General features: G+C 39.4%; 1 protein-coding gene across 1 annotated transcript; it reads left to right on the plus strand.

Moving 5' to 3' along the window:
• Nucleotides 1–25,639: 25,639 nt before the first annotated feature.
• LOC126143528 (CLIP-associating protein 1-A-like) lies at nucleotides 25,640–110,707 on the plus strand (the record flags this gene model as incomplete). The annotated part of the gene is made up of 13 exons (XM_049915434.1): nucleotides 25,640–26,006; nucleotides 29,827–29,889; nucleotides 35,227–35,437; nucleotides 37,562–37,667; nucleotides 43,689–43,860; nucleotides 55,562–55,738; nucleotides 56,014–56,090; nucleotides 76,029–76,075; nucleotides 84,033–84,102; nucleotides 85,575–85,643; nucleotides 105,912–106,069; nucleotides 106,150–106,259; nucleotides 110,581–110,707. Coding segments are annotated over exons 3-13 (1,299 nt in total), but the record flags the coding sequence as incomplete, so codon positions are not given.
• Nucleotides 110,708–144,179: the final 33,472 nt, after the last annotated feature.

Consider the following 144,179-nt stretch of genomic DNA (forward strand, 5'->3'; position numbering starts at 1 on the left):
GGTTCAAAGAAAACTTGCGTCTAATTTCAAATATGTACCTGCCTCATGCAATTATAGTTGGTGGTTACTTCAATTTACCCTCAATATATTGGCAAAAATTCATGTTTAAATCCAGAGGTACACATAAAACATCATCCAAAATTGTGCTGAAAGCATTCTCTGAAAATTATTGTGAGCAGTTAGTTCATGAGCCCACTCGAATAGTAAACAGTTGTGGAAACACACTTGACTTTTTAGCAACAAATAATCCTGAGCTAATAACAAGAATCAAAATGAATACAGAGATTAGAGAACACAAGTGTTGTCATAGCAAGACCGAATACTGTAACTCCCAAATCAACCAAAAATAAACAAAAAATATATGTATTCAAAAAGCAGATAAAAATTCCCTTGACACCTTCCTGAGAAACAATCTACACTCCTTCCAAATCAACAATTTAAGTGTAGAACAGATGTGGCTTGAATTCAGAGAAGTGGTATCAACAACAGTTGAGAGATTTATACCAAAGAAATTAACAAATGACAGAAGCAGTCCTAATGGTACCCAAAACAGGTCAGAACACTGTTGTAGAAACAACAAAAAAAAGCATGCCAAATTTTAATGAATGCAAAACCCTGAAGATTGACGATCTTTTTCAGAAGCTTGAAATGTAGTATGGGCTTCAATGTGAGATGATTGTAGTAGTTTCCACAACAAAACTTTGTCTATAAACAAAAAGTATGCTAGCAGCAATACACAATCAGTGCCTTCTCTGCACAATAGCAGTGGAAATGTTATCGATGAGAGTGCCACTAAAGCAGAGTTTCTAAATATGGTATTCTGAAATTCCTTCACCAAAGAAGATAAAGTAAATATTCCAGAATTAGAATCAATAACAGCTGTCACCGAGCGAGGTGGCGCAGTGGTTAGCACACTGGACTCGCATTCGGGAGGACGACGGTTCAATCCCATGTCTGGCCAGCCTGATTTAGGTTTACCGTGATTTCCCTAAATCGCTCCAGCAAATGCCAGGTTGGTTCCTTTGAAAGGGCATGGCCGACTTCCTTCCCTGTCCTTCTCTAATCCAATGAGACTGATGACCTCGCAGTTTGGTCTCTTCCCCCAACCAACCAATCAACAACTGTCAACATGAGTAACTCAAAAGTAGATATCCTTGAAGCAGAGAATCAACTTAAATCACTTATAAAAAAGCAATTCTTGTGGTACACATAGTATATCAGTTAGGTTTCTTTCAGAGTATGCTGATGCAATAGCTCCAGACTTAACAATCATATACAACAGCATGCTATACAAAAGATCTGTACCCAAAGACTGAAAAGTTGGACAGGTCACACTAATATTCAAGAATGGCAGTAGGAGTAATCCACTAAATTACAGGCACATATCATTAATGAAGGCACAGTGCAGGATGTTAGACTGTATATTGTGTTTGAACATTATGAATTACCTCAAAGAGAATGGTCTATTGACACACAATCAACATGGATTTAGAAAACGATCTTTTTGTGAGACACGACTAGCTCTTTACTCACACGAAGCGTTGAGCATTATTGTCAAAGAATTTCAAATTGATTCTGTATTTCTCGATTTCCAGAAGGCTTTTGACACCATATCTCAAAGGTGGCTTGTAACCAAATTGTGTGCTTGTAGAATATCATCTGAGTTATGCGAGTGGATTCATGATTTCCTGTCAGAGAGGTCACAGTTCACAGCAATTGATGGAAAGTCATCAAGTAAAGCACAGGTGATTTATGGTGTTCCCCAAGGTAGTGTTGTAGGCCCTCTGTCTTTTTCTTATCTATATAAATGATTTGGGAGAAAATCCGAGTAGCCATCTTAGGTTGTTTTCAGATGATGCTGTCATTTATCATCAAGTAAAGTCATCAGAAGATTAAAACCAATTGCCAAATGATTAAGATAAGATATCTGCAGGGTGTGAAAATTTGAAATTGACCCTAAATAAAGGAAAGTGTGAAGTCATCCACACAAGTGCTAAAAGGCATCTGTTAAACTTTGGTTATATGATAAATCCATCAAATCTAAAGGCCATAAATTCAACTAAATACTTAGGAATTACAATTATGAACAATTTAAATTGGAAAGAATACATAGCAAATGTTGTGGGGAAGGTGATCCAAAGACTGCTTTTTATTGGTAGGATAATTAGAAGATGCAATAGCTCTACTAAAAAGATTGCCTACACTATGCTTGTCCGTCTTCTTTTGGAGTACTGCTGCACAGTGTGGGATCCTTACCAGATAGAGTTACTGGAGCACACCAAGAAAGTTCAAAGAAGGGCTGCATGTTTTGTATTATTGAGAAATAGGGGAGGGAGTGTCACAGACATGATACAGGATTTGGGGTGGACATCATCAAAACAATGGTGTTTCTCATTGCAGCAGGATCTTCTCATGAAATTTCAGTCACCAACTTCCTCCTACAAATGCAAAAATATTTTGTTGATGCCAATCTACATAGGGAGAAATGATTATCATAATAAAACAAGGAAAGTCACAGTTTGCACGGAAAGATATAGGTGTTTGTTTTTACTGCTGGCTATTCAAGAGTGGAAGAACAGAGAACAGTGCTTTTTTGAACTCTCTGCCAGGCACTTAAATGTAATTCTGAGAGTAGTAGATGTAGAAGCTTAGTAAGGGATAAATGCAGAAGAAACTGTAAAACTGCATTGTGAGTCTGACAACTTATTTTTTTTCAACCCTTTCAGTTGCTTCTCTATGCCAAGTATGCCTCTAAGTATGTCAACCATACAGAAGTCTGTACACCAGTCAAACAGTGGTATGTTTGTATGCTCCTCTCACATGAATGACTTCTGAAATGCAATATTTAAAACGTCAGCTGTCCTCCTGCTGTCTTCTGTTGCAACACCAGACTGTTCAATGAGGGAATGGATAGAAGCCTTCAACCTGCTTAGTGATTTTACACAGGACAAGAATTTTCTTCTGTTCTTGGCAAGACCTTTTGCTAAGATACGTCAGTGGTAGTTGTATGCTCCGCTCGTTGATCCTTTCACAGATGCTCGAATTTCTACTAACTTTTGCCTGTCATCATTTGTGCATTCTGTTTGAACTGAGAGTGCTACAGTTCCTGCTTCCTCAGCAATTTCCGTATTTTTTTTATTAAAGTATGGTGTGTCCTTTCCATCCTTAATCCACTTAGTTGGCACATACTTCTCCAGGGCATAATTTACAATCAGTTTCAACTTTGAAACTTCCTGGCAGATTAAAACAGTGTGCCAGACCGAGACTCGAACTCGGGACCTTTGCCTTTTGCGGGCAAGTGCTCTACCATCTGAGCTACCCAAGCATGACTCACGCCCCGTCCTCACAGCTTTACTTCTGCCAGTACCTTGTATCCTACTTTCCAAACTTTACAGAAGCTCTCCTGCAAACCTTTCTTTCAGGAGTGCTAGTTCTGCAAGGTTCGCAGGAGAGCTGTAAAATTAAGAAAGTAGGAGACGAGGTACTGGCAGAAGCAAAGCTGTGAGGATGGGGCGTGAGTCGTACTTGGGTAGCTCACTTGCCTGCAAAAGGCAAAGGTCCTGAGTTTGAGTCTCAGTCTGGTACACAGTTTTAATTTGCCAGAATGTTTCACATCAGCGCAGACTCCCCTGCAGAGTGAAAATCTCATTCTAGTTTCAACTTTGTCCATAATTCCTCTGTGCCAATCATACTGGAACTAAATGATGTCCATTCATTTTCCAAGTGGGATGCTAACTGCTGCTTATCAGCTCTTTGTAGTAAAAACACTCTCTTGGCCTTCTTAATGGATTTATTAACTTTAGTAATCATCAATGCTATGATGACATCATGATTACTAATCCCTGTCTCTATACAGACACTGTCGATAAAGTCAAGCCTGCCTGTAGCTACAAAGTCTAAAATATTTCCACTATGTGTGGGCTGTTGAATTAGCTGCTCAAGACAGTTTTCGGAAAATGTGTTCAAAAGTATTTTACAAGACTTCCTGTCTGTACCACCTGCAACAAATCCATAGATGTCCCAGTCTATACTCGGTAGGTTAAAGTCACTTCCAGCTAATACAGAATGATCTGGTTATGTCCACACTACTGGGCATAGACTTTCTTTGAATGATTCGAAAACTGTTACAGTGGAATTCCGTGGCTGGTAAAAATATCCAATAATTAACTTAAATTCACCTAGACCTGTTAACACGTGTCCAGATAACATCACATCAGACTGAATTTCGATCTCAATGCACCTGAGACCATCACAGAATCGATGAAGCCTGTGATTGAATCTACGAAGTATGATGGCAGGTTTTAAGTGTTGACTAAGGGATTAGTGGTCTGATATTGAGGCAAGGAGGGGGTAACTTTCTATAGGGACAAGACTTTCATCTTTTGACAGCCGACAGGAGAGGATATTGAAGCTTTTCTCATCCAAATAGGCACAGTTTCATGCTACACTTATTCTCTGGGGTAATACTAAGCAGAAAATGATGTGTTGGATGAGAAAGCAGAGGCTTGAGTAGTAGATGTATTTACTAGGGCATAAAACCACAGACTGGGGGAGAGATGAAGGTGGCATCTCCAATATCTCTGCAAGACTCTGTTAGTCTTTCACTGCTGAGAGATGAGGCTGGTTGTTTCATCTTATTTTTTCTCATGGCAATAATTCCCACCATGTGTTCCAACTGGAATTGTAGGCCTTGAAAGTGGTCAGGTCACACTGCCAGTACAAGTTATACTTTTTGTCATACTTGTTGCTGAGAGATTGGCCACTTCTAATGGTTGCAAACAATAATAAAGTAGACAGAACTGAGGTGCGGGAAAGTTTTTGAGCAGCTACACTGCTAAAAAAATATGAGTGTCTCATAGAAAAAGCTCTGTTGCATGAGGCTACACTAATCTGCATATCTTAGTGTTGGAAGCACACATGAAACCATGTCTGGTGGAGAAGAGCAAGTTCTCTGAACAGCAACCAGCATCCAAGAGCCTACTGAAACTATCTTTCTGGATGATGCACTGCAGCTTCACGTGGACAACTAGTGCTTTATCTTCTAATGAAAGCTAATCATTTGCAATGTACCAGTTGAGTTACGATATCAAAATGAACTTAATTATTGGCTGACTTAATTTGCTGCTATTTACCAACTGGTGGTCAAGCACACAACCATTTCATGAATTTAGTGGCTCATCTGCCCACATAGGGTGCTGTTGAATTGTGCCCTTAAGAAATGGTTTAATAGTAGTGAGCCAGCCTAGGTAACAGTGTGTGTGTGTGTGTGTGGGGGGGGGGGTCAGAAACATACATAGGTTCACAGTTAACATGTCATATAGTCTTTGACTAAAATTTGGCCATTTCCAGTCCATTTTCTGTTGCTTGATGAAGGTCTTCTGCAACACAGGAGGCTGGACACAGTCAACACTGAAGCATTTGCTGGACAATCTGGATTACTCCACAATCACACTTGATGTCATTTTCTATACTGTAGCCCCACCTGTCAGATTAAACCTTGATCTATCCAATCCTGATCTCAGCCTATTCAAAGATTTCCAGGTCATCCATTCCCCACCATGTCCTGGAGGCAGAGTTTCAGAAACTCTTTTCCAACCAGAGGGAACACAAGTTTTATCCCACAAAAGTTGCACCCTGGCTTTTTCAGCAGTGGCAGGAAGCACCTTTGATGTTCTAAGGAAACTCTTCCTTGACTTCAATTGCTGCGAATGTGGATTATGCCCATACAGAGGATGGGTTTGTTCTTGTTCCATTTTCTTTTGTTCCTTATTCACTGCAATTTCTTTCGAATGGCAAATGGTGTTATTCCTGCAAGGTGGTAAATGCATTCAACAGGAGTACATTTCAGACATGTTATAATTCTGCAGGTGTCATCGAGAGCTATGTCTACCTGTTTGGCATGTGATGAATTATACCAAACGGGACATGTGGATGGTTTCAGGTTCAGGTTGACTGCTCCACTGTGATCCGATCAATTTTCTTAACAGATTGTTCCTGGTCGAAACTTTCAACTTGTAATTCATTCAGTATTTCTTGAAAGTAAGAGATCTGTCCAGTGTCACTTTTAGGTATTTTGGAGTGTAGCTATGTTTTAACTAAACTCCTGGCCATTCTATCATCAGTTTACGAGTAGCTTCCCTGTTTCTCAAAAAGCACACACTTGAGTCTTGGAGGGGTTTGGTTTAAGCTGATTTGTGCTATAGTATCTTGATAGATCCTCAAGGGCATTCGTGAGGGTGTTCTCGACTGATTCAAAGTCTGAGATCTGAGTAGCAAGAGCAAGGTCATCTGCATACAAGAAACTTCTGGTGTTAGGCTGCACTGCCATCGAAAGTCAACGAAGAACCTGCAGTTTTGCAGAATTGCTAAAGTCCTTGGTCATATTGTATACCTTGAGTATTAGTAGCTGGTGGTTGACAGTATCATAGGTTGCTGATAAGTCATAAATACCACCTCTGTCACCTTACAAGCTTCAAACCCATCTTCTACGAACTGTGTAAGATTCAGCAGTTGTCTTATGCAGCTTTTACCAGGACAAAATGCAGCTTGTTGAGGTATTAGCAGAGGGTCAACTGCAGGTAGGAGGTGATTTAAGATCATTCTGTCCAGCAGTTTGTATAGATGACAGAGTAATGAAACTGGTCTAAAATTCTTTGGATTGTTCCCTTGTTTATCAGGTTTCAGCATAGCAATCACTTAGCTCTTCTGCCATATGTTTTGGATTTGACATCTGCTCAAAAAATTATTAAGAGCTGCAGAATCAATTTCTTTGTTGTTATGCCAAAGTGCTTAATTTCCTCTCTTTGTACATCATCTAAGCCAGCTTATTTTCCATTCTTGCTTTTTTTTTTTAAGCCTTACCTAATTCTTCCATGCTGAATGATGTTGTAAGCAGATTGTTCTCCTCTGATACATGAACTATGTTCAATTTTGAATTTATTAAAATCAAAAGAAACAAGTACCTAAAATTGTGGTCTTATAATCATGATCAAACAGATGATACTTAAATATGATACGAAATAGTATTGCAGTTAGACGAGCAGAGCATACACAGACAATGTGTAGTTTGTGCCAGTGGCATTATCCAGTGCACCCATCTGTTAATCTAAACAAATCCTCAATCTAACCAGTTCACTGAACTTTGATAAATAATTGATTCCTAATACAACTGTTCATACTATCACACCCTGAGAGACATTTCCAGAATCACAAACTGTTCCACTGAAATAACTATGTCCAACTTTCTGCACACCACATTATCATAAGCGACTCGTAAGCCACACAAAATCTTACCCACTAGTAGGAAAGCAAATGAAAGACCCATAAATGTACTCTTCTCTCTCCGTTCTCAACTATGTCATGTGACTACTCCTGTAGTCATGTCAGTTCTTAGCTTCTAAACCATCACTGTGATTATTTACAAGATCTAAACATATTTTGTATTAAATATACACTATACAATTTGATAATTCATTTACATTCCATTAATGCACAGATCCAATTTATGTATAGTTGTGATTATTAACTATTTTACACTACAAATCTAAACTATGAGAACCTAGTTAAATCCACAACTTTCTTCTCCATAACTCCATAATACTACTCCAGGCAGCTAGTGATCTTACAGGCTTTATTTCTAAATTTTCTTACTCATTCACTTAAATGAAAGTATAATCATATCAATAGTTCATTCGCAGACTAGCCTTTTAATGTAATTGTGGAGAATATCATTTCTGGCAGTGCTTAACAGAAATAGGGAATTTTATTTACAACAAACTCCTCTTTTGCTTAATAGCATGTCACATACAGCCATTCTTTAGCTATATTCATCCTCCTTTAGATGGCACATCATTTATTTATGAAATTATGTGCGACTGTAAATACTTTTACTATAAACAATTTTTGCATAAGAATATTAATAACATACATCTACATCTACATGATTACTCTGCAATTCACATTTAAGTGCTTGGCAGAGGGTTCATCTAACCACAATCATACTATCTCTCTCCCATTCCACTCCCGAACAGCGCACGGGAAAAATGAACACCTAAACCTTTCTGTATGAGCTCTGATTTCTCTTATTTTATTTTGATGATCATTCTTACCTATGTAGGTTGGGCTCAACAAAATATTTTCGCATTCGGAAGAGAAAGTTGGTGACTGAAATTTCGTAAATAGATCTCGCTGCGGTGAAAAACGTCTTTGCTTTAATGACTTCCATCCAAACTCGCGTCGTGTATTATATCTGCCACACTCTCTCCCCTATTACGTGATAAAACAAAACGAGCTGCCCTTTTTTGCACCCTTTCGATGTCCTCCGTCAATCCCACCTGGTAAGGATCCCACACCACGCAGCAATATTCTAACAGAGGACGAACGAGTGTAGTGTAAGCTGTCTCTTTAGTGGACTTGTTGCATCTTCTAAGTGTCCTGCCAATGAAACGCAACCTTTGGCTCGCCTTCCCCACAATATTATCTATATGGTCTTTCCAACTGAAGTTGTTCGAAATTTTAACACCCAGGTACTTAGTTGAATTGACAGCCTTGAGAATTGTACTATTTATCGACTAATCGAATTTCAACGGATTTCTTTTGGAACTCATGTGGATCACCTCACACTTTTCGTTATTTAGCGTCAACTGCCACCTGCCACACCATACAGCAATCTTTTCTAAATCGCTTTGCAGCTGATACTGGTCTTCGGATGACCTTACTAGACGGTAAATTACAGCATCATCTGCAAACAACCTAAGAGAACTGCTCAGATTGTCACCCAGGTCATTTATATAGATCAGGAACAGCAGAGGTCCCAGGACGCTTCCCTGGGGAACACCTGAGATGATACCCCATAGGCCCGCAGCTTGACTAGAAGTCAGTTGTAAGGAAATCTAGAAATACAGAATCAACTTGAGATCCCCTGTCGATAGCGGCCATTACTTCGTGCAAATAAAGAGCTAGCTGCATTGCACAAGAACGATGTTTTCTGAAACCATGCTGATTACGTATCAATAGATCATTCCCTTCGAGGTGATTCATAATGTTTGAATACAATATATGCTCCAAAACCCTACTGCAAACCGACGTCAATGATATAGGTCTGTAGTTCGCTGGATTACTCCTACTACCCTTCTTAAACACTGGTGCGACCTGAGCAATTTTCCAATCTGTAGGTACAGATCTATCGGTGAGCGAGCGGTTGTATATGATTGCTAAGTAGGGAGCTATTGTATCAGCGTAATCTGAAAGGAACCTAATCAGTATACAATCTGGACCTGAAGACTTGCCCGTATCAAGCGATTTGAGTTGCTTCGCAACCCCTAAGGTATCTACTTCTAAGAAACTCATGCTAGCAGCTGTTCGTGTTTCAAATTATGGAATATTCCATTCGTCTTCCCTGGTGAAGGAATTTCAGAAAACTGCGTTCAATAACTCTGCTTTAGCGGCACAGTCGTCGGTAACAGTACCATCGGCACTGCGCAGCGAAGGTGTTGACTGTGTCTTGCCGCTTGTGTACTTTACATACAACCAGAATTTCTTCGGATTTTCTACCAAATTTTGAGACAATGTTTTGTTGTGGAACCTATTAAAGGCATCTCGCATTGAAGTCCGTGCCAAATTTCGCGCGTCTGTAAATTTTAGCCAGTCTTTGGGATTTCGCGTTCTTCTGAACTTCACATGCTTTTTCTGTTGCCTCTGCAACAGCGTTCGGACCTGTTTTGTGTACCATGGGGGATCAGACCAATTTATGAGGTATGAATCTCTCAATTGCTGTTGCTACTATATCTTTTGAACTTGAGCCACATCTCGTCTACATTTGCATAGTCAGTTCGGAAGGAATGGAGATTGTCTCTTAGGAAGGCTTCTAGTGACACTTTATCTGCTTTTTTAAATAAAATTATTTTGCGTTTGTTTTTGGTTGATTTGGAAGAAACGGTATTGAGCATAGATACAACGACATTGTGATCACTAATCCCTGTATCAGTCAGGATGCTCTCTATTAGCTGTGGATTGTTTGTGGCTAAGAGGTCAAGTTTTTTTTCGCAACCATTTACAATTTGCGTGGGTTCGTGGACTAACTGCTCGAAATAATTTTTGGAGAAAGCATTTAGGACGATCTCGGAAGATGTTTTCTGCCTACCACCAGTTTTGAACAAGTATTTTTGCCAACATATCGAGGGAAGGTTGAATTCTCCACCAACTATAACCGTATGAGTGGGTTATTTATTTGTTGCGAGACTCAAATTTTCTCTGAACTGTTCAGCAATTATATCATCGGAGTCTGGGGGTCGGTAGAAGGAGCCAATTATTAACTTAGTTCGGCTGTTAAGTATAACCTCCACCCATACCAATTCACACGGAGTATCTACTTCGACTTCACTACAAAATAAACCACTACTGACACACACAAACACTCCACCATCAATTCTGCCTAATCTATCTTTCCTGAACACCGTCTGAGACTTCGTAAAAATTTCTGCAGAACTTATTTCAGGCTTTAGCCAGCTTCCTGTACCTATAATGATTTCAGCTCCTGTGCTTTCTATTAGCGCTTGAAGCTCAGGGACTTTCCCAGCACAACTACAACAATTTACAACTACAATTCCAACTGTTCCTTGATCCAAGCACATCCTGTATTTGCCATGCACCCTTTGACATTGCAGCCCACCCCGTGCTTTCCTGAGGCCTTCTAACCTAAAAAACCGTCCAATCCATGCCACACAGCCTCCGCTACCCATGTAGCCACCAGCTGAGTATAGTGAACTCCTGACCTATTCAGCGGAACCTGAAACCCCACCACCCTATGGCGCAAGTCAAGGAATCTGCAGCCAACACAGTCCCAAAACCGTCTGAGCCTCTGATTCAGATCCTCCACCCGGCTCTGCACCAAAGGTCCGCAGTTGGTTCTGTCAATGGTGCTGCTGATGGTGAGCTCTGCCTTCATCTCATATGCAAGACTGGCAGCCTTCACCAAATCAGATAGCCGCTGGAATCCAGAGAGAATTTCCTCAGATCCAAAGCAACACACGTCATTAGTGCCGACATGTGCCACCACCTGCAGCTGGCTGCACCCTGTGCTCTTCATGGCATCCGGAAGGACTCTTTCCACATCAGGAATGACTCCACCAGGAATGCACACAGAGTGCACACTGGATTTCTTCCTCTCCTTAGCCGCCATATCCCTAAGGGGCCCCATTACGCGCCTAACATTGGAGTTCCCAACTACCAATAAGCCCACCCTCTGCGATTGCCCGGACCTTGAAGGGTGAGAATCATCCTCTGAAACAGGGCAGGCAGCTGCATCTGGCTCAGGCAGAGACAGTACCTGAAACCTGTTTGTCAGACACACTGGGGAGGCTTTCTGATCAGCCTCCGGGGACATCTTTCGCTGCCTGCCACGCCTTGGAATGACCTCCCAACCAACCACAGGCGAGGGCTCAGCCCCACTGCGGGCAGCAACTGGGGCAACCACAGGGACAGACGGGACGAGGTTGACATCCCCATGACACCCAAGTCCGGCTCCCCACAGTGGTGCCCGTTGGCAACAGCCTCAAGCTGCGCGACTGAAGTCAGCGGCGCCTGCAGCTGTGAGTGAAGGGATGCCAACTCAACCCTCATCCGAACACAGCAATCACAGTGCCTGTCCATTCTAATCGATGCTGAACAACAGTTACTGAAACACGAGTCCATGCCTAGATAACACAAGGGAAACACGCAAAGAATGTATGAACTAACCTGTACAAATGCCTAATGACTGCGCTACAATCTGCCTGAATTTACAATTACAGTAACTAAAACACGAAATTACACCTCCTAAATGAAACTCACATGCAATTTAAGTAAGAATCTATGAAGTAAACACAGAAAAGAAGCTATATACGTATCTTTCTGCACTGTCGATGTGCACCAACTGGGAGCTCAGGCCACACTGATCTCTGAGAGCCTACTTGACAGACAAGTGCCACTGATGTACCAAAACAAAACAAATGCCTAACGACTGCGCTATAATCTGCCTGAATTTACGATTACAGTAACTAAAAGTCACATGCAATTTAAGTAAAAATCTACGAAGTAAACACAGAAAAGAAGCTATATACGTATCTTTCTGCGCTGTCAATGTGCACCAACTGGGAGCTCAGGCCACACATAGCTAATATTGCTCCCACATTGGTGGTAAAACAGTGATGTATTCACAATTGCTGTAGCTAGGGTGGAACTAATATTACTGTTTTTTGTGAATATTTCAACTACTCACCTATTGGAGCTGACATTCTTTTGCGGTGTTGGTATTGCTTGTGAGTGTGCATGCAGACTGATTACTTAACAGCTTAGGGAATCCCATCCAAAACACAAATAGCAAAATGTGTGTTCCCATTTGTTTAGATAATTTTGGCACACGAGATGTTGAAGTTACACGTGGAACAATATTGGCCAATATACAAGTCACAACAATACCAGACACTGAACGGTGTAGGACAAAAGAAATAAAGAAACTTCATTGTCAGTTCAAGAAGTGTATGCAATAATCCCATCCCATCCCTTAGAATCCATTTAAAAGAGGAATTAATGTATTTATCTGAACAGATATTGGAGAAATTCACATGGCTATTTTCCAGCCACGGTTATAACACAGCATGAAAAGTCCAACAAGGATTACATTGGCGATAGCTCATAAGTCTTACTACACTCGGTATCATTTACATTCCCTGTCATTTACAATCAGTTGTGGAGAAAGAATCCAATAGCAGTTCAATGCTGGAATAATTCAGCCTTCCTTTAGCCCTTGGGCATCGCCTATGATTATTGTGCCCATAATAAGCATTGCTGGCGAAAAAACTTACCACCTTTGTGTCAAAATATGAGCAGTGAATCGAGTAACTACTCCTGATACTACATATCAGGTGCCTTGTATTGATGAAACACTGGATCAGTTAGGAAATTGCAAATATTTTACTACCTTGGGTATGAAATCAAGCTGTCATCAAATTCCAGTTTCATCTCAAGGCAGGCCAAAGATGGCATTTCTCCTGCCTTCTGGATTATATAAGTTTCATGGAATGCCTTTTGGTTTGAGAAATGCACCCACCTTCTACTTTCCAGTGGTGTACAGATTTACTACTGTGTGTGTTGAAACCCACCATTTGCCTAATTGTGGTTGATGGAGGAACATTCTGACTGGCTAAGAAGTGTACTATCACATTTACAAGCTGCCAATTTAAGTTTAAAATTGGAGAAGTGTTCTTTTGCGGAGTCTGAGGTGCAATACCTGGGCCAAATTACAGGTTCTGCTGGCATAAAATCAGACTCATGCCTCACCGAGGCAGTTGACCATTTCCCTGCACCAAAAAATGTGAAAGAACTGCAATTATTTCTTGGTCTCACAAATTATTATGATACATTTGTGCAAGATTATGCCACTGTCATGAAGCCATTAAGAAAATTCCTGGAAAAAGGGGCACTTTTGAACTGGACCACCAAATGTGAAATGATGATGAAACGAAAGCTTCATTCATCCAGACTTTGATAAACTTTTTATCTTGCCCTATGATGCTAGTGATCATTCCATGAGTTGTATTTTAAGTCAGGAGCAAGATGGTGTAGATGAACCAGTTGGCTATGCATCCTGTCAGCTTAACAAAGCAAATATACAGCTAAGAAACAGTTGTTGGCTCTGGTATTCTGCATAAACTACTTCAAGTGCTATCTTTATGGTAGACATTTCACAGTAGTCACTGATCTTGTTGCCTTATTGTGGCTCTTAAATTTAAAGGAACCAAGTAGTTGACTGACAAGATGGGCTTTAAAACTGACTAAATATGACTATGAGGTTCGTTGCAAGCCTTGTAAAGTTCACCAAAGTGTAAATGCTCAAAGCAGTGAAGTTCATGTGATTCAAGTGAATGAGGTACTTATTACTTGATTGCAGCAGACACTGGAGCAAGATGCAGAATGTCAGCAGTTTTCTACTCTTCCTGAATTTGTACCAGAAGGTGGCATTTTATATCAGAGAACTCCACAAGGAAACCAGCTGGTAATACCAAAAGCACTCCAACACCATATTATTGCACAATATTTTGACAACATTCATGCTTGTCATAGTGAAAAGCAGGCAACCAGCACATGAATAGTGACAAGATGTTGGGGAAGGGTTGACGACACATTGTTGAAGATTACATTTACACTTGCATTCCTTGTGCACAAAGAGCACAACAGATTAGATTTGAATTCTGCTGCAAACCCTACCTGAGGCCTCTAGGCCTTTTGAGACAGCACTTGATATTCTATGAACATTCCAGTAAGCAACATGAAAACACAAGTACATTTTGTCAATTTTTGATCATTTTTCACATTATCTAACTTTGGTTCCAATTCCTCATACGACAGTGAAAACAATGGCAAAAGCCTTTGTCAACCATGTGAATCTGCTTTTCAAAAGCCCTGATGTGATTCTCACAGATCAAGTGATATATAGGCAAATTTTGTGTTCCTTATTTGGACAAATCTGGAAACTGCTGCACATATATATAATGGTGTTGTCCTCCTATATAAATGACAAGTGTTGTGTTCATTATTTGGACAAATATATAACACCATTTCCTCCCAAGGAAAATGAGATTGTTGGGGGTTTTGACAAGAGAATCACAAAGATGCTTCCTTATTACATTATCAAAACTCACAATGATTGGGATAAATGATTATTGTACATTTTGTCTACCTACAACAATTACGTTCATGAATCAACTGGGCTCACTCCTTATGAAATCATGTATGAATGAAAGATGAGTACCCATTTTGAATTAGAAAAGTGGCCAGAAGCTATAGATTTAGGAGAAGTTAAGTGGCTAACCAGGGGACTTAAAGCTCTTTGGAAAAAAGTGCAACAACATAATTCAGGAGCAATCACTAGACAAGTAAAAACAAGCAATAAAGGTGACAAATTACCGACATACTGACAGGGTGCTTGGGTTTTACTGTGGAATTCTGCAATCCAAAATGGAGAAATGAAATTTTTGTCATCTTATGAAGGCCCATACCAAATTTTGCAGCTCCTGTCGCCTGTGAACACTGAGATATGATTAACAGATCATACTACAGTTGTACATTTTGACACTCTAAAGGCACTATGATAGTCATCTGACACTAACACCAGCCATAATTACTGTGTATCAGCCACAAAACAAACACCTTCCAGGATGTTAAAAGATGGAAAAGACTCCTACTTCCAGTGACCCACCGACGTGTGTTTACATTCAGAACACCCATGTGCGCTGGAGTCAAGGGACTCATTTCAATTCCCCCAATAGTTATTGCTGAAATTTTTGTGCTCTTTCATTGGTGAATGTGACACTAACCTTAGCATTGAACCTATGCCAATCCATAACCTTAGTGCTGTATGTCCTGCTTCATGAAGTCTCTAGTTTCTATAAAATTATCCTTCTCTTTCTACATGATCCTTTAGTGCATTGTGGATATACCACAAGCTGCTTTATGACCATTTCTCAGTTCAGCCATCACAAATATTGGTTTGAATCATGGAACTGAAGATACCAGTGTCCTTACTACCATTCCCAACACCTGAATTACATTTCCCATCTCTGTGTATTCCTGATCTCAACTCTCAGTGAGACATGGAAATCTAAAACAGGTGCACAGTGTTTCTGGTTTCCAAAAAGTCATTGTGAGATAAACTGGTGGTCCCATCCTTTCAAACTCAGTCCTAAAAGCCCCATCCCTAGTGTGCATTTATTCCTTGTATAGCAAACTCTCATCCACTACATAATCAGTTATGTTTTTGTTAGTGCCACATAGCTTGCCGTGCACTGTGATGAACAAGATGGGATAAGTCTTCTTGGCAGCTGCATCTGGGTGCAGCAGTGCATTTTGCGGTGCTATCATCACCTGTCTCCTCACATCGGGAGTGTATGGCACCCACTCCTGCCTCCTCCTTAACCCCCCCCCCCCCCCTCCAACCTTCCAAGAGTAGTCATGTGTTCCCATGCCATGTTTACCATGTCCCTGCAAGGACACTACCCCTCCTCTCCCCACCTATACTTTAGGCTGGGCAGCCATCACTGCTCTGTGACATCATAAGGCCCCCATTGCCTACTGTTGACATGTTTTTAAATGACACTGGGCCGACCACATCTGCTCAGGCTTGCTGCATCTTTTCTGCATCTCATGTCAACTATCAGAGAATACAAACAATCCCCTCCTTAAGAGTGACACTGCAGTGCTGTTATTTTATGTGTTTTATTACTACATTTCTGCCCTTGTGTCATAGCATTTCAGTAAAGCTATGGTGAATGTTTGTCATTATTCTTGTAAGGATCACAACTGCCATTGTATCAGCTCCATGTGAATGGTGATTCATACTGTAATAAAGAGTGATGATGTGAAAGGAGTCTTTCTAGAGTACGCTGTAAACAGAAGTTTGCCAGAAGGCAACTTTGATTTCTAGAGTCCACACTATATGAAAGTAATTTACATAATGTTACCAGTTTCAATTTGCAAGTCGAGTGATCTACTACTGTTGCTGTTTCACAGTTTTCCTGGGTGATAAGTGAGGCCTGAGCATTTTTGTGAAATAGCTGTAAGTAATGTTAATATGGTCTGTCATAATTAGCAGGGAGCATGATTATTGTGAGAGAAAGTAAACTCATTTTCTGTAGAGAACAGTGATTCGTGATGTGAATATTATACTGATCATCGATGAAACTTTGTTAATGGGTTAGATACAAGTAAAACATGAATTAACTTAGTTTTTATGGTTCAGAATCTGTCAGTGGACAGCATTGTTAATAGTTTGCACAGTTTCTTCAATTCACTAGTATGTAGTTATTACAATTACTTTAGTTTAATTTAGTTAACTTAATTTATTCTGTGAATTAATTAGTTAAGACTTCGTAGTATAAATTCATAGGTATGTTTACTCCTATTCATGAAACTTACACTATTTCATGGGCACGTTTTTTACACCATTTTGGTTTTGGTATTGCCATAATTCCAAGTTAAATGCTGTTTATAGGGAACACGAATCGTTCAAGATTCTTATGTCATTTTCTCATAGCTGTTAGAAAGCTACTCATGTTTAGAAGAGTTTTGGCATATACGTTCCAGTAATATTTCTCTGATTAATATTACCTTATTGATGCAACAATTATCAAATGTTGTTAGTGTGCACAACTCAAAGATACCTTATAATGACTGTAATTGTAGTTGTAGTTTTTGGAGAGGGAGAATATACTGAGAGTAAAGGGTGTAGTTCTTTGTCTTTAACAATTGTCTGAAGCTGTCCAATGGTACTCATTCAGTCTCCTTGTTGCATATGCGTACAAGTGCAGTAGGATTTATCTGCACTGTTTGTAATAAAGTGCATACTCTGCTATTAAGAAGTTTTAATTATGCATGAAAGACATTACCAGATTGCCAATATCTCTTTTATTTTATAGTAGTGTTATATTATTGCATCATGTCAGTCGTGTATTGTATCCATTTCTGTGGGTTTAAATGACTATATTATTGCAATCTAAATAACTAGTGTGTAAAAAATTACTGTTTGTAAGTTACTAGAACTATGCCTAAAGACGCTTGTAACTTAAAAGCCCTTTGAATCCAACATCCCACTATCATGTAACATCTCCTGAATACTCCAGTCTGATATAAGTTGTACGAGTCTTACAGAGCAAGTGCTGGATTGTACAACCACCTCAGCATAAAGTTGTCTGTTCTGGTAAAATGCTGGTAGTCAAAGTCTCCCCACATCACACTTTTAATTCTCAAATTCCATGCGCTTTTTTTCATTTTTATTAATTTTTTTTATTTTAGAGGTTTAATCTCCAGTTTTAGTAACTGTTAAGTGCAGATTTGTGCAGTATGTAGCACAGTTGTTACTCCTTTTGAATGACAAGCTAGACAGCTCAGTAAGGCATCAGCCTCCATTGCTGACACATCAAGAAGGTAGCAAGCTACATACATAGTTTGATGTGTGTGTTTTTATAGTTCAGTCCTAAGTTAGTAGAGGGATAGGATGTGCAGATACAGGTGGAGCTGGCCACAAATCATGAACAGCTTGGGATACTTTTGACTACTGACAGCCATTTTCTGGCTGCTGCCTCCGGGTGTTGTGGTGGCAGAGAATCTGTTGCATCATATGGGACACCTCAGATGTCACTTGTTTTGCCTATGGGCTCTGCTACTGAGGCTCTTTGCAGTGCACCTGATGTGGGGGATCTGCCTTCACAGCGGGGTGAGTGGCGGGTGGTACCACATTTTGCGTCACTCAGTGTGGAAAGAAATCCAACATGTGCTCAGTATGTCTGCTGGGGGGGGGCTCATTCGAGATGTGAATGAGGGCCTGTATTGCCATCTGTCGCTTGGGTTTTGAGGCCAACCTCAGTTCATACAGGTGGCTGGCAGGAGTGGTGAAGACTGCTGCCTTGCACACTGAGTACAAGCAGTGCTCACAATTTGCAGCATCATTGCCAGAATTGATTAGGGTCCGTTGGTTTGGGGCCGAATGGGAGGTTCCAGCCAAAGGCTCCGTCGATTCTGTGATGGCTTTAGCTGCAGATTTGTGATCTGGGTTATGGGCTGAAAAATTGTAGGACTTAGGACTTCTTTTGATAGGTCAGGGGTGTTCTAGACAAAGGAAGCAGCTACTCTGGCAGCAGAATACTTAACAAAGTGCACATTGTGGTTTCTTAGGCTAGGTGGTAGTTTGAGGTCCTCTGATAAATATTCATGTCAATATGCAGAGAGTGACGTCAGACCATTTATGAAGTACCAACACTTCAACTGTCAAAATTTTACCAATAGACTGTTGAAGTATTTGTAACAAATTTCCTGAATTTACTCCCCCTTAGAAAGCTGTCACACTCAAATTATTCTTAGAACTGAGAGCTGGCTGAAACCCGGTGTAGAGGTATGGAACATATATCGACAAGACTGATAGATGCTACAGGAGGGGAGTGTTCGTCCCAGTTAACAAAAATATTGTGTGCATTGAGGTCGAAATTCGGTCTGATGTGATGTTATCTGGACACATGTAACAGGTCTGGGTGAATTTAAGTTAATTATTGGATATTTTTACTGGCCACAGAATTCTGCTGTGACAGTTTTAGAATCATTCAAAAAAGTCTATGCACAGTAGTGCACACATAACTAGATCATGCTATATTAGCTGGAAATGACTTTAACCTACCAAGTATAGACTGGTAGACTGGGACATCTGTGGATTCATTGCAGACAGTACAGATTGGAAGTCTTGTAAACTACTTATGTACACATTTTTTGAAAACTGTCTTGAGCAGCTAGTTCAACAGCCCAGACACAGTGAAAATATTTTAGACTTTGTAGGTTCATGGAGGCTTGACTTTATTGACAATGTCGGTTTAGCGACAGGGATTAGTAATCATGATTTCATCATAGCGTTGATGATTACTAAAGTTAATAAATCCATGAAGAAGGCCAAGAGAGTATTTTTGCTAGAAAGAGCTGATAAACAGCCGTAAGCATCCCACTTAGAAAATGAATGGAGATCATTTAGTTCCAGTATGATTGGCATAGAGGAATTATGGACAAAGTTGAAACTGATTGTAAATTATGCCCTGGAGAAGTATGTGCCAATTAAGTGGATTAAGGATGGAAAGGACGAGGAAGCAGGAACTGTAGCACTCTCAGTTCAAAAAAGAGTGCACAAATGATGACAGGCAAAAGTTAGGAGAAACTTGAGTGTCTGTAAAAGGATTGATGAGTGAAGCATACAACAACTACAACCAACATATCTTAGCAAAAGGCCTTGCTAAGAACAGAAGAAAATTCTGGTCTTGTGTAAGATAACTAAGCAGGTTGAAGGCTTTTATCAAGTCACTCGTTGACTAGATTAGATTTACTTTCATTCCAATTGATCCGTAGTGAGGAGGTCCTCCAGGATGTGGAACATGTCAGAAAAACAACAATACATGTCAAATATTTACAACTAAAACAAATAAGCTAATGTACCATTCCACAGGTCCCAAGTGGAATGATCGTCATTTTTTAATGAACACTAAGAGTCATTTTACAAATACTAATGCACTGAATTTAAAATAAAAAAGTTTTTTATTTATTTATAAGGTAATAAACATGTAATACAACTACTGTAATACTTAATTTACAATGAACACATTACTGCACTGAAATGGTGCAGAAGTTAGATTATACTTACACACACACACACACACACACACACACACACACACACACACACACACACACACACATTTTCAGTGAACACATTACTGCACTGAAATTGTGCAGAAGTTATGTTGTACTTATATACAAATCAGTTGGTTTTACTAAGAAATTCATCAATGGAGTAGAAGGAGTTGGCCACCAATAAATCCTTTAGGCTTCTCTTAAACTGAATTTCATTGGTTGTTAATCTTTTTATGGCTGCTGGCAAGTTATTGAAAATGTGTGTTCCTGAATAATGCACACCTTTTTGTACAAGACTAAGTGACTTTAAATCCTTGTGAAGATTATTCTTATTTCTAGTATTGATTCCATGAATTGAGCTGTTGGTTTGAAAAAGTGATATATTTTTAATGACAAATTTCATTAAGGAATAAATATATTGGGAAGCTGTAGTTAGTATCCCTAGTTCCCTAAACAGGCTTCTGCAGGATGTTCTTGAGTTCACACCACATATAATTCTTACTGCACGTTTTTGTGCCCGGAAATGACCACTCTGGTGTTGCAATAGAAGAGAGCAGAAGGAATGCCAAAGTTTTAAATATTGCATTTAAGAAATCATTCATATGAGAGGACTACAAAAATACCGCTGTTTGATTGTTGTACAGGCTCCTGTATGGAGGACATAGTAAAAGGAATATTTGGCATAGAGAAGCAACTGAAAGAGTTGAAAACATATAAGTTGTCAGAATCTCAATTCAGTTTTACAGAGACTACTCTACTGCATTTGCCCCTTACTTAGCTTCTACATTGACGCATCTACATCAATATGGCTATTGTGAGTCTGACTATGACATTATATGGACGCTTGTTACAGGTCTAGGTGAACTCGAAGTTAAATATAAGATATTTTTACCAACCACCCAATTCGTTGTGTCAGTTTTAGAGTTATTTAAAGAAAATATGTGTACAGTATGGCAGAAATAACCAGATCATGCAATATTAGTTGGAACTGACTTTAACCTACCAAGTATAGACTGAGGCATCTATGGATTATTGCAGGTGGCACAGTCAGGAAGTCTTGTAAAGTACTTATGAACACATTTTCTGAAAACTGTCTTGAGCAGCTAGTTTAACAGCCCACATACAGTGAAAATATTTTAGACTTTGTAGCTTTAGACAGGCTTGACTTTATTGACACTGTAGGTATAGAGACAGGGATCAGTAATCGTGATGTCATCATGATGTCATCGTGATGACATCATGATGATTACTGAAGTTAATAAATCCATTAAGAAGGCCAAGAGAGTATTTTTGCTAGAAAGAGCTGATAAGCAGCTGTTAACATCCCACTTAGAAAATGAATGGACATCATTTAGTTCCAGTATGATTGGCATAAAGGAATTATGGGCAAAGTTTAAACTCTCTGCAAATCATGCCCTAGTGAAGTATGTACTGACTAGCGGATCAAGGATGGAAAGGACCCACCATGGTTTAATAAAAAAAATTTGGAATCTGCTGAAGAAGCAGAAATGGTTGCACTATCGGTTCAAAAAAGATTGCACAAATAGTGACTCGCAAAAGTTAATAGACATTCAGGCATCTGTAAAAAGGTTGATGTGCGAAGCAAACAACGACCACTGATGTATCTTACCAAAAGACCTTGCCAAGATCCTGAGAAATTTCTTGTTCTGTGTAAAATCATTAAGCAGGTTGAAGGCTTCTATCCAGTCACTCATTGGCCAGTCTGGTGTTACAATAGAAGACAGCAGAAGGAAATCCAAAGTTTTAAATCTCACATTTAAGAAATCATTCATGTGAGAGGAAGACACAAACATAGCACTGTCTGACTGTTGTACAGACTCCTGTATGGAGGACGCAGTAATAGGCATATTTGGCACAGAAAAGCAACTGAAATAATTGAAAAGAAATAAGTTGCCAGAATCCCAATTCAGTTTAACATAGAGTACTCTGCCACATTTGCCTCTCACTTAGCTTGCAATTATCACGAGTCTCTCACCCAGCACTAAGTCCCAAACAACTGGAAAAAAGCACAGACGACTCCTGTATATACGATGGGTAAAAGAACAGACCCGCAAACCTACAGACACAAATCCTTTACATCAGTTTTCTCCAGAATTATCAGTTTGAATATAATAAATGTCCTTAGGCAGAAGAGTTTCGATCCACAATCACCAGAGATTTAAAAAGCATCGTTCATGCAGAACTCAGCTTGCCCTTTTCTCACATGATATCCTGTGAACCATGGATGAAGGGCAGCAGGCGGATTCTATATTCCAAGATTTCCGGAAAGCATTTGATATGGTGCCCAACTGCAAAGCACTAACGAAGGTATGAGTGTATGGCTTCAGTTCTCAGATATGTGAGTGACTCAAAGACATTTTAAGTAATGGTACACAGTCATCAATGGTGAATGTTCATCAAAGACACAGGTATCATCAGGAGTGCACCAAGGAAGTGTGGTACAGCACCACTCTTATGCTCTATACAAATAAATGATCTGACAGACAGGGTGAGTAGCAATCTGCAGCTGTTTACTTGTGGCGCTGTGGTGTGCAACATGGTTTCAACATTGAGTGTCTATAAAAGGATGTAAGATGATTTTGACAAAATTTCTAGTCGGTGCAATGAATGGAAGCTTTCTCTAAATGTAGAAAAAATAAAGTTTATGCCAATGAGTAGGAAAAACAATTCTGTAATGTTGTAATATAGTATTATTAGTGTACTGCTTGACAGTCTCATCAATTAAATACCTGGGCATAATGTTGCAAAGCGACATGAAATGGAAGAAGCACGTAAGCACAGTAGTAGTGAAGTCAAATGGCCAACTTTGGTTTATTGGAAGAAATCTAGGGAAGTATGGTTATTCTGCAAAAGAGGTTATGTATAGAATACTAATGCAACCCATTCTTGAGTACTGCTTCAATGTCGGGGTCCCATCAGGTCAGATTAAAGGAAGACATTGAAGCAATTCAGAAGCAGGCTGCTACATTTTTTACTAGTGGGCTCGACCACCACACAAGTACTATGGAGATGCTTCGGGAACTAAAATGAGAATCCCTGCATGGAGGACAACATTCCTTTCACAAAAGACTATTGAGAAAATTTAGAGAACTGGCATTAGAAGCCGATTGCAGAACAAATCTATTGCCGCCAACATGCATTTCATGCGAGAACCATGAAGATAAGATACAAGAAATTAGGGCTCAAAGAGAGGCATATCATCAGTCATTTTCCCCTCGCTCTATTTGCAGGTGTAACAGGAAAAGAAATCACTTGCAGTGGTGCAAGGTTCACTCCACCACACACCATACAGTGGGTTTCAGAGTATGTATGTCGATATAGATCTAGATGTAGACCAGTGAGGAGGTCAGGAGGAGAATAATGTATTAGTTGTGGCTGGAATGATGGTCAACAGCCAGATGCTTTCAGTTGCTTCCAGTGAAGTGTGACATCTTTCCTTTCCATCCATCCTAATAGTTTCAGACTCTGTTCCTCACTCCTCCTTTGGACATCCACTTTCCTAGTAAACATCCAAGACACCACTCTTAACACCTGTGCAGCTAATTTACCTAGGTGAATGCTGGCATTGTTTCTTCATTATGACTGATTTCCTTCCCCTTCCACTTCCTCATCCTACTGAGCTAGTTTTCCATTGATAATGGCCTCAGTAGAAACAGAACATTTAACTCCAACTCTCCATTCTTCAAACATATTATACCGAATAAGACCCAAGCAATCACTAACAATGCTACTGAATAAAAGTGTTTTCCAGTGTTATTATAATAGTATTCTTCATTACACGCATCAAGATTTAGACACAGTTGGCATCTCTTTTGTATTTGATATCAGTCGATTGTTTACTGAGGCACTGTTAACCATCTAGGGGGAGGTGACAATGACGGTTTGAAGTTTTAGGTCTATCTGTGAGGCTTTCTTGATGACATAATTGGTAATGTATCACATGTGAAATGCCTGATTTGGCACAGAGTTATAACTTGTCATATATAATTAATTAAATACAGGTATGCACTTTGCCCTGAAAGCTGATGCCTGTGATATTTTCTCATTAAGTGATTAAAACAAATACAGAGTGATAACTCTGTTGTAAAATTCATCAAAGTAATCCATGCAATATCAATCTCTTAGTCAAATGTAACATATGTAATATAAGGTATCTAGTAATCTTTCTCTGTTGCTGGCTTCACGGACTTGATATCCAAATGATAGCTGTGAGACAACGATCCACTTATTCAATATTCAAATAAAAGCGTGACAGAGATGCAGTGATTACTTTAGATTCGTGACTGCACTCAGAAACAACGAACAAACTGTCCGTCCGTTGGCTCAGTCGGTTCTTCCGTATTGTTTTTGCAGCTCTGGTCGCCACCATTTATACCTGACCTACCAGATATTTAGTTCGCAGTCATGAAAAATATTTTTGTGCACCAAGAAGTTACCAGTGATCAAGAACAATTATCTTGAGTGATCAGCAGGGCCATTTGTTGCCAAGGTTGATTTGACTCTGCATACGTTTCACCGGGAAGCCCTGGTCACCTTCCATACAATCTCTATCTCGTCCCATGTGAATTCCACATTTTGGAACCCTGGCGCGTGGCATTTGTGGCCGTCCATTTGCTTCGGACAAAGATGTGTAATCATGGCTCCGTAAGCAGCTGCAAACATTTTTTGTTGAAGGCGCTGACGGTCTTGTTTCACATTGGTATATGTGTATGTTCGGTGATTTCTTTTTAGATAATAAACAGTTTACTTACTACTTTGCAATGTCTCGTTTTTATTTGACTGTCCCTTATAATTGTTGTCCTTACAGTAAGAAAGCACAATAGCATTGTAATATGTATTTATATTTTTTCTTATCTTCATGTTTAGTGATGTATTCTGCAGAGTTTTCTGTTATCTCATTTGTGCATTTTTCTAGAGCATGCTTTGAAATTAGGCGTAGTATCTTTAACAGATAAATTCTCTTCTTCCCTCTAGATTTCTGTCACTGGACATCCCTCAAAACACGAAACAACTTTATTTATATGTTTTTGACACGCAAAGATTCGTATCCGGATGTAGGAATATTGAATCTTAACGTTTCGCACGCGTTTTGCGGCGATTTTCAGTTCACAGGATACAATGTATCGGCGCAGTCGTGATTTATGCCCACACATTTCAGTAATTTTGCTCAAGATTCCAATTTCACACGCATCTCATTTACTGTACATTTCCTGTCCACCCGCTACAATTTCTCTGCGCAGATTTGATGTGTGAGTACTGTGCAGGTAGATCGTTGCGTGCGGAAAAGCCTTTGCACGAACCCAAGAGCTCGGTCAAAGATTTTATTTATTTTCTCCTTGCTCAGTGATCACTGCCTTTGCTCTATAACCTGTGAGGCTCTGGATCTGGGTGTATCTGTATTTAGTATCTTTGATTACATTAGTGTACTGAGTTAATGCTGTGACATTATGATAGAGTGGGAGTTATGGTTTTTGGAAGTGGTGTTAATGAGTTGTTTCTCAAGTGCAGTAATTTGCCTTTTTGTGCAACGATGAATCATTTGATTTTGTTTTTGTTTTTGTGGTTATTTAAGTAAACAATAATTGATGCGAATAACTAAAGTTATCACTGCACGATATATAAACTGTCATATCTAGTTTCTGTTATTGATTGTCGCTAAGTCACAGAATAGGACATAATATAGAAGATGAACTGTACAGGAACAGCGTCAGTGTATGTTTTTTCAGTGTCACTGTGATATTTATGAAACGAAAAACTTCTTCCTTTGGAACACACCCACGAAGGTGAAGGTAGATGCTAGCAGTTTGTTTACTTATTACGCCACCGCACTACCTATGTGGAACAGTTTTATAGCTTTGTGTAGATGATTTCACAAAGTAACTTCACAAGCTTCAGTGTTTTATTATTGCTTTTGGAATAGTTGTGTACATTTGTTCGGCAAGGCTGCTTTAGTAGAGACGCGCAAAGTTCCGGTACCATCATTTCTTAACAACATAAGGAAACCGATACTAATGGTAGACTATCATTTAGAACAGTAGCAGAAGCATGGCATTCTTTACAAAAAAAAAATAATGACAACTGCTGATTCACCTGTGCTTTAAGTGTATCGTTTCTGCAAAATGCTGGGATGCGAACAAACCAATGAATGTTGGTTTAGTTAAGTGCCGATTAATAAAACAGCTCCAAGTTGAGGCCCGTCACAAAGCGAAAGAGCCATGTGATTAAGCAGGGTGCGAAAACTGTAAGTGTTTTTTTAGGATTGCTATGTCACAGAATTTTTCTTGTTCTCTCACGCGCTATCAATAAAGCGATTCTGCCTTGTATGTATTTGTATCGTTGTGGTAGAAATTGCTCTCCCGTTGTTTATTGTGGACAGTGCATTATGAACAAATCAGTTACCTTTGTCATCAGAGAAATAAAAACAAAAACAGACCAACCGCTAATCCACCCCTGCCCCAGTATGATTGATAAAGTTGTCAACAATTCTGTGCTAACTTTCAGGTTGATACAGTTTGTGTGTATGACCTCTGTATAAGTTGTCATTGACTAAACTCTCCAATAAATGTTTTAAGTGCATCTGTACACAAAAGAATTAATTTACTGTTCAAAAAGTTATAATAACTACTAATGGAAATAATAGCAAAAGTGTGAAATGCAGGAAAAAGAAACGGGCCATCACTCAGTCTCACTTTTCTCTGTAAGGTAAGTGATGGCCCACAACCATGGTAAACTATTATTTGTAGTAGGGTTGTCTGTTCAGCAGTTGATATAGAAAAGTATGGGACTCCTAAAAGTCATATAATAGTACTCCTGGTAGTTCCTTTATTAGTGGTGGCAGTAATCAAATATGCCTGGCCTTTATTCATGATTCATTTGTCTGCTTCTGTGATTTCATTGCTTGTTTAAATCTGCTTGTTAATTGCCACAGATGAGTGCTAGTGTGATGGCATTGTAGTGCAGACGTTCATGAACTGATATTCTGCGATGCAGAAAAATAATGGAACATATTTAATGAATTCAGTTTTCAAGTAGTAGTCTGTTTACATACCTTTGTCATTGTAAGCAGACAGGCACACTGCTAATAGTCGTGTAGGTGTTTGCATGTGCCAAAGTTTAAGGGAGAATGTATATCAGATTTTGGGGCCTCATAACTTTGAATGTAATTCTCTAATTCAAAGGAGTTCTTAACAGCCTCATTGTTATGTTTGCGTAAGATTTATGGTATAGACAGTGCCATGAATAAAAAGTGAAAACAGTAATCCTTGTTCTGATATGAACTACTGCTGCTTACTTTACAATGAAATTGATTCCTCCCAGTTTTGTTAACAGTAGCCTATGGATAGAAAATTCCTGCAGACATCCTGAAATTGTCATTGTAGTTACTTAGTTGTGGAGAGTTTATGTTTGCTGTGGCATGCCAGTGTGTACATGATAATCATTTATATGCTATTTATATCTCATAGCAAATTTGCTTCTTTTGTCAGAGGTTCAGTGGTGAATAATCATTACACATGTTCTTTGATTGTTGTATGCTCACAAAATATGCACAATAATCATAGAAACATGTAATTTAATGTATCGGGTTTTCAGTTACAGTATTAAACAAACATAAGAATTTGTTCCATTTGTATGGTGGTTAAGGTTCTGATGTTTGTAGAGTACTTTGTATGTCTCTTTTTCATGACCTCATTCCACTAGTGTAGGCTAGAGTGTGCTTTTGGTGCCCCCTCCCTTCTCTGAAATTTTGGGGAAATACGGAAGCGTCCGATCCTGCCCGTCTGCTTTGACCCATGACGTCACAAATATGGCGGAAACAAAAACAAAGACACACACTTTCCACATGAAGCCTAATGACACTAACGGGACAAGCACGGGAAATGGGGTGTTTTGGGTGGGGAGCAAACTAAATATAAACAAATTTAGACACCTTGTGTAGCTACAACGTGTAAGTGAAGACAGCCATGCATGAATACCCGCCCACCTCCCTAGGGGTCGTAACCCCTGCAACCCATAGAAGATAAAGATGCTTCAGTAGCTGATTAGTGTTTTTTGTCTTTTTTTTTAAAAAAAAAAAATCTCACAGGATAGAACGAACAGCTCAGAAAGATAAATATAATAAACTAAAACAGAAATTGGAGGAAACAGATAATTAAAATAAGTAATAAGTGTTTTTAAATTAAAAAAAAAAATCTCACGAGATAGAACGAACAGATCAGAAAAGTAAATAAAATAAGATAAAACAGAACTGGAGACAGCCACACTCAAACCAAACTCCGCGCCGACATGACATCACACACGACAACACCCTTACGTCACGGGTCAAAGCCGACGCGTGGGATCGGACGCTTCTGTCGACCCAATTTTGGTTGTGGTGACAGATTGACTATGGCTTAGCTTGGGGTCTGGGTTAGGAGGTAAGAATTTAGTTTTGAGTTGACGAAGCCAAAAAGTATGAATGCCAAATACAGTTTGTGGTAACAGATTGAGCTATAGCATAACCCAATGTCTATGTTTATGCCATATTTAACCCACTTTTTGCTATAAAAACAAACCATGAAAAATAGAAGCCCCCCTCCCCCACTGTGTAATTGTTACCATTTAGTTGTATTGTTATTTTAGCTGCATGTTTGTAAATTGTCATGCTATTGGATTTATTTTTTTGTGGCATAGAAGTAAGGGTGTTCTTACGTTGATGTGTGGCTTGCATCATTTTGTGTCTTGTGGTGAATGTTCCTGCAGTTTAAGTAAAGATCTGAAAGTGGATAAAAAGTTGATAAGGTATAATGAATATTCCGTAGTTGGCTGAATGAAGTCCATTTTTTTTCTTCTTCTTTTGTTTTTCCTCATAGTTTTATCAGCTGTATGCCTTTAATGATATTGTGGATGGAGACTGGTGAAGCATTTGGCATATCCTTTGTATGTTGTTTTTGATATAGCAGAAAATTTTGATAGTACTATAAGCATTGCTGTTTTATGGAAGTTTTAATACAAATGCAGTTGCAATGAGATGGATGTGTATTTGCCTGAACTGTTACTTGAATATGATATGGTTAAAGAGAATGTGTATTGGAAAGAGTATAGGCATTCCAGTATCTTTGAAGAAGTGTGTGCAGTATTGCTGGATGCAAAACACCTTTTTTTCCAAGTTCCCAAACATGTTTCAGCACCTCTGTGCCATTGTCAGTGGGTTTCTGTTTTATTTAATCTGTAATGTGAACATTTTTACTAAATGATTACAAAATTATGTGGATATTTATTTCAAACAAACAATTTGTTTCTTTTTGTTAATACCTTCACACTTTGTTTGCATGGTTTTTCAGGACCACTTGTGTGTTATTTATTAAAGGTAGCTTGTCATCTGCAACCAAATGTATGCTCTAAACATAATTTAGTTTGTCGCGATATTTCACATCTATATTTGTTCTTACTTATGTTGTTGTGTATGTAAGTAAATCTGAGATTCAGGTTTGCTGTGAAAAATGAGTCAGTATTGTACCATAAATCACTTTCTCATAATAATAATAATAATAATAATAATAATAATAATAATAATAATAATAATACCCTTCTTGATGTAGTGAAACTTTAACTTGTATATATGATTTTCAGGGCTTGCTATCTATCCAGTTCACGGTTAGCTGCATTTCTGGTGCAATAAATTACTTGATACAGGTAAGTAAGTTGAAATTACATTGCGATTAAAATATTTATTTACTACTTTTTGAAAGAAGGAAATAGTTAATATTTGCAGATGCTTTTTTTCTGTTTACGTGAGTGTGTTAATGTGCTATCACCAGTAGTAAAAAGTTATACAAGAACAAGAGAGCAGAGTGGTTCTATTTCATTTAATATATCTCTCACTGTAATTTCTTAAGCTAAAGCCACTACAAAATTTACTTGTGCTGGGTAGTCATGGTACCTGAGATGTACATTGCAGAAGCATTCAAATCATAGGTGAAACACTTGTATAGAATAAAGTAATGTCTGCTTGTGAGCTCATTCCTTTCAGCAATCTTGTTGGATGGAAGTGTTCCATTTGTGTTTATTATATAGGTAAGATGATATACCATCAAAAGTGTTTGTTCACATTAGTAATTTGGTGACCTAATACAAAATTAACATTAGTTCATTAAATAATTTCTTGTTTTTGAAGTGCTATTCTTTTCACAGAATAGTGAAGCATTTGCCATCATTCAGTCAACTAATTTTTCTCCACTGCAATTGAAATAGTGCAATTTCGATGTAGGTTTTCAAATCATTTCACTCAGTGAAATTAACTTTTACTTTTAAACAGATTTGTGGCTATAAAAAGGGTGGCATAGTTGTTGAAATAAACATCACCATCAAATTTATAAGTAAAATATATTTTAGTGGCTACTGAACTTGAGTCATAAAATCTGCTGGGAAGAGTTATGTAGTTGATTGTTTTTTTAAATATAAAAAAGAAACCCAGGATAAAGTACTAACAGTTATGTACTGCATAGTTCATATTGTTTGTGTGGATCATTTAAATGCGCCAAAAATGCTTGCAAGTCATTTTACATCACTGTAAACCCTTGGGTACCTAGAAGATTTCAGTATGCTGGACATCACACTTACTGGCTGTTCGACATTACTGCACCGACATATATGTTTGAGAAGTTATTGATTATTCTTAGAACATTAACATGATTTAATATATTGTATTTAAACACAGTTTGGATCGTGTTGTTAGCTACGGGTTATGAAGGCAAAATAGGAATTGATGAATCACTTCTTTAAGATACACCTGTCCTAAATCCAAACATCAGTTTGAACACCACAATGTTTTAATAGCTATGGTATCACTAGACTTGGTATTCCCTTGCCTTGCTCTGATCTTTGAACTGACCTACCCAGCCACTTATTCCTTCATAAATAAAAGCACACAATCAGATCTGTCTGAGGGACCAAACAAGGTTAAGGTATTGGTCTCACATTCAGGAGTGGCCTGGTTCAAATTCTTGTATGTCCATCAACATATAGGTTTGTTTGATTTCCCTGATTTTATTAAGGCAGTACTGGGATGGTATGCTTTAAGGACAGAACAAATTCCAACCCTGTTTTTGTGCTATCAGAACTTAACTCTAATCTCTAATAACCTTATCATGGTGGTATAATAAATCCTAACCTTCCTTACTTTCTGATAGAAGTAGTGGAGTTTTCAAGAATTCAGGGAAATGTCAAGTACTGATTATATTTAAATTGTCATAAAATGTTTGTGATGGTCTCTTGGATTTACTTTGTGCTCATGAACATGAACAGAGAGCTGTTTTTAAACCATGAAAATATGCATCCTGTAAAAAATCTGGATAGTGTCCATACTGCACTACTAATTGTTGCAGTAGAAACTAAATATATAATGAGTCCGGCCTCAGCAGCCAGAGATAGTAGAGAGAGAGAGAGAGAGTGTGTGTGTGTGTGTGTTTTACTTATTTCAGAAGAAGGCCTTCTGGCCGAAAACTTAAGTGTTCAGTAGTTTTTTTTTTTTTTTTTTTTTTTTTTTGTTGTGGCTGTCTCAGACTTGACATCTCCGCTATATGGTGAGTAGCAGTCTATCATTTATTATCTGTCATTATTCTATCCTGGATTTTCCACTGTGACAGTGTACTCTTCTAGCATGACAGATTCATGGCATGAAAAGTGTGGTACTGGGATACTGTGGAGACTTACTGGTATAATTGCTCACACATTATGAAAACTGCTTAGGGAAGAACGTTATTTATAACATCTTATAGATATGTAGTTAAGCTCAAATACCAACTCCAGCAGTGTCAATGTAATTTAGCACGTTGATTAATTGTATGATTGTGTACCTCCGTTACCTTATGGGGTAGTAACCACAAAAATTACACTTGTTTATACATAGTATGTATGCCTAGATTAGTGGGAAAGTTAATTATATACTGTTAAGAACTGTTAAAAGCAAAAATGGACAAGTTACTTGGTACAGGCATGCAGAAGGTAATGATGTGAATTGTGGGAAATTTAACTTTTGAAAGTGAACTTGTTTATGCATTTTATAATGCAGATTTGAGGTTTTTTTTTTTTAAGTCATGCCATCACATCTTTTGTGAGAAGAACATTAACTGGAGGGAGGAATTCAGTCTTCAAAGTACAGCTCTATGCTCTATGCTCCAGACAAGATCTCCAATAGCTACCAATGCTGTTTCCATCTGTCAGCCCCAAATTGCAAATGGCTGCTCCAACTTTGACTGTGCCAGCACAGAGACATTGCCATAAAAACATAAACAAAATCATTTTACATTTGCAGACTTGCAAAGCGACCATTCAAAGCCCATTTAAACTACAGAGAATCTTCAGTTGTCGTATGGGTTATAGCTAGACATGTTAAAACTTGAGACTTTGAATCTTTTAGTTTCTGAAATGCAGAAAGCAGGAGAAATAATTTCTATATTATCAGCCATTTCTATCATTAAATAATGTGGCCTGTATCAGTACTTCTGCATCTGGTATGACAATTAAAATCACACATGGAGAAAATTTTTGAATGAACTGAAAGAAGTTTTTTTTTTTTTTTTTTTTTTTTTTTTTTTTTTATCTGAAGCTTGATTATTTTTATACCACACACCCTCTTCCATCAAGTTCAACCAACCAAGCACATACGATTCAATTCTGTGAATCACTTTTGTAAATAACACTGCTTAATTGTTGGCTGCTGTTGACAGTTCACCACTGAACGTAATTGAGAAGTTGTGTATGGTAAGCTGGGTTGCTGCAGATGGTATGGAAAATTTTTTTTGCCACAGTGCAAGGAATATGTTGAGCAGTGTGACAGCAAGATATGCAAGCCTCAGCATTTAGGTATCTCAGGAAAAAGGCAAACTGACACAACAGAAAGCTATCAGACAACTTGCCCACATTGCTCTTAAATTTAGGAATGAACTGCAAGCAGTTTGTGGCTGTAGCTTCATTATTTTATATCCACATAACCTCGTCTAACAAGCTTATCTAATTTTGGTTTGCAAATAATTCTGTAGCTATTCGGTATTGATCCGAGATCATCCCCCCCACACATACACACACTGATAAGCCACAACATTATGATCTCTGCCCACTGTGATGTTGGATACCGCTTGGTGCCATTGAAGGCACATGGCACGGTAACAAAAGTATGTAAGGAGAGCAGACACAGTCTGGGGATCACCGTAGTGAAGATGTGAGCTGCAAATGAGGAAATCCATTGAGGTAAGCAGCTTTAAAAAAGGGCAAATTATTATTATTATTATTATGCAGAGCCTGTGAATGAGTATCTCCAAAATGGAGAAACTGGTTGAATGTTCATGTGCTACTGTCGTGAGCATCTATGGAAAGAGGGAGAAGGACAGTCAAACTACCACTAGATGCTAAATGGTTGGATGTCAATGATTCTTCACAGAATGTGCGATTCAGAGACTTGTCTGTTATATAAAGTAGGATAGATTGTGATCTGAGGCATCCCTACCAAAAGAGCTCAATGTTGGTGTACACACAATTGTTTTGGAGCACACCATTCATCGTACATTGTTGGACATGGAGCTCCGCAGCAGACCACCCCTATGTGTTCACATGTTGACCCGATGACATCATCAATTACGTTTGCAGTGGGCCAAGACACAGGGATTGGACTGTTGATCAATGGAAACATATCAGCTCTTCAGGTGAATCACATTTTTGCTGCACTAGCTAACTGATTGTCTCCACAAATGCCTTCATTGAGGTGAACAGTGGCTTGAAATGTATAGTGTAACACGGGTGCAGGCTGGTGGGAGCAGTATTATGTTATGGGAGACTTTCTCCTGCTCTTGCATTGGATCTGTGGTAGGAATTGAAGACACAGTGACAGTTGTGACCACCTGCATCCCTTCATGCAGGATGCCTTCCCCAATGGTGATGTCATCTTTCAGCAGTATACTTATCCATGTCTCGGAGCCAGAACTGTGCTACAGCGGTTTGAGGAAATTGCGGAATTATGGTGAACTCACATTGATGTCTTGGTGACCACATTCGCCTAGCGTAATGCTACGGAACCCATCTGGGTCATCAGGTAGCATCACTGCATAGACAAATCAGCGTCCTGTTATTTACATGATCTGCATGTAGACATCGAATGCCACATACTTCCACTAGCCTAACAACAAACTGTTGGGGTCCCTGATACGCAGAATCAAAGATGCATTTCATTTTAGAAATGGACAAACATGCTATTAAGCAGGTGGTCATAATGTTTTGGCTCATCTGATGTGTGTGTGTGTGTGTGTGTGTGTGTGGGGGGGGGGGGGGGGGGGGAATTCTCACACACTCAGTGTCACTATGCTGTGGTACTGATGTATTGATTTTGCAGTACTGCAGGTAACCAGCAAAACCCTTTCTGTTTCTATACAGCTTCTTAATCTCTGGTAATGACCACTTCAAATTTCTGATTAATGTCTCCCAAACTTCATGTTAAGTGTGTGTTATGTAACAGGAATTAATTGTTGGAATACAGTAGGTTTAAACTAGACCAATTAGTTTCTCTTCAAACATTAAGATGTGTAGTATTAGCTCTTTTTTTATGAAATAATGAATATTGTTTGCTACACTTGCCCCCATCTTAATTGCAGAATGCAGCTCCCTACTCCAATCAGAAAAAGAAGAAAAAGGATCCAACAGGGCATGAAAATACAGTAGGGTGTGCAAGTTCTGTTATTTTCATATTAAAATCTTTTGTTGTATTGTAAATGGGACGTTGTATAGTTTGTCCAATCAGTGACCAAGCAAGCCTAAAAATACCAGACTAGAGAGATCTGAAATTAAAATACAATGTATGTAGTGAGTTTACTTACATTGATTGAATTGTGAACAGAAGTTTTATGTTTGGAAGTTGTTGATTTTCTTCTTAACTGTACATCTTTTTTGCAGCTTATTTTTTTCATATTAAAAGTTGAATTTGGTAAATCATATGTTTCTTCCAGAATTGAAATAGATGACACATTACTAATTTTGTTGCAGGTTCCAAAGAAAGAAATCCAAGAAAATGGCTGCTCCAAAATCCTTAGATGACTTTAATAAACTGTTAGATACCTCAGATACAAAAGTAAAACTAACTGTTACAAATAACTTACTAGCCTACTTATCAAACCCAGAAAACAGTTTAGAATGTGAAGACATCTGCCTTTTCATGGATGCAATGGTACCCTGGATGCAGTCAGGCAATAGTAAGGTAAGTTAAATATTTTTACAAGAGGTAGTAATAAATATTCACTAAGCATTTATACTGTTGTTACAAAAGTGATGAGTTAGATACATAAAATTGTACATTATCTTCTCTAGATAAAACATTCAGCTAGTTAATGTTTCAACTCAACATGGTGCCAAAAGATGGGCTAATATTGAACCAATTTGTTTTCATAGTTGTCCATAGACTGGAGTTTGTCAACAGAGACTGACAGTAGTTCTCAGACATATTTGGATACTTATTGGATGAAAATGTAGCTTGTTGTTTAAAATTTTTTAGAATATTTATTGTAGAATTGGTACATTCCTTACAATCCAAATTTGTACTTTATCCTGTTCCATTATGGTTTCAAAGTAATTTTTGGCAGAAACCATCATAAACTGTTTTTTTTTTCCAATGAAAATCAGTAGAAACCATTGAAGATGCAAGACAATGCCTTGCACATGTGACTGCTGCCAACCTAAAAATAGGCCAGGATCCATGTATTGTGTTGCCTCATATCTGAATCCCTCCAACATTGTTGCAAAAAAATGGTACCTTAATTGCTCAACTGAACTAATGCTTGGAACCACTGTGGTTCAATGGGTGATTGCATGAGAGCAGTGAAGATGCTGCATTCTGTGCTGTAGCTGTTAAAAAAGGCATTCTGTGTGGCATTCTGCACGTGCATCCCTGGTAAACTAATGAAAGCATAACTTTTTTTGTTAGATGGCCAATAATAGGTGATGCCATGTTAGCCAGTATGGCGTTGTGATTGCTTTGAACAGTTATTACCAGTTGATGCTGTGCCTGATTATAGATTAGTTCTATCCAGCAATTCGACTGCTCACAATAAATAGTAATGCTTTCATTCAACCATTTTGAAATGTGAGCCATTGAACTGACCAAGCTTGACTCCATGAGAAATAATCATTTTGTGTGGGTACTGCTCACCTAGTGGCAGTGTGGACACCTTTTAACTGACTTTCCAAACAGGATAAGGCATGGAGGAAAATGTTTCTTTGTTGATAACTGTAACATTGAAGTCACTGATAAAGGCACTGGCACTTCTTGTTGTGAAGGCCAGTGAAACTGCAAAGAGACATACAGTTTGACAGTATTATTAACTTAACATTGAATGTAAAGGGAAAAGGTAACATGAATTTAAGCTTGAGGAGGGAACCAACTGTCCCATTAAGTGTTAACAATAAATCTATAGCTTGTGTAGCAAACACAAAGTTGTTAAAGATGAATATTGACTGTCAGTTGGTTTAGAGTTAACAAATGGAGATACTGGCACAGAGAATGCCACTGTCATGTTATACGCTTTTGGTAACAGTCAGTACCTTTTGGCGATTTTTTATTCTTATGTACACACAATTCAGTGTTTTCTGGGAATGAAATACACAAAAAATTGACGTAATTCTGTCAAACAATAAGAAAAGGCCCAAAAATAGTAATTAGTTACTAATAAGCTCATTCTGAGGAAATATTTTTTTTAAAAAAAGGCATCTCCACTGCACCGAGTGATTTCATCGAACAGTCTGGTGCACATTTAAGGAAAAACATTAGTATATCTCACCATATAGCAGAAATTCTGAGTTGTAGATAGGCACAACAAAAAGACAGTCACAAATACAGCTTTTGGCCAGTAAGGCCTTCGTCAAAATTAGATGATAAACACACACTCACGCAAATGTGCCTCCCCCCCACACACACACAAAACTTCAGTCTCAGGCAATTGTACATTTCATCTTGGATTTTCCATTGTTTGATTTGTTTACCAAGAAACTGAAAACAGCATTTTTATCAGGGACTAAATTGTATAATAATTTGGTCAATGAGATGAAAGTGATAAATAGAATACATTTAGTTAAAAGGCAGCACATCCCTCCTGAACACAGCAGACAGATGGCTTCCTGAAATATTGAGTCATGTTGATTTTTGTATCCCAAGGAGACTACCAAGAATTATCACACTTGGCAAGCCTGCGCAATCACGGTATGCACTTTATAAGATTTTACATCGTGTGGTCAACAGCATTTTCACCCTTGTTTACGTGCCTATCAACACTTCAGCTATGTGATTACCTTTTGTTCCTCCCATTAATTTTCATTTTATATTTTACAGGTGTCACAGAACTCAATTGATGTTTTGACTAACTTTGCTGATCGAATGGGTACAGATTTCAAACCGTATTTGCATATGGTAATATCTCCTGTGGTTGACAGACTAGGTAAGTCATCAGATTTTAAATTTGGTTCAGTGAAAATGTTACTTAGTGTTGTAGGTGTGAAAGGGATGCTGCATTTTGAGCACCAAAATTGGAACTATTGGATATTATTTGCAAATTGTTTGTGGTGTGGTGGTAGTTCTTTGTGTAGTTTCCAGTTCTTCAGTGTGTTATAGATATCAGTTCTCTTAAATTGAGCCTTCTGAGCTGTTTGCTGCTCAGTGGTTGTGTATGTGGGGGGAGGCATGTGCTCAGAAATGGCATCATATGTAGTTAGGTAGTTGTACTGAAACAAAACTGTTGAGTGTAGGTATTTCTGCTGAGAGATTTATGCTGCAGTTGGTCTCTAGCAGAATGAAAAATTTAATTGATATGGTATTGTAGAGGAAATTGATGAGTCACAATTTGGTAAGAGAAAGTTCAGCAGGAACAACTAAAAGATGGGGAGATGGGTGTTTAGAGGTATGAAGAGTGGGCCATTACTTTTCCATATCAATTATCCCCTCTAGTAAAGGGTACACTTGTGCAGAATTTCACCAATTGTATTTTATTATGTAACCTCATTGCCAATGCACTTCCTGTCGCCCCACTTGTCAGTTTAAACTAAGACATGGAGTTCATGTGCGCCATTTGTATTTGAATTCTCTAGACTTTGTTTTTTGTGTTATCGTATTTTAACTGTTTGTGTCTCGTGTTCACTAAGGCAGAATTTGGGAACTATGCCTGCATTTGCCTAAATAAGCACGAGAAACCACCTAAAAACGACACTCAGGCAGATTCAATCTGGGTGTGGCTCAACTCCCTGCCTTAGAAGCTAGCATGCTGCACATTATACTATACGAACAGGACAAGAGAGTGTCCTACAAATGCTTTTTCGGAGTAATACCACATCAGACAATAGCTGTATATATCAATATTACAAAAGAGCACATTTTTACAGGCACAGTTCTTATTTCAAACTGTGTCCAGTCATACTAGTGAGAGAGCGACAGACAAAAATTTCATTCATGTGAGAGTGAAGCATAAAATCACTTTTAAAGACAGTGCTAAAAGTGCTTGCACTGCACTGCACAATACAGTGCAGCACATTGTTTTACAGCTAATGGTTTGAATTATATTTGAAGCCAAAATGAGGCAGCCTTATTTACGTATTTTGTGAGAGCTACTGTCTTCATGTACACATTATTTCTTTTCCTGTACCTTCCGCAGTGTTGCTAGTACAGTCGATTGCTCACACGAATACAAAATCTTAGATGAAAAAAGACAGTTTGGTTGTGCATTGGCAAAGCAGTATTGAATGTTTTAGTAAACCCTAGATTAACCATGCGGGTAAGAGGTTCCCCCCCCCCCCCCTTGTGACATTTTTTGTGAGTTTGTGACACTGCGTGTTGATTTTTGGACTCGCACCAGCACCATTTAGAAGCTGAATATTTATTGTTGATGCCTGTTGTGACAGCACTAGCACACTGCTGTTCCTGTCTACAGTTATAAGAAATAATTTCTCTTTGGAGTAGTGTGCTTGGGTGGCATTTGTCATCTACATTCCTGTACACTGATCAGCCAGAACATTATGACTACATACCTAACATCCGGTTTGTCCACCCTGAATACGGATAACAGCGGCGACACATCATGACACAGAAGCAGTGAGGTGTTGGTAGGTTGCTGGAGGGATTTGGTATCACATCTGCACACAAAAATCAGCTAATTCTCATAAATTTGGAGGGGGGGGGGGGGGGCAGATGAGTGCTGCCGCCACATTCAACACATCCTAGATGTGTTCAATCAGGTTCAGGTCTGGCAAGTTGAGGGGGGGGGGGGGGGGCAGCATATTGATTAGAACTTGCAACTGTGTTCCTTAAACCACTCCATCACACTCCTGAACTTGTCATTTTGCACATTATTTTGTTGAAAAATGCCAGTGCCATCTGGAAACATGATCGTCATGAAGGGATGTACATGGACTACAACCATTGTACGATTCTCCTTGGCCATTATGATTCTGTGCATGAGCTCCATTGGACCCATGGATGCCCACTTGAATGTTCCCCAGAGTGTAATGGAGCTGCCGCCAGCTTGTCTCAGTTCGGCAGTACAGGTGTCAAGGAGTTGTTTCCATGGATGATGTCAAAGAGTTGTTTCCGTGGATGATGACAGATTCATGCCCTCTCAACAGCATGAAGGAGAAGGTATCAGGATTCATCAGACAATGCAATGCTCTGCCTCTGCCAATGGTCATGTGTCCATTTCAGTAGCGCTTGGCTATGTTGTGGGATGAACATTTGCACATGCATGGGTCATTGGCTGCAGAGACCAATCATTGATAGTGTTTGGTGCACTGTGTGTTCAGACACACTTGGAATCTGCCCAGCATTAAAGTCTGGTGGTAGTTCCACCACAGTTTGTGGTTTGTCCTGGTTTACCAGTTGCCCAGCCTACAAGGCTCAACATCTGTAATGAGGGGTGGCCACCTAACCCCACAATGTCTGGACATGGTTTCACCTTTATTTCACCACATGTTGGAGACACTCACCAAAGCATTCATTGAACACCCGACAAGTTATGCAGTTTCCGAAATGCTCATGCCAAGGTTCCGGGCCATCTCAGTCTGCTCTTCAGCAAACTCCAATAGATCACACGTCTTCCCCATTCTGCATATGGACAGCATGCTCACTGATACTACATGCACCGTGTGTGTGTCTGACTAGCAGTCATTCCTCACCAGGTGATGCTGCTGTCACCTTGACCAGTTTATATCGATAGTAGGTTGGTAGTCGTAATGTTCTGGCTGATCAGTGTGTGTATAACAAGTAAAATGTCAAAATGCAAGAAGACAGAGACGACAAAGTATAGGAATTGTATTATGTAGTGACTTGAGGAGGAGGACGAGGTGAAATTGATCACATATGACTACTAGTGACCACAACACTGAACCAGTACAAGAAGTGAGTGGTGCGGAAAGTAGATCCAATTTGTCTGAACAGAGTGATAAGGCTGCATCCATTTCATCTTAATTTTATTTTGGAAAGGACCATGATACAAGATGTGACATTCAAGTTCCTTGACAAAATTTGTGTACTCCAGCAAATAACATGTTCCTTGGTGTTGAGGAAGAGGGGACAGTTGATCTTGAGAAGCCATCAGGCTCTAGAGGTGTGCCTCAGGAAGAGACAAAACTACAAGGAAGTGATGCTTCTAATTTAAGAGATGGGTGTCTGAAAAGCATGTCAAAGATATTTGTGTAACATTCTTCAAATCAATTCAGTAGAATGCTGTGTACAATCAAAAGGAAGAGTACAGGAAAAGAACATGTTTTGTCCATTTTTTCCAGAAATGAACTATGTATGCCATGACATGTAGGATTCTGTGTTATTTCATACTGTTGATTGACCAGTGTGATGATATGAATAGTCCATGTTATATAACCTGTTTTAGATTATGCGTGCAGGGAAAGAACATGCTAATGTCTCTTACTACAGGGAATATATGTGCTTTGTCCAGTGTTGTGCATTAAGCTTTAGATTCCTTGTGGGTAGGCAAATAATGTTGAAGCAAGAAATAGAGAGCTTTATCCCGTAAATGATGTAAGCAAGAAAATTCTTTGCAACATGTTTTGTATGCTTATTACTTTTAATCACTCATGAAACTCGCTCTAGTGGCGCCACTTAGGTTACTGTATTCTTATGCACTCTAGTGAGATATTTACAAACTTAGCATGCCTTTCCTATGGCACTTAGAATTTCCAATGCCAGTGCTAGAAACAAAAAATTGTGATCACCACCACCAAAACATAAATATTAAATATTCATTGACATGTCAAAGTGTAATAGAGGTATACAGAGACAGAAATTTGATGGAAAAAGTTCAACCACTTCGTTGATTCACTTGTAAGTAGCAAGATGTGAAAATCATGTCCACGTTGGTAGGTCACCCTTAGGCTGACTGGACAGAACATTCAGTACCTCTGTAAGAACTGTAATCCACAGAAGCAAAGACCCTAAACCTCTAATACATGGGGCTAACAGGCATTTGAAGGGACAGTCTTAAGATTAGCTATTACCAGTTTGAAAAACATCACTTTATATCCAACAGTTCCAAAAGTGTTGTCTGTCATTAAGTAAATTTGTGTGGAAAATATTTGAAATGTGTCCTGAGAATTTAAATTATGTAATCTATTATTGAGACACATATTTTATATACACTCCTGGAAATTGAAATAAGAACACCGTGAATTCATTGTCCCAGGAAGGGGACTCTATTGACACATTCCTGGGGTCAGATACATCACATGATCACACTGACAGAACCACAGGCACATAGACACAGGCAACAGAGCATGCACAATGTCGGCACTAGTACAGTGTATATCCACCTTTTGCAGCAATGCAGGCTGCTATTCTCCCATGGAGACGATCGTAGAGATGCTGGATGTAGTCCTGTGGAACGGCTTGCCATGCCATTTCCACCTGGTGCCTCAGTTGGACCAGCGTTCGTGCTGGACGTGCAGACCGTGTGAGACGACGCTTCATCCAGTCCCAAACATGCTCAATGGGGGACAGATCCGGAGATCTTGCTGGCCAGGGTAGTTGACTTACACCTTCTAGAGCACGTTGGGTGGCACGGGATACATGCGGACGTGCATTGTCCTGTTGGAACAGCAAGTTCCCTTGCCGGTCTAGGAATGGTAGAACGATGGGTTCGATGATGGTTTGGATGTACCGTGCACTATTCAGTGTCCCCTCGACGATCACCAGTGGTGTACGGCCAGTGTAGGAGATCGCTCCCCACACCATGATGCCGGGTGTTGGCCCTGTGTGCCTCGGTCGTATGCAGTCCTGATTGTGGCGCTCACCTGCACGGCGCCAAACATGCATACGGCCATCATTGGCACCAAGGCAGAAGCGACTCTCATCGCTGAAGACGACACGTCTCCATTCGTCCCTCTATTCACGCCTGTCGCGACACCACTGGAGGCGGGCTGCACGATGTTGGGGCGTGAGTGGAAGACGGCCTAACGGTGTGCGGGACCGTAGCCCAGCTTCATGGAGATGGTTGCGAATGGTCCTCGCCGATACCCCAGGAGCAACAGTGTCCCTAATTTGCTGGGAAGTGGCGGTGCGGTCCCCTACGGCACTGCGTAGGATCCTACGGTCTTGGCGTGCATCCGTGCGTCGCTGCGGTCCGGTCCCAGGTCGACGGGCACGTGCACCTTCCGCCGACCACTGGCGACAACATCGATGTACTGTGGAGACCTCATGCCCCACGTGTTGAGCAATTCGGCGGTACGTCCACCCGGCCTCCCGCATGCCCACTATACGCCCTCGCTCAAAGTCCGTCAACTGCACATATGGTTCACGTCCACGCTGTCGCGGCATGCTACCAGTGTTAAAGACTGCAATGGAGCTCCGTATGCCATGGCAAACTGGCTGACACTGACGGCGGCGGTGCACAAATGCTGCGCAGCTAGCGCCATTCGACGGCCAACACCGCGGCTCCCGGTGTGTCCGCTGTGCCATGCGTGTGATCATTGCTTGTACAGCCCTCTCGCAGTGTCCGGAGCAAGTATGGTGGGTCTGACACACCGGTGTCAATGTGTTCTTTTTTCCATTTCCAGGAGTGTATTTTGGCTGGCCCTGCAAAAAGCCTACAAGCTGCAGCTTACATTAAGTGTTACGCAGCTATAGTACGTAGAGTTTACCAAAAAATGTAGTATGCTGTGAAATAATGACGTATCTAGCATTTGAGATGTCAATGCTTTAATACAAGTTTTTAATTGTGTGTGGTTGGGAATGACTTTTGAGCTTATGATATGTATAGAAAAGTGTATGTGGTGTGGACGCTGTAAGTCTAAGTGACTTCACAATAATTATTCCAATATAATTGTAACAGTTACCATAATTAATTTTTGGTAAGAATATGTGTATTGAAAAAGTATCAGAGCTAGAAAAAATGGTCATGGCATTAGTTTCAGATTAGTAGATATGTAAGGAATTAATAATAATATCTAGTATGCTTGTATTTCAGGAGACAACAAAGAAGTTGTGAGAGAGAAAGCTCAGCTTTTCCTTCTGAAACTTTTGGAGAGGGAAATTACTTCACCGTATTACTTGTTTGAGAAGTTGACATCAGCATTTTCTCACAAAAATGCTAAAATCCGAGAAGAAGTGTTAATCTGTTTTCAGTCCGCACTGAGGGAGTAAGTGGAAATTTTTTAAAAAGTTTCATAATTTGAATATAGTAAGTGCCCTTAGTTCCTTTACAAGTACACATGTAATTATGAGAAGTAACAATACTTGTAGTAAAACCCTAAAAGAGTACAAATCCATACTTTTTTGAAAGAAAATGTATGATGGGCATTCAGTAAGTAATGCCTCCCCTCCTCCACCCCCCCTTCTTAATCCTTTAATATACCGTACTTACTTGAATCGAAGCTGCACCTGAAAAATGAGACTGGAAATCAAGGAAAAAAAAAATTTCCCGAATCTAAGCCACACCCGAAATTTGAGACTCAAAATTCAAGGGGAGAGCAAAGTTTTAGACCGCACCTACAAATCGAAACAAAGCTGGTCCATTGTAACATGAGACACAATTTAGGTCGAATGGATGAAGATACAGCTACAGTAGTTTGATTCGAGTTGTAAGCTTTGCATTTAAGCTTTACCAGGTAGCCATTGCTATGCGTTAGGCTCTCTGTCCGTATTTATATGGGTACCCTCCTCTTTCATGTGCTTCGTCTGGTTTGAATTGATTGCTTATTTTGCTTTGATCTGATAAGTGCCGTTTTCTTTGTTATAGGTGTTTATGTCACTCTAAGCTGAAAATGTGTTATTGTACTGTGTCATGCATTGTTTGTCGCATTCAGATAATGAGTGTTTACGACCTGTCGCCGCTCGCGGGATAGCTTGCTTCTGTGCGCACTACCGCCACTTACAATTAAAAAAAAGAGAGTAATTGTCTCATTAGTGAAACAATGGCAAGAGAATTCTATTTGTTACTGGTGCTTTCTTTGATAATGATCAACAAGAACCAAATAATAGACTGTGTATGATAGACGATGTTCTGAACGAGAGTTTAGGGAAAATTTTTCTCTGTTTGAAAATCTTTGCAGACGCCTCTTTATTACATTATATTCTGCACAGAAATTAGAGTCATCTTAGATTTAAAAATCTAGTAAGTTGCCGTGCTTCATTTCTGACTGTATCACTATTCAGCATAAGAATAATACGAATATAAACGTGACATGATATGTATATCCTTCCGCGTTTGCTGTTGTCTCACTCTAGTTTCGTAGTTTATTAGACAGACAGGATTTAAATGAGATAGCAGCAAACACGAAATAATACAAGGCATAATGTTTATATTCATATTATTCTTATTGTGAAGAGAATACTGCATGTGATTCACGATTCATAAAAGTTCCTATTATCAACCATCTCTTGTCACAGGTAGGAAAAAATTCAGAACGTAGAGTTGACCATATTTACATACATCCCAAACAGTCTTGCCAGTCGGATTTCCATAGTACGTTTTCAGTGATGACTTCAAATGCAGTGTGTGTTATTGTTGTCTTCAGTCCACAGACTGGTTTGGTGCAGCTCTCCACGTTTTTCTGTCCTGTGCAATGCAGAGTAGCAACACTTATAAAATAAGAATGAAAATAACTTAGAAATTAAATGCTGAAATTTAAAACAAAATTTTATTATGTTTGTAATACATCTTATACAAAATGTTTAAAATAACAGTCATGACTCTGAAGCACACTCTCTCAATTCTTTGTTGCTCATTTCTTCATACAGAGCATCATCCTCTATACCATCTAGTGCATTGGATATCGAACATTTTTTAAATGCTTGTTGCACAGTCTGATTTGGTACACACTTCCATGCATCAGAAATCCATTGGCACACTTGAGACAAACTTGCGCGTTTTACACGTCCTGTTGGTGTCAGTCGTCTATCGCTTTTCAAAAGCCAGTCTGTATACATGCATTTAAGCTTGTCCTTAAATGGTTTATTCAAACAGGGGTTGTTCCAGATTTGACGTCATCCTGCCTGGAATTACTGCCAAGTCCATTTTGCTTTCCTCTAATTTTCGTTTTACTGCAGGTGTTGTATGGCCTGCGTACGCATCTAATGTCAACAGACTGCGTAGACCAAGCATTGCGCCAGGAAGATGATTCCACACATGCCTAATCCATTCCAGTACCATGTCCTCCGAAAACCACCCAGTTTCGTTTGCTCGTACAATTACAGTTTTTGGAAACACTTCTGATTTCAGAAAGTCTTTTGCTTGAAAACTGTGAATGGGGGTAATTTATGTCCATCTGCTGTGCAAGCTAGCATGACGGACGTCTGCTGTTTTTTCACCCCTTGATGTAAGAACACTTATGTCTTTCTTTCCTTTGGCGTCAAACGTATAATTTGACGGCATGTCAAAATTCCTATCTGGCCAAGAAGGTATTGCTTTTCTGTGTGCCGCCTAATTACGAAGTGCTGATATTCCAAAAGTTTTTCTTCATAATTTTTCGGCAGCTTCTGTGCGACTGAAGTTCGCCTCCGAAGTGAAAAACCCCAGCGCTTCATAAACAGATCAATCCAGCTGTGACTAGCCTTAAAATTTTCAATGTTTTGCTCTCTAGCAATTTCATGTGCCTTAATTTTTAAAATTTCAGCATTCACAGGCAGGAATTTCTGACACTGTTCCTCAAATTCATTTAAAATCACTTCTAGTGCATTATATTGGCCACACATTGGCCCACTAAATGCTTTCCTGCTGGCATCACCTCATGTTGCTCTCATCAGTCACAGACCTGCAGCACGATTAGAACTTTCTTCTGCAAAAGAAATATTTGAAAGGCTGCTACATTCGAAGATAAAAAAAAAAAAGTGTCATGTGACTTGGGCCTCCCGCCAGGTAGACAGTTTGCCTGGTGCAAGTCTTTCGATTGGACGCCACTTCGGCGACTTGCGCGTCGATGGGGATGAGATGATGATGATGATGATGATGATGATGATAAGGACAACACAACACCCAGTCCCTGAGCGGAGAAAATCTCCGACCCAGCCAGGAATCTAACCCGGGCCCTTAGGATTGACATTCTGTCACGCTGACCACTCAGCTACCGGGGGCGGACCATTCGAAGATGAACAATATGGAATTTCTATTTACTTGATTGGATAATGTACGAAAATGCAGTGGTCGAAACTCGGGGCGGAGAAAAAAAGCTCATATTATACCTTTTTTAAATTTATTTACTGAGGCAGAGGCAAAGGTTTTGGCACCAGTATTTATCTTTGTGCGTGCAAAGCATGCCTGTGTAGTGCTAAATATATTCGACAGCAGAAGTTTGTTGTGGTGGCACCTACCAACCTTTTTCAGAACTTTTGCTTAATTTTTGCTCGATTCTAAGTTGCAGGCGGTTTTTTAAATTAGAAAAACTGGAAAAAAAGTGCAGCTTAGATTCGAGTAAATACAGTACATAGACAAATATCCTTGTTGGTGCTCCACATCTGATGTTTGTTCTATCTGCTGGTAAAGTTTCAAACCATTCTGGCAGATGGCAGAGCCATAGTACAGTGTCAAAATGCCATCTACATACGACTCACATTACAAGCTGTGTGCTGTTATTGAATTCTTGTGTGCAGAAAAAGAAACTGTGATGAACATCCATAAACGTATGTGTGCAGTGTATGGTGGTGGTGGAGTTGAAAGGAGTACAGTTAGACAATGGGTAAAGAAAGTTACAGCGTTAGGAAATGCAGAAACAGAGCTCCATGATAAGCCACACTCTGGGCGTCCTGTAACAGCCACTGCTCCACACATGCATGTCTGGATGTCATCATTCGTGCTGACAGGTGCATCACAACTCGATAGTTGGCTCTACATTTGTCGGTCAAGATTGGAAGTGCGTCTGCAATGATCGAGACTCTTGGATATTCAAAGAGGTGCTCACAGTGGGTTCCATGAATGCTAACAGTGGACCACAAAATTCAAAGAACAGTCATTTAATTTGAATTGTTGGAGCGTTTTGAGACCAATGGAGAAGCCTTTCTGCCACGGATCATTACAGGGGACGAAAGCTGGATGCACCACTTTGTGTCAGAAACAGAAAGACAGCCCATGGAGTGGCATCATCCTCATTCACCACAAAATAAGAAATTCAAGACAACAGCCTCTACAGGAAAAGTCATGGCGACAGTCTTCTGGGATTGTGATGGCGTCATTCTCGTGGATGTGATGCCAAGAGGGTCAACCATGAATTCAGAGGCATATGTGAAGACTGAATAAAGTCAAGAACAGTGTCTGACATGTTCGATTCAACAAGAATCCAGCCAAAATCTTGCTCCAACACAATAATGCATGGCCACACACAAGTCTGAGAACCTGGGAACACATCGCCAAATTGGGTTGGACCTCATTGCCTCATCCGCACTACAGTCCAGACATGGTATCCTCGGACTACCATCTCTTTGGGCCGCTTAAATATTCTTTACAGGGATCGTACTTTGAAGAAGTCATGCAGTGAAAACATGGCTACGCTTATAGGACAAGAGCTTTTACCAGCAGGGGATACGTGCTCTTCCCCAAAGTTGGCGTACGGCCATAGAACGTGATGGAGACAACGTAGAGAAATAGGACATGTATAAGGCATGTTGATGTATATTGTCACCAAATTCTGACTCTTAACAATTAATATGTTCTGAGAAAAGAAAGAAAATGTGGGGCATTACTAATTGAACAACCCTTGTACATTTGGCAAATGTGGTTAAAATATGACGACATAGTTCAGTGACCGAAGGTTATCTCATTGAGATCCAAATAATGAAAATAATTGTAGCCAGGGAGCTTTTCCCAACAGAGCAGGAAAATTCTGCCTTGGCAGAAAATTATGCTCCAAAGATGTAGGTTATATCATAAACTATTTTATGAGACAACGAGAAGAAGCAAGGAATAGTACTGGATGATTGATCCATTAGATTTTGACCCTGCTGCTACAGTAATTACATTTCTTTCACTGATATTTTGCCTTTAAGTCTTCTGGCCAACTTCTGAGTGAGCTGACTTGTTGGCTTACGCTGAAGATGGCTGAAAGGCATTCTGAAGTATTATAGTAAGAAATGAATTCCTATGGCTGCTTACCAAAAATCTTGTGTGTTAGTAAATGTGCAAGGAAAACATGAAGATGCATGCTGGACTATTGAGTTGTAAGCAGCTGTACACCACTTGCTTCATAAGAATCAGAGTTGGTGATTAATAAATGTGAACACCACAAAGGGATTAAGTCCTAGAGTCTGTTCTGACTGCTGCTCCATGTTAGGAGGAGGAACAATATATAATTGCTGGACATGTGACCACACTGTTGCCAATTCTCCCAGCTGTTATTGCCAGTAGCTGAATCCTGATGATGCCGTTACTTTATCCAAGCAGCTCCTCGTTTGTCTTTATGCTGCTGAGTGGACCCACTGAGTAGGGTAGTGCAGTGGTTAGCACACTGAACACTGGATTTGAATTCGTGAGGATGACAGTACAAATCTGTGTCCGGGCAGTGTGATTTTCCTAAATTGGTTGAGGAAAATGCTGGGATGATTCCTTCAAAATGGCACAGCCGCTCTCCTTCCCCATCCTTCCCTAATCCGAACTTGTGCTCCATGTCTAATGACCTCATTGTCGACGGGACGTTAAACACTCATCTTCTCCTCCTCCTCCTCCTCATCCTCATGAGTGGACCCCATTCCAGATGTCTCTGCCTCTGGAGGGGAAAAAGAGAGAGAGAGAGAGAGAGAGAGAGAGAGAGAGAGAGAGAGAGAGAGAGATAGAATTGAAATCTCAGGTGGTACCGGGAATTGAACGCAGGCCCTTAAGCACTGAAGGTGGCAGCCTTAATCATTCGGCTGCGGAGGCAATGTAGAAATTAATGTAATCATTTTTATTATTTATGGAACATGCATGCTTTTTGAGATAGTATGCATTGAAATCAGTGCAAATGTGCCAGTTTTTTTTTCGTTGTGTTGGTTGTCCGCATGATGTGGGAAAAGGAAGCTTCAGGCATTCCATAAGCTCATATGTACTAGCTCTTACACATCATCATCAAATGTGTGACACCTATTTCTTCCTTTGAGGTATCACACCTACACTTGCTACTTGAAGCTTGATCAGGTTAATGTACAGAATGTAGTAGACATTTGAAACAAGAGACCACTAGTTGCTTGCATTGTTAATTAGAATGTGAATGGCCCTGTGTTGTTGCTGTAACAACAGTACACAAATACGCTGCAAACTGTGACATTTCGATCTGATTGCAGGCTTCAAATGATTTTCAAGTATATTACAGTTTGACTCTTTAAGTTATCTATACATACATCAGGCATTAGATGTTCCGTAATTACCATATTCCCTTAATGGGAAGAGTTCTGTATCTATATCATCTACACCTACATATATACTCCACAAACCACCTTAAGGTGCATCACAGAGGGTACCCTGTACCACTTCTAGTTATTTTCTTTTTCTGCTTCACTCGCAAATAGAGCGAGAGCAAAATGACTGTCTGTATGCCTTCATATGAGCCCCAATCATTCTAATCTTATCTTCATGGTCTTTAGGTGACATGTACGTTTGTGGCAATAGAATTGCTCTCCTGTCAGCCTCAAATGCCAGTTTTCTAAATTTTTTCAGTAGCGTTCCTTGAAAAGAATGTCTACTTCTCTCCAAGGATTTCCATTTCAGTTCCTGAAGGATCTCTGTTAACACATGCATGTTGTTCTAACATCCTGGTAACAATTCTAGCAACCCATCTCTGAGTTGCTTTGATGACTTCCTTTAATCTGACCTGCCCTGGACCCCAAACACTCAAAATAGTACTAAAGAATGGGTCATACTAGTGCCGTGTATGCTGTCTTCTTTACAGGTGAACCACACTATCGTAAAATTCTCCCGATAAATCGAAGTCTACCATTTGCCTTCCCTAATGCAGTCCTTACATGTTCATTCCATTTCATACTGCTTTGCAACGTTACACATAGATATTTAATGTACATGACTGTGTCGAGCAGCACGCTACTATTACTGTATTATACTAATCTGCATTAATTTTCATTTTTCTACATTTAGAGCTATCTATCATTCATCACACCAGCTACAAATTTTGTCTAAGTCATCTTGTATCCTGCTATTGTCTCTCAATGACACCACCTTCCCATACACCACAGCATTATCAGCAAACAGCCACAAACTGCTGCTTACCCTGTCCATAGGATCATTTATGTATATAGAAAATAACACTTCCCGGGGCACTTCTGACAATACCCATCTCTGACGAACACTCACCATTGAGGATAACATACTGGGTTCTGTTACTCAAGAAGTCGTTGATCCACTCACATACCTGGGAACGTGTTCCATATGCTTGTACTGTTGGTAACTGTCGGCATTGTGGCACCGTGTCAAATGCTTTCCAGAAATCTAGGAATATGAGGTCTGCCTGTTGCCCTTCATCCATGGTTCACTGGATCTCATGTGAGAAAAGGGCAAGCTGAATTTCGTATGAGTGATGCTTTTTAAAACCGTGCTGATCTGTGAACAGAAACTTTTCCCTATATTCAAACTGAGAATATGTTCAGGGAGTCTTCAGCAAACCAAAGTAAGGGATAATGATCCATAATTTTGCAGGTCTGTTCTTTTACCCTTCTTGTATACAGAAGCTTGGGACTTAGCGCTGGGTGAGAGATTCACGATAAATGGAAGCTAGGTAAGGGGCCATTGCTTTAGGGTACTCTTTGTAACACCAAAATTGGGATCCCCCATCAAGCCCTAGCGACTTATTTGCTTTCAATTCTCATGTGTTTCTATACACGAGTGATGCTGGTTTCTTTGTCCTCCATATGGGACTCTGTATGTTCGTCAAACAATGGTATGGTTGTACGATCCTCGTATGTGAACAATTTCTTAAATGAGAAATTCAAAATTTGGCTTTACTTTTACTATCATCTACCATCACACCAAACTGGCCAACGAGTGACTCGATAGAAGCCTTAGACCCACTTAGCAATTTTACATTGGGCCAGAGTTTTCTTGAGTTCTTGCAGGATCTATTGCTAAGGTGTGATGGTGTAGTTGCTGTCAGCTTCACGCGTAAATCTTTTTATAGGCGCATTAATTTCTTTCAACTTTTGCCTCTTGTCATTTGTGCATTTTCTTGCGAACCGAGAGTGCAACAGCATTTGCTTCCTCAGCATTTTTTGAATTTCATTGTTAAACTGTGGTCAGTCTTTTTCGTCCACTTACTCAGCACATACTTCTTCAGAGTATACTTTTCGATCCGTTTAAACTTCACCCATAATTTCTCTATGTCCATCGTACTGGAACAAAATTATGTCAATTCATTGTCTAAGTAGGATGCTAACAACTGTCTTATCTGCTCTTTCTAGCAAGTCTTCTTTATGGAGCTATTAACTTTAGTAACGCAAGTCTCCATAATGATGTTTTCACTATTCCCTGCCTCTGTACTGTCAATTAGGATAGGCCTGTTTGTAGCTACGAGATCCAAAAATATTTCCATTGCATGTGGGCTCTTGAAAAAGCTGCTCAAGATATGTTTTCAGAAAACATGTTCAAAAGAACTTCACAGGCCTGTCTGTCTGTACCCCCTGTAATCAAACCATAGACTTGGTAGGTTAAAGTCGCCTCCAAGTAATATTACATGATATGTGTATATCCTCACTACTGACCGTAGACTTTCTGTTATTGGCTCTTAAACCATCACAGCGGAATCGGGTGGCCGGTAAAAACATCCAACAATAAACTTTATTTCACCTAGACCTGTGTGTAGCAACAAGGTCTAAAATAATTCCATTGTTTGTTGGTTGTTGAAAAAACTGCTCAAGACAGTTTTAAGGAAACACGTCCAAAAGGCTTTACAAGACTGACTGACTGTACTCCCTTGTAATGAATCCATAGACATCCCAGTCTACACTTCGTAGGTTAAAGTTGCCTCCAACTAGTATTAATTGTATGTATTTCCTCACTACTGATCATAGACTTTCTGCCATTGACTCTAAAACCATCACAGTGGAATTGGATGGCCTGTAAAAACATCCAAAAATTAACTTGATTTCACCTAGCCTTGTTATATACGACCACGGAACTTCAATGCCACACTGAGACAATGTTTTAGTCAATTGCAATGAACACACCCCCTCCTGTAGCATCTAATCTATCTTTTTGATATACGAGGGCTATCCACAAAGTACATTTCGTTTTGGAATTAAAAGTAAATAAAGTATTGGAAATTTTTTTATTATATACAGATGAAAGCCACACTTAAATACTACTTTTCTACATAGTTGCCATTTAAATTAAGGCACTTATCGTAGCGATGGACGAGCTTGGAAATTCCTTCGTTGTAAAATTCGGCCGCCTGCGCCTTCAACCACGTGGTTACCTCTTCTTGAAACTGTGTGTTGGCATCAAAACGCTGCATAGCCAACCACTTCTTCATTGCTGGGAATAAGTGGAAGTCGCTCGGTGCCAGGTCAGGACTGTACGGCGGATGAGGAAACAACTCCCACTTAAAAGATTCGAGAACTTCACGAGTGGCATTTGCCGTGTGGGCCCGGGCGTTGTTGTGAATCAGCAAGATCTTTGAGCCCAACTTTCCCCTGCGCTTGTTTTGTATTGGTCTTCTGAGGTTTGCAGAGTTTGGCAATACCTTTGAGAGTTTATTGTATTGCCTCTTTCCAGGAAATCCGCAAAAATCACACCTTTTCTGCCCCAAAAGAGGTAACCACGTGGTTGAAGGCGCAGGCGGCCGAATTTTACGACGCTACGATAAGTGCCTTAATTTAAATGGCAACTATGTAGAAAAGTAGTATTTAAGTGTGGCTTTCATCTGTATATAATAAAAAAAATTCCAGTACTTTATTTATTTTTAATTCCAAAACGTAATGTACTTTGTGGATAGCCCTCATACGTTCCAAGAATCACTAACTATCTCAGACATTCATACTTGGGGTTTCAGTCATCTCTCAGTGCAGAGAATAATTTGAGCGTGACTAGTTTCCTGGAGGGTAGTAAATTTGGAAACTTTGTTACAAATGCTTTGAGAATTCACTAATAAAATTTTGATAGTGGAAGTGTCTTCACTTTGAACACAGTCTGATTTAGCTATCCGAGTTGTCTGGTGAGTGTTAATCAGAGAACCTCGCCTTCTGCCTAGCCTAAAAAACCTCCATGTGCACCTGAGTAGCTGCTTCCTTTGTGAAGACTAAACTATTTGTCTAGGGAAAGTTTGAGCTATTAAGCAGCTCTCAGAAAAATATTGAAGCAGTTTCTTTAGTCTAATGGGCAGATTTTTTGTTTTGGAAAAATTGCATCAGTGCACAAGTTTCTTTCCATTAAGTTACAGTTATTTGAAACTTTACTACCAAATATGAGTTTCACATCAATCAGTCCATTGCAGTGATTCATTTGTAACTTTTAGCATAATCTTATTGCAATAATTTGATTTATTGGGACCAAAAATGTATTATTATGCCAATACAAGACTGAAATAATCACTTTGCGTGATAGCTGTATCATGTGAAGAAATTCATCCGTCTGGTGTATAAAATCATAATCAGCAATTTCCCTATGAAGTGAATGTTTGATTTAATTACCATTTGTCATGGTTGTGGGCTGTAGTGTCAACTGGATTAATTGACACTGACATTTCTAATGTGTAGGATATAATATGGAAGGAAAGAAGACACCACATTTGGTGTAACAGGTTAGACTTGCTGTTGGAACTAAAACTAGAGTCAAACTTATCAGATGAATTCGCAGTTGTGAATAATGACCACAATCATCTGTAGAATGGAATGATAACAATGAAAATTTGTGCAGGACCAGGACTCGAACCCAGATTTCCCACTTATTGCGAGCAGTCGCCTTACCATTTGGCTATCCATACACGACTCGCAACCAGACTCAACCTGGATGTGCGAGTGCAGATCGTAGACGTATGGTTGATGACTTGTGGAAGTTTGAGTCTGGCTGTGAGTAATGTATGGATAGCCAAATTGTAAGGTGACCACTCATGATAAGCGGGAAATCCGGGTTCGAGTCCCAGTGCTGCACAAATTTTTATTGTCATAATTCCATTCTACAGCTGATGGTGGTCATTATTCACAATTATGAATTTGTCTGATGTGTTTAGTAACGGCTGTCGTCGTTGCAGTGCATCATCATCGAAATAACACTGGCACTGCAAAATCGTAGAGGCAAAACTGTTCACTATCTGTGCCAATGGATACTAAAAACTAGATATCTATGGTCGATTGGGACTCGCTTCATTTGTGGTGACTGCAATTGTTATTTTCTTAAGAATAGAAATTATGTAGCTTAAGAAGATCAAAATGTTGAAGTAATTTGCGATCTAGCAACTGATTTCTCAAAATTTAAACTTGTTCATAAACTGGACAGAAATGTGTGAAACCTACAGGTAGATGAAATCAGTTAACAAATTTCACGGATGATACCAAGCTGTGAGTGAAGCAACTAATTATAGGTGCTGTCAACAACTGATGTAAACTGAATTTGATTGTTTTCAGATGCTGAATGTTAATAGAAAATCACATCCATGTATGTAATTTTTTTAATTTCCAATATCCAAATTACAGTTAGCCATCTTAACTGCAAAGTGTAACTAATTTCCATTTTTGAAGAATTTATGTTGAAGTGAGGTTATTTACAGTTTGTGTGAAATAAAAATGTTGTACAATATATAATTCTTTTGGGTGATTGTTGCTTCTTGTTTCCAAGAAGAATTTATGTTGAAGTGGAGGTTATTTACAGTTTGTGTGAAATAAATATGTTGTACAATATATAATTCTTTTGGGTGATTGTTGCTTCTTGTTTCCAAGGCATGGACCTTCAAACCTTGGCTTGTCGAAACATGTTCCAAGCATTTTGAAACTTCTGCATGATCCACTTCCATCCGTGAGAGATGCAGCTTTTAATACATCGACTGAAATATATCGACATGTAGGGGAAAAATTTCGACAAGATATCCAACATCGCTGTAGTGCAAAAGATAGAAAGTAAGTTTTTATTCTGTTGACTATGTGTACATTGTTTTCAGTTCCTAAATACAGCTGATTAGACGTTGAATATTCTGTACGTGTGAAGTCCAGGATAATAAATTATATTTCTGAAAAGGTTTAAATTGTGTTGTAGTCAACGAATGTATTATTATTGTGAATCACATCAATTTGAGTTTTTTTGGTGTAGTTAAAAAATACATGCAGAATTGTTGTCTGTCTATTAACACTACTACGTGTACTCTCTCTCTATTTTTTTTTTTTTTTTTTTTTAGGATTGCAACCCTTTTTTCGAAGTTTGACGAAATAAAAAATGAAGGTGGATTGCTTGCCTCGGCCTGTGGAGCAGAAGGTAAGATCATAATACTTAATTTTAAGTATGTCTCACACTTACTTTGTCCAGAATTTAAACTCTTCCGGGGTTGGTGGTGGAGGGGGAGAGAATAGTCTTGTTGTTTTTGGTGCAGTGAATTGGTCTTGTTTTAAGTAGATGTATTAACTCCTAACGCCGACTGCTGTGGCCGAGCGGTTCTAGGCGCTTCAGTGTGGAACTGCGCTGCTGCAACGGTCGCAGGTTCAAATCCTGCCTCTGGCATGGATGTGTGTGATGTCCTTTGGTTAGTTAGGTTTAAGTAGTTCTAAGTCTAGGGGACTGATGACATCAGATGTTAAGTCCCATAGTGCTCAGAGCCATTTGAACCATTTTATTAACTCCTACTTTGCAAATAGCTTGTTGGGTCTCAAGGCATACTGTGTTAATCTATCATGAATTGTTTGAATAGCCTTACATATTTCCAAGATATCAAATGATTTGTCCATACCCTTAATACTCTTATGGGGAAAGATAACTGGTGCTGCAAGGCATAGAGCGGTAATTAAAGTTCTTGGACAGTCTCTTGATTAGTTGTAGCATTCCAAGTTGTGGCATGGGAACTTGAAATAAATACATTTGCCTCTGTGGTGGTCCACACTTTATTTTGTAATTATACAAGAACAGCCCTTGACTGGTTGCAGAATAACGCTAATTGAAAACAGGAATTTGTTGGTAAACCAAAATTCTTGTTCATTAATGTTAAGGGTAGAACCAAGCTGACCACATCCATTGTTGAAGTTCATTGTCAAGCTAACCTTAAACATTGCCAAGCAACACCAAATAGAAGTTGAAGCACAGTACTGGCAGTGCTGCTTAGCATGTGGCTCTTTAATACACCACTCTGTGAGCACCAGTGATTTTGTTGTGCGCTGGAGTTCTTGGTGCCCTTCCAACCTCTTCTGTGCCCATTTTGGTGTCTAGGTGAGGTATTAAAAGTAGTATGGGTACACGCACTGTAGGCAGTTGCACCCCATGTTATAAAACCAGCTCTTAAAAGTGATGTGAGGAACGACAATAAATGGTGTTGTTTAGTGTTAACATGGGTACTATAGTATAAGGATTTGCTAGTCAATGTTGCCTAGGTGTATAATTTATTGGTGAATACATCATGTTGCCAATGTGTATCTGTGCATGATTATGTAACAGCACCATTCCAGTGTATTCTGAGATGGTTGATAGTTTGGAAGAGTCAATGTGGAGAGTAGTGTGAACAGTGTAATACTTAGCACAGCACAATCCCCTGTCCTGTCATCTCTGGGTGTTGTGGCACACACACACACACACACACACACACACACACACACACACACACACACACACAATCATTCACTCACTATGAATGGGGGGGGGGGGGGGGCATTATCTCATTTCCTACTCCAACACCTAAGGGACTAACCAGCTTTGTGCAGGCTCATGATGTGACCCTTCTCAATCACATCCAGGTGCTCAGACTACATACTGACATTTCTCCAAGGCATTATTGCACTTTCCAAATTACTATCTTAGCAGAAGCAGGGACTGCAGAGATTCACATTAATATTTTGCTTGGAGCACACCTGCTCTGGAGGAGGCTGGTGGTAAGAGGGATGAAAGTCCAGCATTTTGACACCGAATGTTGAACTACCTCAATCTTCTCAAGCACCCTGGACAAAGGTAGCTGGACAGCTGATTGTAAGCAAATTTTTCAAAAATCATAGTTCTGTAATAGTGAATGCTATATTTTTGTACAAAGTGTCAGGTGAAACGTTCAGAAATGGTCTCGTTACTCCTGGGGATATTATTGTAATATTTTATAGATAGCAGACTTAAGACTCATTTTACTATTAAGACTTTATTCAGAAAGAAAACTTGTACCAACTGCATTAAATTTTTCTCAGTGTGAAATGTTTTGAAACATTGGTACATACACAGAAAAAAACATTTCTTTTCGATACACTCCTCCGCCTGGCTCTTAATGAGGCTGACACATATTTTACAGAAGTGTCAGATGCAATTTGTTCCTGCTATGTGGTATTTTCTTGGCAAAAATCTGCCAGTGACTTAGTGCCTGTTTTCTTGTTCTCTTATATGCTCTGAATGATACCCAACAAATAACTGAAAGGAGAATTCTTCCACCATTTGGATTGATTGCTCTTTAAAGGATAGAAAACAATCATTAGATGTGATTGGATCCACTGTGTGAATTTTATGAATTTTATGTTCAAAACATTGTCTGCTTCTTTATGTCACTAAGTATCCTTGTGAGCACACATTTACTTCTGTTGTTGAAGCAAGGTGGCATTTTGAGAATATCAGAACATCACTTGTGTCCTTTCATTCCAGGCAGAGGAGATACTCCCTTCTCTCAGAAATGGTCCTTTTTAGAGTCTGAGCTTGACAACTGTAAATTGTGGAAGATCTTTCCTGTTAGTCATGCAAGTGCCTACTGATTTTATCGTATATGCACATAGATAATCAAATACAGCAGGTGAAATATAATAGCAGTACATTTATGTGACTTAGTGTCTGTCATGGTACTACTCTAATAATGTATTAAAAAGTGCCATACAGCTGGCTCCTCTGCCCTTTTCCCTGCGGATGCCTCCATTGTAAGTACATACCCAGTCAAAAGATCACAAGCACTAAGCATTTTTATGCTGTACTTCTCTGTTGTGTGCTAGTCATTTACACTGAAAAATCAGTTTGTCATTTCAAACCACACATACTTTCATTAACTGTCAAATATCCATAGGGAGTAAATGAAGAGGATGACATAAGAATTCAAATGACAAAAAAATGAGCAAATTTTAAAATGATTATGAGAAATAATTTGTCATTGTTATTGAGCAGCAAGTTCAGCAAAATTGCTTTGAACTAACATAGCTTATCATCATTGCAGGAAAGGGATTATGCAGTGCAGATGTTTTGACCAGTAGTTACTTATTGTTGGCTTTTTCACAAGGTACATGTGAATTAGTTACCACGAAAAATGAGTAAATAATCTCAATTTTTTGTCATCCACTTTACCCCATACACTGTTCACTCTCAACTTGCGTTATCTTCCTTGACTATTATTGGCCCACTGTATTGATTAGTCTGTTGCTTTTAATTTTTATTCTCAGGCATAGACAATGAGAAACAATCCATTGGTGTGTAAGTCAGGTGAAAACACACGCCCACACTGGTCTTGTCTTTCACATGTTGTTTTGGGTGTTTTAAGCAGGAACCCCAGTGAAGGTGATGGGTCAAAATACTGTGCTTCTTCATTTACCTTTCATACAAACAATTTGTAGCATATTCCACATCTATAATAAAACTAAAAATTTTCTTTTAGGCTATACGATGTTGCAGACACTACTTTTTTAAAAGTAGTTGCTGACAAAGGGAATGAAATGGAATGGAATGTGAGCTATCAGTTTCTATGCTCAGCTTGACACAGACTGGCACCAACTGTCTGACCAGCTGTTGTTGCCTGAGACCTGCTCGTGTGCTATCCACAATTGCATTACAGTAATTTGTTTTGTTTTACCTGAATATTCATTCTTTCTCAAATTCCTATGGCTGTAGTATCCAACCTAGTTGTTACACTTATTTCAATAACATTCTCTGTAGCTTGTCTGTAGTGTATCACTATGGTGATCATATTGTCGGAGAAGAAGCTGAGAAGCCCCGTGGTGTAGTGGTTATGATACTAAACTGTTGCATGGAGGGTCGTGAGTTCAAAAATCACCTGCACTGTACAATTTTAATTTCTATATGCGGTTCGAGTATATTCTAGAAGTATCTTCAAATGTCAAGAATCGTTGTACTGGATTGTTCTGTAGCTGTGTATATACTCTATGTGTTCTGGCCGAAGGCAGTTCGCTCCGCACTCTTGTATGTGCAAGTGCTGAATATACCTTCGTTAAGTGAAGTTAGTCTTCGTCATTCATCTAATTACACCTTCTTCTACATGACATTATTCTGGTGGAGACTCTGGGTATTGGAACTTGTCATAGTGCACATCATCGACAACACAGTGGCTCCCATCAGGTCACGACAGAGCCACCGTTTGTGGCGAGAAACCTGAGTTGGAGCCATATTCAACAGACCGCAATGTATTGGAGACAGAAGAAGAAGACGTTATGATGACAGCAACTGTGTGCCACCACATGAGACATCCTTCCGGGTTCTCTGGTGATGATGGCCAAGATCCAAACAAGTGGCTGAAGGTTTATGAGCATATAGTCATATTTAACAAATGGGATGACACCGTGTGTTTGGCTAAGGTATTTTTCTACTTGGAGGGCACTGCCAAGCAATGGCATGAAAACAACGAGGAGTAGTTCACAAGCTGGGAAGTATTCCAGGTGGAACTGCGCAATTATTTCGGCAATACTCAATGACAGAAGTGGAAGGCTGAAGATAAATTAAAGTGCAGGTCACAGCGTTCAGGAGAAACTACAGCATCCTGCATTCAAGACGTCTTGGAGCTGTGTAAAATGGTGGATCCTAGAATAAAGGAGGAAGATAAGGTTGCACATTTCATAAAGGGTGTTGCTGAGGACATGTATCAAGCTGTAATCCTGAAGGAGATTTCGACAGCAGACGACTTCATAAAATGGTCCCAGTATATCAAGACAATGCATCCAAAAAGAATTACACACAAAAAGTTTGAACGGCTTCCAAATGTCGTATCAATGTCTGTGATGGAGGAAGCAACTGATTTCACAAGTGTTCTTCGCCAGATAGTGAGAGAGGAAGTTCAGAAGGCACTTGCATTGCATGGCGAGCAAAAAACAGAGACGCTTCAAGAGGTCATAAGGGAGGAAGTGGAACAGACATTGAACCCAATTTCTTGTCCTTTATTTCCCTTTAAAACGATGAAAAAGTCTAGATCCAGGTGGAGTTACATTCCTACAATTCCACATGAGAAACCTGTTTGGGCACCAAGGAAGACTGACATCCAGAGGATCCAGGATAACCAACCAGTATGTTTCCACTGTGGATGTCCGGGACATGTGGTGCACTATTGTCGAGAAAGGCGGCATCACCACTATATAGATAGAAGGTATAATTAAATCTTATGAATACAGTAGATGGCACATTTATCAGGAGAGAAGATAAATTTTCAAGGAGATAACATAAATAGTCCTTTGCAGCAAAAATGTTTTTATAAACATGTGCTGTATATTTAATGGTTCCTGAGGTAAATGCTTGAAAATTTTTATCATCATCATCAAACAATTTTCTTATGTTTATTACTATTTCATATCAGATACTTTCTGTTTATCAGTGAGATGCTTTGTGCGAGATAAAGTGTTAGGTTGCATCATTATAACTACTACCCTCATAAAGGTGCATAGTGAAGCAGCGAGACGAGTTTTGTGACATGTACTGAGAGTAGAAAAGTACACTGAAGGTGATAGTTGCTTTTTGTTCTTTTATTGTGAATTATTTAAAGTTGATTGTAAACTTTAAGCATACACACATTTGACAGGCTGTTTCCAAGACTGACAGTTTAAAATATAAATAATAAAAAAGTTTGTAAACTTTAAATGTTAAAACAGTGCTCTTGAGTAAATTACTCAACAGAAATGTATTGGGTGGTTAAGTGAGCAATTGTTTCTCGTTGTTCATTCAATCAAAATATCTAGTGAGAAGAATTCAAAATTTAACAAATGTCTGCATGAACGTCTGTGCTTCAAATGGCCATTCTACCATAATATTGGCCTTTCCTTCTGAAACACTGAGCGGATGTGTTTGTTGTTCTGCATTATGGACACTGTTTAATATGAAGTAGGAGATAAACTTCACTTGATTAACCACTACATCAGAATAATTCAGATATGAGACAGATTTGCTGAAAGGGTTGCTCTAAAATAGGCACCCAATAGGGTGAATTGGCCTATGTACAGGAAAATGACTTTTTGAACAATGTGCATGACTGGATGTGTCACGTTATGTGTGTTCAGCTACACTGCAGAGGCTTTCACACTTTGACTCAGCTTTACTGCGTGAATTGCTAAAGAATTGTTGTCAGTGGTCATATTAAGAAGTCCATATGATGAATTATCGCATGATGTGGATAATAATTAAGGTATTTTCTCAGTTGCTTCCAATGTGAGTCCAGATGATAGGACTCCTTGCATGATAACCTCATGCTATTGGAGATGCCTCTATTCCAGGTATGCATCATCTGATAGTTGTCTTTTGCAGTCTTTAGAACGAAGATGTAAGACCATGACATTCTTGAATAGCTCCATAAATGGATTTTCTAAGCCAATCATTGAAACAGTTGGTAGGATGTCGAAAGAAGTGGATGGAGAACACTGATTTTTATATTTTCAACAGATTAATGTGTCTATAAATGTGACTAGGCTGAGACACAGAAAGAACAACAAACATAGCATGCTTTTGTTGTCTATATCATTTGCCAGATTTCACCTTGACTGTGGTTTTGGTGAGTCACCACTTTTAAGTTAGGTAACACTTTTTTTCTGGTTTAATATTTGTAGAAGTTCTTTGTATTCCACAGTCATTGTCATTGTTGACCATTACCAACCAGCATACTTGCCTAGCTGTTCATAGGCATCAAAACCATTATGGATCTGAGCAAATATCAGTCATGCCAAACTATATGTGGCAGAAAGTAGTGTTGCACCCAAGAGTGGATCAGATCAGTTCCGTATCTACTAAAGATGACCATATCCTTTATATTTGGACAGACTAAAGGAAGTTACTTTTAAAGCCAGATTATTAACCCTTTCAGACCTGGTGGTCACAATTGTGTACATAAAGTTTGTTCACTAATATTTCGCTGACAAGAAATGTCAGGTGCATCAAAACTCACTGTGCACATTTATGTTGGTTTATTTTAGCCATGCTCCAGCAGCTGCTGCTCTCTTGTGAGCAGTCAGTGAAGTACATAGTAAAATATACTCTCTGGTGTTGTCTCTCTGTGTCAAGCCATTACTCGTTGACTTTATTACTGTAATAGTCACATTGTGGATTTTGTTAATGAATTTTTTGTGTGGTTTCCTTCTTTTGGAAACATTAGACTTTCTTTCAGTGGAATTTTCAGCAGTTTCATTCAGTTCATATTTGTGTTATGTATCAGGTAAATTTACTGTACACATTTGTGCACAACAGGTCCTTAATGGTGTAAAATAGGAAACGTAACCTAAAATTTGCCTCAGATGTATTTGCATGGCGATGGTAGCTATGTGTGGTAATTTTTTTCAGTAATTTCAGTACCAGCAGCAAGGAGGAGAATAACTGACCACTACACATGATTTTATTTTATATTTCTGGCTTTTAATTTACAAATATGGATAAGGAATATCTTTCTGTGGAGAAAGATTGGGACTTGATTAGTGACATAATTGAAAATGGTGAAGTTTCTGACATTAGTTTGAGTGGAGATGAGGATGACAGTGTACCACTTATTGAAAGGCAAGCTCCACAAATAGTGAAACGTGTTGGAGCAGATAAAGTGGGCGTGAATTATGTGTGTAGAAACACCATACCTGAAGATGAAGGTGACAGAGACGTGGTGGATGATGAAATGAACTTTTTATGCAATGAAAACAACCCAGAATTGAATAACCTGTGTGACAACATAATGATGACACCTAAAGAATCCATAAAATGGAAACACAAGCCTCTAAGTACCATGGCAGAAACATACAAAGCTCCAAATTTTGAAGAATCTGTCTTGTGTTCTCCAATACAATACTTCAAAAGATATATACCTGATGATTTGTTCACTAGCATGACAGCACATACTAATATTTATGCATTACATCAAGGCAAATCCTCATTCAAGCAGACAACAACTCAAGAACTAGAGGTGCTATTTGGTTTGCATATACTGACTGGTGCTTTGAAATTTCCCAGGTTACGAATGTATTCGGATATAAGCCTGAAGGTAAATGTGTTTTGGGAAAACATGTCACAAGACAGATTTTTAGAATTACAAACAACTTTACACTTGGTGAACAATCTGGAGAAGCCGCCTGAAAATAAAGATAAATTTTACAAAGTCAGGCCAGTTTACACAGCCATTCGAAAACGCAGCAGTGAACTTCCTATAGAAGAGAATGTTTGTGTGGACAAAGGAATTATTCCTTTCACTGGGAAGTTTTCTGCAAAGCAGTATGTCAAGGAGAAACCAAGTCCATGGGGAATCAAAGTCTTCATGTTGTGTGGAAAGAGTGGAATAGTGCATGATTTCCTTTTGTATCAAGGTACTACAACTGAACTAAATACCACATGCTGTAAAAAATTTTGATTAGGTCCTGCTGTTGTTTTAGGATTTTCTGTTCCACTCTCAAAAGGTAAAGGTCATAAATTATACTTTGACAACTTCTTTTCATCTTATCATCTGTTTCAAGTTCTGAAATCTCAAGGCATCAATGCAGCAGGTACTGTCCATCAAAACAGATTTGGAAAGCACTTGCCTTTCTCAGATGATAAAACAATAATGAAACAAACCAGAGGTTACTGTGAATAAATCACTAGCGCTGATGACATTACCATGTGTAAGTGGTTAGACAATAGGCCAGTTGTATTGTGTTCAAGCTTTGTTGGTAAAGGCTCAGTGGATGAAGTCGAGCGTTGGGACAAAAAGCACCATAAATATGTGAAAGCAGAAAGACCTGAAATAGTGAGAAGATATAATCATGCAATGGGTGATGTGGATCTATTTGATCAATTGATAAGCTACTACAGAGTTTTCATCAGATCTAGAAAATGGCCTTTGTGTATGATTTTTCACGCTGTTGACTTTGCCATCGTGCAAAGTTGGTTGGAATACAGACGAGATGCATACAACCTGTCTATCACAAAGAAGCAGCAAATGGACCTTCTTTTCTTTCATATCAGAGTAGCAGATGGATTGATACTGTGCCAAAAGAATGTGACTGGAACGAAGAGGGGGCGTCTGTATTATGAAGGACTGGCTTCAGACATGAGAGTCATACCAAGAAAAAGAGGAGAATTACGGCCAGCTACAGAGATGCATTTTGATTCCATTGACCATTTGCCTTTGCATGATGTAGGAGGTCCAAGTCGGTGCAAATTTCCAAAATGTACAGGGCGTTGAAGAATTCAGTACATTTGTGTCTCCAAAAGGACAGAAATTGTTTTTTGCAGTTTCATACTAAACCTTAAAATCAGGTGTTGACCATTGTTGTTTAAACAAGAATGTAATATGTAATTATTTTTATTGTTTCCTCTGTTTTAATGTGAAATAAAGAGTGGCATAATTGATCCGTACTGTTAACCTCCTTAATGTATGACATGAAGCTCGAGACCTGATGAACACATTTGTGTACATTAAATATTTAGAAAAGTAGAGATCATACGAAATTTTTTCTTAGAAAAATATTGTCAGGAGACTCACCGGAATGTAAAAATGGTGTCAGACCTTTTTTTACAAGTAAATAAAAAATCAGGTCTGAAAGGGTTGAAGTTCTTATGCACAGTTGCTTTTCTTCACTTGTATACATTTACTGATCAAAGCAAGGGCCTCTGCCAGGTGCTTTTGTGTCCTTGAAGTGTGATTTCCTAATGAATATTCTGTCTACAGTGCCGAAAATCTCCATGAATTGGGAGGTGGTATATTTATAGCACCAGACAAGAATCGTAAGTTAATTGAGCTAGGAATTGAGTCAGCATGTGAAGCAGGATACAAGTTGTAGTTTCCATTTGGACTCATTGGCAGAACTAAGAACTTCAAATAGAACTTCAGTTCACTGGCACATATGTACAGAGTGTAAACTTTTAGTTGGCAGACCTCTCTCTAGTCCTGAATCGGTAGAAGTCGGTAAACGTCGGGAGGCTTCGGTAGGCACGCAACTTCGACTGCTGCCAACATTACGTAGCTGACTGTGTTGTACAAGGTAGCCATTGTCGTCTGCTTCATTATTGCTTTGTGCTGTACTGTTCTGCATGTTTTTATTGTGCAGTTGTGCTAAACATTATCAAAATGAGTGAAGAGGCAGTTGCTGGCCCATCTTGGGAGTCGCCAACAACCCCTACCGGTAGGCCTACAGTTAGAAGTAAACCAGTATTACGTAGCGATGCTCGCAAAATTATATTGCGTTTGATTGAATGCTGCGAAAGGGAGCAGAAAAAATTGCTTCACCCCATTTACAAATCTTCAGTGAGAGCTGCTACATACACAGGACAAAGCATGCGTAGCATTGGAAGATTCAAACAGTTTTCCAAGAATCCTCCTGGCGTATCACCACAAATGCCTGGCAAGAAAAGGTGAGTTTCCATTTCAGATCTTTTGTTCACGATCACTTTGAAGGAGCTCCCTAATTCGTCCGAATTACCTTATATTTCATTTTTCCTTGCTACTGTATTTCTTTGTATGGAAACACCACTGGTTACTGTATTATTTCGAAACACATTCATATTACAGTACATTTCCAAAATTCAAAAAAATACCTGCAGTGCAGAAGGCATTTTCTTATAAATCTTTCTCTCTCTTTTAACTTAGGAAAAGAAGTAATCGAAGTAATGATCGATGATTTCAACCAGCGTGTCATTCATGACACGATAGCAGAATTTTATTCAGTGCGGAAGATTGTGCCGAGCCTGTGGACACTGCTTCCAGTTTTGCACGACAAAATAGGCTGGAAGTGGAGCATTGTCTCGCTGAGAAAAGTACTTTTGTCTATGGGATTCATATGGCGTAAGGTGGAAAATAAGAGGAATGTGTTGTTAGAACGTCCAGACATTGTGCACCGGCGATCTCGTTTCATTGTTGACATGAAGAACTTCAGGGAAGCAGGCAGAGAAATATTTTATCTTGATGAATCGTGGATCGATAATAATATAACGTTTAATAAATGTTGGCAGAGGAAGGGTGACTTACGTGAAGAGTGTGTCGTTGGTGTCACTACATGGGGGAGCGCATAGTAGACAAACATACACACATTATATATTTTAATGTACATGACGATTTCAGTTTCGTTTACGAACAACATTTAAAGTGAGTTTTACTTCCAAGCCTTTCATCTGCTTTTGTGTAGGCATGACGCGCAATTTGTAGTGCCAGCACTGCAACTGGTAGACGCACCTTGTCCCCTCCCTAACGGCTCCTCTCCCCTCGCCAGTCAATGCTTGTCTCCTTCTCTCCCCGCACTCCCCTCGCAACTCTGCCATCTTACAGTTAACACACCGTACCCAAGGTGTGCCATAATAATTGAAGAAAATTTTAGCCACTCCATAAAAGTTTTAGGGAGATTTATAAACCTGTAATACAAAGTTCTCAGGTCTGCAGCTTGATGATATCTCAAAAAAAGTGTGCTGTTTACAAGAACACCACTTGCATCATCTTCTTGTATGGAGATGGCACTGTTTTGTCTCTGTGTACTTTGTGCTTGGGTGCTCTCCGTTCCCTCCTAGTACTGTTGCAAGGGTATACGTGGAAGACTGATGTCATTTCCAGCATGCTCAGTAACAGATCCTACCCTCTTTTTCATCTCAGCTGCACCAAGGCACTGGTAGCAGATACGCCAATCCCTAGTACCAACTATGTAAGGATGACACAGAAGTCACCTTGACTGCCAAAAGATGATGGAAGTGACAGGCACTGAAATGAGCTTCCACCTAACTGGAGTTGAGAACTTCTCACCAGAAAAGACAATGAGATAAAAAAAAAATCATAAGTGACAGGTGAAGTAAAATAACATACAATGTTTTACAACATCTTTCTTAAAAAATTATCTGGAACAGATGGTTTGAACCTCTATCTGCAGTGAAAATACACTGCCTGACAAAAAAAGGTGAAGCACCTAGAAGGAGAGAAGGAAAAGATACAAGACTTCCCAGGTTGGGAGATTATGTGATCTTATTGTGGCAATTACAGATTACAAATTGGACTCGAATTTACAAAGAATTTGGCAGTAAGAGCCCACATATCAGCATGGCGTTGCACCTAGTGTGGTCTCAATGCATGCACTGATTTGGTAGTAACAAGCATCTGTGGTATAGAGAAACACTGGAAGAGTTGAAAACAAAAGGAAGACATCAAAGTAGTTCAGGGATGGACTGCTGTGTTACGCATAGGTTCGAACAACATGCTAGTGTTAAGTAGATGCTTTGGGAACTCAAATGAGAAATCCCCCTGCGGGTCCGGTGGTTAGAATAGGCCAGAGGTATTCCTGCCTGTCGTAAGAGGTAACTAAAAGGAGTCTCACGTTTCGGTCTTTATGTGATGCTACCCAATAGGGTTTGACCTCCATCTTCTAAATTTTCCCAAAGAGTGAGCCCATTGGGGGAAGGGCGCCTTACATGGTGCATCGTGTCCACCTTGCATTGAGATCTTTAGCCCACTTTCTCATTGTCACATTGCAGTCCCCCTCGTTCTCCATCTCTGGGGCGAGGACACCTTCCTGGGTGCATTTTCCACCATGCACTATGCACTGTCGCTTTCTGCACTGACAATGACCATGGACTTCCTTGCACCTCATATCCAGAACGGTAGCTAGTCCGTTGTGGTGGGGCCGCCATGTACCCTGTTGGTTGTAGCCCCCTGACCACACAGGGATCGCTCTGCTGATGCCTGCGCCCTTAAATCACCACGTATGTCAAAGGGTAGATGCCCATCTCCCTGGGGCATTGGGACACCCGGCAAAGGCCATCCTGCCAGGTGGTTTTCGCTGCAGCTGGGTGGAACCTGTGGGGAGGGCCCCTTGTCAGAGTGGGTGGCATCAGGGCGGATGACACGCGATGAAACGTAGTACATCATCTTTTGCTGGTGGTCAAACACCAGCAGTCTCTAAGGGTTCACAGGCTCAATTCAATGCACAGAAGTACGACCCAAAATCATTCCCCTCCCAGGCCACACCATGGGAGGAATGCCAGGCTAAGGATGGTAGCGAATCTTATTCTCTCTGGTACCTAGTATGTACGTGAGCTGATGTGGAATCCTGTGTGTCCATGAACCCTCAGTTCTTTGTAGAGCATTTAGAGGACAAGTTTGGGGAGGTGGAGGGCTTGTCCAAAATGTGGTCTGGGTCAGTCTTGATAAAAACAGCATCCTCTGCCAAGTTACGGGGATTACTCGCTTGTGACAAACTGGGGAATGTTTCTGTTACTGTCATACCCCATAAGAGCTTAAATATGGTCCAGGGATCTTCTTTTATGGTCCGATGATGAGCTGTGTGCCAACTTAGAGCGACGAGGTGTCCATTTCATCCGGCACGTCCACCGGGTCCAAGGGATAATCAGGTTACCACCGGTGTCTTCATCTTGGCTTTCGAGGGTGACACATTACCTGAGAAGGTGAAGGTGATGGTCTACCATTGTGATGTCAAGCCATATATCCCTCCCCCGATGCAGTGCTATAAGTGCTGGACATTTGGCCATAGGTCTTCCCACTGTACTTCACCAGCCTTATATGTCGAGATTGTGGTCGTTCATCCCATCCCGATATTCGATGTGCCCCATCTTTCATCTGTGTCAACTACGGAGAGCACCATTCCCCTTGCTCGCCGGGCTGTAGGATCCTAGAGAAGGAAAGGAAAATAATGGAATACAAGACCCTGGACTGACTGACCTACACTCAGGCTAAAAGGAAATTTGAAAGGCTCCATTCCGTGTGTGTAACAACATTTTACGCCGCTCCTATAACTACTGTTAAAGCCCCATCTGTTGCATCAATTCCAGTCAGCTCTCAGAGCCATAAGACTACATCTGCCCCCTTGATGGTGGGGGGCATTTCCCTCGCGGTTGCTCCCACACCACCTACTTCGGGAGCAGCACATCCCCCCCCACCCACCCGCCCAACCGTTGGGGACATCAGTCCCCACTTCTGAGCCAGAGAAGCATAAGTCTTCTTCGGCTCCTCTCTCTAGGAAGGGCTCCCTTGGGTCACTACCTTCCCAGGTTCCTACCAGTGGCAAAGTGGACACCTGCTAGTGGCTGAAGCAGCCACAGGTAGCTGGTCATAGGGCTTCATGGTCCTCCTCAGTCCCGGAGACTGAATCAAAGAATCCCTACAAGTTCTGCGTCTGAGGATGAGGTGGAGATTCTGGCATCTGCTGAGGACTTAGATCTCGCCGGACCTTCAGACACAATGGATATAGACTACTCAGGCAAAACGTCGGTGGCAGAAGGTGACTCTGAGGCATAAACTGCCTCATTGAATGTTCCACGTCTCATGATAACGTCATCCTCCAGTGGAATTGTGGCGAATTTTTCCACTGCCTGGCTGAGCTACGGCAGCTGTTAAGCTTTACACCTGCTTTGTGCATTGCCCTCCAGGAAACCTGGTTCCCAGAAATGCGGACACCTGCCCTCCATGGCTATAAGGGATATTACAGGAACCGTAGTGACTATAATCGAGTGTCAGATGGAGTTTGCGTTTATGTCCTAAACTTGGTAGTGAAACGGTGCCCCTTCTAACCCCTCTTGAAGTTGTCGCTGTTAGGATAAGGACAATGTGGGGAATAACTGTCTGCAATGTATATCTTCCTCCAGATGGTGCAGTACCCCAGAACACATTGGCTGCATTGATTGCTCAACTCCCTAAACCTTCCTACTTTTGGGTGATTTTAACTCTCATAACCCCTTGTTGGGTGGCACCATGCTTACTGGCTGAGGCAGAGATGTCGAAACTTTACTGTCTCAGTTCGACTTCTGCCTCTTAAACACTGGGGCCGCCACACACTTAAGTGTGGCTCATGGCAGTTATTCGGCCATTGATTTATCAATTTGAAGCCCAGGACTTCTCCCATTTGTCCACTGGAGAGCACATGACAACCTGTGTGGTAGTGACCGCTTCCTGTCACTGCCCCGGTGTCAGGCCCACGGACGCATGCCCAGATGGGCATTAAACAAGGCGGACTGGGAAACTTTCGCATCTGCTGCCACTGTTGAATCTCCCCAATGTGGTAACGTTGATGTGATGGTTGAGCAGGTGACTACAACAATTGTTTCTGCGGCGGAAAGCGTGATACCTCGCTCTTTAGGGTGCCCCCGGGAAAGGCAGTCCCTTCATGGTCACCAAAAGTCGCTGAAGCTATTCAGGAGCGTTGGCGAGCTCTACAGTGGGTCACCCTTCCCAGGAGCATCTCATAGCCTTTAAACAGCTCCATGCCCGCGTTTGCCAACCTGTCGGATGACAGAAGCACGAGTATTGGGAGAGATACGTCTCGACCATTGGGTGCCATATGTCACCTTCCCAAGTCTGGGCAAAGATAAAACGTGTTTCCGGGTATCACACCCCCAGCAGGTGTTCCCGGTGTTAACATAAATGACATGTTCTCTACTGACGCAAACGTGATTGCTGAGCACTTTGCTGAGCACCATGCTTGAGCCTCTGCATTGGAGAATTACCCCCCAGACTTTCGCACTCTTAAGCAGCGGCTGGAAGGGAAAGTCCTCTCTTTCACTACATGCCACAGTGAATCTTATAACGCCCCATTTACAGAGTGGGAGCTCGTCAGTGCCCTTGCACATTGCCCCAACACAGCTCCTGGGCCAGATCGGATCCACAGTCAGATGATTTAACATCTCTCATCTGACTACAAGCGACATCTCCTCATCATCTTCAACCGGATCTGGTGCGATGGCATCTTTTCATTGCAATGGCGGGAGAGCACCATCATTCCAGTGCTCAAACCCAGTAAAAATCCGCTTGATGTGGATAGCTATTAGCCCAACAGTCTCACCAATGTTCTTTCCATGCTGCTGGAACGTATGGTGTGTCGGCGGTTAGTCACGTGGCCTACTGGCTCCATGTCAGAGCGGCTTCCGCCAGGGTCTTTCTACCACTGATAATCTTGTGTCCCTCGAGTCTGCCATCTGAACAGGCTTTTCCAGATGCCAACACCGGAGTGCCGTCTCTTTTGATTTACGAAATGTGTAAGACACCACCTGGCAACATCATATCCTTGCCAGATTATAGGAGTGGGGTCTCCAAGGCCCGCTCCCGATTTTTATCCAAAATTTACTGTCGCTCCGTACTTTCCGTGTCCAACTTGGTGCCTCTCATAGTTCCCCCCATATCCAGGAGAATGGAGTCCCGCAGGGCTCTGTATTGAGTGTGTGTCTATTTTTAGTGGCCATTAACGGTCTAGCAGCAGCTGTAGGGCCATCTGTCTCACATTCTCTGTATGCAGACGACTTCTGCATTTCGTACTGCTCCACCAGTACAGGTGTTGCTGAGTGGTACTTACAGGGAGGCATCCACAGGGCGCAGTCCTGGGATCTAGCCCATGGCTTCCAGTTTTCAGTCATGAAGACGTGTGTCATGCATTTCTGTCAGCATCGTACCATTCATCCAGAACCAAAACTTTCCCTTAATGACGATCCACTAACAGTCATCGAGAGTATCGATTCTTAGGTCTGGTTTTTGACACTCGTTTGACTTGGTTTCCTCATTTTCGTCAGCTTAAATGGAAGTGTTGGCAGCCAGCAGGCCCTACGCTGCCTGAGCAACACCTACTGGGGTGCAGATCGCTCCATGCTGCTGCAGCTCTACAGAGCCCATGTTCAATCCCGCCTTGACTATGGGAGTGTGATTTATGGTTCAGCGACACCCACAGAATTGCAGTTGCTCGACCCTTTACACCATTGCGGAGTTTTCCTAGTGACAGGAGCTTTTAGGGCGAGTCTGGTGATCAGCGTACTGGTGGAAGCTGGAGTCCCTCCATTGAAGATTCGATTTGCACAACTGCTCGCCAGTTACGTTGCACACATTCATAGCTCTCCTGAACATCCTAGTTACTGTCCTATTTTCACCACCACGACGGTTCACCTCCTGCATAGGCGGTCCAGATCAGGGCTAACGATGGCGGTTCGTGTGCGATCGCTTCTCACTGAACTGGAGCTCTTGCCTTTACCACCTCTCCTCGAGGTCCATTCATGTACACCTCAATGGTGTAGCCCTAGGCTGAAGCTTCGCCTGGACCTTTCGTGTGACCATAAGGACTCCGTTAACCCTGTGGCTCTCTGCTGTCACTTCCTATCGATTCTTGAAGTGTTCTGGGGCTGTGAAGTGGTGTTTCACCAATGGCTCGATGGCTGATGGTCATGTTGCCTTCGTCTACATTCACAGTAGCCATATTGAACAGCATTCCTTACCCAATGGCTGTAGTGTATTCACTGCACAGCTGGTGGTCCTATCTCGTGCACTTGAGCACATCCGTTCATGCTCTGGTGAGTTGTTTCTCCTCTGTACTAACTCCCTGAGGAGCTTACAACCTATCGACCAGTGCTACCCTTGCCATCGCCATCCTTTGGTAGTTACCATCCAGGAGTCCATCTATACCCTGGAATGGTCCAGTCGTTCCTTGGTGTTTGTCTGGACCCCAGGACACGTCGGCATCCCAGGCAATGAACTTGCAGACAGGCTGGCCAAACAGGCTATGCGTTCTGGAGATGGGCATGGAACAAGAGTATATTTGGTGAATGGACTGGCCTTCCCCTTCCCCACTGAGCAGTGTTGGATGTGTTGGAGAGATGTATTTCAGCACTTCCATATGCACCAACAACCATTCAGCAATTGTCAGCTGTGCTAGTGGAGGAATGGAACACTCTACTGCAAGAAGTCCTTACGAACTTTGTGGCCAACATCGGAGCATGCTGCAGAGCAAGCATCGCTATCCGTGATGGTCACACACCGTATTAAGAACCATGTCCCACCTTTAGAATGCTCAGGGGACTGTCACGAGTTGTGGTGAATTCAGTGTAATTATTGTCTTGGAATTAGTGTTATTTCTGCTCATCTCATTTCATGTTTATTTCAGCTACCTTCTCTACTGTAGCAGTACTTGCTATGTATGGTCCAAGTTTCATGGATCTATATTACTTGACAGTGACACATCATGCAAAAGTTACTTTCACCCTTAAGTTTTCCCCACCGGTGTGCTTTCAATCAATTTGTGCCATTTAAGATATGAAAGTACCTTATAAATGTTGGAATCTATGATGTATTATGCACTATATTACAAAAACCTGAAGTGTATGTAATATGTTGTATGAAGCCCCTAATAAAAACAGCGTGTGAGCATGTAGGGTGTCATGAAAAGTGAGGAAGAAGCCACTTCCAGAAGAAGCAACAAGCAAAACCTCCAATGTAACAGTAGTAGTTTTTCCTGTTTTATTCTCTTGTATGCAGACTGAGGTACAAATGTGGCTGAATAAGTAAGGTCAATGTGCAAAGCTGCTAATGAACAGGTCACTGCCATCCAGTTGGCAACGTATGTAGAATCGGCATATCCTATTTTGGCAGCTATGTTTCTCAAAACACAATCAGCAGATCAATCCTGCTAATGCTTCAGTTTCTTCTTGCATCTGGTATACAGAAAAAGGCAACAAAAGCCTTACTTTTACATGAGTTATATACTTCAGTTGCTACATTTAATACTTAAGTTATATTCTGTTTGAAACTTTATTGCATGTAGACATTATGTAATTCACTCCTTGGTGTGGTCCCCTTATTGTGTAGCATTGCATCAGTACATTGATTTGCAAGTGAAAAGATTTTAAAAGAAAGTAAAGAAGTATTTTCATTGTGGTGGGATCCACTCAAGCACTGCTTTTCCAACTCTTCACTGAATTGAATGGGATCCATTCAAGCACTGCTTTTTCAACTCTTCATTGAATTGGAAATAATTTCAGTGCCTCTTTCAGTAATATGGCAATATGAAAATCTCTGAAGAAAAAGTGTAGTCAGTAGAGTGGGTATGAAAGACAATCATATTCCATATTTATGATATGAATATAATAGATGGAAACATTCCATGTGGGAAAAATATATCTAAAAAGAAAGATGCTGTGACTTACCAAACAAAAGCGCTGGCAGGTCAATAGACACACAAACAAACACAAACATACACACAAAATTCTAGCTTTCGCAACCAACGGTTGCCTCGTCAGGAAAGAGGGAAGGAGAGGGAAAGACAAAAGGATTTGGGTTTTAAGGGAGAGGGTAAGGAGTCATTCCAATCCCGGGAGTGGAAAGACTTACCTTAGGGGGAAAAAAGGACAGGTATACACTCGCACACTCACACATATCCATCCGCATATACACAGACACCTGTCTGGACCATCTCCTCTGAAGGTCTTCCTGTATGGTGGTACAACATGCAACGTGTGGTTCTCATGAGCACTAAAAATGGCGGAAATGATGTTTCTGTTGATCTGTATTCCAATTTTCTGTACAGGTTCTGGAACTCTCAGAACCGAGCCCATTAAAAACTTTTTTTTTATGTGTGTATATGAGCACTTTAAAATGAAAGCACTGATCATATTGAAAAGAAGCTTACTATGTCCAGTGCAGAACATAATATAATCCTGGGGACTCTGGGGTGTATTGAATTACTAGTGGTGGAACTTCTCTATTGATTCCATTAGTGTTTTGAGTGACCATTCATCAGTTGTTCCCTGGAAATAAAATGGTCCAGAGTATTATGAGGAGTCTCCATTCACAAAAGGATAAGCAAATGATTTCATTGAGATGCCTATTGGGCCATGTGTGAATGCTGAAATGTTTTGTGGACACAGTATGGTGTCTGTGTTAAATATGATTAGCTCATTGTTGATCTGGAAAAAAAAAATATTGCCAATAGGAGGAGGATGTGACTCTTTGTGAAAGATAAAGTAGCATCAGATGAAATTCACAGTGTGCTTATATTGTATGTACTGCTGCAAAGAAGATGCTCTGACTTGCTAATGTTAGGCTTTCTGTTCTAGGTGGGGGATTCTTATTGGTGCTTGTTTGCAACTGAACTTGTTATGCTGCTGATTAGAGGATTGCATTTTACAATATTTGCTGTTGTAGATTCAGATACAGGCTGAATGAGGACTTGACTGTATCTTAGATCCTTAGCACGTGCTTGTGATAAGAAACAATTCTATTAACAATAAAGAAATTGGGGGATAGTCTGCTGACAATTTTGTAACTGTTAGACTGATAATAAATTCATTTTTCAGATTCTGCAAGGTCCTTTGATGAACCTGATGGAGATGCTGGTGCTATCGTAAGTATAACAAATTTTTTACAAAAAGTTTCACTACCAGTTTCCAACATTTAGTGATCTAATAATGTTAACAAGGTATTTTTCCTCGCTCCTGAAATGTTCCAACTCATGTGCTTTTTTGTCGGTGATTTACACTGAAGTTGCTCAGTGAAGGATTGAGTGGATTTAACCTGATGTTTCTATCTGCCTGCTGATAACTTTATTTGGCCATGTTTTAAAGTCTGTGTTCATTTGTATGCAAAACTATTCAATTGCCGGTTGAACTGCAAATCCCGTGGGAAAAATTATCTCATTCTAAATTTTCATTACTTGGGTACCCTGCACCCCAACCTGTGCTGGATAACTAGTTCACTTATAAATTCCACAGCTGTTAAAGAAAAGTGTTGCTTTAAAATATTGTAACCAGTAAAAACTCATTTAATATACAGATTGTTAATGACAAGACATTTATTTTCATTTCTACTTCACAAATTTTTACCAAGAGAACTGGTTGTTATTGAACCTGTTGTAGCAACAAGAAGTTTTTCATAGGGTATCATGGGATTTTAAAATATGTATGTTCCCTTGTTGTCCTGTGACTTCCAAGTTGCTATGATGTGATTCCATAGGTCATGTGTGGAGACTGATTCTGTCATATGGGGGACATCTATCAAGTGAATGTCATCAATAAGGAAGGAGCAGCATCTGCTGATCAAAAAGTCTGTCTTAGACAGTTGGAGTGACATGATATCAGTCATTATTCTGCTGGAACATAGTACCAGAGCACTCTAGGAGGAGGGACACTACCATTGTCAGTACAAAGGCTCTGTAATGATGAAATGGAATAGAATGCAGCATTGTAAATGGACAACAAACTGTGCTGAACGCACATCTATTGGAGTTGCCAACCACAAAGCTTTGAATAAATATGTGTCTTTTATGGTTTAACAATTTGAATTAGAACTTTACTATCTAGGACAAAGGAAGCTGGAAAAATTAGGTGGCGAACAGACCAGTCTCTTTGCAGAAAAGGACACCAAGCAGTGCCTGTAACTGTATCAGTTGTTCTGACACACTTCAGTGTTCTCAGGTGGTTTGTGCTACCTATGAGACATACGTGCCTACACTGCCTTTAATTGTAGTATTGTGTTTTATTGTGCCATTCTCAGTGTGCACAGTCTTCAGTGATCATTGATTTAACAATTTACACAACTCTCCTGACCAATAATCCTTTCCTTTGGTAACACTGATTAATCTGTCAGCACACTACCTCAGTTGTTGGTGATATACTGAGGTGACAAAAGTCATGGGATATCTCCTAATATCATGGCAGACCTGCTTTTGCCTGGTGTAGTGCAGAAACTTGACATGACACGGACTCAACAAAGCACTGGAAGCCCCTGCAGAAATATTGAGCCACGCTGCCCCCCATAGCTGTCCATAACTGCGAAAATGTTGCCAGTATAGAATTTTGTGTACCAACCTTTTGATGTTGGCCTGTAAATGTTTGATGGAATTCATGATGGGTAATCTGTGTGGCCAAATTATTCATTTGAATTGTCCAGAATGTTCTTCAAATCATTTGCGAACAATAATGGCCCGGTGACATTGTGCATTGCTGTTTCGGAACAAGAAGTCCATGAATGGCTGCATATAGTCTCCAAGTAGCTGAACATAGCATTTCCAGTGAATGATTGGTTCAGTAGGACCAGAGGGCCCAGTCTGTTCCCTGTAAACACAGCCCACACCGTTATGGAGCCACCAGAAGCTTGCACAGTGCCTTGTTGACAACATGGGTCCATGGCTTCACAGACTCTGAACCACACTCAGACGCTACCATCAACTCTTACCAACTGAAATTGGGACTCATCTGACCAGGCCATGGTTTTCAAGTCGTCTGGGGTCCAACTGATAGGTCACAAGCCCAGGAAAAGTGCTGCAGCTTGATGTGCTGCTAGCAAAGGCACACATGTCAGTCATCTGCTGACATAGCCCATTAATGCCACATCTTGCCACACTGTTCTAACAGATACGTTCATCATACATCCCACATGGATTTCCATGGTTATTTCACACAGTGTTGCTTGTTTGTTAGCACTGACAACTGTATGCAGACGCAGCTGCTCTCGGTCATTAAGTGAATGCCGGCAGCCACTACATTGTCTATGGTGAGAGGTAATGCCTGAAATTTGATATTCTCGTTACACTCTTGACATTGTAGGTCTTGGAATATTGAACTCCCTAACCATTTCTGAGACTGAACGCCTCATGCATCGAGCTTCAACTACCATTACGTGTTCCATGTTTGTTAATTCCCTCCGTGTGGCCATAATCACATCCGAAACCTTTTCACATGAATCACCTGAGTACAAATGACAGCCCCACCAGTGCACTACCCTTTTACATGTTGTATATGCAATGCTACCACCGTCTGTGTGTGTGTGCTTATAACTGTCCCAGGACTTTTGTCACCTCAGTGTATACTGCATGCATGTGATGAAGTATGGTGTGTGTGAAGAAGAACACTTTCTTTGTATTACACTAGTGTCCAAAACTTAAATATATTTCAGGAAAAGAAGACAATGAACAGAGAATGTTGTAGCAACTACTGTAAATGACTGAAGGTTTCCCGACAAACAACAGTTGTATTACCTATGTAGTAACAGAGTACTGGCAATTCTGAATAGCTACACCATTCAGGGATAATGAGAAACAGTGCGTTAGATTTGTATTATCTCAGTTGCACTTGCTATTCATTGTGAGAAGAGTATAATCTTTTGTGTCAGGTATGTAATGTCACAAAGACACCATTTGGACTCTTGTTTTTCAGGGCAGAATCTTTGAACAGCTTGAAGTGGGTTAGACATGGACCACACTCTGAGTAACATTGAATTAGCCACAAAATATTGTTTCAGTGCTTCACTTTCGGAAAAGGTGTCTCATAAATTCTGTGGTGACTTTGTTCATTTAGAGGCACAGAAATGATTTCCAGAAGGGAATTATACCTTCCAAAAAGATACCACTTACACTGCTGAATATGTTCAAATTAGCCAGATTAGCTTGGGGGTAAAATAACACGTTTTCCCTCCCCACAAATGCAAGATATGGCTGTACTCGAAGTAGTTAGGGACCCAATAGCACCTCCTCTGGCATGTCACAATGATTTGTATAAAATCCCATCGGCCACCAATTTTAGATTTATTTGAATGAATCTCAAATAGGATCCATCCTTTCCTTGGATGTTGAAGATGGCACTATGCTGTATTATAGGTTGTTGTTAATTTTTTCTCAAGTCAGGGCTCTTTATTGAAATTAATTGACAATGACTTATTTTGATTCCAAGGCAAGTTAGGTAAAACAGAATGAAAATGCATTAAATGTTCTATAGATAGGATAGTAGTGGTATACAAAATGTGTTGGGGTCAAGGGGGGGAGGAACCAGTGAACTGTGGATTGCACAAAGCTCTTTTTAAATCACTGTGCTGCAGGACATGTGTAGCACATACATTACGTGGATATCTACATCATCATTTTTACACATAGTGCACAAATATCATATTTTATTTTCTTATTCTTTCAGCAGATGGTCCATGGGGAAAACAAACCATTGGGCATAAGAAAACTGGCAATATGTTGGGCCTGTTGATGCTCACAGTTTATTAGAAGTGTGACCATGTATCGCCACTGTATAGATAAACTCAAGGCTAATTTTTGTGAATTTTTATGATGTTGTATAATGGTTGACATGTGAATAGATGGGTGAGTGAAACATTGCAAATCCAAAATTTAGGAATTCAATCCCTGGTTGGTTTTGATACTATTACAGTAATTTAGTGTTACATTTCACCTTTATCAATGCTTTATGTATGTGCAAAACACTAAGTTGCACTCTGGTTTGGAGTCCACTTAAACTGCATGTCTCTTTATAACTAGTTGGGTAAGTCACTTCACTGGTTGGAAGAAGGCAACCAACTCCAATAGGACTATTCATAACTAAACACTGTGATGAGGAAACTAACTGTCAAATAGAGAACAGCTTCAGCCTTCATTTTGGTTGATGATATGTAGGGAATTTAATTGTAATTTGAGTGCTAATAACAGTTATTGCAGTAGAGTTCCTGTAGCAAATTCCCACTTACTGTTGGTAGTTCTATTGTATGAGGTGAAAAGTAATGATGATGCCTTTTTGAGAGTTGCATAGCATATTTATCAGCTCTCTGGAAAGGGAAAGCCGGCCACGGTGGCCATGCAGTTCTAGGCACTTAAGTCCGGAACCGTGTGACTGCTACTGTCGCAGGTTCGAATCCTGCCTCGGGAATGGATGTGTCTGATGTCCTTAGGTTAGTTAGGTTTAAGTAGTTCTAAGTTCTAGGGGACTGATGACCTCAGATGTTGAGTCCCATAGTGCTCAGAGCCATTTGAACTATTTTTGGAAAGGGGAAAAATTGATTACAGGCCCATATTACAGTTCTTTATTAGATAAATTTTCTAAGAGATTGAGCAAAGTATACCCCATGTGGTGCAGAAAATGATACTCTTCCACAAGATGAATGCCTGAATAGTTTAAAATTTTTGAACACTATGATAAGATAGTATGGTGTTGGATAAAATGTAATAAGTTAGAAGGAAACTTTTTCCAAAGTAGAACAGATTTTAATGAGGAGAAAAGTCATTGAAAAGTCTCCGAATGTCTCAATAATTCTTCATAAATAACACAACCATTGAACAACAACTTTACTAGACCAAATGATGATCACAGAATTGTTATGCATTGTCTTATCATGCCATTTTGACAAGCAGATATGACAGTTTTTCTGAGATCTTTAGGAATATAGTAAACATAGCTAATTACCAGAATGATGATGATGATGTTTGGTTTGTGGGGCGCTCAACTGCGTGGTTATCAGCGCCCGTACAATTACCCAATCTTTGCTCAGTCCAATTCCCCCACTTTCCTGGATGATGATGAAATGATGAGGACAACACAAACACCCAGTCATCTCGAGGCAGGTGAAAATCCCTGACCCCGCCGGGAATCGAACCCGGGCCCCGTGCTCGGGAAGCGAGAACGCTACCGCGAGACCACGAGCGGCGGACTAATTACCAGAATGTACGGTAGTACAAACCATCTGATGTTAGGAGAATGCGAAATATTTAAAATAATATTACAGGATCGTAGAGAGTATAATTTCTATAACATGTTTCAGAATATGAGTACTTAAAGAGCTGACTTCCTTGAATGCATAACAGATAAGTGGTGTAAAGGGTAGATTTAGCAATGTGTATAGAAAATCCACACTCTCCAACCCCTACTCCACAATTTGAACTGTAATGACCCGTCACAAAGAAATCACCTGCTGTGCACTCTCATCCAGGGTACTTGCTTACAGTTATACAAGGAGAGTCTTAAGTGAAGTTTTGAGGGTAGGTGATAAGCTACTGGCAGAAGTAAGGGTGTGAGGGCAGGTTGTGAGTTGTGCTCAACTGGTAGAGCAGTTGCCTGTGAAAGGCGAAGGTCCCAGTTTCAAGTTCCGGTCAGGCACAGTGAGGAAGTTTCAAATCAGCATACACACTACTGCAGAGTGAAAATTAATTCTGAAAAGAGCCTTGTCAAAACACTACAACACTTTCAAGTAATGTTCTAATGTAATGGTTATTTAGATCAAATTGAGTGAATGTTGCAGCCAAAATGAACTGAACCTACGAAAAAAGACTGAGAAATATGAAGAAAAAGAATGAATCTGTTATCCACTTGATGCTGTCCCAAAAAAAGGTTCTATTGTCTTCTCTGGAAACACTGCATGCATTGTATTCAGTCCCAACCAATGAACATAAAATGACTGCTTAGTAAAGTTAAATATAATTGAGGCCTCTGAAAACTGGGTGTATGCATCATTCCACACTGATGTGGGATGCCGTATCTGAAACAATCAAAAGAGTTAAGGTGGTTTGCAAGAAAATTATTGACATACTTGACTGAAACTGTGAAGTAATGAAGGTATCACTAAATGCTGCTAGTGTATCATAATGAAACAAAATAGGGCAGGACAAACGTCGTGAAGCAAGCTTGAAGTTTACAGGACAGTGGAAGTAAGGAGTCTGCTGATACAAGGACATAGAAAAACACAAATGGGATTTCAGTGCACGCAAGGCTTGGAGTTTAGCGCTCATTCATCAGAGCCAGAGGACATGTAGGACATATACATTTCATGCAGTAGTGGGAGGTAATATGATAAAAAAATGGGTGTAAAAGAGTGTAGACAGACATTGAGGAGTCAAATTCTGCTATAAGTGTGGGGGTTGGGGGGGGGGGGGGGGGGCGGTCACTATCAAAAACTCAGTCTATAAGATCAAATAGTGAGCACACACAAAAGCACTGATTTGTAACACTTGGAGATAAAGACTTGTCCAGAAATACTGTGTAGAATAATGGATTTTTAACTCGTGTAATAACCCAAAACATGTTATTAAAATAATAATAATAATAATATTGTTAATAAACTCAATGTTAATCACCCTCTTAAAATGGCATGTTAGAGCTCTTTGGAGTGCTGTAAATGTTGTAGAAATGGTGCCAGGCAGTTGTGCAACCATCCACCACTGACATAATGGACAGGACTGAAGATGAGTGTCATGCATTGTCAACAATAATCTGTTTCATACACATCTGGCATTTACAATTGTAGAAATGATTCTTGATTGGAGCACGGTGATCAGTATGAAATGTTAAATATCGATAAAAACAGTCTTGATCACATTTTCTTATTTTTTATTTGTTGCCAACCTGTTTTGGCCCGTTCCTTGGACCATCTTCTGGCTTACACCGCCATTATGGCTGCTGGTGGCAGCAGACAGAGCAAGATCCATAGAAGTATTGTTGTCACTGCAGTGACCGCTGCCACCAGCAGCCATAAAGGAGGTGTAAGCATGAAGATGGTGTGAGGAAAAGGTCGAAACCACTTTCCAACAAATAAAAAATCCGAAAATGTGATCGAGACTGTTTTTATTGATTTTTAACACCTGGTATTGTTACTGTCACTAAGTGCAGGTCAATGTCAGCCATTTCCTAGCAAACATTGAGAGAGGAATAAAATGCAGTGGGCACTTGGGTGTCAGACATCTCACAAAAGGCCATTGCTCACAGTAGCTCATGAAACATCACTTCTTCCGATGGCTAAAGAACACAGAAACTGCGTAGTATCTGGCTGTGGCACGTACTGTGGTCTGACGAGACATGATTTTTCTCTCTTCAAATCATTCAGGACATTGGGAACACCAATGGCCCATTGATATGTTTAACTCACAGTGTGCTGAGGATGTAGTTCAGGCTGAAAATGGTTCAGTGATGTTTTGGTGTTACTCATACAGTGACCTGAGCCCACAAATTTGCATTACTCACTCAGGCGCCCTCTTGCACCTCAGCTGACCCATGAAATGCTGGAACCATCTGGAACATCATGTCAGACATAGCTATCAACATCTCCTTGAATTTGGTTTCTCTACAGGATCTAATCATTGAGTGGCTTCAGCTGGTTATGACATTCCTGAAGAAACTGTGGACTTTCTTCATTGCTGAATTGAGACCATTGTGAGTTTAGACATCACATTACACGGTATAAGTGTAATATCACTTGAGGGTGGCTATTTTTTCTCTGTTATACTTATGTAGTGTTATTAATTGTCATTGTCATCAGTAGAATCCACAACTTTTGGAAGCAACCCATAGAACACACCAGTGCTGTTGACTGTGGGAAAAATTTACAAATTTCATGAGCATTTTGCTGATAGTAAGAGAAGAACAGTTTTAAATTGCTGAGAAATTTTTATCTCTACTTTTGAACTGTATTTCCGGACCTCCAGTTAATGGTGTTATTTTGAACATTTCATCTGACACATGAATGAAAATTGATGTTACTGTTATATAATACATGTTTTAGTTGAATGCAATCATTTCATTGGTAATGTGTGTGATTTTCAGCCAAAATCTGGAAGACAGCGATCTGCAAGTTTTTCAGTGAGGTCTGGAGTAGGCAAAGCAATTTCACCAGGTGAGAAACAAATTTGTTACTAACTCATTGCTGGTATGTTGATTTCGTTCGTGTGAGAAAAAATATTTTATCTACTATATTTTATATGATGATCTGTAATATGAGCACTGATATGTTTTGTCTGTAGACAAAAAGACTACACTGCAGGAAATGGATCTTGCCGCAACTACCTTTTTTGTCATCAATAATAAATTTATGTTCCTATATTACTCAGCTTTTGCGAGGCTGTACCTGGATGACATGTTACTTGAATAGGTATTGTGAATGAGCAAACAGGTGCATGTTATTTCATGAGTAATTTATATTTAATGTTTACTGGATTTTTCTGGTTCTATATTAGATAGATGCTGAGATTTTGGCACACTCATAATTTTCAGTTTGGGCATTTTTTTAAATTTGTTGATTATAAGGACAGCATGCTATTTCTCCTTTACAGTGTGAAGCTCACAGTAATGAAAGAAATCAGTCCTTGCATTTAAATAATATATATAAAAGAAAATACTTTGAGGGAATGGAATGAATGCTTTGCCTTAGATTTGCAGGATTGATAATATTGAGAAGAAATGGACGTCATTTAATGGAGTTGAGTTCTTTGTTCTGTTGCAGATATGACATTACATTTTGGTTTGGTGTGTCTACTATTTTCCAACACTAATGTCACTGAGCTTTTAGGATCCGTACTGAATACTTTCTTCAGAGACAGTTTTCACGCTAGTGAAATTGATGAAAGAACTTGAACTTTTTATAAAAAGCTGACATTTATGATTAAATGCCGTTGTCATTGCAGATATTTTCTGTTACCACGTGTAAAAACTAATGTACTGTTGTCCTGATAATTTAAATGCATTTATGTGAGTGCACTGTATGTACTGCTCACTGAATATACAGGTGTCTAAAAGGTGGAAGAGTGTGTGTGTGTGTGTGTGTGTGTGTGTGTGTGTGTGTGTGTGTGTGTGTGTGTGTGTGTGTGTGGGTGGGTGGGTGGGTTGGGGGGATTATCCTTGTAACACAGTCTAGCTTAATGTGTTCACATTAATACAATTTAAATATTAAAAAGAACATTAAACTGGTTAAGATTGGATGGTGGTGAAGTTTCCAGGTAATGTATTGTTACTGGTGTATCACAATAATTTACAAAATGGATTCTGTATCCTAAATGCTTTCTAATATATTTTTATGTGAAACTCACAGATATTTCAAAGTCTGCTGTGTGTGGCTTGATGTGGATATTTTACACTCTATCATCCAGTGACATTGCTGCTTGCTTGTATATCTGTCTGCATGTTTGCTTGCTTAACCATCATCAGTAGCTTTACTTATCTTCGTATGTAGGCTAATCACAATTCTGAATAAACTTTCCTTTTTGAGCTGTATAATGTATCGTCTTCTGAATTATTGTCTTGCAATTGTTGATGTGACCCATACTCACTTCCTTAATATGGTGTCTGTTCTGCTTTGCATGTTAACGAAAGGGCCGGGATCTAAAACCAGGCGTTCGGCCTCCTTTCAACGTCAATTGGTTACTGCGTCATCTGCACCAGGTATGATTTTCCCCTGCCCCCCATTGTGAACACCTTTGCCACAATGTATATAGTTCATGTAGTCTCAAGTGAGTAGGCTTGATTAGTGTAGAATTAATGTTGTTCAAATTTCTCATCACTATTGTGTACTATGTACTGTTTACTGTCTGTGGATGTATGCAAGGTGTAACAAATGTGAATAACTGTACAAGATATTAAATGTAAAGTAGTGTGCATCATTTCCATTGTTTTGAAATCATACAAGTTATTTCATATTAAAACGACAGTGATTTTACCCAGTTGCAAGTGTAGAAACATTTATGAGGCATATTAAGATTACGTTTGTCATTTATGGACATTTTAGAAGATATTACTGTGTTATTTTAAAATAAATACAGGTAACTGTGACCAGTCACTTTTAATATATATATGTTCATTTCCGTATAGTAGTTGTACAACCGATACTGGTAGATTTATATGGCAGTCACTGTTTGCAGTATAAAGTTAATTGTGTGGTCAGTATGTAATTAAAATGGAAACTTCCAGGTCGATATTAAGTACATCACTGCCCATACTGCCGCAAGCCAGTATCCAGCATCATGCTACGAAAATAAATACACAACTTGTGCATTCCTCATTAGTCTCAAAAAGTAGTTTGAGGAAATAAATAAATATTTAAAAAGTCAATGGTCAGAGTTATCTGTATTTGTAGTCAACAAATAGGCATACTTTAAATTATGGTCTGAAATATCTATGAAAATTATTCTTATAGCTAAATTAGTGTTGTGGACTTAAAACTTTGTGGCTTATTACATCCGTTGACAACTTTATCAGAGAAAGTATATATACTTCTTTACTATTTGTTTTCTGAATTATGTATTTTGATTGAGCTGGAAAGGAATGGACCCAGCCATTTTTTGTAGCTGTGAACCATTTCAGCATTGGTATGTTGTGTCAGTCTTCATTTTAGTGAAATGTTGCAAACATTGTAGTACAAATGAATTTTAGACAGAACAGTACTGAACCACCTACAAAGACAAATCAAACTAACCATTATTAACATATATAATAATGTTTCTGAAAATTCCAACACTGTGAAGGATGATTATACTGAAATTAGTTTACCAAAAATTATGGCTATGAAAATAGAAAAATGATTGGGATTAAGTAACTGTTCATGATCTCTTGAGTTTTAGATTCTAGTTTGCTGCAGAAACTGCGTGCACTGCATGTTGTGGCATGGAATGAAGAAGTGTCTGAATGTGTTCCTGCTGGAATCTTTTTCTGTGCAATTTGTATGCAAGTACACAAAGGATCACCTTCTTATATGCACTGATTCCACACACCTACGAGTGCCGTAGGACAAATTTTCCTGTACAGGCCAAAATGACATCACAAAATCCTCTCCTAGGAACTTTTCATTCTGTCACGTTAAATCTCACATGCTGATATGTGACATTTTAATGTTCACAAGGCACTTCATTTAATATTTTCTCTACAGCTAGACAAAATTCAAAGTTGACCAAGTCACAGTTTGTACCTAACTGTACAATTGAATGTGGAATTTCCGAAGGAACAAGCTGTTTCATTTGTTGATTTATCAGCAGTTCTTGGTTTGAGCTCTCTAACTAACCTTTTTCCTGCAAAACATCTACTAAAAACAGTTATGTGGAATCATTAAGTGTTCGGATTGATTTGACCATGTTGAATATACACTTAAATAGGTTTCCATTTGCATCTGCAAATGCTACCGTGATATTCCAGAGATACTTGCAGCAGCTATAATATGATATGTTGGTGCCACAAGCTGCGAATTATGTTGACTACATCATCCACACAGGGGCTATTTGCAAGTAACATCTCAAAAATTTACACCTATTTTGTGAACTTACAGAGATTAAATTCAGATGCAAAAAGAGAGAGTGTAACTTTTTTCTGGTGTGTCCATTATGGCTACATACTAAGCAGAGACGGTCTCTGACCTATATCAGCCCTTGTTGATTAAGTTAATGATCTCTCTACTCCAAATTTTGAAGAACTCCGGTTGGTATTGGGTAAAATAAACAATTACGGCAAATTCATTCCATGGGCCACACATATTTTGTACTCTTCCTATTGGCTTAAATTTATGTAGTATACTAATAGCCTGGCAGCTTTTTCAAAATTACAGAAGTGTTTGAAGTCTGCTCTCATGTAAAAAAAACTTAACGCTTCTTTTTTTCTGGACCAAATTACTCCTTATTACATTAATTTTGCTGTAAGGACCAGATGCAGACATACCAGCACAATAACTTAGTTGGAGGCCTTGGTTTAAGCAGTTACTACGGTGAGGTCCACTACAGGCGTACTTTTCTATATGCCAATACTGACAACTTATTACATTTTCCACTAGTCCCGATTATGACTTTGTTTTCAGTTTATCGAAAACATCTGAGACCCACTAGAAAAATTTCTGGCAATAGCCCAGCAAGTGCCAAATTTGACAGATCAGGACCTACTTCTAAGAGAAGTAGCTAATGATGTGTACCGTAGTTGGGTGAAGCACCTTTGTAAAGTTACAAATCTTGTACAACAGACTACTTTGTTTCCCTCACTGGATTACAAACAACCCTCATTCTGGGTTGTGGTTCAAACCAAGCTCCTAATACTAGATGAGGCGCACCATGGGATATATAGGATGAAGTCAATGGAAAAGCATGATTGATGTTGACCAGACATTTATGTTGATATTGAACATGCAGTCTGGCCCTGCAAACTATGCACAAAAAACTGGTCAGCACCAGCAAGGCAATTTCCTCCCACCAGTTCTACTCCAAATCATTCATGAGAGCAGGTACAAATTGGTTTTGTGATTATTTGTTGGGGACATGCTCTTAAATTTTCCATACATTGCCTGGAATGTAATCAAAGGAAGCCGTAGTTACAATTGGGGCATTGCCAACCATGTTCACTGTTGAGAGGATGACGCACAGCGTAGTATCAGATAATGACCTGCAGTTCATCTGGTAAATTATGCCCTTTTGTTAAAGTAACAGCAATACACCTCAGATCATCACTTTTCAATCAGTGTCTATCTCTAGGGTGGAGTGACTGGTCTGAATATTTACAGCCCACACTAATAAATTGATGACAATGACAGTAGCCTCCAAGGAAGCTATGACACGCTTACCTGCTTCTCATCATTACACCTCACCACACAGCTGAGATTTTACCCTGGCACAGCTGTCAGACACCTTACTCAGCAAACACAGAGCTCATATCCACACTTATATGATTGTACTACCTCACTGCACTTGGTTTGCACATTTGGCTATACACTGGATGGACCAAAGGAGTCATTATTGGCTATAAGGGTTTCCTATGTTCAAGGTGGTGGCCTGACAGGAGCGACTAGTGCGACACTAAAATCAGTTGGGGCTATGACAAGTAAGGGATTACATACCCCTGATACAACCATGTCAGGCCCAACCGAGTAGCTACAGTAGACCAGCACTACAGCTGGCCTAAGTCTATACTACCACAGTATAGTTACATGCAATACCAACCTGGCCAAGGTATCTCAACTAATCCGTTAGCTCGTCATACGTACTATCTCAGTGCCTGTGCTGTAGATCCACCTAGTTGAGGTCACAACCAGCAGCGATAAGTGATGAACCAGTGGAGGTCAATCATTTCCCCAAACAGTTGTTGCATCAGTTCTTGCCACCCATTGCCACCAAACGTTTGGCCCCAATGCCCGTTGTTCCTGAGTACTGGACTTCCCCTACTGTCACCTTGAGGCAATATTAAGGGTACTCACAATCCTTTGCTACTTGTACCAGTTCTGCCACTGTGCACCAGTTTAAGGGGGAAGGATTTTGTGTACTTACTATTGAGTTTTATTGAGATATACTAGGCCAGCAAAAGTATAATACAGAATTTCTAGTTCCATCACGGAGCACAAGCAAATGACCCACAGTAAGCATGTACCCTTATAACCAATAATGACTCCTTTGGTCCATCCAGTGCATAGCCAAATGTGCAAACCAAGTGCAGTGAGGCAGTACAGTCGTACAAGTGTTGATATGAGATCTGTGTTGTCAAGTCACATTAATGTGACCACCTGTCAAAAGCCTGAATAACCACCTTTTGTAGCGCATACCGCTGCGAGATGTGAACTAAGAGAGTCAATGAGATTGTGGAAGCTACCAACAGGAATACGGAGAACTCTACAGCGCTGTGGTCAGTTGCGGTAGGTTTCTTGGCTGAGGATCTGTGGCATGAACAGCATGAGTGGGGATGGTAACCTCATCCTGGTGGTCTTGGAACCGTGCATGGTCTCTGAGAGCTGTGTCACACATTGCATTGTCCTGTTGGTAAATGCTATCGTGCCAAGAAAAAACAAACTGGACATGGTTTCCAGAGATAGATGCATACTTGTGTTGACCCATTGTGCCTCCCAGTATGACAAGATCACCCAGGGAATTCCACGAAAACATTCCTCAGACCGTAATGCTTCCTCCTTGTTGCAGGTTGTTTGCTTTCAGATGGTGGGTGATCAGTTGCACATCTGTTCACCCATACACATCTATGCAGGTGTCATTCACGCCCGTCAACTATATCCTTTGGTTGCCTCAACTCCAGTTTTGGATAGTGCCATTTTACCACGTATGGTATACTTTAACGACAGTGGAACACAGAGAGTTTACAGTATTAGCCATTTCGGAAATGCTTCCATCCCTGGCATGAAAGCCAATGATCATGCCCTTTCACACATCAAATAAAGCACTCAGTTTTCACATTACAAGAAAAAGTGCGCTGTTTTTTGCATCCCCAGACACACTTTATGTACCGTCCACTTCCAGTGCTGTCACCAGTTGTGTGTTAGTGTTTATGGCATTGTGATGTAGAACTCAGTCGGTGCTCACATTAATGTGACTGGACCGTATACATTGCAATTGACACGTTAGATTGCTAAAGTCTTGAGCTGGTTGGAGGGTCCTGCCTACAATGCTCCAAGGATTCTCAGTTGGGAGAGATCCGGCGGGCTTGCTGGCCAAGGAAGGGTGTGTTAAGCATGAAGATGAGCTATAGAAACTCTCACTGTTTGCAGGCAGGCATTATCTCTCCGAAATGTAACCCCAGAATGGCTTGTATGAAGGACAACAAAATGTGGTTGACAGGCCATGTGCAGTTGGATAGGTATCCCACTGCTGTCTGGGACATCTCCAGACACATCTTCAACCTGGAATTTCAGTGACTGGAGTAGAATTGTCTTCAGTGATGAGTCCTACCTCGAATTAGCCCCGATGATCATCAAAGACATGTCTTGGAGACACCTCTGAAAGTGGTAGGAAACTAACCTGTCACCCACAATGCAGTCTGACAACCAGGAGTGATGGCCTGGAGTACAATTTCTCTTCATAGCAGGTCCCCTTCGGTTGTCATCCATGGCACCCATACAGCACAGTGGTACATTGGCTATATTCTATGCCCTGTTTATTTGCCTTTCATGGTAAGACAGGTTTACATTTTAGCAAGATAATGCCCACTCACACTTGAAGAGAGTTTCTATACTGCTTGTCTTCATGCTTAGCTAACCCTACCTTGGCTAGCAAGGTCACTGGATCTCTTCTCAGTTCAGAACATTGGGAGCATTATGGACATGGCTCTTCAACCATCTTGCAGTTTTGACAATCTAATGTGCCAATTGGAGAGAATTAGGCACAATATTCCTCAGGAGGACATCCAACAACTCTATCAATCAGTGCCAAGCTGAATAACAGCTTGCATAAGGGCCAGAAGTGGACCAACAAGCTATCAACTTTCTCAGTTTGTGTAGCTCTTTATCTTGAATAACTCGCCCAATTATTCTGAAATTGTAATTGTTTGTGTCTGTACGTGTGCATCACACCTAACGATTTCTGTCCAATTTGGATAATTGCTTCACGCTGCGTAGTTTTTGTTTTAGAGTGTGTTACTTGGCCTCGCATCACACTATACATTTGACTCAAGTACTGACATTTTACCCTCACTCTCATTGGCCAAACCAGCTGTGGAGTGGATTTAGTCTACAGTGCTCCCATAGTTGCCATTTGTCTTGATGTTACTCAGCATTTATAGTGTCAGAAGTAACACTACATATGAAACATTGGTTGATGTATTTTTGCAGAATTGCCTATCCTGTAAATGTCTTATCAGGTAAAGTATCAGATCCTCTCTATCAGTAGGCATCAAATAGCTTTGCTTAAGAGCCATTATTGACATCGTAGGACTACACCTTGGGCTGCATGGGGGAGGGGGGTAAAATGGCCATGTAAAGACAATTTCAATTTTCACCAAACCATAGTTATTAATAGCTAACCATCTACCCATTTTGACTCTATGTATTATAAGGTATCGCACCAAATATTTTCAAGTGAAAAAGAAAATAATATGTTGGAACTACATGTATTACACATGGCCAGTTTTCCATACCTAAACGGGTATCGTGGACAGTGCCATCGCAACAGAGTCCAAGGTCTGTTTTTCTGATTTCTTGGTGCGTATTGTAGGCATCTTCATGCCCTAGTGTACGAAAGAAAACCAGTTGGGTGCAGCAGACTGTCTTCAGTCGCACTTTTGTGTTAGGCCAAATACAACAGAACAGACATGTTGGCTGAGAGCTTTGTATATAAAAGGATTCAGGTTTTATCATTTGTATTATGCGTGTTTTATTGGGAGTAACCAACTCCTATTGGGGTAGAAAACTTATCAAACTGAAATAAATAACAAGGAACTATGTTTGCAGGCAAAAAGGTGTTGTTTAAACATTGATAGTGTTAAAAATTATTACTCTCCATACAAGTGAGGTAGTAAGAATGATAAAATGAATATGTTACCTCAGGCAACTCATAAACGAAAAAGTTTTTACTCAGAAATAATGGAACACACTTCCTCTGCCAATCTCACTGACAACAAGGGCAGTGTATTTTTGAACTAATGTGACCAGTTCTTGGCAGGCAGCAGTGCTGTTCAGAGCGTAAATATCCAATGGCCACTTTTCCTGTTCTGTCCACTTTACCAAACTTTCCCCTACCAATCTTACTGTTAGTTGCTAACCTACATAAATTAGTATATTACCTTAATTAATAACAGCAGCAGCAACAGGTAGTTACCCACTTTTCACCTCAACATGACCATTAGTATGGCCATCTTTGAATGATTTATCCTCTTTTCTTACAAGCCAATCACACTGTAAGTTTCCTCCATAAACATTATTAATAAACTAATTCATTTTGGCAACTTACCTGTCTTTCAAAGGCAGGAAAGGAATCATGGCATATATTTCCCACCTGACAGGTTTTTCAGCTAACTGAACCATTTTAAATAAGTACAAACAAATACATGCATGGTCTATGTTTCCATTATGCTGTTGTGGGTAGCCAGAGGACACCTAGTGCTGTTGTATGGATTGCTGACTGCAGTGCTGGTAAAAAGTACAGCAATCAGTTACAAATAATGTTTACTGCAAATTCAGATTTTATTCAGTGTGTGGCCATCTTCAATGCTAAAGAACATATAAGGAACAAGTTAAAATAAGGTAATATGCGTACCTTATTATGTGTACAGTTATGTAAGTGTTAAGTGTGAGTCAGTAATAAAGTTTGTATTAGCAGATGCAAGTTAAAATTTTACATTAGTCCCAACTGGTCCATCCATGTCAAAGGTTGAATTCACACAGGCCATTGGCTTCTTGTTATTTCGTACCAGTTTACAGCGCCCACTACATGGCATTGCTAAACTATATGGACTTTATTTTACAATCACATGTTTTGTTATTTTATTTCTTATTTTATACTTTTTTAAAAACTCATGCACATACATAAAACAAACTGGCAGTTGTAACTAACAATAGTGTCCAATTTACGAACTTTCAGCATGCTGTAATAATTGTAGGCCAGGAACTTCTGTTAATTGGTGCAACAAAAAACCAGCCAAAGTTGCAAATCTCAATTTTTTTAATAACTCGATAACTAGTTTCTGGCCAGAACTCACTTTCAAATCATCGTAACATAGTCAAAAATAGTACTTCCGAAAATGCAAAAACTATGTCAAAAATATGCAAATGAGCAGTGTGTTTGCACATTTTTTACATAGTTTTTGCATTTTTGGAAACACCATTTTTGACTATGTTATGATGATTTGAAAATGGATCCCGGCCTTAAACTAGTCATTGAGTGAATAAAAAAAGTGAAATTTGCAACTGTGTGGTTTTTTTTTGTACTGACAGTGTATAATGTTTTGCAGTTATACATATATGGTGGTGACAGTGTGTACTAACCAGTGGCATCAGTTATCATTGTACATTTTTACAATTACTTATAGTTTAAAATTACAGCAAATCTTATCCAGAAGACACACACTAATAAATTTATTTGTCAAATTTTAAGTGCAGCTACAGGAATTAGATTAGACAAAAATTGTGTTATAAGCTATTGGACTAGCAGCTTTATTTCGAACGGACCCAACATTTTTCTGTTTTATAATGTCCTTTCACACAGTTTTCACATAAAAATACATTATTATTTATGCAGTTTGGTGTTAAAACTAATAAACTTCCAGATACACCATGTATAATTGTGGGTAATATATTTGCCACCAAAACTATGTACTCATGTGCAATCTAGGATTAGTTTAATCGTAAATAGTTCGTTACTGCCAGATCAATGTGTCTGTTGGAAGTCTCATAGTATTTGAATCTAATGATTTTTAAATAATTTCAAAAAATGGAAACGTTTTGTGGCCCCCTGCTAATTAACCATTTAACTGCACTGGTCCTTCTAACGTGCGCGCCTTTGTACCTGTCCCTGTGTGCTCTGGACGTGTGCCAGGTAGAAGGACTGGTGGCGCGTGTAAACACGTTCAGAGCACACAGGGACAGGTACAAAGGCGTGCGCGTTAACACATCTAGAGCAGTTAAAGGGTTAAGCAGTGTCCCACAAGATAGTGCCTGATATTAAAAATTTCAAACTTGCGGAGAGATTAGATTTTTTCTGCCACCTCTTTTGAAAAAAATGTGACATGTTTGCCAAAGCTGGCTTCAAGCCGTTTATCATTTTGTCCCACATAGCAAACATCGCAGTTGGGACATCCCCTTCTGTAGGTGTCTGATCTATGGAAAACATTTCTTTTTTCCATACTGTTTTTAAAATACTACCCAGTTTACTTGTGGTACAAAATTCCACATTTACTTTTCTTTTTCTAAAAACGAGGTTATCCTGTCGCTAATTTTATCATAGTATGGTAAACAAATACACTTATTATTACTGTTGTCCACTACATTGAAACTATTTTTTTTTTGCCATTTGTTCACTATGTTGTTATAAATGTTGTTGATGTAATTATATGGGTAAGTTATCAACACTTTGGATTTAACACTGTTTAAATAAATTTATTAATATAGATATTTTGGATAGGACTTACTGTATTTTTAAACTATATGTAACTAAAAATGTACAGCACTAACTGATGCCACCTGTCACCTCACACAGTCACTATCATGTATGTGTAACTTTAAAACATCAGAGACTTTTTTTAGTTAATATATTTTGGCAATCCATCACATATGTAGAGGACACTGTAAACTGATATGACATACATGGAAGCCAGCAGCCTCAGTGTGAACTCAGTCTTTGACATTGATAGTCCAGTTGGGACTGTGTTTATGTATAAATGGTTGTAATGTTTTAAGTGATATCTGCTGTTATGTATTTTATTATTAACTCACAAGTAAAACTTATACAACTGAACATATACTAAAGGATGCATGTCACCTTATTGTAATGGGTTTTTTGTATGTGTTTAAACACTGAAGATGGCCACACGGTGATCAAAATCTGGATTTGCAATAAACATTATTTGTGACTGATTGCTGTACTTATTACCACTTGATGTTTATCTGTACCATGTTGTTGTATCCATATGATGCAGAGCTAAAATTGGCCAGATTGAGACAATTCTTTGGAACTATACAATCTACATTACAACATAACATACAGAAAGAAACACTAATTAAACCATACAAAGTAATAGTGTTGCCTTTGCTGCTGTATGGTAGTGAATGTTGGATCCTAACATCTGATCAATTACATCGAAACGAATCATCAGACAGGAAGGTCCTTCACTTTGTAGTGGTATATTCATTGTTGGACCATAAAATAAATACCGATATTAGACAAGAACTAAACATTGAACACATGGGAAAAAAAGAAAGAAAGAAGACGGAATGACCATGTCCAACATATGTTTAATGATAGGCTAACTGAAGCTGCAATGCAGTATAACCCAACTGGCAAGAGGAGCGTTAAATGTCCCCAAATGGTGGCATGAACAATTCTGAGACAAAATAGGCTGAAAGGCCTAATTCTTGGTGGTGCTGGTGCTGGTCTATATCACCAGTTAAATATTTGTTGGGTGCATTTAATTTGTTCTGCTTTGTGGTAGATACTTGAATCCTGCCTGATTCAGCATCATGTCCCTTCTTCTGTAATTTGCACATTGTTGTCTCAACTTTCATTTGTCAGCAGTTGCTTCCACCTCCCTCTATGATAATAACTACTATCTATATTAACTATTTTAGTTATATATATAGTTGAGGTTAAGGACTGCATGTGAATGGAAGGTCCATGAACCACCACCACCACCACCACCACCTCCTCCTCCTCCTCCTCCTCCTTCTCCTCCTCCTCCTCCTCCTCCTCCTCCTCCTCCTTTTTTTTCCACTGATGACTTTATGCTATTTGCCTCTAGTGCATATAAGATTCATCAGTGAATAGAACAAGTCCAAAAGTCAGTCTACTTGGTCTGTTTTTATAAGGCTATAATGAAGTATAGTCATCAAATCAAGAAGAAAAATGTGCACACAAACAGAGGAGTCACAGAACCAGTTGATGAATGGTTGTAATTAGAGCACTTAAAGATGGACAGCAGTAGAAATAAAGCAGAAGAGTAGAACTGGCCGTGAGTGTTTTTGGTAAATAAACAGTTTTCAAAATAAAGTTTCTGGTTTATTCAATATTGAAAGTTCATAATATAATATTACCAGTTGTGACTTCAGTAGAGAGACAAGCACTTTAAATGAAAAAAATTCAAAAATTGAGGGTTGCTTGACAAATAATGGAGATATGCTTTTCGGGGACTACTGGAAGAGAGAGAAAAACAAAATTTATCAGAGGGCAGACGGAAGTGAAAGATGTGATAATGACAGTAATGAAATTGAAATGGGATTGGATGGGACATGTATTCAGGCAAACATATGTAGCAAGAAAACTATTTGAAGATTTACAAGTGGTAAGAAAATGACTGAGGCAATGACCAAATGGAAGGTGTGCAAATATCGTTAGAAAACATGCATGAGCATGAATATTACGTAAGACTGTAGTGTATGCAAAAGTCCAGTAGACATCATTGTCCACCAAGTAGTTGTCACATGGCTCATACTGATGTTAGGTTTATGACTTAAGACTTTATACTGCAACAAATACACAAGCCAGGTTAGTGAGGGAAGGGAAAATGTTTGGTGCATGAGTATCAAAGAAAACAGCAGTCAAAATAAATTAATGCTACAGAAGTGGGACAAGTTATTGGATTAAAAAGAAATACATGAGTTTGGCTTTAAAAAAAAAGTAGCTTAAAAATTATGCAGCATAAATTTGATACTTAAACAATAAGAATGTTGTGTTGCATGTTTTGACGTGTGTTGACTGCTCCAGGAAGAACTTATTGTAGATTTTCCTGGCAGGTCAGGAATATAAGCTGCTTACAGCTGCATAACGCAGTACAGTATTATGTAATTATGTTAATTCTCATTAAGTTTATGAAATTCAGACTGCATGAAAGAATGTAAACTATGGATTTAAATTATTACAGTTTCTGTGCAATTCCATTATGCAAGGGTGGTGAGTATTTTCGCATTTTATTTTGTTGCTTGGTTTTACAATGTGTGAAATTCAATTGAAGTGCTTGTGTCTGCCCATTTAATGACATTAGTGGGTTCAAACTCCTATAACTGTATCCTTAGGGTACATGATTGGTATTGCTCACCACATAAAAAAGAGGGCTACAGTCCTTCAGTAATCTGTCACTTCCAGGCAGAACCAGAAGAAAAATGGGGGTAAGGAAATAAATACATTTGGCGAATGGGTGGGTGGATTGGTACCAGATCTCTCTGAAATCTGCATGAGCATATAGTGGTCAAATGAGTAGGCAGTAAATAAAGTAGAAGTGGAGATTCAGAAATAGATGACTTAACCTATGGCTTTCTGGCGCCCTATAATGTCTGCAGAGTTGTTTGGCTGATAAACCATGCATGTAACATAATTGAAGAGTAATCTGTACTTATTGTTCTTATGTACATCATGTTACATATTTCATGAAACATATTGTTTTTGATTATTCTTTCTTAGTATTATCTTGATAGTAGACATTCTTTCATTGAATGTTCTGTATGTGTTATATTACAGATTTCTTTTTGTGTTCTCATATTGCTGTAGCGTGACTGTGCTGTGTTTTATTTGCTAGGAACTCTTCAGTTCAATAACAAAGATGATCCTTGTTCCATATGCTGTTTATTGACTGACAGTACAGAACTGTAATGTATGCCTTCTGGAGCTCGAGAAACACTTTGTCAATGTGGGTGCCAGTAGTTTACAGGTTTCTGAGTCTTGTAGATGAATGATGTGAGCTGGGTTTCTTGAAATCATGGCTTGAAGGATATTTTGGTCTCTGGCAAGATCATAATATACAAGAATAAAACCTGTTTCAAAATTCTACAACAGGTTAAAATCTGTGATACAGGCCTATACTTGTGTGCATTTTGGTAACGTGAATGAGTTCCTCTCTCAGTAGCTGCTGGCTGGGCCTCCTTCACATCTTGGACAAGAAACCCCCCCCCCCCCCCGCCCCCCCCCCCCCCCCAATCAACACTGGTCTCCCTTCTCAACCTGCCTCCTTTTTGCTTGAGGGGTTCCATCACATGCTTAATGTTTGAGTCCCCAATACCTGGCAAATTCATCCTCTGTACCTGTCTAGAATCTTCAGAGAGATCAGACTCAGTCCCAATTGTTCTCTCACTAGTGAGCGAGGCTTCACATCTGTTTTTAAAGGCATAAGGAGACAACCGTATTGCTACTACCCACTTTTGCCTTCTGTCCAGGAATACGCAGCCTTGCCACTATTTGCCATTCACACTTAGGTGAGTGTGAACCAATCAGGTCAGGTGTATTGGAAGGCATTACAACATCAAAGATCCCAGGTGTTGCTAGAGACGCCAAAGGCAACACATCTTTCTCTGCTGATGCTTCAATGCTACTGCAGTTCAGGGCAGCAGCCAAAAGTCTTCAGACTGTGACCAATGCAGTTTCCAACCATTTCCAGGTGATGTCCAGTTCCTTCAGCTTCCATGTGCAACAGCCACAGTTCTTACTATTTTTAACTGCATGCAGCTATACATAAAAAAAAAAAAAAAAAAAAAAAAAAAAAAAAAAAAAAAAAAAAATTCTTCTTACCCAGCAGTCACTAAGACACTAGCTTTATACTGACATCACACATTAATATGGTAAGCTTAACCAAATCAGATATATCTTTGCTTGATGAAGTACCCTTGTCACTTGTTGCTATAATATTGTCACTTGTTGTTATAATACACGAGGGTGGTTTGAAAAGTTTTCAGAATCACCACGAGAGGTCAGCGTTAGCGCAACGAGTTGTTCACATGATATTCATTGGTCTGTTGCCTGTAAACACAGGCCACGTCAGTGCTCTTGGAAGAGCGCTGTGGTGGTGACGTGGCTCTGTTGTTGTTCCCGCGTAGTGATTTGCGAAGATGGAAAAGATCGAGATTCGAGCAGTGATTAAGTACTTCGTAAAGAAAGGCATGAAAGCAAAGGACATTCATGCTGATTTCCAGAATACATTGGGGGACTCGGATCCTTCATATTCAACTGTTACCATGTGAACAAATGAATTTAAATTTGGTCGGGAGAGCTTAGATGATGATCTGTGCAGTGGTCAGCGAGATGTGTCACTACTCCACAAGTTATTGCAAAAGTGCATAAAATGGTCATGGAGGATTGTCGATTAAAAGTACATGATATTGTTCATGCTTTCCAGATGTCATCTGAAGGGGTATATCACATTTTAACTGAAGAATTAGAAATGAAAAAAAAAATTATCTGGAAGATTGGTGTCATGACTCTTGACGCTGGATCAAAAAATCATGAGAATGGACATATCGGAACAATGTTTGGCCCATTTTAGGAGAAACAAACAAGAATTTTTGTGCCAGTTTGTGATCACAGATGAAGCTTGGGTGCACTACTATACCCCAGACACAAAACAACAGTCAAAGCAGTGGAAACATGCCGATCCTCCGCCACCAAAGAAAGCAAGGACAATTCCTTCAGCAGGAAAGAACATAGTGTCAGTGTTCTGGGATGCTAAGGGGATTCTGTTTGTAGGTTATCTCCTTACTGGGCAAACAATTACTGGAGAATATTATGTTAACCTCCTGCACAAATTGCAACAAAATATATGCAAAAAAAGACCTGGTTTAGTAAGGAAGAGAGTTATCTTCCATCAAGACAATGTGCGCCTGTACACGTGTTGTCACCATGGCAGAATTACACGAACTAAGGTATGAATATGAGCCACACTTACCTTATTCACCTGATATCACTCCATCAGACTTCCATCTCTTCCCAAAACTGAATTTTTTTTTTGGTAGATTAACTTCAAACGAAGAATTGATAGCCGGAGTTGACAACTATTTCACAGGCCTGGAGGAAACTAATTTTCGTTATGGGATTAAGGCTCTGGAACATCATTGGACCAAGTGCATTAATGTACAAGGAGACTACATTGAAAAATAAAAATAAAAGTTTCAGTGATAAAAGTACTTTTTTTCTATTCTGTTCCGAGAACATTTCAAACCACCCTCGTAGCTTGCTTAAACTGCTGCCTGTCTTGAACTTTCGTCCTTATCATTCCCCTGTTAATATTAACACATTACAGTACATGAACTATTGCAACATATTTATAAAATTTATGTCTCTTGAAAAGTTGGGTTTTGAGGTCTGCCTAGTAGATGTCTCAGTGCTTCACTGTTCATCTGTCCATAATACGCTGTCCAAAGGTGTGCATAACGATGTTGTGTGTTATTCTTCCTTTTAGAATTGAATAAGTTGTGGGGTACAAGATGTTGATGATATGAAATCTTTTTGTGTCAGCAGTTTCATCATCATGTTTTATGTCAGTTTCATCATATTTTATATTAGTTTCAGCGTCATTTTTATGTCCATTTTGACATCATGCTGCCAGGGACAGTGAGAATGCTCTCAACCCTTCTCCCTCAAGATCTCCAAGGACACACACACACACACACACACACACACACACACACACACACACACACACACACACACACACACACACTACAATTGATAGGGTGAGCAACAATCTGTGACTGCTAATGACATTGTAGCATATGGGAAAGGATCATTATTGAGTGGCTGTAGCGAGAGACAGAATTTCTGTTTAGTGTAATGTGTGGTAGCTTGCTTGACACATGGAAGACTGTAAATGAGTGCAGATGAGTAAGAAAAACATCCTGTAATGTTAGAATACAGTATTAATGGTGTGTTGCTTGACACAGTCATGTTGTTTAAATATGTAGATGTAATGTTGCAAAGCGTCTTGAAATGGACGTATCATGTAAGGTCAGTTGTAGAGAAGGTGAATGGCTTAGTTTATTTGGAGAATTTAGGAAAGTGTAGCTTATCTGTGGAAGAGAGAGCATGCAGAACACTTGTGCAGTTCTTTCTGGAATAGTAGTCAGGTGTTAGGGAGCTGCTACCAGGTAGGATTAAAGAAAGACATTAAAGGGAGAACAACACTCTTTTTGTGAGACACTGTTGACAAAATTCAGGTAACTGGCATTTGTGGCTGACAGCAGAATGAGTGTACTGCTGACAGCATACATTTCACATAGGGACCACAAATAGAAGATAGAGAAAATAGGGCTCATATGGAGGCATGTAGACAGCCGTTTTTCTTTTGCTCTGTTGTGAGTGGAACAGAAAGGGAAATGCCTAGCAGTGATATAAGGTATGCTTCACCATGCACCCTGCACCATATGATGGCTTGCAGAGTACAGATGTAGATTTAGTGGAGCCAAGATTTTGCCTTAAACATGTGCTTCAATTTTATGTACTTTACCTTGGAGGCATGTCTCCCCAGACCATTTCAGTGCTTTCCAAAGTTGCTACAAATGTGAGATAAACCGTATAATCCACTGAAGATAAGTGAAGCATTTGAAACTGGTTTTTCAAAGTGAAATGATCATTATCTACTGACTGGTTGCTGTCTTTACTATGTTATTTATTCTAGAAACAGTCACAGGTTCAATAAATATCAGTGTAATCTGTTACCACTGATTAACAGCAGCCAAAAGTGTACTCTGCTCATGCTCTGGTAAACTTAACTGAAAAATGTTGGTTTGTTAGCCCTTTTAAAAGGTATGTTTATACCTTTAGTTTTGAGTATGTGTCTGTTCCAATAACAGATGAGGAAAAATATTGTTTTGTGGCAATACAGATAAAATAAGTACTTGAGGGCAGTTTATACTGCAGAATGCAAGATACTGAATATTGCTTTAACTATTTTATGTTTGCTATTTAGTTTGATCCCTGATGTTTTTTTTTTTAAGTCTTCAGTGGGTGATTAATTAGCTTATTAAAAACAGCCTGCAAACATTGTCATCTTTCTGAAGACTAATGCTCATATTTAAATGTGGCCTGCTTCTGTATTTGTTTATAATGCATTCCTGTGCATATTATAGTTATAAAAGCAATCTTACCCTTGAAAATATAAAATATTAGTTAAATAAATCATCAGTTCATATTATTTTTTCTGCATTCATGCAGAACGTGACGTGTAGGCAAAAATTATTAATTTCTTTGAGTATCATGGTATGGTTTTACTGAAATCACTCTTATGCATTGGAATGTGGGTGGTGCTGACAAGTATGAAGATCCTTTGCTTAACCATAGATCCCTGCAAAAATCTTGAACACATTAATAATGGCTAGTAACAATTTAAAGGGCTATTACTTCTAATGCAATCAACCATTCTTTCCTGCCTTTAAGTCTACAGACATTATACCCTTGAAGACTACCCAACAATCCATCTGTTTCACATTGCTGATTACTCATTATTGCTTCATATATAAGGGGAAGTCAAATCAAAATGAACATAGTGTGCACATTGGTAGTGCAGGTAGCTGTGTGCGTGGAAGTGCCCTCCATTGGCAGTCAGGAAAGAACAGGGTGATTCTCACCTCTGTGCCATTTGTCTGTTAAACATGGTTGACGTGAGGCCAATGAATTGAATGTGTGTTTGACTTTACTATGGATTCTGGGCGAGAGGAACAGCAAGGTGCAGTTTTTTACTGCAGAAGGATTGTCAGGAAGGGAAGTTCATGCCTGAATGAGTGCTGTATATGACAAACACAGCACGTCATGTGCACGTGTGATTGCATTGAATAAACACTTTGGCGGAGGTTGGGTGTCATTGAAAAATAGCAGTCTTCCAGGACTGGCTCATCATATCATTACTGCAGTGGGTGTTCCGTCACAAATAACCAATGCCAGAGGGTGTTAGATATTTGCCTCGTCTTGGGCATCAGTCACAGTACTGCTCACACCATCATGACAGAGCATCTGAAGTTCTGGAAAATCTGTGTGCAGCTGGTTCCCCACAGCCTAACAGAGTAGCAGAAGTTGAACAGAATGCCTATATCACTGCAGCACTTGGAACAGTATCACAGTGAAGAATATTGTGTCCTGTCCCATACTGTCAGAGGTGGTGAAACATGTCATTATTTTGAGCTAGAGAGTGTCAGAACCAAAAGTGGAAACATGTGAATGCCCTCCTACCGTGGTAAATGGACACTTTGCAAAAACGTGAATCAGGCTATCGAGTCCAAATGCCTAATAATGTTGATGGAGGGCATGGATGTGTTGCAGGGTAATGTCCACCAATGTTTTGCCAAGTTTGTTTTGACTATACTGCAGAAATTTCACTGGGAAGTTCATACACATCCTCCATACAATCCCAACGTCTCCCCAACCAATTTCCATACTTTTGAAACCATGAAGAAGACATTCGTGGCTATCAAGTTGCTTCAGACGTAACAGTGCAATGCCTGGGTACAAAAATTGTTCCGTGGGAAACTGCAGACATTTTTCCACAAAAGCATTGACCATCTTGTCAGACAGTGGGATAAAAGTATTAAATGTTACAGTGATTACTTTTGAAATAATAAAGAAATTACTTACTACTTTCCATCTGTCTCATTTTCATTTGACTGCCACATATGGATAGACCTGCCAAATAATAGAGCATATATTATCCACTTCCTATGTCTGTGTACTTGCTTGTGTGCTTGTCTCATGAATGCTTTGTACGTATCTTCAATATTTGTAAAATGACTGCACCGTAATTAATCCCTTTCACAATTTTGCATGTATGTTGTGTCCATTACTCACATTCTTAACACAGTTTTTGTTCTGCAATGCATGTTAACAAATGCTTCAAGAGATATGTCCCGATTTTCTTCATCAGGAACTCAAGGCAGTAAAAAAGGTATGTGATTTAGCTCATATTTTACAGTAATATGTCTTACAGGTATCTCTTTATTTATTATAATACTTTTTATGAGACTCCCTCATGGCTTGGGTCATACCTTGAGCAATGACAACACAAGAGTTTGGGAATACTGTATCTGTCAATATTGGACAATACAACAGTTATTTGTGGTATTTTATGTTGACTGGGTTCCACAGCAGTGGTAAAAATGACATCATGTAACACTTCAAGTTGATTTTCAATTTTTTGATGGTGCGACCAGTTTTGATTAGAGACAGTTATCCAGCACAGATTTTTGTGAACATCAAGAGTAGCATACACACACACACACACACACACACACACACACACACACACACACACACACACACACACACACACACATATATATATATATATATATATATATATATATATATATATATATATGTCTGCTTGTGTCTGTGTATGTGTGGATGGATATGTGTGTGTGTGCGAGTGTATACCTGTCCTTTTTTCCCCCTAAGGTAAGTCTTTCCGCTCCCGGGATTGGAATGGCTCCTTACCCTCTCCCTTAAAACCCATATCCTTTTGTCTTTCCTTCTCCTTCCCTCTTTCCTGACAAGGCAATCGTTGGTTGCGAAAGCTAGAATTTTGTGTGTATGTTTGTGTTTGTTTGTGTGTCTATCAACCTGCCAGCGCTTTTGTTTGGTAAGTCTCATCATCTTTCTTTTTATATATAAAACACAATGCCAAAAATATATCATCTCTAAATAATGTTTAGTCATGCAGATGGAAATGCATGGAGGGTTAATGCTGTCATGTTGTACTGAGGCTGGAGTGTTCAGCCATAGTTGAAGACAAATTAACTCTTCATGCTTAGGGATCCATGATATAACAAAATTGGCAGCTTATAAAAGAAAGCTACTTCCACAGAGTTCACATATCACATAGCATTAAACTTAAGCTTTTAGTCCAATTTAGTCATGTAGTTTGATGATGGAAGTTATATACATTACTGAAGAGAGAGCAAATGAGAAGATATTCATGATGTTTTGTAATGATATGGCTCACAATAATTATGTTAAAGAGAAAAATGAGCAGTGGTATAAGGAAAAGATAGATTGCTACTGACCGTAAAGATGATGCATTGAGTTATAGACAGGCACAATGAAAGGACACTTACGCATTAGCTTTCGGCCAAAGCCTTCATCAGAATAGGAAAAACACACACACACACACACACACACACACACACACACACACACACACACACACACATACACACACATTCATTCACACAAGCAAGCACACCTCATGCATACATGGCCACCATCTATGGCATGCAGAGACCAGCCTGTACTGGTTATTGAGTGTGTATGTGTGTGTTCCTTATCTGAAGAAGGCTTTAGCCAAAAGCTAAAGTGTAAGGGTCTGTTTGTCGTGCCTGTGTGTAACTACTCAACATGTCATGTTTATAGTGAGTAGCAATCTATCTGTTCCTTATATTGTTAATATTCGACCCTGGATTTTCCAGTGTTTGAAATCAGCAGTGATATTTATCAGAGGGTATACCTGTGGCACAGGCCCTATTCAAAATTTAAATGGATTAGAGATACTAACTAAATCTTTTTTACACAATTACAGCATCAGCAGGAGCCCTTGACGAGGAGCATTTTGTGAAAGTTTTTGAGGAAGTTCAACCAGCCAAAATTTTCACTGTGCGAGAATTGGAAAAAGCGCTGACCAAAATAACTGACATCATTAATGATCCAAATAATGATTGGTCAAAACGTGTTGAGGCGGTTAGTAATGTGATGATTAGGATTATAAGTGTTAATAAAATTGATTTCTTAAAATAAGTAAAAACTTTTGTGTATTTCAGTTGAAAAAACTACGATCTGTTGTAATGGCTCGAGCTGCTAAGCATGAGGAATTTTTCAAACACTTACGTTTAATGGAGACACCATTTTTAGGAGTTTTGAAAGATCTGAGGTTAGTACTTAAACTTTGTTCTTTTTAAATTTCTCTCTGTAGTGCAGGTTTCTCTCAAGCTCTGAGATGTCTTTTTTTGATAAACAAGAGAACTGTTAATGATTCTGCGTGGAATTGTGAGAGTGATATTAATAGTTTTTGGTTGCTCAGTTAATCAGTGCTTCAACAAAATTGTGTATCAGAAATCGTGTGACACACACATTTCATGAATGAAGCTGTTCATGGCTACCTTATTGCTGTGATAATTTTGTTAGTGTATTTGGGCCTTTCGGCCATATTACTGAACATGTGAATGAATTATTGAGAGGTATTGGATTGTTAATGAAATGTTGGAGTTTATTGAATAGGGAGAGTAGATAGGGGAATGTAAAGCACAAACATTGAAACACACTGAGCCATGGGACTCGGTCCTTAAGGCATAGAACTTGCATGTGGAAAGAGCAGGATTCAAATCCCCAACCAACCATTCAGATTTAGGTTGTTCTTGGTTCCTGAATCATTTGAGTACTGGAATAATTTTATTGAAACAGCCATGGCAAATTTCCCAAAATCACTTAATGCAAATGCCAGAATGGGTCTTTTGATATGGGCACTACTAATTTCTGGAGGCACATGCCGAACTGGGTATTTTGAAATGGACACTTCTGATTTCTTTTGCTGTCTAAACCCTATCCAAAGTTGTGCACCATTTTTACTAACCTTGCCACTGATGGGATGTTGAACCCTAATCATCTTTGGGAAACAAAGTAGACAAAGTGTATATGATGAAATAAAAACGTAGAAAAGCTTGTGATGATACGCAGTAACAGTGATAATACTGCTAGTGTAAATATTGCAGTAACTAGACATACATTCAATATTAACAGTTAAGAAAGCAGAAAAATAAAGTGTGCCTTTGGCACTGAAAGAGTCTTCATGGATGTTGTGTGGTCCAGTGAGAAAGAAAAAAAAAATGACTATAAAGAATGCCAGAATGAGATTTTCACTCTACAGCAGTGTGTGCGCTGATATGAAACTTCCTGGCAGGTTAAAACTGTGTGCCGGACCGAGACTCGAACTTGGGTCCTTTGCCTTTCGCTGGCAAGTGCTCTGCCAACTGAGTTACCCAAGCACGACTCACGCCCCATCCTCACGGCTTTACTTCTGCCAGTACCTCGTCTCCTACTTTCCAAACTTCACAGAAGCTCTCCTGCAAACCTTGCAGAACTAGCACTCCTGGAAGAAAGAATATTGTGGAGACATGGCTTAGCCACAGCTTGGGTGATGTTTCCAGAATGAGATTTTCACTCTGCAGCGGAGTGTGCACTGATATGAAACTTCCTGGCAGGTTAAAACTGTGTGCCGGACCGGACCCCCCTCCAGGTAGATCACTTCCTTACATTGAACTGTCTGCCTTACTCCAGCAACTGCCTATGTTTCTCCTCTTTGACTTCAATCCACTGTGGGGGGGGGGGGGGGGGGGGCACTTCAATGGGTAGGGTCTCTTAATTGATCAGCTTATTATGGACCTCTATTTGTGTCTCCCCTCAATGACAGTTCCCCTTCAGTGCAGCTCATGGCACCTTTATTGCTATCAATCTCGTCATCTCCTCCTATGCTCTCGTGGCTTCCCTACATTGGTCATCCCATGGTGACCTTTGTGACAGTGACCACTTTTTCTGGTGATTCTATTGTTCCCCTGCTGCCGTCAGGCAGACAGGCCCCCATGTTGGGCATTCTACAGGGCCAATTGGCTTTTATATATGTCTGCTGTGCACTTCGACACCTCCCTCTTGAATTCCATTGGTGCAGTCGTGCAAGGCATCTCTGCCATTATCTTTGTGCTACTGGCACTGCTGACACCCTATCCACAGGTCCCCCTCGTTGTCGACCGGTACCGTGGTGGACTAAAAGTGTCGCAGTCGCTGTCCAGGACCACCGACAGGCGCTGCAGCAATTAAAACGACACCTTTCACAGACCGACCTTCTCACTTTTAAGTGTCTCCATGCTAAGGCTCGTTACCTTATTAAGCAGAGTGAAAAGGAATGCTGGGAGCGCTGTGTTTCCTCCTTGGGGATGTATGCCTCTTCATCACAGGTTTGGTCAAAGCTCCGTAGCCTTCAGGGCGGCTAGCGACTGTCAGCTGTCCAAGGTCTTAACCTCCAAGGTGTTCTGTGCACTGATCCATTGTTCCTTGCAGAACAGCTCGCGACACACTTTGCGATGGCACCGGTGTCCTCTTCCCATCCTGCTACCTCTCTCCGGCAGAAATTTAGAGTTTTAACAGACCCACCTATGTTCCATCCTGCACTACGCTGAGCCCTATAATGAACCCTTCACTGAATGGGTATTCTTGCAGGCTCTTACCTCTTCACAAGACATGGCCCCAGGGCCGGATTCCATCCACAACCAGATCATCCAACACTTGGACGCTCCCCAGAGGCAACATCTCCTGAAGATCTTCAACTGCATTTGGCTCACGGGTGTTTTTCTGTCACAATGATGAGACTGTACTGTTATCCCTGTCCTTAAGCCCAGGAAGAAGCCAACGTCTGACAAATGTAAATGGCTTGAGAAGATAGTTAGCTTCAGATTATCTTGGGTACTCGAATCTCAGGGCCTTTTGTTCCCATATCAGTGTGGCTTTCGTGCAGGACGATCTCCAACTGACCATTTACTCAGATTGGAAACAACCATCCGACAGGCTTTTACTAACCACCAGCACCTTGTCGCGGTTACTTTGACCTATATAAGGCATACAGCATGGCTTGGTGCCATCACATTTTAGTTACCCTCCATGACTGTGGCTTCCGTGGGCCCCTTCTGATTTTTATCTGTGAATTTTTCTCGCACCAGCTCTTCAGAGTTCGAGTTGGCACTTTACACAGTGCCCCTCACAGTCTGGAGAATGGTATTCCACAAGGTTCTGTGCTAAGTGTCACACTCTTCCTCATAGCCATCAATGCACTTGTAATCTCTGTTGGGCCTCTGCTTGGCATTGTACGTTGACGATTTTTGCATCTGGTGCAGCTGCCACTTGGTAGCATCTGCTGAGCGCCGGCTCTTAGGTGCCATCCAACATGTCTCCGTGTGGGCCTGAATGAAAAAAAAATAATAATAATAATAATAATAATAATAATGTCAAAAAAATTGGCATTTTGGAGACAATGTTCCTAATAAGTACTAGGGAAGTGTTTTGGTTAAAGCATACTAAAATCTCTGAAGGACGTCAGCATCTATTTGTTTCAAGAAAATGAAGAAATTAGAGCTAGGCCTTGGTAGTTGACAAATTAGAGTGCACTCTCTTGGTTTATGCACTGCATGAAAACCAAGTGAGATGAAATAAGAACACTATTAGAAATTAGAAGAATGGATCTAAGATGTATAGTTCCTTATGCACTGAAATGGATTGTAGATGTATTATGCATGCAAAATTGACAAATTAGATCCGGTAAAATTAACAAATAGCATACCCGGTAAAATTGACAAATTGTATATCCTGTATGTCATGATTATATCCAGGTGGTGATAGGTGAGAAATGACCGATTTATAGTTAATCAACATGTGTTCAGCACATTCTTTCTAGTAATTTAATTTTAAATAGAAATGACTTCAATGAGTTACATGAAGACAGTTATTATTATTATTATTATTATTATTATTATTATTATTAAAAATTGCACATAATTGATTTATTTAAGTATTCTCTTCCTTCAATATTTTAAAATATAAGTGCTAAGGTAAATGTGTTAATTACATGGCTTTCCTACTTGTGCGAATGTGCAGTAGCATTACTGGCATGATAATATGGACTGGTATTATTTGAAACCTGTACATTGTATTTGGCCTGCTTCAGGGAATCTCAGAGAAAGAGGTCATAGTAAAAAACGGCAGTTACAGTTTTCTAAATTTCATGAATTTTTATTAACAAGATAGGAACTGTTAAGTATCTGTACAGTCTGTGTTCAGCATAGATTCAGAAATTTTTTTGGTGTACAAGACGCCATTTGTGTCAAGAGGAACTCAATCCTTCACATGTATTTAGGAATTATGTCACAGACTGTGCAGTCCTAGTTTGTTGTACCAATATGTTTTTGGTACAATACACAGTCTGTTATTACATGTCAGTAGAAATATATCACACATTTCAATATTTAAACATTGCTACTACAGGTTTGAGATCCTGCAAATGCTTTAATTGTTGTTGTTGTTGTTGTTGTGGTCTTCAGTTCTGAGACTGGTTTGATGCAGCTCTCCATGCTACTCTATCCTGTGCAAGCTATGCTTTAATTATGTGTTAGAAATGATATCTTACTATAACATCATTATGAATGTTACAGGTCACAGGTTGTGAGAGAAGCGTGCTGCACAATAGCTTTTATGTCTCGACAGCTAGGCTCAAAGTTTGACCACTTTGCAGAAATTATTCTTGGCAATCTAATTAATCTGATTCCAAATTCAGCTAAGGTATGTTGACCTCATGTGGATAACTATTTAAATATTAAGATTCTTGACAAGTATAACAAGAAAAGGATGTAATATAAGTAGAAATTTCATAAACCAACTTCTTCTTTGGAATTTCCTGTGTTTAACATTTAGCTACCTAGTATGTCCAAGTAGTTTTGATTTTGTTTGTGTGGATATTATAGCTGTCCCGAAAACCCAAAGGAGCTGATTTTTCCCCCACGACGAGATGGTCCTTTGTTTCCTTACTAGCAGCTTCAGTTTACAAATTAAATATCAGTGATGACAATTAGTACCCATGCCCCATACCTTTTCTGATTTTGTATTGTTGTGCACGAGTTCATACATAATAGTAAGGAGATGTGGACTACAGTGCGTTACGGCAACTGTCATCATAGGAAAGCTGGACAGACACATAAATGATTAGCAAACAAGTTAACACAGTAATCAGAAGATTTACTTAACTTGTATTTCTCCAAGTGTACATAGACTCATTACAAATAAGGCAGCAAGAATTAAGAGGTCCATCTCATACAATAACAACTAGGATGAGGCTCACTGTACTCAAAATGATTGATGGTGTCATAACAATGAGGCTCCAACAGCAAGTGGGTTCAGTGGCTGCTGCCACCTGTCATATTTTGTGGCAACAGAGGTCACAAGTGGTGCAGAGTTGCTGGCGGCATGATCTCAGTGGGTGCACACCATTGGGTCCACCAGATTTTGCGTGACCACTGTCGGCGTCTAACGGAAATTTGCAATTGTGTTGCCAACTTCGCGACACCCTTGGGTGGTATCAGTATGTGATATCACATGAATCATTCCATGTGATTCACATAAGGAGAATGATTTACCATGCTCGCCTTCTGTCCATATAGTAGTAGATTTCTCACTACGAATGGAGAAATCAGTAAGAGAAGGCTGTCAGTCACATCACTATGATTTCATAATATATTTGTTGTATTGTCACCTTTTTTATTTGGAGGCAATGTTAAATGACGGTAAATGAAACTTTGTTTAGTGTGTATCATCTATATTTGTAGCAGTAATGTAGTGTTGTGTAAGAATTTATAACATTATGGATGTTGTTGTTGTTTCCAGTTGTGTGTTTTTGGAATATGCGGTTTAGAGAAGTTGCTTCGTTTTTAATCCAGTATATTAAAAAATAAATTACAGAAATAATTACGACCAGTTGTAATCTTCAAGAGATGCTGCACCTAGTCGTATTAATAGAAATACACACAATACTTTTGTGGAAAGACTATGTTTTAGCATTCTTTTAGGATGAGAGTTGAAGTAATAGTCAAATGATTTACAGAAATATGGAAGGGGGGGGGTGATAAAAACTGGCCAGTCCATGTCCCAATGATGCAGTTGGTTAGTGCACGGTCCTTATAGTCTCTCTTAAACTGGATTCTTTGTGACCCATCCTTGTTACCTATCTTTCCCAAACTCATCTTAATGTTTATCAAAGCTACTGCCTTATTGGAATTGATGTTATTTCGTAACTACTAGTTTGAAGGCTGCAACCCTGTTGTTAATTGTTCGTGCTCATTGAAGCCAGACAAGCTTTAATCATATTACTTAGGAGACTCATCAGTCCTCCTCCCCCCCCCCCCCCCTCTCCATCTTTCCTGTTTTGGTTCATCCTCTAAAATTTTGATATAAACACCGTAGGAATGTATGATGGATGTGCTTGAAGGAAATGAGACAGTTAATGCAAAATACATACTTGTGCTTTTGTGTTTGTACCTTATATCCCAGTTGTGTGAGAATAGTCCACTGGTAAGAATGAGATGCAAGGCACGTAAGGCGGTAATGATACTCACCACTCTTCATCCAATCAGTTGCTTTAGGACAGCTTATGTTGTTTTTGTTGGTTATTGTATTGCTAAAAAATAACATCAGGTGCCACATAGCTGTCAGAACTTTATAAAATACTGAGATTATCAGAACACAGTTTAAGATAATGTGATTTAGAATGATACATGTGATGTAGAATGTGTATTGGTTTGTAAAGAAAATATTTCCATTGATTCTTGGTACTTGCTATTAACAAAACAGTTATTTCTACTTCACTACCAAATTTCAATTTGAACTGATCAGTGTTGTTTTGGGTTTTGTTTATTAATTAGTTTTAGTTGTGTATATGTAGTGATACAACATGGATTGGTTTACGTATGCAGAGCTGGCTTTTTCAGTCTCGTGGGAGTCTTAACCATGTAAGACAGTAACTTGCTGTACAACATGTTTTGTGAACAGAATGAACCCCGAGTCAAAGGAAACATTTTGTATTTTACCAACACAATATACATTCTATTTTAAATGTGTTTGCACTGGTGTGCAGGCATTCTGCACACAGTGGTGTCACTAAGGATTTTAGGATGACAGGCATAGCTCATTACTCTCTAACAAGGTTCCGTATATTAACACTCAGCAGACAACCATGGTAGAGTTTAGACTAACCCTGTGTATCACCTCATTACATATTGAATGACAAGGTTAACCATGTTACATTCTCCATATAAATCTATTCTTCTGCTGTTCCTCTTGGGATCACTGCTCCTCCTCTCAATCATACCACATCTGTGAGATGTGAATATTGATAGATGTGTTATTTGACTCTATATACCGTCTCAGACTAGGTCCCAGAAGTGAGCCACAAAAAATAACTACTACGTAATCGGCTCACTGTGTTTGAAGACTGTTTTGTTATAAATGAATGAAGGGACTCCAATGTTGTCTGTGCATTAATGTGAGGGAAAGACTGAGAAAGTGAGGCACATTCTTAAATCACATAGTGACCACAATATTCCTCTTTGTCAAGGTTGTTTAGAAACATTGTATAGATTCTCCCTGCTAAATCAAAGAACAAAAATGCCTTTGTTTGATTTCTTCAACATTTCAGAAGAGAAATAAATTGGGCAAGGCCAAACTTAATTCTCAGTTTTGCAAGAAGTGCTTGTGTTTTAGCACCCTGGTGACATTCAAGTTGCTGCTGTTGTGGGAAAGGATACCTTTCTGTTGCATCGTTTGCAACCTATTTTGGAATTTACACCCTTAAAGCGTATGACTGTATTCTGCTGTGTAAGAACCCTTGCATCTCTGCTACAGTCTGATGAAAGTGGCAGTGATAATGTGCCACACAGTGTAAACAGTGCACACGATTGTTCATTATCTACATTGCTCTCTTTATTTTTGTTAACTAGCATTTTGAGGGTAATTAAATTTATAATTGGAAACTGAAGCCCTTACACTGTTCCTAATAGTTGCTTAATGTTGAAAGTTGCAGCAGTAGCTGATAGACACAGCTATAATGTGCATCACGGAAGTGTGTAAATGACCAAGAATCTGAAAATTCTCATAAGTTTCAGATTGCATCCTTCAACAAAGTCTTCACATACAAACCTTCACATGTAGCCTGTCATGTAATGTAGTGGTCTGTCCACAGGCAACGTAATAACATTTTTTCTGGAAAGAAGAAAAATATATATGACAATGAAAATCTCTAGTAGAATGTAAATAATTTAAGGAGCAAAAGTGACAGCTCACTGACTGTAGAGGCAGTGAGTCGTCAAAATGCATTTAAACAGGACTGAGCAGTTAGCACTCTCTCTCTCTCTCTCTCTCTCTCTCTCTCTCTCTCTCTCTCTCTCTCACACACACACACACACACACACACACACACACACACACACACACACACACACTATATCATAAAAAGTAAACACTGACTATTACAGTGACTGAGAAAATAGTGAATATCCTTAATGAAAATGTACCTGAAAGCTGCTGAGGCAAGAAATACAAATGTATTCATAGTTGTACCAACAGCTGGTACATTTGAGTCACAGTTATACACTTTGCGTTAAACACCTTTGAGGTATACAAGTGAATGTTTTCTGTTCAGGGTTATAATCTGCCCTTACCAGCAGATATGGCTCAGGTGCCTAAGATGTTGTCGAAATCAACGTTTTACCTATGTCCTCAAGGGACATTACAGCTTTCCTGTCTTAGCACATTTAAAGTTTCCCTCTGAAGCCATCATAAGATTAAATGTCTTCAAGTAGGTATGGCTATGTGAATAAAGAGAATCAGGTGCAATGCAGAGTGCCACCAAGGAACACCATTAATCTTTGCAGATATTTCTTTGGATTATGTAATTACCTATCATAATAATATTGCGTGGGAGGAGAGTATATTGGAGGCTTTCCTGCACTGGCACTGTATGACTGTTTTGTCTTTGATTGAGAGAAAAAGTATATGATTTCCATAGGTTAGTCACCACCACCACCACCACCACCACCACATATCAAGTTGGAGGTGTACATTTTACTCAGGACAACAGTTTACTCAGTGAAATAATTATTTGATTATCTATTTTGCCATCACACCATATCATATTCTTGTAGGGGAGGAGTGCTTTGGAATAAGCCTTGTTTGCTGGTGATTTTTCAACATTCTACCATACTGCTATTGCTTGTCAGTTTACCTGACTGGAGATATGACTAGGTATTATTATTTATAATTTTCTTCAGAAGAGACTTTACATCAGTTTCAGTTTCCTTATTCTCACATATTAATGTGATGATGAAAACAGCTGACCCCTTCACTTTTGATGTTTTGCTAGTTTTTTTGGTCCCGGGTTTAGTGATAGACCTTACATGCTTGCAAGGACTACGAAGACTGAGGTATGGTTCATGAGTGACTGAGTGACAAGTTGGGAATAGATTAGACAGAACATGAATATACTGCTATAATCTAAAGATGACACATGTATGTCATTAGGTTGATAGGTCCAATATTCTCAATTGAATATGAATTCATTCACTTTCCGGAGAAGTCCTGTTTGTATCTTAGCCAAGATGGTGTGAGCCATTAGCCATTAACCATGCAATAGCAATTCTTCATGACACAAAATGCTAGCTGCATTCTGTCGGCTCTATGTGTAGTATTGAATCTGTATTCTGCCCTTTAGAGTGTTTATGCATGAATATTCAAGAACAAACAATGGAAAATCCAGGATGGAATGTAATAATATAATGAAAAGGAAAGTTGCTACATGAGTAGAAACTTTCCTTTTCATAATATTGTAATATTCAAGAACAGTGAGATCTCTTGCAATTTGACCAAAGCAGTTTTGGATTTATATGCAGGTAACTCACAATCTGAGTAACTGGTTATCGAGGAGACTGACAGCATTTACCAATTTACTGGCAAGCGGTAAATTATCAATGGCAGATGCCTTTCTTAAACTTATTTGTGTTATATACTTATTTGTGTTATGTTATACACACATAAAAAAAAGTTTTGCGTCACACCAGTTCCCAGAACTCCTGAAGATAGACATTGACTGTGGATATTGTATCACAGACAAAGTCGCTTTGACTGTTCAGAGATGTCACTAAACCCGTCCAAAGATGTAAACAACCTTGCATGAGCAGTGCCTATTAGACGGAGGGGGGTCAGACAGTCGATCAGTTCCAGTCAGTCCACCAGGAAGGAGGTGCACGGCTAGTGTTGTCTGCAGTTCAACCATGCCTAGACGGTCAATACTGCAGTTTGATCGTGTCCACATCATTACTTTGTGCCAGGAAGGGCTCTCGACAAGGGAAGTGTTCAGGCATCTCGGAGTGAATAAAAGCGGTTTTGTTTGGACGTGGAGGAGATAGAGAGACAGAAACTGTCGATGACATGCCTCGCTCAGGCGGCCCAAGGGCTACTACTGCAGTGGATGACCGCTACCTACAGATGATGGCTCAGAGGGACCCTGACAGCAATGCCACCATGTTGAATAATGCTTTCTTGCAGCCACAGTACGTTGTGTTATGACTGAAACTGTACGCAATAGGCTGCGTGATGCGCAACTTCACTCCTGACGTCCATTGTGAGGTCCATCTTTGCAACCATGACACCATGCAGCACAGTACAGATGGGCCCAACAACATTCCGAATGGACCGCTCAGGATTGGCATCACATTCTCTTCACCGATGAGTATTGAATATGCCTTCAACCAGACAATCATCAAATCATCAGAGACGTGTTTGGAGGCAACCTGGTCAGGCTGAACGCCTTAGGCACACTGTCCAGCGAGTGCAGCAAGCTGGAGGTTCCCTGCTTTTTTGGGATGGCATTATGTGGGGCTGACATACGCTGCTGGTGGTCATGGAAGGCGCCATAATAGTTGTACGATATGTGTGTGCCATCCTTCAACCGACAGTGCAACTGTATCGGCAGCATATTGGCGAGGCATTCGTCTTCATGGACGATAATTTGCGCCCCCATCATGCACATCTTGTGAATGACTTCCTTCAGGATAACGACATCGCTTGACTAGAGTGGCCAGCATGTTCTCCAGACATGAACCCTATCGAACATGCCTGTGACAGATTGAAAAGGGCTGTTTATGGACGACATGACCGAACAACAACTCTGAGGGATCTATGCTGAATCGCTGTTGAGGAGTGGGACAATCTGGACGAACAGTGCCTTGATGAACTAGTGGATAGTATACCATGATGAATACAGACATGCATCAATGCAAAAGGATTTGATGCTGGGTATTAAAGGTGCCAGTGTGTACAGCAATCTGGACCATCTCCTCTGAAGGTCTTCCTGTATGGTGGTACAACATGCAACGTGTGGTTCTCATGAGCACTAAAAATGGCGGAAATGATGTTTCTGTTGATCTCTATTCCAATTTTCTGTACAGGTTCTGGAACTCTCAGAACCGAGCCCATTAAAAACTTTTTTTTGATGTGTGTATATGAGCACTTTAAAATGAAAGCACTGATCATATTGAAAAGAAGCTTACTATGTCCAGTGCAGAACATAATATAATCTTGCGGACTCTGGGGTGTATTGAATTACTAGTGGTGGAATTTCTCCATTGATTCCATTAGTGTTGTGAGTGACCATTCATCAGTTGTTTCCTGGAAATAAAATGGTCCAGAGTATTATGAGGAGTATCCATTCACAAAAGGATAAGCAAATGATTTCATTGAGATGCCTATTGGGCCATGTGTGAATGCTGAAATGTTTTGTGGACACAGTATGGCATCTGTGTTAAATATGATTAGCTCATTGTTGATCTGGAAAAAAAATATTGCCAATAGGAGGATGTGACTCTTTGTGAAAGATACAGTAGCATCAGATGAAATTCACAGTGTGCTTATATTGTACGTACTGCTGCAAAGAAGATGCTCTGACCTGCTGGTGTTAGGCTTTCTGTTCTAGGTGGGGGATTCTTATTGGTGCTTGTTTGCAACTGAACTTGTTATGCTGCTGTTTAGAGGATTGCATTTTACAATATTTGCTGTTGTAGATTCAGCTACAGGCTGAATGAGGACTTGACTGTATCTTAGATCCTTAGCACGTGCTTGTGATAAGAAACAATTCTATTAACAATAAAGAAATTGGGGGATAGTCTGCTGACAATTTTGCAACTGTTAGACTGATAATAAATTCATTTTTCAGATTCTGCAAGGTCCTTTGATGAACCTGATGGAGATGCTGGTGCTATCGTAAGTATAACAAATTTTTTACAAAAAGTTTCACTACCAGCTTCCAACATTTAGTAATCTAATAATGTTAACAAGGTATTTTTCCTCGCTTCTGAAATGTTCCAACTCGTGTGCTTTTTTGTCGGTGATTTACACTGAAGTTGCTCAGTGAAGGATTGAGTGGATTTAACCTGATGTTTCTATCTGCCTGCTGATAACTTTATTTGGCCATGTTTTAAAGTCTGTGTTCATTTGCATGCAAAACTATTCGATTGCCGGTTGAACTGCAAATCCCGTGGGAAAAATTATCTCATTCTAAATTTTCATTACTTGGGTACCCTGCGCCACAACCTGTGCTGGATAACTAGTTCACTTATAAATTCCACAGCTGTTAAAGAAAAGTGTTGCTTTAAAATAATGTAACCAGTAAAAACTCATTTAATATACAGATTAAGACATTTATTTTCATTACTACTTCACAAATTTTTACCAAGAGAACAGGTTGTTATTGAACCTGTTGTAGCAACAAGAAGTTTTTCATAGGGTATCATGGGATTTTAAAATATTTATGTTCCCTTGTTGTCCTGTGACTTCCAAGTTGCTATGATGTGATTCCATAGGTCATGTGTGGAGACTGATTCTGTCTTATGGGGGACATCTATCAAGTGAATGTCATCAATAAGGAAGGAGCAGCATCTGCTGATCAAAAAGTCTGTCTTAGACAGTTGGAGTGACATGATATCAGTCATTATTCTACTGGAACATAATACCAGAGCATTCTAGGAGGAGGGACACTACCATTGTCAGTACAAAGGCTCTGTAATGATGCAATGGAATAGAATGCAGCATTGTAAATGGACAACAAACTGCGTAACTGGGCATTGGGTGCTGAACGCACATCTATTGGAGTTGCCAACCACAAAGCTTTGAATAAATATGTGTCTTTTATGGTTTAACAATTTGAATTAGAACTTTACTATCTAGGACAAAGGAAGCTGGAAAAATTAGGTGGCGAACAGACCAGTCTCTTTGCAGAAAAGGACACCAAGCAGTGCCTGTAACTGTATCAGTTGTTCTGACACACTTCAGTGTTCTCAGGTGGTTTGTGCTACCTATGTGACATACGTGCCTACACTGCCTTTAATTGTAGTATTGTGTTTTATTGTGCCATTCTCAGTGTGCACAGTCTTCAGTGATCATTGATTTAAAAATTTACACAACTCTTCTGACCAATAATCCTTTCCTTTGGTAACACTGATTAATCTGTCAGCACACTACCTCAGTTGTTGGTGATATACTGAGGTGACAAAAGTCATGGGATATCTCCTAATATCATGGCAGACCTGCTTTTGCCTGGTGTAGTGCAGAAACTTGACATGACACGGACTCAACAAAGCACTGGAAGCCCCTGCAGAAATATTGAGCCACGCTGCCCCCCATAGCTGTCCATAACTGCGAAAATGTTGCCAGTATAGAATTTTGTGTACCAACCTTTTGATTATGGCCTGTAAATGTTTGATGGAATTCATGATGGGCAATCTGTGTGGCCAAATTATTCGTTTGAATTGTCCAGAATGTTCTTCAAATCATTTGCGAACAATAATGGCCCGGTGACATTGTGCATTGCTGTTTCGGAACAAGAAATCCATGAATGGCTGCATATAGTCTCCAAGTAGCTGAACATAGCATTTCCAGTGAATGATTGGTTCAGTAGGACCAGAGGGCCCCGTCTGTTCCCTGTAAACACAGCCCACACCGTTATGGAGCCACCAGAAGCTTGCACAGTGCCTTGTTGACAACATGGGTCCATGGCTTCACAGACTCTGCACCACACTCAGACGCTACCATCAACTCTTACCAACTGAAATTGGGACTCATCTGACCAGGCCATGGTTTTCAAGTCGTCTGGGGTCCAACTGATAGGTCACAAGCCCAGGAAAAGTGCTGCAGCTTGATGTGCTGCTAGCAAAGGCACACATGTCAGTCATCTGCTGACATAGCCCATTAATGCCACATCTTGCCACACTGTCCTAACAGATACGTTCATCATACATCCCACATTGATTTCCATGGTTATTTCACACAGTGTTGCTTGTTTGTTAGCACTGACAACTGTATGCAGACGCAGCTGCTCTCGGTCATTAAGTGAATGCTGGCAGCCACTACATTGTCTATGGTGAGAGGTAATGCCTGAAATTTGATATTCTTGTTACACTCTTGACATTGTAGGTCTTGGAATATTGAACTCCCTAACCATTTCTGAGACTGAACGCCTCATGCATCGAGCTTCAACTACCATTACATGTTCCATGTCTGTTAATTCCCTTCGTGTGGCCATAATCACATCCGAAACCTTTTCACATGAATCACCTGAGTACAAATGACAGCCCCACCAGTGCACGACCCTTTTACATGTTGTATATGCCATGCTACCACCGTCTGTGTGTGTGTGTGCTTATAACTGTCCCAGGACTTTTGTCACCTCAGTGTATACTGCATGCATGTGATGAAGTATGGTGTGTGTGAAGAAGAACACATTCTTTGTATTACACTAGTGTCCAAAACTTAAATATATTTCGGGAAAAGAAGACAATGAACAGAGAATGTTGTAGCAACTACTGTAAATGACTGAAGGTTTCCTGACAAACAACAGTTGTATTACCTATGTAGTAACAGAGTACTGGCAATTCTGAATAGCTACACAATTCAGGGATAATGAGAAACAGTGCGTTAGATTTGTATTATCTCAGTTGCACTTGCTATTCATTGTGAGAAGAGTATAATCTTTTGTGTCAGGTATGTAATGTCACAAAGACACCATTTGGACTCTTGTTTTTCAGGGCAGAATCTTTGAACAGCTTGAAGTGGGTTAGACATGGACCACACTCTCAGTAACATTGAATTAGCCACAAAATATTGTTTCAGTGCTTCACTTTCGGAAAAGATGTCTCATAAATTCTGTGGTGACTTTGTTCATTTAGAGGCACAGAAATGATTCCCAGAAGGGAATTATACCTTCCAAAAAGATACCACTTACACTGCTGGATATGTTCAAATTAGCCAGAGTAGCTTGGGGGTAAAATAACACGTTTTCCCTTCCCACAAATGCAAGATGTGGCTGTACTCGAACTAGTTAGGGACCCAATAGCACCTCCTCTGGCATGTCACAATGATTTGTATAAAATCCCATCGGCCACCAATTTTAGATTTATTTGAATGAATCTCAAATAGGATCCATCCTTTCCTTGGATGTTGAAGATGGCACTATGCTTTATTATAGGTTGTTGTTAATTTTTTCTAAAGTCAGGGCTCTTTATTGAAATTAATTGACAATGACTTATTTTGATTCCAAGGCAAGTTAGGTAAAACAGAATGAAAATACATTAAATGTTCTATAGATAGGATAGTAGTGGTATACAAAATGTGTTGGGGTCAAGGGGGGCGGAACCAGTGAACTGTGGATTGCACAAAGCTCTTTTTAAATCACTGTGCTGCAGGATATGTGTAGCACATACATTACGTGGATATCTACATCATCATTTTTACACATATTGCACAAATATCATATTTTATTTTCTTATTCTTTCAGCAGATGGTCCATGGGGAAAACAAACCATTGGGCATAAGAAAACTGGCAATATGTTGGGCCTGTTGATGCTCACAGTTTATTAGAAGTGTGACCATGTATCACCACTGTATAGATAAACTCAAGGCTAATTTTTGTGAATTTTTATGATGTTGTATAATGGTTGACATGTGAATGGATGGGTGAGTGAAACATTGCAAATCCAAAATTTAGGAATTCAATCCCTGGTTGGTTTTGATACTATTACAGTAATTTAGTGTTACATTTCACCTTTATCAATGCTTTATGTATGTGCAAAACACTAAGTTGCACTCTGGTTTGGAGTCCACTTAAACTGCATGTCTCTTTATGACTAGTTGGGTAAGTCACTTCACTGGTTGGAAGAAGGCAACCAACTCCAATAGGACTATTCATAATTAAACACTGTGATGAGGAAACTAACTGTCAAATAGAGAACAGCTTCAGCCTTCATTTTGGTTGATGATATGTAGGGAATTTAATTGTAATTTGAGTGCTAGTAACAGTTATTGCAGTAGAGTTCCTGTAGCGAATTCCCACTTACTGTTGGTAGTTCTATTGTATGAGGTGAAAAGTAATGATGATGCCTTTTTGAGAGTTGCATAGCATATTTATCGGCTCTCTGGAAAGGGAAAGCTGGCCATGGTGGCCATGCAGTTCTAGGCACTTAAGTCCGGAACCGTGTGACTGCTACTGTCGCAGGTTCGAATCCTGCCTCGGGAATGGATGTGTCTGATGTCCTTAGGTTAGTTAGGTTTAAGTAGTTCTAAGTTCTAGGGGACTGATGACCTCAGATGTTGAGTCCCATAGTGCTCAGAGCCATTTGAACTATTTTTGGAAAGGGGAAAAATTGATTACAGGCCCATATTACAGTTCTTTATTAGATAAATTTTCTAAGAGATTGAGCAAAGTATACCCCATGTGGTGCAGAAAATGGTACTCTTGCACAAGATGAATGCCTGAATACTTTAAAATTTTTGAACACTATGATAAGATAGTTTGGTGTTGGATAAAATGTAATAAGTTAGAAGGAAACTTTTTCCAAAGTAGAACGGATTTTAATGAGGAGAAAAGTCATTGAAAAGTTTTCGAATGTCTCAATAATTCTTCATAAATAACACAACCATTGAACAACAACTTTACTAGACCAAATGATGATCACAGAATTGTTATGCATTGTCTTATCATGCAGTTTTGACAAGCAGATATGACAGTTTTTTTGAGATCTTTAGGAATATAGTAAACATAGCTAATTACCAGAATGTACAGTAGTACAAACCATCTGATGTTAGGAGAATGCGAAATATTTAAAATAATATTACAGGATCGTAGAGAGTATAATTTCTATAACATGGTTCAGAATATGAGTACTTAAAGAGCCGACTTCCTTGAATGCATAACAGATAAGGGGTGTAAAGGGTAGATTTAGCAATGTGTATAGAAAATCCACACTCTCCAACCCCTACTCCACAATTTGAACTGTAATGACCCATCACAAAGAAATCACCTGCTGTGCACTCTCATCCAGGGTACTTGCTTACAGTTATACAGGGAGAGTCTTAAGTGAAGTTTTGAGGGTAGGTGATAAGCTACTGGCAGAAGTAAGGGTGTGAGGGCAGGTTGTGAGTTGTGCTCAACAGGTAGAGCAGTTGCCTGTGGAAGGCGAAGGTCCCAGTTTCAAGTTCCGGTCAGGCACAGTGAGGAAGTTTCAAATCAGCATACACACTACTGCAGAGTGAAAATTAATTCTGAAAAGAGCCTTGTCAAAACACTACAACACTTTCAAGTAATGTTCTAATGTAATGGTTATTTAGATCAAATTGAGTGAATGTTGCAGCCAAAATGAACTGAACCTATGAAAAAAGACTGAGAAATATGAAGAAAAAGAATTAATCTGTTATCCACTTGATGCTGTCCCAAAAAAAGGTTCTGTTGTCTTCTCTGGAAACACTGCATGCATTGTATTCAGTCCCAACCAATGAACATAAAATGACTCCTTAGTAAAGTTAAATATAATTGAGGCCTCTGAAAACTGGGTGTATGCATCATTCCACACTGATGTGGGATGCCGTATCTGAAACAATCAAAAGGGTTAAGGTGGTTTGCAAGAAAATCATTGACATACTTGACTGAAACTGGGAAGTAATGAAGGTATCACTAAATGCTGCTAGTGTATCATAATGAAACAAAATAGGGCAGGACAAACGTCGTGAAGCAAGCTTGAAGTTTACAGGACAGTGGAAGTAAGGAGTCTGCTGATACAAGGACATAGAAAAACACAAATGGGATTTCAGTGCACGCAAGGCTTGGGGTTTAGCACTCATTCATCAGAGCCAGAGGACATGTAGGACGTATACATTTCATGCAGTAGTGGGAGGTAATATGATAAAAAAATGGGTGTAAAAGAGTGCAGACAGACATTGAGGAGTCAAATTCTGCTATAAGTGCGGGGGTTGGGGGGGGGGGGGGGGCAGTCACTATCAAAAACTCAGTCTATAAGATCAAATAGTGAGCACACACAAAAGCACTGATTTGTAACACTTGAAGATAAAGACTTGTCCAGAAATACTGTGTAGAAAAATGGATTTTTAACTCGTGTAATAACCCAAAACATGTTAGTAAAATAATAATAATAATAATATTGTTAATAAACTCACTTAATGTTAATCACCCTCTTAAAATGGCATGTTAGAGCTCTTTGGAGTGCTGTAAATGTTGTAGAAATGGTGCCACCACTGACATAATGGACAGGACTGAAGATGAGTGTCATGCATTGTCAACAATAATCTGTTTCATACACATCTGGCATTTACAATTGTAGGAATGATTCTTGATTGGAGCACAGTGATCAGTATGAAATGTTAAAAATCGATAAAAACAGTCTCGATCACATTTTCTTATTTTTTATTTGTTGCCAACCTGTTTTGGCCCTTTCCTTGGACCATGTTCTGGCTTACACCGCCATTATGGCTGCTGGTGGCAGCAGACAGAGTAAGATCCGTGGAAGTATTGTTGTCACTGCAGTGACCGCTACCACCAGCAGCCATAAAGGAGGTGTAAGCATGAAGATGGTGTGAGGAAAAGATCGAAACCACTTTCCAACAAATAAAAAATCCGAAAATGTGATCGAGACTGTTTTTATTGATTTTTAACACCTGGTATTGTTACTGTCACTAAGTGCAGGTCAATGTCAGCCATTTCCTAGCAAACATTGAGAGAGGAATAGAATGCAGTGGGCACTTGGGTGTCGGACATCTCACAAAAGGCCATTGCTCACAGTAGCTCATGAAACATCACTTCTTCAGATGGCTAAACAACACAGAAACTGCATAGTATCTGGCTGTGGCACGTACTGTGGTCTGACGAGACATGATTTTTCTCTCTTCGAATCATTCAGGACATTGGGAACACCAATGGCCCATTGATATGTTTAACTCACAGTGTGCTGAGGCTGTAGTTCAGGCTGAAAATGGTTCAGTGATGTTTTGGTGTTACTCATACAGTGACCTGAGCCCACAAATTTGCATTACTCACTCAGGCGCCCTCTTGCACCTCAGCTGACCCATGAAATGCTGGAACCATCTGGAACATCATGTCAGACATAGCTATCAACATCTCCTTGAATTTGGTTTCTCTACAGGATCTAATCATTGAGTGGCTTCAGCTGGTTACGACATTCCTGAAGAAACTGTGGACTTTCTTCATTGCTGAATTGAGACCATTGTGAGTTTAGACGTCACATTACACGATATAAGTGTAATATCACTTGAGGGTGACTATTTTTTCTCTGTTATACTTATGTAGTGTTATTAATTGTCATTGTCATCAGTAGAATCCACAACTTTTGGAAGCAACCCGTAGAACACACCAGTGCTGTTGACTGTGGGAAAAATTTACAAATTTCATGAGCATTTTGCTGATAGTAAGAGAAGAACAGTTTTAAATTGCTGAGCAATTTTTATCTCTACTTTTGAACTGTATTTCCGGACCTCCAGTTAATGGTGTTATTTTGAACATTTCATCTGACACATGAATGAAAATTGGTGTTACTGTTATATAATACATGTTTTAGTTGAATGCAATCATTTCATTGGTAATGTGTGTGATTTTCAGCCGAAATCTGGAAGACAGCGATCTGCAAGTTTTTCGGCGAGGAAGAACTCTGGAGTAGGCAAAGCAACTTCACCAGGTAAGAAACAAATTTGTTACTAATTCATTGCTGGTATGTTCATTTCCTTCGTGTGGGAAAAAATATTTTATCTACTATATTTTATATGATGATCTGTAATATGAGCACTGATATGTTTTGTCTGTAGACAAAAAGACTACACTGCAGGAAATGGATCTTGCCGCAACTACCTTTTTTGTCATCAATAATAAATTTATGTTCCTATATTACTCAGCTTTTGCGAGGCTGTACCTGGATGACACGTTACTTGAATAGGTATTGTGAATGAGCAAACAGGTGCATGTTATTTCATGAGTAAATTATATTTAATGTTTACTGGATTTTTCTGGTTCTATATTAGATAGATGCTGAGATTTTGGCACACTCATAATTTTCAGTTTGGGCATTTTTTTTTAAATTTGTTGATTACAAGGACAGCATGCTATTTCTCCTTTACAGTGTGAAGCTCACAGTAATGAAAGAAATCAGTCCTTGCATTTAAATAATATATATAAAAGAAAATACTTTGAGGGAATGGAATGAATGCTTTGCCTTAGATTTGCAGGATTGATAATATTGAGAAGAAATGGACGTCATTTAATGGAGTTGAGTTCTTTGTTCTGTTGCAGATATGACATTACATTTTGGTTTGGTGTGTCTACTATTTTCCAACACTAATGTCACTGAGCTTTTAGGATCCGTACTGAATACTTTCTTCAGAGACAGTTTTCACGCTAGTGAAATTGATGAAATAACTTGAACTTTTTATAAAAAGCTGACATTTATGATTAAATGCCGTTGTCATTGCAGATATTTTCTGTTACCACGTGTAAAAACTAATGTACTGTTGTCCTGATAATTTAAATGTATTTATGTGAGTGTACTGTATGTACTGCTCACTGAATATACAGGTGTCTAAAAGGTGGAAGTGTGTGTGTGTGTGTGTGTGTGTGTGTGGGGGGGGGGGGGGGGGATTATCCTTGTAACACGGTCTAGCTTAATGTGTTCACATTAATACAATTTAAATATTAAAAAGAACATTAAACTGGTTTAAGATTGGATGGTGGTGAAGTTTCCAGGTAATGTATTGACTGGTGTATCACAATAATTTACAAAATGGATTCTGTATCCTAAATGCTTTCTAACATATTTTTATGTGAAACTCACAGATATTTCAAAGTCTGCTGTGTGTGGTTTGATGTGGATATTTTACACTCTATCATCCAGTGACATTGCTGCTTGCTTGTATATCTGTCTGCATGTTTGCTTGCTTAACCATCATCATTAGCTTTACTTATCTTCGTATGTAGGCTAATCACAATTCTGAATAAACTTTCCTTTTTGAGCTGTATAATGTATCGTCTTCTGAATTATTGTCTTGCAATTGTTGATGTGACCCATATTCACTTCCTTAATATGGTGTCTGTTCTGCTTTGCATGTTAACGAAAGGGCCGGGATCTAAAACCAGGCGTTCGGCCTCCTTTAAACGTCAATTGGTTACTGCGTCATCTGCACCAGGTACGATTTTCCCCCGCCCCCCATTGTGAACACCTTTGCCACAATGTATATAGTTCATGTAGTCTCAAGTGAGTAGGCTTGATTAGTGTAGAATTAATGTTGTTCAAATTTCTCATCACTATTGTGTACTATGTACTGTTTACTGTCTGGATGTATGCAAGGTGTAACAAATGTGAATAACTGTACAAGATATTAAATGTAAAGTAGTGTGCATCATTTCCATTATTTTGAAATCATACAAGTTATTTCATATTAAAACGACAGTGATTTTACCCAGTTGCAAGTGTAGAAACATTTATGAGGCATATTAAGATTACGTTTGTCATTTATGGACATTTTAGAAGATATTACTGTGTTATTTTAAAATAAATACAGGTAACTGTGACCAGTCACTTTTAATATATATGTTCATTTCCGTATAGTAGTTGTACAACCGATACTGGTAGATTTATATGACAGTCACTGTTTGCAGTATAAAGTTAATTGTGTGGTCAGTATGTAATTAAAATGGAAACTTCCAGGTCGATATTAAGTACATCACTGCCCATACTGCCGCAAGCCAGTATCCAGCATCATGCTACAAAAATAAATACACAACTTGTGCATTCCTCATTAGTCTCAAAAAGTAGTTTGAGGAAATAAATAAATATTTAAAAAGTCAATGGTCAGAGTTATCTGTATTTGTAGTCAACAAATAGGCATACTTTAAATTATGGTCTGAAATATCTATGAAAATTATTCTTATAGCTAAATTAGTGTTGTGGACTTAAAACTTTGTGGCTTATTACATCCGTTGACAACTTTATCAGAGAAAGTATATATACTTCTTTGCTATTACTAATTAATGTTTTCTGAATTATGTATTTTGATTGAGCTGGAAAGGAATGGGCCCAGCCATTTTTTGTAGCTGTGAACCATTTCATCATTGGAATGTTGTGTCAGTCTTCATTTTAGTGAAATGTTACAAACATTGTAGAGTACAAATGAATTTTAGACAGAACAGTACTGAACCACCTACAAAGACAAATCAAACTTACCGTAATTAACATATATAATAATGTTTCTGAAAATTCCAACACTGTGAAGGATGATTATACTGAAATTAGTTTACCAAAAATTATGGCTATGAAAATAGAAAAATGATTGGGATTAAGTAACTGTTCATGATCTCTCGAGTTTTAGATTCTAGTTTGCTGCAGAAACTGCGTGCACTGCATGTTGTGGCATGGAATGAAGAAGTGTCTGAATGTGTTCCTGCTGGAATCTTCTTCTATGCAATTTGTATGCAAGTACACAAAGGATCACCTTCTTATATGCACTGATTCCACACACCTACCAGTGCCGTAGCACAAATTTTCCTGTACAGGCCAAAATGACATCACAAAATCCTCTCCTAGGAACTTTTCATTCTGTCATGTTAAATCTCACATGGTGATATGTGACATTTTAATGTTCACAAGGCACTTCATTTAATATTTTCTCTACAGCTAGACAAAATTCAAAGTTGACCAAGTCACAGTTTGTACCTAACTGTACAATTGAATGTGGAATTTCCGAAGGAACAAGCTGTTTAATTTGTTGATTTATCAGCAGTTCTTGGTTTGAGCTCTCTAACTAACCTTCTTCCTGCAAAACATCTACTAAAAACAGTTATGTGGAATCATTAAGTGTTCGGATTGATTTGACCATGTTGAATATACACTTAAATAGGTTTCCATTTGCATCTGCAAATGCTACCGTGATATTCCAGAGATACTTGCAGCAGCTATGATATGATATGTTGGTGCCACAAGCTGCGAATTATGTTGACTACATCATCCACACAGGGGCTATTTGCAAGTAACATCTCAAAAATTTACACCTATTTTGTGAACTTACAGAGATTAAATTCAGATGCAAAAAGAGAGAGTGTAACTTTTTCTGGTGTGTGCATTATGGCTACATACTAAGCAGAGACGGTCTCTGACCTATATCAGCCCTTGTTGATTAAGTTAATGATCTCTCTACTCCTTCAAATTTTGAAGAACTCTGGTTGGTATTGGGTAAAATAAACGATTACGGCAAATTCCTTCCATGGGCCACACATATTTTGTACTCTTCCTATTGGCTTAAATTTATGTAGTATACTAATAGCCTGGCAGCTTTTTCAAAATTACATAAGTGTTTGAAGTCTGCTCTCATGTAAAAAAAACTTAATGCTTCTTTTTTACTGGACCAAATTACTCCTTATTACATTAATTTTGCTGTAAGGACCAGATGCAGACATACCAGCACAATAACTTAGCTGGTGGCCTTGGTTTAAGCAGTTACTACGGTGAGGTCCACTACAGGCGTACTTTTCTATATGCCAATACTGACAACTTATCACATTTTCCACTAGTCCCGATTATGACTTTGTTTTCAGTTAATCGAAAACATCTGAGACCCACTAGAAAAATTTCTGGCAATAGCCCAGCAAGTGCCAAATTTGACAGATCAGGACCTACTTCTAAGAGAAGTAGCTAATGATGTGTACTGTAGTTGGGTGAAGCACCTTTGTAAAGTTACAAATCTTGTACAACAGACTACTTTGTTTCCCTCACTGGATTACAAACAACCCTCATTCTGGGTTGTGGTTCAAACCAAACTCCTAATACTAGATGAGGCGCACCATGGGATATATAGGATGAAGCCATTGGAAAAGCATGATTGATGTTGATATTGAACATGCAGTCTGGCCCTGCAAATTATGCACAAAAAACTGGTCAGCACCAGCAAGGCAATTTCCTCCCACCATTTCTACTCCAAATCATTCATGAGAGCAGGTACAAATTGGTTTTGTGATTATTTGTTGGGGACATGCTCTTTAATTTTCCATACATTGCCTGGAATGTAATCAAAGGAAGCCGTAGTTACAATTGGGGCATTGCCAACCATGTTCACTGTTGAGAGGATGACGCACAGCGTAGTATCAGATAATGACCTGCAGTTCATCTGGTAAATTATGCCCTTTTGTTAAAGTAACAGCAATACACCTCAGATCATCACTTTTCAATCAGTGTCTATCTCTAGGGTGGAGTGACTGGTCTGAATATTTACAGCCCACACTAATAAATTGATGACAACGACAGTAGCCTCCGAGGAAGCTATGACACGCTTACCTGCTTCTCATCATTACACCTCACCACACAGCTGAGATTTTACCCTGGCACAGCTGTCAGACACCTTACTCAGCAAACACAGAGCTCATATCCACACTTATATGACTGTACTACCTCACTGCACTTGGTTTGCACATTTGACTATACACTGGATGGACCAAAGGAGTCATCATTGGCTATAATGGTTTCCTATGTTCAAGGTGGTGGCCTGACAGGAGCGACTAGTGCGACACTAAAATCAGTTGGAGCTATGACAAGTAAGGGATTACATACCCCTGATACAACCATGTCAGGCCCAACCGAGTAGCTACAGTAGACCAGCACTACAGCTGGCCTAAGTCTATACTACCACATTCTAGTTACATGCAATACCAACCTGGCCAAGGTATCTCAACTAATCCGTTAGCTCGTCATACGTACTATCTCAGTGCCTGTGCTGTAGATCCACCTAGTTGAGGTCACAACCAGCAGAGATAAGTGATGAACCAGTGGAGGTTAATTATTTCCCCCAACAGTTGTTGCATCAGCTCTTGCCACCCATTGCCACCAAACGTTTGGCCCCAATACCCATTGTTCCTGAGTACCGGACTTCCCCTACTGTCACCTTGAGGCAATATTAAGGGTACTCACAATCCTTTGCTACTTGTACCAGTTCTGCCACTGTGCACCAGTTTAAGGGGGAAGGATTTTGTGTACTTACTATTGAGTTTTATTGAGATATATTAGGCCAGCAAAAGTATAATACAGAATTTCTAGTTCCATCACGGAGCACAAGCAAATGACCCACAGTAAGCATGTACCCTTATAACCAATAATGACCCCTTTGGTCCATCCAGTGCATAGCCAAATGTGCAAACCAAGTGCAGTGAGATAGTACAGTCGTACAAGTGTTGATATAAGATCTGTGTTGTCAAGTCACATTAATGTGACCACCTGTCAAAAGCCTGAATAACCACCTTTTGTAGCGCATACCGCTGCGAGATGTGAACGAAGAGAGTCAATGAGATTGTGGAAGCTACCAACAGGAATACGGAGAACTCTACAGTGCTGTGGTCAGCTGCGGTAGGTTTCTTGGCTGAGGATCTGTGGCATGAACAGCATGAGTGGGGATGGTAACCTCATCCTGGTGTTCTTGGAACCGTGCATGGTCTCTGAGAGCTGTGTCACACATTGCATTGTCCTGTTGGTAAATGCTATCGTGCCAGGAAAAAACAAACTGAATGTAGGGGTGGACATGGTTTCCAGAGATAGATGCATACTTGTGTTGACCCATTGTCCCTCCCAGTATGACAAGATCACCCAGGGAATTCCACGAAAACATTCCTCAGACCGTAATGCTTCCTCCTAGTTGCAGGTTGTTTGCTTTCAGATGGTGGGTGATCAGTTGCACATCTGTTCACCCATACACATCTATGCAGGTGTCATTCACCCCCGTCAACTATATCCCTTGGTTGCCTCAACTCCAGTTTTGGATAATGCCATTTTACCATGTATGGTATACTTTAATGACAGTGGAACACAGAGAGTTTACAGTATTAGCCATTTCGGAAATGCTTCCATCCCTGGCATGAAAGCCAATGATCATGCCCTTTCACACATCAAATAAAGCACTCAGTTTTCACATTACAAGAAAAAGTGCGCTGTTTTTTTGCATCCCCAGACACACTTTATGTACCGTCCACTTCCAGTGCTGTCACCAGTTGTGTGTTAGTGTTTATGGCATTGTGATGTAGAACTCAGTCGGTGCTCACATTAATGTGACTGGACCGTATACATTGCAATTGACACATTAGATTACTAAAGTCTTGAGCTGGTTGGAGGGTCCTGCCTACAATGCTCCAAGGATTCTCAGTTGGGAGAGATCCGGCGGGCTTGCTGACCAAGGAAGGGTGTGTTAAGCATGAAGATGAGCCATAGAAACTCTCACTGTTTGCAGGCAGGCATTATCTCTCCGAAATGTAACCCCAGAATGGCTTGTATGAAGGACAACAAAATGTGGTTGACAGGCCATGTGCAGTCGGATAGGTATCCCACTGCTGTCTGGGACATCTCGACACATCTTCAACCTGGAATTTCAGTGACTGGAGTAGAATTGTCTTCAGTGATGAGTCCTACCTCGAATTAGCCCCGATGATCATCAAAGACATGTCTTGGAGACACCTCTGAAAGTGGTAGGAAACTAACTTGTCACCCACTATGCAGTCTGACAACCAGGAGTGATGGCCTGGAGTACAATTTCTCTTCATAGCAGGTCCCCTTCGGTTGTCATCCATGGCACCCATACAGCACAGTGGTACATTGGCTATATTCTATGCCCTGTTTATTTGCCTTTCATGGTAAGACAGGTTTACATTTTAGCAAGATAATGCCCACTCACACTTGAAGAGAGTTTCTATACTGCTTGTCTTCATGCTTACCTAACCCTACCTTGGCTAGCAAGGTCACTGGATCTATTCTCAGTTCAGAACATTGGGAGCATTATGGACATGGCTCTTCAACCATCTTGCAGTTTTGACAATCTAATGTGCCAATTGGAGATAATTAGGCACAATATTCCTCAGAAGGACATCCAACAACTCTATCAATCAGTGCCAAGCTGAATAACAGCTTGCATAAGGGCCAGAAGTGGACCAACAAGCTATCAACTTGCTCAGTTTGTGTAGCTCTTTATCTTGAATAACTCGCCCAATTTTTCTGAGATTGTAATTGTTTGTGTCTGTACATGTGCATCACACCTAACGATTTCTGTCCAATTTAGATAATTGCTTCACGCTGCGTAGTTTTTGTTTTAGAGTGTGTTTCTTGGCCTCGCATCACACTATACATTTGACTCGAGCACTGACATTTTACCCTCACTCTCATTGGCCAAACCAGCTGTGGAGTGGATTTAGTCTACAGTGCTCCCATAGTTGCCATTTGTGTTTATGTTACTCAGCATTTATAGTGTCAGAAGTAACACTACATGTGAAACATTGGTTGATGTATTTTTGCAGAATTGCCTATCCTGTAAATGTCTTATCAGGTAAAGTATCAGATCCTCTCTATCAGTAGGCATCAAATAGCTTTGCTTAAGAGCCATTATTGACATCGTAGGACTACACCTTGGGCTGCATGGGGGAGGGGGGTAAAATGGCCATGTAAAGACAATTTCAATTTTCACCAAACCATAGTTATTAATAGCTAACCATCTACCCATTTTGACTCTATGTATTATAAGGTATCGCACCAAATATTTTCAAGTGAAAAAGAAAATAATATGTTGGAACTACATGTATTACACGTGGCCAGTTTTCCATACCTAAACGGGTATCGTGGACAGTGCCATCGCAACAGAGTCCGAGGTCTGTTCTTCTGATTTCTTGGTGCGTATTGTAGGCATCTTCATGCCCTAGTGTACGAAAGAAAACCAGTTGGGTGCAGCAGACTGTCTTCAGTCGCACTTTTGTGTTAGGCCAAATACAACAGAACAGACATGTTGGCTGAGAGCTTTGTATATAAAAGGATTCAGGTTTTATCATTTGTATTATGCGTGTTTTATTGGGAGTAACCAACTCCTATTGGGGTAGAAAACTTATCAAACTGAAATAAATAACAAGGAACTATGTTTGCAGGCAAAAAGGTGTTGTTTAAACATTGATAGTGTTAAAAATTATTACTCTCCATACAAGTGAGGTAGTAAGAATGATAAAATGAATTATGTTACCTCAGGCAACTCATAAACAAAAAAGTTTTTACTCAGAAATAATGGAACACACTTCCTCTGCCAATCTCACTGACAACAATGGCAGTGTATTTTTGAACTAATGTGACCAGTTCTCGACAGGCAGCAGTGCTGTTCAGAGCGTAAATATCCAATGGCCACTTTTCCTATTCTGTCCACTTTACCAAACTTTCCCCTACCAATCTTACTGTTAGTTGCTAACCTACATAAATTAGTATGTTACCTTAATTAATAACAGCAGCAGCAACAGGTAGTTACCCACTTTTCACCTCAACATGACCATTAGTATGGCCATCTTTGAATGATTTATCCTCTTTTCTTACAAGCCAATCACACTGTAAGTTTCCTCCATAAACAATATTAATAAACTAATTCATTTTGGCACCTTACCTGTCTTTCAAAGGCAGGAAAGGAATCGTGGCATATATTTCCCACCTGACAGATTTTTCAGCTAACTGAACCATTTTAAATAAATACAAACAAATACATGCACGGTCTATGTTTCCATTATGCTGTTGTGGGTAGCCAGAGGACACGGGTACTTAGTGCTGTTGTATGGATTGCTGACTGCAGTGCTGGTAAAAAGTACAGCAATCAGTTGCAAATAATGTTTATTGCAAATTCAGATTTTAGTCAGTGTGTGGCCATCTTCAATGCTAAAGAACATATAAGGAACAAGTTAAAATAAGGTAATATGCATACCTTATTATGTGTACAGTTATATAAGTGTGAGTCAGTAATAAAGTTTGTATTACATTAGTCCCAACTGGTCCATCCATGTCAAAGGTTGAATTCACACAGGCCATTGGCTTCTTGTTATTTCGTACCAGTTTACAGCGCCCACTACATGGCATTGCTAAACTATATGGACTTTATTTTACAATCACATGTTTTGTTATTTTATTTCTTATTTTATACTTTTTTAAAAACCTCATGCACATACATAAAACAAACTGGCAGCTGTAACTAACAATAGTGTCCAATTTACGAACTTTCAGCATGCTGTAATAATTGTAGGCCAGCAACTTCTGTTAATTGGTGCAACAAAAAACCAGCCAAAGTTGCAAATCTCAATTTTTTTAATAACTCGATAACTAGTTTCTGGCCAGAACTCACTTTCAAATCATCGTAACATAGTCAAAAATAGTACTTCCGAAAATGCAAAAACTATGTCAAAAATATGCAAATGAGCAGTGTGTTTGCACATTTTTTACATAGTTTTTGCATTTTTGGAAACACCATTTTTGACTATGTTATGATGATTTGAAAATGGATCCCGGCCTTAAACTAGTCATTGAGTGAATAAAAAAAGTGAAATTTGCAACTGTGTGGTTTTTTTTTGTACTGACAGTGTATAATGTTTTGCAGTTATACATATATGGTGGTGACAGTGTGTACTAACCAGTGGCATCAGTTATCATTGTACATTTTTACAATTACTTATAGTTTAAAATTACAGCAAATCTTATCCAGAAGACACACACTAATAAATTTATTTGTCAAATTTTAAGTGCAGCTACAGGAATTAGATTAGACAAAAATGGTGTTATAAGCTATTGGACTAGCAGCTTTATTTCGAACGGACCCAACATTTTTCTGTTTTATAATGTCCTTTCACACAGTTTTCACATAAAAATACATTATTATTTATGCAGTTCGGTGTTAAAACTAATAAACTTCCAGATACACCATGTATCATTGTGGGTAATATATTTGCCACCAAAACTATGTACTTATGTGCAATCTAGGATTAGTTTAATCGTAAATAGTTTGTTACTGCCAGATCAATGTGTCTGTTGGAAGTCTCTCATAGTATTTGAATCCCATGATTTTTAAATAATTTCAAGAAATGGAAACGTTTTGTGGCCCCTTGCTAATCAACCATTTAACTGCACTGGTCCTTTTAACGTGCGCGCCTTTGTACCTGTCCCTGTGTGCTCTGGACGTGTGCCAGGTAGAAGGACTGGTGGCGCGTGTAAACACGTTCAGAGCACACAGGGACAGGTACAAAGGCATGCACGTTAACACATCTAGAGCAGTTAAAGGGTTAAGCAGTGTCCCACAAGATAGTGCCTGATATTAAAAATTTCAAACTTGCGGAGAGATTAGATTTTTCTGCCACCTCTTTTGAAAAAAATGTGAAATGTTTGCCAAAGCTGGCTTCAAGCTGTTTATCATTTTGTCCCACATAGCAAACATCACAGTTGGGACATCCCCTTCTGTAGATGTCTGATCTATGGAAAACATTTCTTTTTTCCATACTGTTTTTAAAATACTACCCAGTTTACTTGTGGTACAAAATTCCACATTTACTTTTCTTTTTCTAAAAACGAGGTTATCCTGTCGCTAATTTTATCATAGTATGGTAAACAAATACACTTATTATTACTGTTGTCCACTACATTGAAACTATTTTCTTTTTGCCATTTGTTCACTATGTTGTTATAAATGTTGTTGATGTAATTATATGGGTAAGTTATCATCACTTTGGATTTAACACTGTTTAAATAAATTTATTAATATAGATCTTTTGGATAGGACTTACTGTATTTTTAAACTATATGTAACTAAAAATGTACAGCAGTAACTGATGCCACTTGTCACCTCACACAGTCACTATCATGTATGTGTAACTTTAAAACATTAGAGACTTTTTTTAGTTAATATATTTTGGCAATCCGTCATATATGTAGAGGACACTGTAAACTGATATGACATACATGGAAGCCAGCAGCCTCAGTGTGAACTCAGTCTTTGACATTGATAGTCCAGTTGGGACTGTGTTTATGTATAGATGGTTGTAATGTTTTAAGTGATATCTGCTGTTATGTATTTTATTATTAACTCACAAGTAAAACTTACACAACTGAACATATACTAAAGGATGCATGTCACCTTATTGTAATGGGTTTTTTGTATGTGTTTAAACACTGAAGATGGCCACACAGTGATCAAAATCTGGATTTGCAATAAACATTATTTGCGACTGATTGCTGTACTTATTACCACTTGATGTTTATCTGTACCATGTTGTTGTATCCAGATGATGCAGAGCTAAAATTGGCCAGATTGAGACAATTCTTTGGAACTATACAATCTACATTACAACATAACATACGGAAAGAAACACTAATTAAACCATACAAAGTAATAGTGTTGCCTTTGCTGCAGTATGGTAGTGAATGTTGGATCCTAACATCTGATCAATTACATCGAAACGAATCATCCGACAGGAAGGTCCTTCACTTTGTAGTGGACCATAAAATAAATACCGATATTAGACAAGAACTAAACATTGAACACATGGGAAAAAAAGAAAGAAATAAGACGGAATGACCATGTCCAACATATGTTTAATGATAGGCTAACTGAAGCTGCAATGCAGTATAACCCAACTGGCAAGAGGAACGTTAAATGTCCCCAAATGGTGGCATGAACAATTCTGAGACAAAATAGGCTAAAAGGCCTAATTCTTGGTGGTGCTGGTGCTGGTCTATATCACCAGTTAAATATTTGTTGGGTGCATTTAATTTGTTCTGCTTTGCGGTAGATACTTGAATCCTGCCTGATTCAGCATCATGTCCTTTCTTCTGTAATTTGCACATTGTTGTCTCAACTTTCATTTGTCAGCAGTTGCTTCCACCTCCCTCTATGATAATAACTACTATCTATATTAACTATTTTAGTTATATATATAGTTGAGGTTAAGGACTGCATGTGAATGGAAGGTCCATGAACCACCACCACCTCCTCCTTCTCCTCCTCCTTTTTCTTCCACTGGTGACTTTATGCTGTTTGCCTCTAGTGCATATAAGATTCATCAGTGAATAGAACAAGTCCGAAAGTCAGTCTAATTGGTCTGTTTTTATAAGGCTATAATGAAGTACAGTCATCAAATCAAGAAGAAAAATGTGCACACAAACAGAGGAGTCACAGAACCAGTTGATGAATAGTTGTAATTAGAGCACTTAAAGATGGTGACTGAACGGACAGCAGTAGAAATAAAGCAGAAGAGTAGAACTGGCCGTGAGTGCTTTTGGTAAATAAACAGTTTTCAAAATAAAGTTTCTGGTTTATTCAATATTGAAAGTTCATAATATAATATTACCAGTTGTGACTTCAGTAGAGAGACAAGCACTTTAAATGAAAAAAATTCAAAAATTGAGGGTTGCTTGACAAATAATGGAGATATGCTTTTCGGGGACTACTGGAAGAGAGAGAAAAACAAAATTTATCAGAGGGCAGACGGAAGTGAAAGATGTGATAATGACAGTAATGAAATTGAAATGGGATTGGATGGGACATGTATCCAGGCAAACATATTTATCGAGAAAACTATTTGAAGATTTACAAGTGGTAAGAAAATGACTGAGGCAATGACCAAATGGAAGGTGTGCAAATATCGTTAGAAAACATGCATGAGCATGAATATTATGTAAGACTGTAGTGTATGCAAAAGTCCAGTAGACATCATTGTCCACCAAGTAGTTGTCACATGGCTCATACTGATGTTAGGTTTTTGACTTAAGACTTTATACTGCAACAAATACACAAGCCAGGTTAGTGAGGGAAGGGAAAATGTTTGGTGCATGAGTATCAAAGAAAACAGCGGTCAAAATAAATTAATGCTACACAAGTGGGACAAGTTATTGGATAAAAAAGAAATACATGAGTTTGGCTTAAAAAAAAAAGTAGCTTAAAAATTATGCAGCATAAATTTGATGCTTAAACAATAAGAATGTTGTGTTGCATGTTTTGACGTGTGTTGACTGCTCCAGGAAGAACTTATCGTAGATTTTCCTGGCAGGTCAGGAATTTAAGCTGCTTACAGCTGCATAACGCAGTACAGTATTATGTAATTATGTTAATTCTCATTAAGTTTATGAAATTCAGACTGCATGAAAGAATGTAAACTATGGATTTAAATTATTACAGTTTCTGTGCAATTTCATTATGCAAGGGTGGTGAGTATTTTCGCATTTTATTTTGTTGCTTGGTTTTACAATGTGTGAAATTCAATTGAAGTGCTTGTGTCTGCCCATTTAATGACATTAGTGGGTTCAAACTCCTATAACTGTATCCTTAGGGTACATGATTGGTATTGCTCACCGCATAAAAACGAGGGCTACAGACCTTCAGTAATCTGTCACTTCCAGGCAGAACCAGAAGAAAAATGGGGGTAAGGAAATAAATACATTTGGCGAATGGGTGGGTGGATTGGTACCAGATCTCTCTGAAATCTGCATGAGCATATAGTGGTCAAATTAGTAGGCAGTAAATAAAGTAGAAGTGGAGATTCAGAAATAGATGACTTAACCTATGGCTTTCTGGTGCCCTATAATGTCTGCAGAGTTGTTTGGCTGATAAACCATGCATGTAACATAATTGAAGAATAATCTGTACTTATCGTTCTTATGTACATCATGTTACGTATTTCATGAAACATATTGTTTTTGATTATTCTTTCTTAGTATTATCTTGATAGTAGACATTCTTTCATTGAATGTTCTGTATGTGTTATATTACAGATTTCTTTTTGTGTTCTCATATTGCTGTACCGTGACTGTGCTGTGTTTTATTTGCTAGGAACTCTTCAGTTCAATAACAAAGATGATCCTTGTTCCATATGCTGTTTATTGACTGACAGTACAGAACTGTAATGAATGCCTTCTGGAGCTCGAGAAACACTTTGTCAATGTGGGTGCCAGTAGTTTACAGGTTTCTGAGTCTTGTAGATGAATGATGTGAGCTGGGTTTCTCGAAATCATGGCTTGAAGGATATTTTGGTCTCTGGCAAGATCATAATATACAAGAATAAAACCTGTTTCAAAATTCTACAACAGGTTAAAATCTGTGATACAGGCCTATACTTGTGTGCATTTTGGAAACGTGAATGAGTTCCTCTCTCAGTAGCTGCTGGCTGGGCCTCCTTCACATCTCGGACAAGAACCCCCCCCCCGAATCAACACTGGTCTCCCTTCTTAACCTGCCTCCTTTTTGCTTGAGGGGTTCCATCACATGCTTAATGTTTGAGTCCCCAATACCTGGCAAATTCATCCTCTGTACCTGTCTAGAATCTTCAGAGAGATCAGACTCAGTCCCAAGTGTTCTCTCACTAGTGAGCGAGGCTTCACATCTGTTTTTAAAGGCATAAGGAGACAACCGTATTGCTGCTACCCACTTTTGCCTTCTGTCCAGGAATACGCAGCCTTGCCACTATTTGCCATTCACACTTAGGTGAGTGTGAACCAATCAGGTCAGGTGTATTGGAAGGCATTACAACATCAAAGATCCCAGGTGTTGCTAGAGACGCCAAAGGCAACACATCTTTCTCTGCTGATGCTTCAATGCTACTGCAGTTCAGGGCAGCAGCCAAAAGTCTTCAGACTGTGACCAATGCAGTTTCCAACCATTTCCAGGTGCTGTCCAGTTCCATCAGCTTCCATGTGCAACAGCCACAGTTCTTACTATTTTTAACTGCATGTAGCTATACATAAAAAAAAAAGAAAATATTCTTCTTACCCAGCAGTCACTAAGACACTAGCTTTATACTGACATCACACATTAATATGGTAAGCTTAACCCAATCAGATATATCTTTGCTTGATGAAGTACCCTTGTCACTTCTTGCTATAATATTGTCACTTGTTGCTATAATACACGAGGGTGGTTGGAAAAGTTTTCGGAATCACCACGAGAGGTCAGCGTTAGCGCAACGAGTTGTTCACATGATATTCATTGGGCTGTTGCCTGTAAACACATGCCACGTCAGTGCTCTTGGAAGAGCGCTGTGGTGGTGACGTGGCTCTGTTGTTGTTCCCGCGTAGTGATTTGCGAAGATGGAAAAGATCGAGATTCGAGCAGTGATTAAGAACTTCGTAAAGAAAGGCATGAAAGCAAAGGACATTCATGCTGATTTCCAGAATACATTGGGGGACTCGGATCCTTCATATTCAACTGTTACCATGTGAACAAATGAATTTAAATTTGGTCGGGAGAGCTTAGATGATGATCTGTGCAGTGGTCAGCGAGATGTGTCACTACTCCACAAGTTATTGCAAAAGTGCATAAAATGGTCATGGAGGATTGTCGATTAAAAGTACATGATATTGTTCATGCTTTCCAGATGTCATCTGAAGAGGTATATCACATTTTAACTGAAGAATTAGAAATGAATAAAAAATTATCTGGAAGATTGGTGCCATGACTCTTGATGCTGGATCAAAAAATCATGAGAATGGACATATCGGAACAATGTTTGGCTCATTTTAGGAGAAACAAACAAGAATTTTTGTGCCAGTTTGTGATCACAGATGAAGCTTGGGTGCACTACTATACCCCAGACACAAAACAACAGTCAAAGCAGTGGAAACATGCCGATCCTCCGCCACCAAAGAAAGCAAAGACAATTCCTTCAGCAGGAAAGAACATAGTGTCAGTGTTCTGGGATGCTAAGGGGATTCTGTTTGTAGGTTATCTTCTTACTGGGCAAACAATTACTGGAGAATATTATGTTAACCTCCTGCACAAATTGCAACAAAATATATGCAAAAAAAGACCTGGTTTAGTAAGGAAGAGAGTTATCTTCCATCAAGACAATGCGCGCCTGTACACGTGTTGTCGCCATGGCAGAATTACACGAACTAAGGTATGAATTGTTGCCACTCTTACCTTATTCACCTGATATCACTCCATCAGACTTCCATCTCTTCCCAAAACTGAAATTCTTTTTTTTTGGTAGATTAACTTCAAACAAAGAATTGATAGCCGGAGTTGACAACTATTTCGCAGGCCTGGAGGAAACTAATTTTCGTTATGGGATTAATGCTCTGGAACATCATTGGACCAAGTATATTAATGTACAAGGAGACTACATTGAAAAATAAAAAAAAAAGTTTCAGTGATAAAAGTACTTTTTTTCTATTCTGTTCCGAGAACATTTCAAACCACCCTCGTAACTTGCTTAAACTGCTGCCTGTCTTGAACTTTCGTCCTTATCATTCCCCTGTTAATATTAACACATTACAGTACATGAACTATTGCAACATATTTATAAAATTTATGTCTCTTGAAAAGTTGGGTTTTGAGGTCTGCCTAGTAGATGTCTCAGTGCTTCACTGTTCATCTGTCCATAGTACGCTGTCCAAAGGTGTGCATAACGATGTTGTGTGTTATTCTTCCTTTTAGAATTGAATAAGTTGTGGGGTACAAGATGTTGATGACATGAAATCTTCTTGTGTCAGCAGTTTCATCATCATGTTTTATGTCAGTTTCAACATCATATTTTATATCAGTTTCAGCATCATTTTTATGTCCATTTTGACATCATGCTGCCAGGGACAGTGAGAATGCTCTCAACCCTTCGCCCTCAAGATCTCCAAGGACACGGACACACACACACACACACACACACACACACACACACACACACACACACACACACACTACAATTGATAGGGTGAGCAACAATCTGTGACTGCTAATGGCATTGTAGCATATGGGAAAGGATCATTATTGAGTGGCTGTAGCGAGAGACAGAATTTCTGTTTAGTGTAATGTGTGGTAGCTTGCTTGACACATGGAAGACTGTAAATGAGTGCAGATGAGTAAGAAAAACATCCTGTAATGTTAGAATACAGTATTAATGGTGTGTTGCTTGACACAGTCATGTTGTTTAAATATGTAGATGTAATGTTGCAAAGCGGCTTGAAATGGACGTATCATGTAAGGTCAGTTGTAGAGAAGGTGAATGGCTTAGTTTATTTGGAGAATTTAGGAAAGTGTAGCTTATCTGTGGAAGAGAGAGCATGCAGAACACTTGTGCAGTTCTTTCTGGAATAGTAGTCAGGTGTTAGGGAGCTGCTACCAGGTAGGATTAAAGAAAGACATTAAAGGGAGAACAACACTCTTTTTGTGAGACACTGTTGACAAAATTCAGGTAACTGGCATTTGTGGCTGACAGCAGAATGAGTGTACTGCTGACAGCATACATTTCACATAGGGACCACAAATAGAAGATAGAGAAAATAGGGCTCATATGGGGGCATGTAGACAGCCGTTTTTCTTTTGCTCTGTTGTGAGTGGAACAGAAAGGGAAATGCCTAGCAGTGATACAAGGTATGCTTCACCATGCACTCTGCACCATATGATGGCTTGCAGAGTACAGATGTAGATTTAGTGGAGCCAAGATTTTGCCTTAAACATGTGCTTCAATTTTATGTACTTTACCTTGGAGGCATGTCTCCCCAGACCATTTCAGTGCTTTCCAAAGTTGCTACAAATGTGAGATAAACTGTATAAGCCACTGAAGATAAGTGAAGCATTTGAAACTGGTTTTTCAAAGTAAAATGATCATTATCTACTGACTGGTTGCTGTCTTTACTATGTTATTTATTCTAGAAACAGTCACAGGTTCAATAAATATCAGTGTAATCTGTTACCACTGATTAACAGCAGCCAAAAGTGTACTCTGCTCATGCTCTGGTAAACTTAACTGAAAAATGTTGGTTTGTTACCCCTTTTAAAAGGTATGTTCATACCTTTAGTTTTGAGTATGTGTCTGTTCCAATAACAGATGAGGAAAAATATTGTTTTGTGGCAATACAGATAAAATAAGTACTTGAGGGCAGTTTATACTGTAGAATGCAAGATACTGAATATTGCTTTAACTATTTTATGTTTGCTATTTAGTTTGATCCCTGACGTTGGTTTTTTTTTAAGTCTTCAGTGGGTCATTAATTAGCTTATTAATAACAGCCTGCAAACATTGTCATCTTTCTGAAGACTAATGCTCATATTTAAATGTGGCCTGCTTCTGTAT

This window comes from Schistocerca cancellata, unplaced genomic scaffold (assembly GCF_023864275.1).
Source record: "Schistocerca cancellata isolate TAMUIC-IGC-003103 unplaced genomic scaffold, iqSchCanc2.1 HiC_scaffold_822, whole genome shotgun sequence".
Taxonomy (NCBI): Eukaryota; Metazoa; Arthropoda; class Insecta; order Orthoptera; family Acrididae; genus Schistocerca; species Schistocerca cancellata.